The 144,179-nt window shown below is 43.0% G+C and overlaps 2 protein-coding genes across 9 annotated transcripts; one reads left to right on the forward strand and one right to left on the reverse strand.

Annotated features, from left to right (window-relative positions):
* Positions 1-8,095: 8,095 nt before the first annotated feature.
* IBTK (inhibitor of Bruton tyrosine kinase) lies at positions 8,096-83,445 on the reverse strand. 5 transcript variants are annotated; one of them, XR_014786608.1, is made up of 30 exons: positions 83,230-83,445; positions 68,286-68,957; positions 65,272-65,368; positions 63,794-63,918; positions 62,713-62,823; positions 60,893-61,063; positions 59,770-59,887; positions 58,499-58,679; positions 56,946-57,069; positions 55,961-56,135; positions 52,990-53,161; positions 51,793-52,401; positions 51,292-51,378; positions 49,937-50,019; positions 49,810-49,847; positions 44,763-44,859; positions 40,881-40,982; positions 40,260-40,377; positions 39,147-39,207; positions 38,224-38,351; positions 37,406-37,518; positions 33,087-33,229; positions 31,223-31,383; positions 30,513-30,605; positions 30,072-30,206; positions 20,249-20,383; positions 18,524-18,595; positions 18,305-18,437; positions 16,262-17,758; positions 8,096-8,187 (listed from the first exon to the last, which is right to left on the reverse strand). XR_014786608.1 is itself a non-coding variant. In XM_084826990.1 (29 exons), exons 2-29 carry the CDS (start codon positions 68,607-68,609, stop codon positions 17,633-17,635), a joined length of 4,032 nt encoding a protein of 1,343 aa, XP_084683116.1. In that variant the 5' UTR covers positions 68,610-68,957; positions 83,230-83,445; the 3' UTR covers positions 15,842-17,632. The 5 variants fall into 5 exon arrangements, 2 of the variants coding, with proteins under 2 accessions (XP_084683116.1, XP_084683115.1); XM_084826990.1 differs by lacking the exon at positions 8,096-8,187 and having other exon boundaries at positions 15,842-17,758; XM_084826989.1 differs by lacking the exon at positions 8,096-8,187 and having other exon boundaries at positions 15,842-17,758; positions 33,081-33,229.
* A 33,999-nt stretch (positions 83,446-117,444) lies between these two features.
* Positions 117,445-129,319, forward strand: TPBG (trophoblast glycoprotein). 4 transcript variants are annotated; one of them, XR_014786611.1, is made up of 4 exons: positions 117,445-117,511; positions 119,109-120,605; positions 125,975-126,040; positions 128,908-129,319. XR_014786611.1 is itself a non-coding variant. In XM_084826993.1 (4 exons), exons 2-3 carry the CDS (start codon positions 119,482-119,484, stop codon positions 124,094-124,096), a joined length of 1,158 nt encoding a protein of 385 aa, XP_084683119.1. In that variant the 5' UTR covers positions 117,445-117,511; positions 119,109-119,481; the 3' UTR covers positions 124,097-124,138; positions 125,978-126,335. The 4 variants fall into 4 exon arrangements, 3 of the variants coding, with proteins under 3 accessions (XP_084683119.1, XP_084683120.1, XP_084683117.1); XM_084826993.1 differs by lacking the exon at positions 128,908-129,319 and adding an exon at positions 124,063-124,138 and having other exon boundaries at positions 125,978-126,335; XM_084826994.1 differs by having other exon boundaries at positions 125,975-129,319.
* Positions 129,320-144,179: the final 14,860 nt, after the last annotated feature.

Genomic DNA, 144,179 nt, shown 5'->3' on the forward strand with positions numbered 1-144,179 from the left:
GCTCAATTACTAGTTTGGCTCAGTCTTCTCCCAAAAGAGGGTCTATGACCCCCTGGCAAAGGCAAAGTACAGGCTGAAGGGGCAGGATTGCAGCTTGAGATCGATAGGCATATGGTCAAGGAACACCTAATTACTTTGAATGAGTTCAAATCTCCAGGGCCAGATGAACTGCATCCTAGAGTAATAAAGGAACTGGCAGAAGAGCTCTCAGAACCACTGTCTATTCTCTTTGAGAAATCATGGAGGACAGGGGAAGTGCCAGATGACTAGAGGAGGGCTAATGTTGTCCCTATCTTCCAAAAGGGTAAAAAGGCAGAACCTGGGAACTACAGACCAGTCAGTCTAACATCAATCCCTGGGAAAATTCTGGAGCAGATGATAAAGCAATCCATCTGGAAGCACATTGAAAACAATGCAGTGATTACTCGAAGCCAACATGGATTTGTCAAAAACAAGTCCTGCCAGACAAATCTGATCTCATTTTTTGATCAAGTAACCTCCCTTGTAGACTGTGGGAATGCTGTAGACATCATATACCTCGACTTCAGCAAAGCTTTCAGCCAAGTGCCCTGTGATATCCTGATGAGCAAACTAGCTCAAAGTGGGCTAGATGAAACAACGATCCGAGGGATCCACAGTTGGCTACAGAATCGGACTCAAAGAGTGCTTATCAATGGGATCTTCTCAAACTGGGGAGAGGTAATGAGTGGGGTACTGTAGGGCTCAGTCCTGGGCCCAGTGCTCTTCAACATTTTTATGAATGACTTGGAGGAGGAGGTGCAGGAAATGCTGATCAAATTTGCAGATGACACAAAATTGGGCGGGATAGCTAATACTTTGGAAGACAGAAACAAAATTCAAAGTGATCTGGATAGACTGGAGCACTGGGCAGAAAACAACAGAATGACATTTAATAGAGATAAATGCCAAGTTCTGCACCTAGGAAAAAGAAACCAAATGCACAGTTAAAAGATGGGGGATACGTGGCTCAACAACACTACAAGCAAGAAGGATCTTGGAATTGTTGTCGATCACAAGCTGAATATGAGCCAACGACGTGATGTGGCTGCAAAAAAGGCAAATGCTCTTTTGGGCTGCATTAATAGAAGCATAGCTTCCAAATCCCAGGAAGTACTAGTTCCCCTCTACTCATCACTGGTTAGGCCTCATCTGGAGTACTGTGTCCAGTTCTGGGCACCACACTTTAAGAAGGATGAAGACAAACTGGAGAGGGTTCAGAGGAGGGCAACAAAGATGATCAGGGGACTGGAAACAAAGCCCTATGAAGAGAGACTGAAAGAACTGAGCATGTTTAGCCTTGAGAAGAGAAGACTAAGGGGAGATATGATAGCGCTCTTCAAGTACTTGAAAGGTTGTCACAGAGAAGAGGGCCAGGATCTCTTCTTGATCACCCCAGAGTGCTGGACACGCAATAATGGGCTCAAGTTACAGGAAGCCAGATACCGGCTGAACATCAGGAAAAACTTCCCAACTGTTAGAGCAATACGACAATGGATCCAATTATCTAAGGAAGTGGTGGGCTCTCCCACACTGGAGGCATTTAAGATGAGGCTGAACAGCCATCTGTCAGGGATGCTCTGACTTGGATTCCTGCACTGAGCAGGGGGTTGGACTCCATGGCCTTGTAGGCCCCTTCCAACCCTACTATTCTATGATTCTATGATCTTCCCTTCCCCAGGCTAAACATATAGTCCCTTCAACATTTCCTCGTATGATTTGTTTTCCAAACCCAACCATGTCTGCTGTCCTCCTCTGAACCCATTCCATCTTTCTTAACCTGCAGCACCCAGAATTGGACACGGTACTCCAGATAAAGTCTGACCAGCATAGTAGAACTGTTAGTTCCAGTGACTTGGAGATTGTGGTTCTAATAGTCAGCCTAATATTTTATTAGCCATTTTTGCAGTCATGTCACACTGGTGACTTGTGTTCAGCTTGTGATCAACTACAATCTTGGAGTCCTTTTCACATGTACTACTGCCAAACCAGGTAAATTGGCATTTTTCTCTGTTGAATTTCATTGTTAGCTTTGGCCCAGGTTTGCATTTTACCCTGGTCATTTTGAATTTTATTCCTATCTCCTGAGGTGTTAGCTATCCCTTTTAGTTTTGTATCATTCTCAGATTTGATAAGGATTCCTTCCACCTCTTCTTCTATGTCATTGATAAAAAAATGTTCCAGAGTAGTGTGCCAAGGAGAGAGCCCTGTAACACCCCATTTGAAACCTTCCTCCACTTTGATGAGGAACCAGTAATGAGCACAAGCCAAGTATTTATCTTGTTGCGGCATTTAACCAGTTTCCTAACTAAAATACAACTGTCAAATGCTTTGCTCAAATCAAGATAAATTACATCCAGAGCATTCTCATAATCCACTAAGCTAGTAACCCTTGTTTGATTGCTTGCTTGTTTTTAGAGGTTTATTCTTGACGTATCCATTCTGGCTCCTAGGTATAACTGCGTTATCGAAACGCTTGAAGACCTCCAGCAAGGGAGAGCTCACCACTCCTCTTGACCAGGTTCAGCATGCTTCTACCAAATACATTTCTCCTGGTCCTTCTGAGGTGAAGCCCAGCTCATGCCACTCATCCTTCATTAACAAAGCCGACAGCATTGTCCCATCAACATCTGTGTAGCTAGTCATCCACCTGACGTAGTCTTTTCTCTCTTCCTAGTCCTCTATCTTCACAGGAAGGATGCACAAGAATCCCAAGATCTGTCACCTTCCTGCCTTTAGTCAGATGCAATACATTTCTAATTGTGCCTGGGGGTGCCATTCATTCCCAGGTGGAGGAACAAGAACAACTCACCCACACAACAGTAATGTCAATGCACGAGGAAAAATGATTTAGAGCAGAATTAATGATTAAACAGTGAAAATTAATGTGCCAGTCAAACCCTACTATTCAGGACAGCGCTCCTTCATATTAGTGATATGCCTCCAATATATTTCATGTGAAGAACTGATTTGTGGTGATTAGGTAGTTCTCTTGGGTTTTATATATCATTCTGAAGAGCTTTTTCTGCGCAAGGGATGTCAGTGTTCTTAGTGGAAACAAGTCCAAGTATTTGGATACATGAATAATGAACCAAAATGGTTATTTAACTATTTACCACAGTTAAGTATTAAGAATTATATATTTCAAATCACTGCCTAATACACTTGCACCTTGTTAATAATGAACGTTACCTTGACAAAAAGGGTCTCTGCTTGGTCAGTCACAGATGTGAGTGGTTTCATGACTGGAAGGCGCTAGCTCTGTCCGTGGCCTGAAGGAGCTCACTGCAGTGATGGTAAACCTGTTTCTGGAATGTACCACTTCAGGATGCACATTGGGGTCATGACTGAGTGTTCCTCCATTCCTCACCCCAGATCTCAGCACATAGAAAAACTAGCATGTCAGTAAGAAAGCTTGTTGTAACCTTGCTTTCTTCCTAACTTACTAGTATTCTATGAGCAGGGTGGTGGGTTTTTTTAATGCATTCCCTCACGTGAGCCTCCACATGCAGTTGGAAATGGTTCAGCCCAGGCACAGAGATTTCCCCGCTCCACTTAAGTGAGAACCACTCCTGTCCCCTAACCTAATGTAAAGCTCCCAGCAGGGTTGAGCCTTTCGTGAGGCAGAGTGAGACAGCTGTCTCAGACGGCACAAGTTAGGAGTGTGGGGAGTGGCAGCAAGGTGCTGAAGGCCAGAGCTGTGTGCACTGTGTGGCCTGCCCTGCATCCCTTCAGCTAGCCTGTTGCCCTCAGGCACGGTGGAGGATGTTGTCCCAGTGCCAGTCCTGAAGCACGATTTAACTACCAGTCCAGTTGGCTTCTCTACATGGAATCGCAGCAAAATGTCTTGGGCCAGCCCTGGCTCCAGGAGCTGTTGCAGCTGCAGGAAAAAATGCAAGTTTGTGTGACCAGGAGGAGCTGAACTCCATTCATGAAGGAGGGGTTCCTGTCAAGAGCTACCAACCACAATAGCTATAACTGAAATCTGCATGTTCATGGGTGGTATCTTTCCGATTACAAGATGGCGGGAAGAAACAAAGAACTTTCTCAGTAATGTCTCATAGGGATATTTGACTAGACTTTATTCATGAAGCGGGCACGCTAGATTTTGATTACGTTGATCTTTGGCAATGGTCACATTAACAAGCACCATCTGCTGCACCACAGTGGCCCAAAGTTGGGTGTTCTCAAGGCAGGTCTGGGTAAAGTGAAAATTCACCCTAAGCCCGGAAGATTCACCAAGCTATCAACTCCTCCTCCTGGTGTAAATCGCTTCTCAAAAGCAACCAGAAGGAAATGTTATTTGCATTTAACCATGAAAATACATCCAGTAGTTCCAAATGAGAACAAGTGCCCCCTCTGCCACTTCACCTGATGCACACAGCTTGAGTTGTGTGAGGAAACAGACAGCTCTTTCCATCCTGAAGGGAAAGGAAAGGTTCCTCCTGTGCAAGCACCGGGTCTTTACTGACCCCTAGAGGGACGCCGCTTGTGCTGGCGTTTTCGTGGCAGACTATAGCGGGGTGGTTTGCCATTGCCTTCCCCAGTCGTGACTACCTTTCCCCCAGCAAGCTGGGAACTCATTTTACTGACCTCGGAAGGATGGAAGGCCGAGTCGACCTGAGCCAGCTACCAGGGACCCGGCTTCTGCTGGGATCGAACTCAGGTCATGGGGAGAGTTTTGCTTGCAATACTGCTGCCTACCACTCTGCGCCACACAAGGCTCTTTTCCATCCTGAACCTTTTTTAATTAGTGCTTCCCCCTCCCCCTCTTGTTTAAGCCACTTTTACCAGGTGAAGAAATAACACAACTTCTGATGAAGTGTCATGCTCTACTCAATGACATTTAGCGGATGTGGCAAGCAGCTGCCCACATGAGATTAGAGAGAAAATAGCTGTCAGGAATGAGTCATAATGCAAGACCGTAGAACTGATGATTCACCCTGACCAGAGGAAAATGGTTTGTGTTCTCAGAGGAATTCACTTGTTACTATCACAATTGAACTGGACTGAATTTACATGAGCAAATGCGCATAAAACTGTGGCTTCATCATGGCTATGTGTCAGGAATGGGACTATGAATTAGAGCAGAAACTTCAAAAATAAGGACAGTGAACTGCCCCCTGCATTTGTTGGATACTTGCATAAGTATTGTTCCCCAAAACTATGAAGTGGAGATAAAAGTGAAGTTATGGCTAGGCAAGAGATGGTGCATGTGCTATCCTTCCAGAACAGGGGGTGGGGTGGATAAGTCCTCGGGACCAATTTACTGTGTATTCCTAAAGGGGAGAGAAAAACAGAACCTAAACATGGAGGAAGGGAGCAGGTACACTTTCCCTAGGCCTGGGGTCTCGGAAGGGAGGAGCAGAGAGGTAATCACAGCAACAGCAAAATAACCTTTTGAAAAGAATCTCAGCAACCTTTATATACAGTCCAGTCAGAGTGAGAAGATTCTAGCACCCAAAGTTTGTTGCATAATTATATGTTCAGATTTCTCTCTCTTCATGGGACTGTTGCTTTCCACAGTGACTTTAGCATACACATACATAAACATTCAGATGCCCACACACCTCTCTTGTTGTCTACTGTACATACTATCCCAGCTGCTATAGTGGTGAGAAAAAGTTTGTGAACTCTAATGATAATTACGGACATTCCATAGTTTTACCATTATAGCCTTCATGAATCAAAACCAGTCCTTTTCTAAATATTCATTAGGGTTTATATTAACGAATTCTGTTTCTTGTGAAATAAAAAGATGTATAAATTAGGCAAACCATGAGTACTTAAGAGTCAGGGTATGTGCAAAATGAAGTGAACCCCTGGTTGCATCAGCTCAGTTAAAGGCAATAATTAGAATCAGGTGTTTGAATAATTAGGTAGATCTTCAGGAGTGAGTTTGGGAGGACCCACCTTATGAAAGGATCAGAAACTTTGTGAGTTTGGTCTTCACCATACAGTTGTGTGGAACCACATCATGCCATGATCAAAAGACATCTCTGAGGACCCCAGAAAAGCAGTTATTGCTTCTCATCAGTCTAGAAAGGGTTACAAAACAATTTCTAAAGATTTGGGGCTCCACCAATCCACTGTGAGACAGTCTACAAATGGAGAAGGTTCAAGACCACAGTCACTCTACCCAGGACCAGTCATCCTACCAAAATCTCTCTAAGAACAAACCAGCACAACATCCAAGAAGTAAAAAATAACCCCCGAGTAACGTCCAAGGATCTGCAGGCCACTCTCGCCTTGGCTAGTGTGAGTGTTCATGACTCAACAATCAGAAAAAAACTAACAAAAATGGTGTTCATGGGAGGATAGCCAGGAGGAAACAACCACTCTCTAAAAAGAACATTGCTGCCCACCTGAAGTTTGCTAAAGATCACATAAATGATCCCCAAGACTTCTGGAACAACCTTCTCTGGACAGATAGGTCAAAGGTAGAACTTTTTTGGGCCCAATGAGAAACATTGTTTGGTGAAAAACTAACACTGAGTTCAAACAGAAGCTCATCCCAACCATCAAGAATGGCAGTGGGAATGTGATGGTTTGGGCCTGCTTTGCTGCGTCAGGAACTGGGCAGGTTGCCATCACTGACCAAAAATTCTGCAGTGTATCAGAAGATTCTAGAGGAGAATGTTAGGCCATCCATCCATGAGCTGAAGCTGAACCCAAAGTGCGTCATGCAACAAGGCAATGATCCTAAATATACATGCTGATCTACAAAAGAATGGCTGCGGAAGAAGAAATTCCATGTCTTAGAATGGCCTAGTCAAAGTCTGGACCTAAACCCCATGAAATGTTGTGGCAGGACCAGAAATGAGCTATTCATGCAAGGAAGCCCTCAAATGTCACTGAGTTGAAGCAGTTCTTTAAAGAGGAATGGCCAAAATTCCTCAAAACCAATGTGAGAGACTGACCAAATGCTTACTTGAAGTCATTGCTTCTAAAGGGGGTGCCACCAGGTACTGAATCTAAAGGTTCACATACTTTTTCACACATGGATATTGAACGCTGAATCAGTTGTAGATCTATACATGTTGAAAATGCATCATGTTTGTGTGTCATTTGTCTACTCAGGTAATCCATTGTCCTTTATCTAGGATTATGGGGTTAGATTAAGATCTAATAACATTTTAGGTTAGAAATATGTGACAATCCTAAGGGGTTCACAAACTTTTTCTCACCACTGTAGATCAACCCTTTTAGTCCTCTCTCCCACTCTTGCTGTCAGTACATCTTCTACTATTTTACTTTCTAATTCCTTGTAACGACTCCCCCCTCCAATTTAACATCTGTAAGGAAAATGACAGAATATACCATTTCTGTTTTTAGATAGTTTTTACTGCTATAAACCGTGTGTGTGTGTGTGTGTGTGTGTGTGTGTGTGACAGATAATGGTATTCCTATAGGGGCTGGACAGTTCCCAGGGAGAGAAATTCAAGCTGACTGGTCAATAGTCTGGGAGGACCCAATGATATATCTTCTAGGTGATTCCTATATGTACCTATTTAACCTAAGGTTGAGTCACCTGGAAGGTGGAATGGACAAATCTGCATGTAATCTGCAGAAATGCAGACCATGATGTCTATAGCTGCCTGGCCATGTAATTTGTTCAGAAACATTTCTAGAAAGGAGGGGAACAGGAAGGTTGGATTTGTCACACTTGGTAAAACCATCTACTCTGATTAGAAGCTAGAACAGTTAGTCAAGAGCTACAGCCCATCCTCTCCATCCCCCCTCTCCCACCCTAGCATTTCTTATAGGGAGAACATTTTTGCAATGTATCCCTCTGAATCACTAACAAAGCTTCTGGAGGGGTCAGATGCAGTCCGCTTTGGAGGAGCCTCCTTTCGATTCAGACATCTTCTGAATCAGCCTAATTTAGTACTGGACTCAGCTGAATCTGATGCACAGCCCAAGTGCACCCAGCTCCCAACCTTGTCAAGACTGGTACGAACATGGAGTACAACCATTTCCCTCCCATTGCAATTGACAAAATGCCCTCAATGCTATTTGCATTGTTGAGTTTGGCCTCAGTAGTGCTTATTCCCAAGTAAAATGTATTTAGAACCTTAATGGATATTTGTTTAATATTTAAAAACTTGCAAGGAGTTTCTAACCATTAATCAGCATATCTTTGGTCTTCGTCTCCATAAGTAGGAACATCTGTATCAAACAAGACAAAAGGTATATTTATGACTGATTAACTTTTGATAACGCAGCCCAGGAGATTACAAACAGCATGTTGGAGATACAAGATTACCACAGTAGTAGTTTGATTAGGAGAAGGAGGTTTAGGAAAAAATGTATACTGCTTTGAAGTATGATACAGCAAACATCAAGATAAAAAGAATTGGCCTGCGGAAGAAAATCAACAGAATTAAATAGGTTGATCTTGTTCAAACAAACTCAACTACCCAATCATTTTAGATACTATTGTGTACCATACATCAAAAGCCTTTTGTTAGCTTTATTAGTCTAGGGTTTGAAAAGTTAGCAGCAGAAAAAAATTGTAATTACAAACATGTTTTATGTTGATTACACTATAAACAGCGAGGACTAAACATATGTGATAGAGGAGATCCATTATATATATTTTATAAAAGCAAAATGATCTTGAACAGTTAAGAGTAACCATGGGGAGCAGGGGAGGTTGTGAGTTTTTTATTTTTTAGCTCAGGGAACAGGGTAAGAAAAAGAAAATACTGCTGCTGCTCTTATCAAAACCTGGAGATTTCTATCACAGATCTACCACATTATATCTCTTCAAGCCATGACACAGTGGTGTTTATTAAAGCCCCAATATATTTGCAATAAAGCCAGAGATGATAAAGGCAGCAAGGTGATGCTCAAAATCCTACAAGCTAGGCTTCAGCAGTATGTGAACCGAGAACTACCGGAAGTACAAGCTGGGTTTCGAAGAGGCAGAGGAACTAGAGATCAAATCGCCAACATTCGCTGCATCATGGAGAAAGCAAGAGAATTCCAGAAAAACGTCTATTTCTGCTTCATTGACTACGCTAAAGCCTTTGATTGTGTGGATCACAACAAACTGTGGCAAATTCTTAAAGTGATGGGAGTACCAGACCACCTTACCTGTCTCCTGAGAAACCTGTATGAGGGTCAAGAAGCAACAGTAAGAACCAGACATGGAACAACCGAGTGGTTCAAAATTGGGAAAGGAGTACGACAAGGCTGCATATTGTCACCCTGCTTATTTAACTTATATGCAGAGTACATCATGAGAAACGGCGGGTTGGATGAATCACAGGCCGGAATTAAGATTGCTGGGAGAATTATCAACAACCTCCGATATGCAGACGATACCACCCTAATGGCAGAAAGCGAAGAGGATCTAAAGAGCCTCTTGTTGAGGGTGAAAGAGGAAAGTGCAAAAGCTGGTTTGAAACTCAACATTAAAAAAACTAAGATCATAGCATCTGGCCCCATCACTTCCTGGCATACAGAAGGGGAAGAAATGGAAGCAGTGACAGATTTTACTTTCTTGGGCTCCAAGATCACCGCAGATGGTGACTGTAGCCATGAAATTAAAAGACGCTTGCTCCTTGGGAGGAAAGCTATGGCAAACCTAGACAGCATAGTAAGAAGCAGAAACATCACCTTGCCGACAAAGGTCCGTCTAATCAGAGCTATGGTTTTCCCAGTAGTAATGTATGGCTGTGAGAGCTGGACTATAAGGAAGGCTGAGCGCCGAAGAATTGATGCTTTCGAACTGTGGTGCTGGAGAAGACTCTTACGAGTCCCCTGGACTGCAAGGAGGTCAAATCAGTCCATCCTAAAGGAAATCAACCCTGAGTGCTCATTGGAAGGACAGATACTGAAGCTGAAGCTCAAATATTTTGGCCACCTAATGCGACGAGAAAACTCTCTGGAAAAGACCCTGATGCTGGGAAAGACTGAAGGCAAAAGGAGAAGGGGACGACAGAGGATGAGATGGCTAGATAGCATCACCGATGCAATGAATATGAACTTGAGCACACTCCGGGAAAGAGCGCAGGACAGGAAGGCCTGGCGTGCTATGGTCCATGGGGTCACGAAGAGTCGGACACGACTGAATGACTGAACAACAACAACAACAACATAATTACAGTAGGTTTAAACTATGAGCGAAGAAATCATATTTTATGAAGGGAAAACCAACCCTGCACCCACCCACCCCTTGCTCAAAAAAGAACTTTCAAATTTATCTCACATTAGGAAAGCTGATAAGATACCTTTCAAACAATATTCAGCTTTAAAAAAATCAGGTAACATTAAGAGAACATGAAAATGATAAGATATAGTTATTACTAAAGCCATGAATTTACTTCACTTTAAAGTAAACCTGATATGCAGTACAGATTTTACTCAGAACACATTATATTAAAACAATCGATGTTCCAGTGTACAAATCAAGAATATCCTTTTATGAATAGTCATTCTAATTTAGCATAGTTTATGCAAAACTCAGTATTTCAGTTTTTGTAGAATTTAGAACTCTTAAAAAAAACTGGAGTGGGCTCACTCCCCAAAAGACTATGGGTCTTCTTACTATCCCCTTCATGGATCACTGCCTTGTTGTGGCGAAGGGGCTTGCATAACTCAGTGAAGCCATAAGCTATGCCGTGCAGGGCCACCCAAGACGGACAGGTCATGGCAGAGAGTTCTGACAAAATGTGGTCCACTGGAGAAGGAAATGGCAACCCACTCCAGTATTCTTGCCAAGAAAACCCCATGGAACGTATCACAAGGCTAAAAGATATGACGCCGGAAGATGAGCCCCTCAGGTCGGAAGGTGTCCAATATGCTACTGGGGAAGAGCAGAGGGTATTTCCAAGTAGCGCCAGAAAGAGTGAAGCGGCTGGGCCAAAGCCGAAAGGACACTCAGCTGTGGATGTGTCTGGTGGTGAAAAGAAAATCCGATGCTGTAAAGAACAATATTGTTTAGGAACCTGGAATGTCAGATCAATGAATCAAGGTAAGCTGGAGGTGGTCAAACAGGAGATGGCAAGATTGAACATCGACATCTTGGGAATCAGCGAACTAAAATGGACAGGCATGGGCGAATTTAATTCAGGTGACCATCATATCTACTATTGTGGCCAAGAATCCCTTAGAAGAAATGGAGTAGCACTCATAGTCAACAAAAGGGTGGGAAAAGCAATACTGGGGTACAATCTCAAAAATGATAGAATGATCTCAGTACGAATCCAAGGCAAACCATTCAACATCACAGTAATTCAAGTCTATGCCCCAACCACTGATGCCGAAGAAGCTGAGGTTGATCGGTTCTATGAAGACCTCCAACACCTTCTAGAACTAACACCAAAAAAAGATGTCCTCTTCATCATAGGGGACTGGAATGCTAAAGTAGGAAGTCAAGAAATCACCGGGATAACAGGCAGGCATGGCTTTGGTGTACAAAATGAAGCAGGACAAAAGCTAATAGAGTTTTGCCAAGAGAACACGCTGATCATAGCAAACACTCTTTTCCAACAGCACAAGAGACGACTCTACACATGGACATCACCAGATGGTCAATATCGATATCAGATTGATTATGTCCTTTGCAGCCAAAGATGAAGAAGCTCCATACAGTCAGTAAAAACAAGACCTGGAGCTGACTGTGGCTCAGATCATGAGCTGCTTCTTGCAAAATTTCGGCTGAAATTGAAGAACGTAGGGAAAACCACTAAACCATTCAGGTATGACCTAAATCATATCCCTGATGAATATACAGTGGAAGTGAGGAATAGTTTTCAGGGATTAGACCTGACAGACAGAGTGCCTGAGGAACTATGGACGGAGGTCCGTAACATTGTTCAGGAGGCAGCAACGAAATCCATCCCAAAGAAAAAGAAATGCAAGAAAGCCAAGTGGCTGTCTGATGAGGCTTTACAAGTAGCTGAGGAAAGAAGGGAAGCAAAAAGCAAGGGAGAAAGGGGAAGATATACCCAACTGAATGCAGAGTTCCAGAGAATAGCAAGGAGAGACAAGAAGGCCTTCTTAAATGAACAATGCAAGGAAATCGAGGAAAACAACAGAATGGGAAAGACTAGAGATCTCTTCAAGAAAATTGGAGATCTCAAGGGAACGTTTTGTGCAAAGACAGGCATGATAAAGGACAAAGAAGGCAGGGACCTCACAGAAGCAGATGAGATTAAGAAGAGGTGGAAAGAATACACAGAAGAACTATACAGGAAAGATCTTAATGTCTTTGATAGCCATGAGAATAATGTCCTTGATAGCCATGATAGTGTGGTCACTGAACTTGAGCCGGACATCCTCGAGAGTGAAGTCAAGTGGGCCTTAGGAAGCATTAGTAACAACAAAGCTAGTGGAGATGACAGTATTCCAGCTGAGCTATTTAAAATCCTAAAAGATGATGCTGTTAAAGTGCTGCATTCAATATGCCAACAAATTTGGAACACTCAGCAATGGCCGCAAGACTGGAAAAGGTCAGTTTACATTCCAATTCCAAAGAAGGGCAACGCCAAAGAGTGTTCAAACTACCGCACAATTGCGCTCATTTCACATGCCAGCAAGGTGATGCTCAAAATCCTACAAGCTAGGCTTCAGCAGTATGCGAACCGAGAACTACCGGAAGTACAAGCTGGGTTTCGAAGAGGCAGAGGAACTAGAGATCAAATCGCCAACATTCGCTGCATCATGGAGAAAGCAAGAGAATTCCAGAAAAACGTCTATTTCTGCTTCATTGACTACGCTAAAGCCTTTGATTGTGTGGATCACAACAAACTGTGGCAAATTCTTAAAGTGATGGGAGTACCAGACCACCTTACCTGTCTCCTGAGAAACCTGTACGAGGGTCAAGAAGCAACAGTAAGAACCGGACATGGAACAACCGAGTGGTTCAAAATTGGGAAAGGAGTACGACAAGGCTGCATATTGTCACCCTGCTTATTTAACTTATATGCAGAGCACATCATGAGAAATGCCGGGTTAGATGAATCAGAGGTCGGAATTAAGATTGCTGGGAGAATTATCAACAACCTCCGATATGCAGACGATACCACCCTAATGGCAGAAAGTGAAGAGGATCTAAAGAGCCTCTTGTTGAGGGTGAAAGAGGAGAGTGCAAAAGCTGGTTTGAAACTCAACATTAAAAAAACTAAGATCATGGCATCTGGCCCTATCACTTCCTGGCATATAGAAGGGGAAGAAATGGAAGCAGTGACAGATTTTACTTTCTTGGGCTCCAAGATCACCGCAGATGGTGACTGTAGCCATGAAATTAAAAGACGCTTGCTCCTTGGGAGGAAAGCTATGGCAAACCTAGACAGCATAGTAAGAAGCAGAGACATCACCTTGCTGACAAAGGTCCGTCTAATCAAAGCTATGGTTTTCCCAGTAGTAATGTATGGCTGTGAGAGCTGGACTATAAGGAAGGCTGAGCGCCGAAGAATTGATGCTTTCGAACTGTGGTGCTGGAGAAGACTCTTACGAGTCCCCTGGACTGCAAGGAGATCAAATCAGTCAATCCTAAAGGAAATCAACCCTGAGTGCTCATTGGAAGGACAGATACTGAAGCTGAAGCTCAAATATTTTGGCCACCTAATGTGAAGAGAAAACTCTCTGGAAAAGACCCTGATGCTGGGAAAGACTGAAGGCAAAAGGAGAAGGGGACGGCAGAGGATGAGATGGCTAGATAGCACCACCGATGCAATGAATATGAACCTGAGCACACTCCGGGAGAATGCGCACGACAGGAAGGCCTGGCGTGCTATGGTCCATGGGGTCACGAAGAGTTGGACACGACTGAACAACAACAACTTCTTACTATGAGTCATGCACCCATTGTAAGCCTTGAAAAAGTAAAAGATGTAGTACACAGAAACTCCATCACTTCAACCCTTTTACAAGCACTGCTTGATATTTTCAAACTGCAAAATGACATGTGCAGATGTAGTAAGTAACCAGTCTTCAGTGTATCAAAATTAACTAATACATCTAATTAACCAATTTAAACTATATCATAAGTCAACAAATAGGTGCATGTGATTAACTACTCGCATTTTAACATGATACATGGTACTAGAGTGGTTGGGCATGTTAATAGTTATGTTCTAAATAAATATTGTAGAATACCAGTACAGTGAACACAAGACCTTGGTAGAGATCATGTCCTAGGCAGCCTTACAAATCATTTAACCATTTGAGGGTCTCCAGATTTTGATAATCATTTTATTCCCCTCTTCATTTCCAGTATTTTGCTGACATTTTATTTTTTTTTCTCCCATAAAGATGTTTAGAGGTTAAAACAAGCATTAGGAATTCTCAGGATCTAAATATGAGCCCAAGGAAATTATTCCCACCTATGCTCCAAGGGGAAGACACACAAAACCCACCCTTTCTCTGAGATTCACTGTAAGAGAATCAACACCAGCCTTAATTGCTTATGTACACTATCTCCATATTTCACTACAGGCAGTCCGGAGACCACCCAATCATCCACCAGCAAGTCCCAGCCTACCATCTGAGAAGCAGTATTTTCCTTCAGAATTCAACTTTTTGAAATTGTATTTTCTGCTTCTCTTTACAAAGAAATGTGCCATGGTTATTTCCTAACTGATGCAGAAACTCAAGTTCTGCAAAGACATTGTTATGTAGCAGAACAGTTTCTGCTGCTTGACTTAAATCCATTTTTATCAAACTCAGTTTCTTTCTGCTAGAGCTTGACAAGCAACACAAAAATGTTTTTGCACATATACAAGATTGTACATTTATGGCTTTCCCATACTGTATTTATGGTTCTCTTGTGCTATATTTTGGCTTTACTGTGAGACTTCCACAGGACATTTTAAAAAGTGGTCCTATATATAATCCCTGTGTAATAGGTGGGGATGGGGAGGGAAGAGGGGGGGATTACCTTACTGCACAGGATTTTGTTGATTGGTAAGGGGATTTTTGGTAACATAAAGGAAGATGTGTGATTCTTGTGCTTTAGAGGAGACCTGAACTGCTTGCAAGCCTCAAAGAATTTTAATACCCCAAAAGCAAGTTTCTAAAATGATACAATATTGTTGCGAGGGAGAGCGTAGCATTATATGTTTGTTTAAAAATATCTTTAGGCTGCCTTTATGGGTAGAACCCCTTAAAGAAAGTCAGCTTTATTTCCTACGCGAGTGCTTCTGCTTTAGGTGCTTATGTAAAACACTGGAGTTGTCACTGAGTATCATGGACACTGACTGCATAGAATCTTTCTGCATAGAACCACCACATTTCACACAGTATTCACAATTGCAATTGTGACACAATTGTTTTCTCAGCTAAAAAACCCTTGCAGTTTGAATGCTTAAAAAAAGGTTGTCAACCCTGCAAAAAGAGGGGGAGAAAGAAATCCAGTTTGCATGATTAAACAACCTACAGTTTGGAGCAGTGGGAGCGAGTGTGCTGGCTCCTGGCTGTTTGCCTGTTTCCTTGCTGTCCCTGGGTTTTTCTCCATGATGTGCGAACCCAGAATTCTGGGTCGCTGAGGAAGAAAAACCCAGAGTTATAACCCAAGAACAAACCATGGGTTCTAACTTCGGGTTGTTTCTCCTTCAACAACCCAAAGTTCCATTGTTGAATCAATCATGTGAACCAGGTCAGAGAGAACGTCCATTCCCCGCAACAAGCAACTTAAGCACAGATTTATTTTGTTGTTGTTGTTCAGTCGTGTCTGACTCTTCGTGACCCCATATATACATAATACATCTGGAACCACTCTTAAAGAACCCTATGTTTACTGGAGAGACCCAGGGAATGAGCATTTAAACCACCTATATATATAGAGAAAAAAACCATCACTCATCCTGAAAGTATGTCTTACAATTCCTGATTTTATAATAGATTTACAAATTCTAGTTTTCAGACTTCCAGATACAGCATTTGCTTACATCAAAACAATGAAGTAATGGATTTTTGCCCACTTGAAAAAAGTTTAGACAAGGAGCAGGTTAACAGTTAACAGAGTGCTGATTCACTTTGTAACTATCTTATAATTATCACAGGTAAACTGCATGGTATTCAGAGGGCCAGGCTCTGGACCTGAAGCAAGAGAGAGGAGCTCACAATTGCCCTGTGCTCCAATTGCTGATTTTTCATGCTGGGATGAGTAGACATGTTTTAAAAAAGAGAGACAAACAGACAGAATTACCAGCACAGTATGCAGTTGTGGCAGAATGTGACACTTAATAGTCTCAGGAAATTGAAGTTTGCTCCCAAGACCACATTTCTGTACCTTTTCAGGGCTTCTGCAGAATCACAGCATATACAGCGCTGGCCATATGCCTATTTTGGGGATTTCTGACATAAAAGATCAGAAGTGAGAGTCATCCTTTTGTAGTTGCTTGTTTTTGTTTCCCTATCCAAAATAAAATATTGAGACACACTAACACATGAATCAGTTTTGTATTCTGTGGTAACTTGTGCTGCTCCATCATTTTTTTCTTTATTGCAGTTCTGTTTACAGAGTTATTCTTGGGGTTCAACCCCAAACTATGAGACAGAACTACATTTAATGCAGACAAAGATTATTCCCTCAGAGTGCCATGAATGCTCACTAGGATAAATCACTGTAGCGCCAGAATGTCCAGAGCTGATAAAGGCTCATAAGTAAAGCTCTTCCCTTCCCCACCCCCAAAACACACCCTCAGACCAGTACCATATTATTTTCTAGAGTTAGCAAACAATCTTTTATAAGACTTTCCAACAACAACAAAATTATCCACAATCAGACATTGGCTTCTGAACACACAGTAGTAAATAGTATCAACGCATCATTTACAACTGCAAATTATCAAAATGCAATTGTCATCTGTTTGAGTAGTGCTAATGTTGAATGAATAGTTTGATCTTTTGCCAAAACACTTTGCAGTTTAGCATGCTGGTCTTACCCCATCCCATTTTGCCCCACACAAGCCAAAAGGTGCCACTCCTCTCTATTTGCTATTGTGGGAGCCCACGTGGAAGTTCAGGTTCTTCTGAGGCTGCCCTTATAATAACGCAAATAGATAAACCAGTACAAAATGCCTGTCTAGCATAAAGCCTCGCCACCTATGTAAGGCATGATGGTTAGGAGTGTTGTCCAGAAGAGTACAGAGGTACACAAGCCTACCAGACATTAGATACCATTGCTTCAACAGACAGTAAAGCAACAACAGTGTTGTTGTTTCTGTTATTAAACACAAAAGCTATATATATTTATTTTTAGGAAATCTCAATTCACAATATTCTGGTTGATAATTCAGTCCCATTAATTTAACATGTATGCATGATTATGAGAGGTCAGTTGTTGTTAACTGGAGAAGCAAGACGTGGTTTGGTACTTTTTGCTCATTATTCTGGAAACACTTATATGCCAGCTTAAAACTTAGTTTAAGCATATGTAGTCTCCAACTCCATTTTTATCAAAGGTACCTTGTGAAGAGGTACTGCCTAGTAATGCACTTTAGTAAGGAAGATGTATTTTCAAAACAGGTACAATGAAAAGAAATGGACACACATTACTATACCACATTCTTATTTTAGAACTGCCAGATCCATGCAAACAACAAATAATCCCACATTTTTGCAATGCACACGTCTTCATAAAATCCAAAATTAGTCTGCATCAATGCTTGTTCCACATAGGAGCTGCTATTGGCCCCTGTGGAGACCTTTCAACAACAACAAACTCATCAGGGTTGCCAAATGCTTGATAGTGGATTAACAGATCTTGAATAGCACGTTCTTCGATCTGAAATGAGAAAGGAGGAAAGGGGAGAGAGACACTCTTTGAAATCTGGCAGGAATCAGTAAGGATTAATGTTTACACAGCACAGAATAATGGCAGTCACCAGACCTTTCAGCTATGCTAACAAAAATGTGCACATGTCTCATTACAGGACAGATCCACAAAAGAGGCTCTTGCTTAAAATCCCATGTTCCCAAAGGATTCTGCAGTTAAGGGAGCAATACATACAGCTTCTCCTAAACCACTGCAGGAGGGAAGCCACTGGGCACACAGATCTAACCATCAGTTAGATCTAGTTATGTGATGAAAAATAATGCCTGCTCAGTGTAAACTGATTAGGAAAACACTAAACGTGATGGCAAATGAATTAACACACACGGTCTAAAACACTGAGCAGAATGTTTCCTTGTATTTTATTTTTAAAATGGTTACAAGCTGCTTTGGGAACCTTGTTAGGGTCAAAAGGCAGGAAGAAAACGTACTTATGAAAATGAAAAGAATGCATGAAACAGCCATCCTTAATTTATTGTACTGAACAGTTTCACTTACCTGGATCAAAGCTAAAGGTTTCTCTCTACTCCGGATAAGAGCAGCTTCTTGATGGAGTTCTTCCTCTACAATTTCTGCAAATGTGATAGGGGTTGCAGCAGCTGGGCTTATCAAGGATGTTGCTAACCAAGGACTGCAAGGCAAGTTACACATGCAAGATATCACCACATTGCAGAATATAGTTTTCTACTAATACTTTTAATTACAAATACAACTTACTTCTGAGTTTCCATCTGTGCTGGTTCACAAGGATGTCCGTTGTCTGCCCCAAGAGCAGTGGCGGTAGTGCATCTAGGGACAAAAATTATTAACAGAAGAACTGTTGATTAAAAACATATCCTATGGATGTAAAAATGCTATCAACAACATGAAGCTTAACCCACTTTGCTGAATGCAGTGCTCTGCCTCCCACAGAATAAATGGTATGAGTGTAAGTGCTCGAATGTTTTAGCAGGACATGCTTGAACCAGCATTTTAGGCCAAATCTGTTAAAAGATACACAGCCATTGTAGCTTTGAGATACTAATAAGCAATACAAGTGAGGGGAATAGTATTTCAGGGAGACATATGCTTTGACTGGAATTTGTTTTAATTTAATTTCATTCATTAGTAATATATCTCGTCTTACCGTTTTGATAAGACACCCAAGACAGGTATTTCGATCTATATATGAAAAGGACAGGAGTGCGATTGGCAGTCATTCCCCTTTACTGGTTGAGATAGTACAGAACAAGGAGGAGATTTCTTTATTTTTAACCCTGCTACAATCAGCAGGGCTAAAGGGCTACCCCAAAGCACTTTTCATTGCACAATTTATACAAAACCAGACCTACAAGACAGTCCTCTCAGGATATTATTGACTACTGTCATCTGCATCAGAGCCCCAAATTTTAGCCACATACCACTTACCGTTTTCTTTCTGGAAATAAAAACACACCTGGGCCCAAAAAATATGAGAATAAACTCTTGATTTTGCAATTGGCGGTGGGGGTTGTATGTACCCAGCCAATATAACATGGAGTAACAAAAATGTCCCACGAGTTTTTTCAAAGAAAACTGGTCTAGGGGAAACAGCCTTCAGCACTTTGGAGATAAAATCGCGCCACATCGCCCCCTGTTGTTAGGTTGGCACATTCACCAGAGACAGATTTGTTATTGGGGTTAGAAAAATACCCCACAACACTGAAAACATTAGTTCTTAGCAATAATAAAGGTTTCCCTCTACAGTTTATGGTATTTTCCAATATTTTAAGTTGAAAACATAGCTTTTGTTGCTTCAAATTGAAAATACTAGCAATAGCTTTTTAAAGGAAGAGATATCATGTTGGGTATTCTACATGTAGCAGGGAGCGGCAAACGTGTAATGAAAGGAAAAATTCCACCTCCTGTGAAAGTGCGTTTTCTGACTTCGGGTGCCTTAGTGTTGTGAAACACTAAGTTCTTCTGACACCACAGACACCTATTTCTTCGTGTGACATTTTACCGCCTCAGTATACACTAGAAAATGTCTTGTAGTAAAATGCCCCACAAACATGTTTGTGTATATTTTTAGGAGTGGTAGATGAATTAAAATGCCACTTAGAAGATAGACTATACATCTGAATATGAGTAAATGTTCAGTCCTTCACTTACATTAAATAAATTGCTGTGCAAACCCAAAGGAGCAGACATGTATCACTCGAACTGCTTCTGAGAATCATCTTCCCTAAGCCATCAAAATACTGGCATCTCTATAACACTCTATGAAAATACTGATCTTTCATTTTCAGTTGTCCATCAACACAATTGTTTTAAAGCTATATAGTGTAGTAGCCTAACAGAACATACATTAACTAAAGTGACATGCTGTACATTTAGATGCTTATATTTATACTTTTACATGCCTTCAATGCTCGTAAGAAAAGTGTTCTATTAAAACTGGAAATAAAATTTAACCTCTCTTACCTCAGAGGTTTTTGAACTGGTACATCCTCCATTAATTTTGCACAAACTTTACCAGAACTGGCACCAACTATTTTTTTTTCTTCCACTAGGAGATCACGAAATGATTTTGGCAAAGCAGAATGCAAAGAAGAAGCCCTTTAAGAGAGAGAGGAATAAAGTCTTGAAGGCTTACACTTATACCACTGTATGTGGCATTACAGTATTCTATCTATCTATCTATCTATCTATCTATCTATCTATCTATCTATCTGAATCATACTAAATGAAAGTAAAATGAACCTGATACTACTATGTTAAGGTTTTCAGATATTCATAGACAGTTGCAGATCTTTCTGTTGAAAAATTATTTTGCCAACAGACTAAAAATGTATGAAAATCCTAATTCATATACATTTGCTGGACTTCCATAGCTTCCATTATGGAGCCAAATCCATCTTATACATTGGTGAACATGAGTGATTTGAAGGTATAGACCTTCATTATGATTACAGAATATGATGACTGGTGCAATCTATACCTCCTCCATACCTTGGAATTTGAATCTGAACAGAAGGCAGTACTGAGAAGGCTGAGCAGAATGAAGTGCTGGAGGAACGCATATCTTTCCCAAACCAAGCACACCTATCTTTCCCATCACAGCCATTACTGGAAACTCTGAAATCACTAAATAGAACTACTAGGAAACCACAGTTCTTCCAGCAAGGATGACAGTCCTGCATAGCTTAATGTGGAGCTGGCAATAGCACCGAACTCATAAGCACCTATTACAGTGTTCTTCACTGCGAGGCCCAAGGATCACTAGCAGCTCCTAATCACCTTAAGTGCAGCTCTCCAGCTCTCGCTCTCTCTTTGCCTCTCCCTCTAGCTTTCCCTTGCTGTTCTGTATTAGTGCTGGCCTGGCTGCTGCAATCTGGGCTACCAGAGGAGGCTTCAGAGGTGGGGAGTCAAGAGGCGGGCGGGGGGGAGAACACAGGTTCAATCAACCAACTGGCTGTAGTGAAGGAGGTGCCCAACAGCCAAAGAGCAATACAACTGGCTGTCTGCAGTGCACTGCACAGCTGCTGGGCATAGAGGGGAAACCGAATGTGTGGGAGAGAGTGCAGTGTGAGCCTGTGCTGGGAGGTTTTGCGGCACTGAATAGGGCAGGACACTCTCAGTGCTGAAAAAGAGGTCTATCCCACTCCAAGAACCAAGTAAGCCTGTCAGAATTTGCCTCCCTAGTTACTTGGAGACTGGCTGATGAGGGCTTGCTTGGACAAAGAGGCGGGATTGGGTGATGAGGCCTGAAAAGGCCTCCAGTTGAGGCCAGTGCACAGCATCACTGCTTGACTGGGAGGAAGAGGAAGAGGAAAGCCCCCCCCCCCCCCCGCAGACTTGGCATCACTGCCTACAGCCAAAGTGGCTCCTGCTTGAAAAATAATGAAGATCTGACCTATTGGATGGCATATATGACATCACTGTGAGGGAAATCAGAAGTTCACCTTCTATACGTTAATGCATCATTTTGAACCTGGGACTTAATTACAAAGAACACATTCCACTTTGTTCCTCTCCTGTTAATCCTAACACAGTGTGCTCCTATGCTCCTGCAATCATGCCTACATCCCCAGCAATGGGGAAAAGTAGAAAAGATTTTATTATTCCCCAGATATTTGTAAACAGTGAAGCACCACTCTAATCTTACTTACATTAAATCTCATTTGTCATTCCTTGCCCATTGGAGAGATCCTTTCAGAGCATTATTTAATATTGTTAGGTGGGCGTAAGAATCCAGTGCCTGTCTTCTTTAATGTAAAATAATTTTTTCTGTCTATGGGAATTCACTAAAACTGGCTTCAAGTTAAACGGATTATTCTGCTTTTCTCAGGTAGGACTAGGGAAGGCCTCAGACTTAAAAGAATCACTGCCCAATGAAATCGGCAGTAGTGGAACTGATGGCTTACTGCAGTGACTCAGTATAAGGCAGCTTCATCTGTTCACAGTTGGCAACCATAAAAACTAGGAGTGTACTTCAGATTCAGTTGAATCCTGAAGTTGAATCGGGCTGGTTCAAAGAGTTGGGAGATGTCCTAATCAAAGTGGGTCTTTTCTAAAGAGGACTGAATCCAAATCTGAACCCTCAAATTGGCGATTTGGAGGGATAGAGAGCTATATAGTGTGTCTGCAAAAACACATTTCTCCCCAAGCTCTCCATTTAAGGAAAATGCCAGGGTGGGGAGAGGGAGGAAGGGGTGAAGTTTTGTGACCGTCAGCTCTAACTTCTAATCACATTGGATGGTTTTATCAGGGCTGTCCAAAGTGCTTTGATGCAGGGTTACTGAAGGAATACATTGCAGGACTGTTTCAGTGTCCAGTTCTCTCTGCCAGGAGCAGGAACGTTAAGAGTTTTTGTGGAGTCTGTGGAAACTGTAGGGTGTGTGTGTAGCATTAGGTGCTTGCTTGAAAAATGCTAATGTTAAGTCCTTCTGACTCTGCCACTATATGCTCCATATCCATCATTCACCCCTGTCCTACTGCACTGTGATTTTGGTGTCAACTGAGCAGAAAACAAAACAAAAAAAGCTTGAAACTGTTTTTCATTACACGTAACTTCTTATCCCTTGCATCTGTCCTGAAGTTTTGCCAGTTTCATGCTTCGGGACACCCATATGATATATGCCATTTTCATATAAACTGCGAAAAACCATGTGGGGGGGTGGATGGGAATGAATCACACACACCCAGGGGCATTGTTATGGTATGGACCTGGAGACAGGCCCCAGATCTTTTGAGCTGTGCCCTAGATCTTTTGAGCTGTCCTTATTGCCATTTTTTTACATTTTCCCATTGACTTATATTGGAAAACAGAAATGGCCACAGCTTTTTTAGTTTGTATGATAAGTTTATGGAAGTTGGAGACCTCTTGGCTCCCATGGAGCTGATTGAACCTGCCTAATTTCAGGCAGTTAGGTCTAGTGGCTTTTGTGCTAGTCACAGGTAAAATTTGCTATTTTCAAGAAAATCTGTCAAAGCAAAGAGCTATATTTTTTTTGTGCTTCCACATACTTGCATGGAATTTGGGGACCTGGCAGTCCTCATGGAGCTGACTGAACTTGCCAAATTTCAGACAGCTAGGTCCAGTGGCCTTTGGGCTATCAATGAATAAATTGTCCTTTTCTCAAAGACTAAAACAAAAAGTAAAAACTGTAAAGTCACACAGGGGATTAGATCTGATTTTACTGCCCCAAACTGGAAACTTTGGCTTCTGCAGAAGTTTACTAGCTTCAGTACAGCAAAGGATCCAATCAGCCTCCACAAACTTGTTTCTCCCCCTCCACTTTTTCTCTCCTAAATAGCTGTAGGACTCAAATTATTCCAAAGAGAGGGTTAGGACTATGTGACGTGATGATCGAGAAACTGCTGGGGCTTTTAAATAGGTTCTAAAGTTTTGAAAAAGCTAGAAAAAGGCCTCAGCCACCTCACCTCATAAACTAAATGTAAGTACGTGCAATCCTTACAAACCCTCCACAGCTTCCTAAATTCCTCTGAAGTCCTACCTCTCTGAAAGGAGCCACTTGGCTTAAGGAATTCTATCTTACCCCTGACCCATACATTTCCAGTCACCATTCTTCTTTCTTCTTCCCTCCCCTCCCCTCCCCTCCCCTCCCCTCCCCTATCCTGTTCTTTCTTTCTCTTCTTTATTCCACCCACAGCATATCTTGGGAAATTCCTAAAGAGAATTCCTTCAGTGGGCAAGAGGAATTCTGAACTGTATTTGACATTATACAAACAGACAAGAGGGTTCTTTTCTCTTTCTCCTCACTCAAGCCTTTCTTTCTTTCTTTTTTTCTTTATTGCATTTATATTCCGCCTTTTTTCCTCTTGCAAGGAACCCTTCTTTGAGAAAAGTGGGTTCACATGATTGCAGAGAAACAAATCAGGGGTTGTTTCGTTTGTCAGTTGCCATTATCCAGCAATAGGAAGGGCTGTAGGCTCAGTGGTAGAGCACCTGCTTGGCATGCAGAAGGTCCCAGATTCAATCCTCAGCATCTCCAGGTAGGGCTATGAAAGAATCCTGCCTGAAACTGGAGAGCCACTACTGCCAGTCAGTGTCAACAGTACTGCGCTAGATGGACCCAGGGTCTGACTCAGTATAAGGCAGCTTCCTATGTTCTTCTGAACAGAAAGCTTTCATAAAAATAGGAAGTTTGGGGTTTGTTTTTTAAGTGGAGGGGAGATAAATATTGCTAATTTATACAATATTATGTATGCCTACTCATAAGTCCCATTATGTTCAATGAGGCTTACCCTCAGGAAAGCGTGCATAGGATTCCAGCACAAGTTACTTTTGCAAGGAGGTTCACACCTTGATGTTCTGCATATTTACTCAGAAATAAGTCCTGAGTTGTGAGCATGGTACTGCAGCACCTTCCCAATTCTGTCTAATGAACTGATTACCCTTTCAGCTCAGTCCTATGCATGTTTTGTCATTTGGGGGCGTTGTTGTTGTTGTTTGCATGAACTGTAACTTCAGTGGTGAGGGAAAAGCACTCAGTACATGCTCAGAGTTTCTCCATAACTTAGCCCTAGTTTTGAAAACAGACTCATTGGCTGAATCCTGGTGAGGTCTTGGCACAAATGAAGTTATGGGGAGGAAGATACAATGAGAACTTGTGCATAACAAGGAGGAGGTAGAGGAGAGTTGCACAAAACAAGATATCTGTTTTTATGAAGAGTTGCTGGAGGATGGTAAGATGAGGAGGGATGGTTGCATGGAGGGGAATAGAACTGGTGAGAGTGTAAGTGATCAGTGGTGAAAGAAAAGCATTCTGCACATGCTCAGAGGCACTCTATATTTAAGAACATAAGAAGAGTCGTGCTGCATCAGACCAAGGTCCATCTAGTCCAGCATTCTGTTCACACAGTGGCTAACCAGATGCCCACAGGAAACCCACAAGCAGGACATGAATGCAATAGCACCTTCCCACCCATGCTTTCCTGCTGCTAACATTGGTGAAATGTAAATAAATTCTAGTAACTCTAAATTTGCATGCATGTATATCCTTCAGAAACTTTGCAGGTTTCTTGCCTGGGGGAAACCTCAATGACCTGTGCATTTTCATACAAATTTACCCAAAAACTATTGGGGAAGGGGTAAATGGAAGGGAAAGGAAATCACTCCCTCCTCCAAATGGGAGAACTCCCCTTCCACAGGAACTGCTGCACCTATCCTTCTGAAACTTTGCTGGTTTCTTACTTAGGGACAACTCTAGGCTGTCTGTAATTTTCAGGACAATGGTCCACAAGGAAAATAGGAGATAAGTATGTCCTCTTTTGAAGACCTCAAAATGTCAAGGCCACCCTTGCATGAAAACACTTGTGGCTATCATTCTGAAATCTGGCAGTCTGATGGGGCAATGAATCCTGAAATGTTTATCCAATTCTTCCAAGTAATAAAAATGTTATTGGCAGTTCCCTTTCAAAGAAAATCAAAGTATGAACCCTCCATCTATTTTTCTGACATTGGGCAAGTGTAATCCCCTTCTAAGGGGCTACTATGCCTGAAATTATCATCCAGTTCTGACCAAGAGAAAAAAGTTACACGTTTTTTTTTTCTTATTTCCCATGGTAGTCAACAGGAAGCATAAAGACTAATTTTGACTCAGGTTTGATGCTGAGCTGAAGTAGTCCGACTACACATTGACCAGAGCAGAAGCGGGATGTTTTCCAAAACACTGAATCAGGGTCTGAGTTGAAGTGGGGTGGGAGGGTTAGTGCACACTTCGTATGTATGTATGTATGTACTTTATACACACATACAAGCACACTACATGCACACACACGCGCGCGCACACACACACACACACACACATTAGAGGTGCACTTAGAGTCGGGTATTATAATATGCGTGCAAATGTGTGTTATGGGCCTGTGCCCTGGACCTTTTAAGAACCTAGCAATGCCCCTGTACACACCCCACCCAAATTTGAAGGGTTCCCTTATACAAAAAGTGCTGCATTTATCCTTCTAGAATTTTGCAAGTTTCACAGCTAGGGCCACCTCTATGCTGTATGCAATTTTCCAGCAATTGCCCACATATGGAGACAAGACCATCCTTTTGGGGAAACCACAAACTGTAAAGCCTGCTCTTGTACACCCCCCCTTGAACCTATTCATCTGAAACTTGACAGGCTTCATCCCCTCAGAAGGCAGAACCATGTTTGAAATGTTCATCCAGTTCTGCCAAGAAATAAAAAAGTTATGGCAGTTTGGTAAAAAAAAAAAAAAAAAAATTAAAGGCATCTGGCACAAAGTTTCCTGCACCTATTTGTCTGAAATTTGGCTGTTTTCATTCTTTCACAAGGGGCTGTTATGTTTGTGAATTGCATCCAGTTGTGTCAAACAGCAAAAAAACAGATGCCTTTAATGTTGTTTTTTTTTTTAACCAAACTGCCATAACTTTTTTATTTCTTGGCAGAACTGGATGAACATTAAAAGCATGGTTCTGCCTTCCGAGGGGATGAAGCCTCTCAAGTTGTTTCTTGATTCTAATGACAGTCAATGGGATGCACGAAGCTTCTGATTTTCAAAACAGGATTCGATTTGGCCCAGAATTGGACAGCCTCCAAATCAGTCAAAAGCACATCAGGCTGTTTTCCAAATCAATGAATTAGAGTCTGAAGCAAATCCTGTGGTCAATGCACACCCCTAATAAAAATCTTCTCTAAGGTGTGCAGAGACCCAAGGTCTGTGACTATTCTCCAGCTCTGAAACATCTTTCCTACTTGAGGCCTGAGCCAATTAAAGAGGAAGTGAAAGTATTTTTATTTGGACAGACATTAGATGCCTGGGGGAGATAAGCATGGCTTATTTTAACTGCACTGTTTGAGCATTTTATATACTAGTAAATACAACTTGCCTGTTGTACAGCAGATTCTTGGGTGCTACTATAATTCTATCCTCTTTAGAATTATAGATGCTGGTTCAAGTATGTGAAGGCCTAATGAAAGGTAGTGGAGGAGTGATCCACAGAAAAAAGCCTCAGGTGATGAACCTGAAAGAAAGCATTTCTGCTCCTTCTATTAGAAGGTAAATGTCATGTCCCAAGCTTTTTCTGTTAGAAGTGAAATGCTTTCATTTTCCTTTACAAGGAAAGATTCCCATTTTCAGATTTTTCTACTAACTGGGTTGTCTTTGACTACATGTATACCACCATTTTAGCATGCTAGATGCAGAAATAACCTAACAACATTGATACCTCCTACATATCCGGAAATCCCAAGCTTCTTCATGTAACAACATCTGCAATACATTATGCTTTATAGCAAAATCCACCACAAGCCTTAAGGATAAGGTGCAAAATAAATACTATTTATGAGAATTTGAATCTGTTAACTGAAATGTTCATTACGTGGGCACTCAGGAAAATAATGGTATATTCTGTCCTGTCAGGAGGGAGGTAAGCAGCACCTTTCAGCAGAGAAATTACTTCACTCCCCCATCATAAGTGCATTATTACTTATTTAATAAGTGCACCTTGAAAACTATATTAAAGTAAGTTTTCATGGGGGAATTAGTCTATGTTCAGTTATTCTTTCTCCACCTCTCCATACATTTCCTTTTAAAATGATCTCAATATTAGGCTTATTTTTCTTAATTAATCTTCAAAGAACACTACATAGCCTTAATTCTCCCGAACTGTGAAACTGGAGGTTTCTTTTGGCAAGAAGAATGCAAGTATGGTTTAAGATATACTGAGTCTCCATGTCAACCAAAAAAAGTTCCAGAAGGTCCCACACCCATCTGGCATATTGTCTTGCCAGAAGAGCTGCTGAATTTCCAAGACAAGTATCTCATTTCACTGCAAAACAAAAGTTCTGGAGAATGCCACATTCTGCAAGCACGGAAACCTCAATTTGATGCCAAATACATGCATAAGAGTTCATTTTAGACCTTTAAGTGTCGGGGTCATACCATAACTCAACATGCTAAGACAAGTACAAAGCCTTTTCTCTCACTCTTAACTAGTTAAGTCAAGAATACTTAATGCAAACCATGTTTGTTAATAAGAAATTGTCATCAAGCCAGCTATAGTAAGGCATATTCATACGGGAACTTAAAATGCTAATATAAATTCAATATCCAAGGAGCCGGGTGTGTGTGTGTGGAGGGGGGGTAGTATGTATTTGAAACTATACATTTCAAACTGATTCTTTGCTTAGAACATTTGGAGTTGTTGCCATTTTCCATTTTTGCAGCCAGAGGAATTTTGTGAAGCAAGTTAAAGTCATCTATGCCCACATGAAATTTAAACCACAACTCATTCCACAGCTGAAGTACCACAATGTGATGTAGTGGACTTTACATATATGCTGATAGGGGTCTGAGCTAGAAGTGATAGACCAGGAAAGGGATCTTGGGGTTGTGGTGGATATCTTGATTGAAACATCAACCCAGCATGTGGCTGCTGTGAAATCATTAGAAAAGAAATAAAAAATAAAACTGTCAATATCATAATGCTTTTATACAAATCTTATGGTGCAACTACACTTGGAATACTGCGTTCAGTTCTGGGCACCAGATCACAAAAAGGATAGAGTAGATCTGGAAAAGGTGCAGAAAAGAGCAATCAAAATGACCAAGGAGCTGGAGCAACTCCCCTATGTGGAAAGATTACAACATTTGATGCTTTTTAGCTTTGAAAAAAGGTAAAGTAGCCTGACAGATCTGTATATAAAATCAGGCATGGTGTGGAGAAAATGAACAGGGAGAAGTTTTTCTCCCTCTCTGATGTCCTGCTTCTGGGCTTCCTACAGACATCTGGTTGGCCACTGTGGGAAAAGAATGCTAAACTAGATAGACCTTCTATCTGAACCAGCAGGGTTCATTTTATGTTCTTATGACTGTGTTTGCAGTGTGTCCACCACATATCCATAGGATGAATACTGTAACATGTGAAGTGGTGCCAGGTATCTGCAAGTATAGATAGTGTAGTGTACACACCCAGAGGACCTGTTGCTAACTTTGATTCCATGGCAGGTGTGCAGATCTTCTTCAAATGTTATGGTACTCCACCACGTGGACACTGACGTTTGTGGCAGAAAACCATCTGCCATGAAAAATGTGACATGGCCATACATATTTTAATACATTTGTTTCATTTTATCATTTGAAATTCAGTTCTGCATAAAAAAGTGTATTGTATCATAACCTTTTGCATCCTACTGATGGGCATTTGGAGGTTGTAAGTTCCATGTACTAATTTTGTACTCACACTTCATATCCCTTGGTGCCGTAATCTCGTAACTGCAGCCTGATGACACACAGCTCCAGTGACCCAATGCTGACTAAGAAACAAATCCCAGAGATACAGTCTTATCAGCCAACTGCCCAGTTTCTAAGCTATTGCCATATATCCAAATTTTAGGGCTCAAATCATTTGAACGCAGGAAATTACCGTAAACAGAGTCAGACCGTTAGCCTATCTAGCTCAACATTGCCTGCACTGACTGTCAGCAGTGCTCCAAGATTTCAGAGAAGAGCCCTTCCAACCAGACCTGAGGATACGAGGGATTGAACCTGGGGACCTTCTGCATGCAAAGCATACACCATCGTCCCTTCCTATTAAGGATTAGGTCACAATGGGTTAATCCTGCTAGGATGAAACAAAGCTTATTTTAAAGACTGAATTAGATCCCAATATGCATTAACATATGGACTTGAGCATGCTCCGGGAGACAGTGGAGGACAGGAAGGCCTGGCGTGCTATGGTCCATGGGGTCACGAAGAGTCGGACACAACTGAACAACAATGCATTAACATAAAGGCATAACAAAAAACGTACCACACATTCCCTGATTTTGGGGGTGTCGGTGGCCTGACTACATCTGGCACCATCTCTGGACTGTTATCCTTAGCAGCCATAGCAATCAGTTTCCTTTGCTTCTGAGAAAGCTTACTTCCATGAGAAGTGGGTCTACTAAAAATTAAAGACAGAAATATGAAGTAGCTTACCACAGCTTACCAAACAAATTTCAAGCAGAATACCAGTCATATAACACACTGCTGGATTATCTGTCCCAGAGATTTACAAAAGTGGAGAAAGAATGACCTGTTCCTCAGATCCATAGTACGACCTGTTCTTCAGACAATTATTCCCAAAATAAAGTTTTAAAAGGCTGCACAATGCTACAAAGGCTACACAAAGATTAGGACTTTAATACAATTTACATTAACACAAGTTAGTCTTCTCATTTCTTTTATTGAATCCTTGTCTTCTACCAACCCTGAATTTATCTTTGGCATGCTTCCACATTTTTGCATGTTTTCTTCGATTTCCATAATAGTTCTTAAATCCATAGCAGGAGGACTGGCAGGACTGAATGAAAAGAAATAATAAGTTGTTACTTTTCAAGACATCCATGTTTACTTATATTCCAGTCGCCAACCACCACTGAAGATTTCTATATTGTGCATACACTTGTAACCGGATGTATAATTTATGCCTACTTCCTCAATTATGGCAAACCTCAAATAGAACGTTTTTGGACAAACTTTTTTTTTTTCCCCCTTCCAGGAAGCACATACACCAAAGACACTTTTAGGTCTACTGAGAAGGCTGCACAAAATGCTGAAAACCCAGCATTTTAGTTAATATGCAGTTTGGTTATTTTTCTTTTAAAACCTACTGTGAATTAGATCCTTAAAGATAGCAAGTTTAGGCTGCCATCTGTACGCAGCTGGGCTTGTAATAACTCCCATGGAAAAGGGAGAATTAGCAATCTCACCATAGAGTTGCACAACTGCTTTTAGCACAATGATCACAACTACCACAAATAACCGGATCATTTGATTCTTCAGAAAGCATGTTAACAACTAGTCATATACAGGCAATGCCTTTTAGTGTGGAAGGAAGTTCACATTCCAAAGGCACACCACATGAGCTGTAGTGAGAGAACAGTGCTTGACAAATGTGGGAACAAACGGACAATATACCTAAAAGAGCTGATAACCCAGTTGGAAGAACTTGCAGAAGTGTTTTTGTTATTAGGAATGCACTGTGGAAGAGATATTCTTTGCACTGATGCTTCACAGATTTTCACCTCTTTATTGGCCTGTGGAAGGACTGCACTGGAAACACACATTTTCTCTTTCACCTGAAACCAAAACACACTAAAATGACACCATATTAAGGAGTGGTTATCTGCGCCTACAGACACAAAATGAAATTGTGATTTAATCTATACTGGCTGAGATCTTCTACAAAGCTACCTTAGGCATGCCCAAGAGCTTGGACATATCTAGAGGGCTTTCCCAACCCCCAGCCCCTTTCAACAGCTCCTCCTCATGTCACATTGGACTGCTTTTAGCACCTTCAAGTTTTAGACATCGTTTGCCATGAGACACGGGGGACAGTATTTGGAGGTTAACTTATCTAAGTCCTTACTCATAGAATCATAGAATAGTAGGGTTGGAAGTGGCCTGTAAGACCATCGAGTCCAACCCCCTGCTCAATGCACAAATCTACTGGTTTACATGGTGCTCTGGACTATGCTGTGAATTTAACGACTCCACATTCCAACACGTGTAATCATGTGCACAGTTCTCTCCTTACATGTGATTTTTTAAAAAAACTCACTGGCATTTATCAGTGCTATATTCCTCCCTGAGGAATAACTTCTTTTTGGCTTATTCAGATTAGTTCAGCCAGTATACTTTATCCAAATAATGCAAAATCATAGTTCGTAAGTCATTTGAAGTTATACAAATATATTTAGGCTGAAACATAATCTCGATGAAATGGCAGTTTTGTGAACTGGGAGGCTGGCCGTTCTGGACAGTGGCAGCAAGCCAAGCCTGGATACTGCACCTCTACTGAAGGAACAGGGGTACGGTTTGGGGGTTCTTCTGGACTCGGCGTTATCTAGTAAAGCCCAGGTGGTGGCAGGGATAAAGAATGTCTTTTATCAAGTAAGGATGATACACCAGCTGCAGCCCTATTTAGAACTGCCATACCTAGTCACAGTAAGCTGGCTTACGGTAATGTGCTTTACGTTGGGTTGCTTCTGAAGCTGGCTAGGAAATGCCACTTGGTGCAAAATGCAGCCAAAAGAATGCTGATGTGGGCCAGAATATCTAAGTGCATGTCACTTCCTTTGCACTGGTTACCAATTCATTTCCAGGCTGACTTCAAAGTGCTGATTATTACCTTTAAACAGCCTGGGACCAGGTTACCTACAAGGTCACATTCACCCATACAGTCATAAAGAGTTCCGCTCATGCGCCTTCCTTCCTGCTGCTTTGCACTTACACCTTCAGCAAAGTCCTTTAAGAAAGCCTTAAAAACTTTGTTCAAGCCAGACTGAATAGTTAATAGATATGTCCCACTCTCAACCTCAAACTTGGCTTAATTTCCTCAGTTTTAAGGGTTACGTTTTTGTATATTTATGTGTGCTTGTGTCCAGCACCTTCATTGTTTTTACACCACTTTGTGAGGGTCTCTCTGAAAAGCAGGATATAAATGCATTGAATTAAAAATGCTTTATGCATCATAACTTCAGAGATTAGAAAGCAGCAGATTACAGCAGAGAGGTAACATATGCACTATTGAATGATCAACTCCATATAAATTAAATGCATATTCATCCAACGTATCTGCATTAAAATTCTGAATACACCCCGACTGGTACTTTCCATAAGACAGAGCAAAAAAAATTTCAGTCAGCTAGTAGCAAAAAGAAGGGAGATGTGGTTCATCTGTTCGGAGGCAGCCGCTTATCCCCATAGCATTGCACCCTAAAAATATTAGAAGTTGTGCTTAATTAGCAAGCATCATGGTAAAATATGCCCTAACCTCCACCTTATCTGCATGGAATCCTGCTGTGAAGTCAGGAGACTGCAGCTCTCTGGGGCTGTTCACTCCCACATAGCTACCTTCAGAATCAGACATCAGCATTTCAGGGAGGGATTCCACAGAATTTGTTTTATCCAGTTTCAATATTCCTGCAAGGATTAGAGAGGGGAGGGGATCATGATTAATTTGCATAAAGAAAGATTATTATTGATACCATATTCTGGCAAGGTAAAGTGTCCTGGGATACAAAAGTCTAAGGGAGGGGAGGGTTTGCTGTCCTGTTCCCTATAATCCATCTGCTAGACTTCAAAAAGACACAGTCCTGATCTGATCCTTGCCTTCAGGTGATCACTCACTCACCTATTGGTGCACTTCCCTCATCACTGGCTGCAAAAGTCAGTCTGGCAACTCTCTTCCTCACTCCAGTCTTATTTTTCCTCTTCACCACTCATTTGTACATTCTGAGAAAGGAAGGGGCCGGAAAGAGAGTCTTGCTAGCTGCTCCCTATGTCCTAACTGGCTCCAAGAAGGCCACTGAGCCCCTGGCAGGACTGGAGCTATCAGAGTATCCTGAGTCCTGGTTACTCTAAGCTGCTTTTCTCAATTGCTGCTGCTGCTTATGCCACCAACAGTGCATCCTTTCCCCTTCATCCCTGCTGCTTTTACTTCCAACCAGATCGATTGGAGTGGACAGATGCCACATGGCCCCTGTGGCCATGGCGTTAACAAGCTGCTTATTGTAATGTAAGATGCTTATACAAAAAAAACCTATACACAAAAATATGCATTTAAAAAACGAATGATTTTGGAAGTTTAACAAAAACCCTCCGAATAATTTCCCATCAGAAGTAAGAGGCTAGGTGAAGTCTGGGACAGCCTATGACCCCTTCAATTCTCTGAGTACAGCAGAAAGTTTCCCAGAATGATTTTTTTTTTAGTAGTCACCAACCCCATATTTTTTACATCCCCAAATATTTACATAGTTTGTAATTTTTAGTATGAATGCTCCAAAGGCAACACAAAAGCTGAATACCTTTCTTATTCATATCATATTTCTTTGCTAAAGGGAAATCTGAGCTAAAGATAACTGAGCCATTTTTTTTAAAGCAAAAGTAGCCACGTTCGTCACAAGAAAAATTACAAAATCTGAATTAAGGTGATACCTTTATTAGGCCAACTCAAAGGTCACAAAAATATGCAAGCTTTGAAATCTCCAGATCTCTTCATCAGGTAAAACATTACAAAAAAAAGGGGGGGATAGCTAGAAGGATGACTGACTTGATGTTGAAATCATAATGTCTGTAGCCCCGTTCCCTCATTTGATCTTAAGACTCTGACCATGCAGATGTCCGTCTTCTTCCCCTTCCTCTTCCTCCCCCACTGCTATTTTATGGTAATACTCCACAAGGTACCATTTCAGTCTTTTTACACAAGAAAGCATTTGTCCGTTTTAACTTACATTTTAAACCCAAAGCAAAATGTTTAACAAACTTTAGTTCTACAGAAGACATATCTTAAAAATGTTAAGGACAAGCCTAGCTAAAGTCAGCACTTTTAAATCCCCTCGATTTCAACAGTGGGGGGAACTTCATGACAACGGAATGAGAAGCGTGCTGGAATATTACCCGGATTTTCATGGAATTGGCTTTGGTCCGTCAGAGAGACATGAAGCAAGATAAGCCGAGTGTAGTGTATCTTTAAAATCCGGTTTTCAGGGGTCACAAAACACCTGAAAGGAACATACTTCCAGGCGCGGTGGGGGGAATAGAACTGATCATCATCAAACTGGCTGCTCAACCAATGAGAGAGGCTTGTTTCCCGGCCCTGTCCAAGCTTCCCCCTGTCACTACATTATTATGAATGGAGAGCAACCAATTTTCCTCATGTGTGCAGATTTCCCTGAAGAAGCCAAAATCTGAAGGCTTCCCCTGAGAGCTTCCCCCACACCAATTTTGCCCCATTCCAGCAATCTGTCGCAGAGTTATTGCTCCCACCTTATTTTTCCCCATGTGCATGTTTTGCCTTGAGAAACCAAAATCTCCGATTCTTGAGTGCAGCATCTGAATGCCCCCCCTGGGGGTAGCTCAGCCCCTCAATTTTTCCCCATTCCAGCACTCTGCCCCAGAGTTATTGTTTCCAACCCACCCCCCTTTCTCCTTCTCCCCGCAATGAGAAGCTCCTGTAAATCCAAAAGATCATTACTGTGATAAAGTGGAGAAGGGACTTTACGTAACAACAGAGAAACGACATTACATCAGAGAAAGTCCAGAACATCAAAGAAGCACCCCATCGCAATAGTGATTTAAGAGAGCATTGGAGAAGCGAAAGAGTGCTTTAGGGCAGGTGTTGGAAAGGCAGGTGAGTTAATAAAGTTAGCCTTTAACCCTTTAGCGAAATATCATGGCTCTGAATGCATAGAGATATGTTAAAGATTCTCTGCACGGGAGAAATATTTCTTTCTTTCTTCTGAGTAAACATGCACAGAAGGGGGGGGATATGTTTAGAAGCAGGCTAGCTGAGGTGAATGAGTGTCTCCACTACTGCAGCAATGTGAAGGGCCACTGCTGTGCTCCTGGGGATTTTCTCATTGTGAAAAACTACTTCCACTGGGGAAACAAGAGGGAATGGGGGCATCCCCCTACCCACCGCTTGACCACGTCACTGCTACGCCACAGAGGCACGCTCAGGATTTAATGCCGGGGGGAGACATGGCACACTGAGGTAAAACTGCCAGGGAGCTGCTTTCAGTAAAGAAGTCAGAGTAAAAGGAGTTTCAGAAAATGCAGCTTTTCAAGAGGGAAATGGCTAGTTGGCAGCAGATTGGTGATGATGTTATCTGTTGCGAAGGACTTCAGAGTGTTTTAACTTTTGCACTGAATTGCTCATTAAGCCAGCCTCCAGGAGAGATTTAAGCAGGTGTTTAACACTGCTACTAAAATCAATGGGACTGGAAAGTGTGAATACAAGCTAGATCGTGGCCTAGATTTACAATGCAGTTTATCCTGGCAGCCTGCAAACCTATGAAGTGCATGTTCTATGTCCTGCATGGAGCCTTCTGACATGGTTGGGCATTTATATTTTCACTCTGATCTATGCTCTCTGTGGAGTGTGACATTCCCTGTCAATAATTTACTTGGTATGTTTCTACCTCTTGGCTATCAGCATATCCTGACATCCCTTGCAGCTATTTCTGCAATGTCCTGTTGAGGCTTTGCTGGGATAGCATCATCCACTATGCAAGCAGCAGTCACCTCATTGTATTGTGATCATTTTATAGGTGAGCCACTTTAATGTCTGTGTTACACAATGCACTGAATTATATTTCATTTTTAAATCTCCATTTATTCTGTGTCGTCATCAACTACTGATAGCAAACTCTTGGGTATAATGGTCAGAGAGAGAGAGAGAGAGAGAGAGAGAGAGAGAATAGCAGATGGATGTACAATACTTTATAAGATACAATAAACTCTTTTTGGTTTGGTTTGCTTAAGCAAATGGACAATTTGTCAATTTTACCTCCGCAGTGAAGCAGCTTCCAACTGTCTGAGGAGGTGAGGGGAAAGCCTTGTCTATTTCAACACCGTCTCTTTATAGCCTTTAAGCACAATTCAAAGAGTTTACGCACAATGTTGCATATAGCCATCAGTGAAGACAAAAAAAAGTGGCAATCCAATAACAGCAGAGAGCATTAGAGAGTCAATCCTCTTGGTCACATGATCCCTGCCTTTCCTGGGCAGTGGCAGGGGACATGGATGCATCCTCACACCAAACAGTGAATCATATACTTACCACAGTCAAATGGAGGGTGCTGCAGACCAGTCTTCCCCAACCTGGCACCCTGCAGATGTGTTGGACTACATCTCCCACCATTCCCCCAGCTGCCCTGAAGGTTGTTTGCAGAGTGGCCTACAGCCCCTCCTCTTCCCCCTTATCCTTTCCCATCCTTCCCCAACCCTGGCTGGGAATTATGTGAGTTACAGTCCAGCACATCGGGAGGGCGCCAGATTGAGGAAGCCTACCTTAAACATCCATGGGTAACTCAACCATGGTAATGAAGTCACACACGAGAAAATGTTCACACTAACAGCAGCAGCATCACATTACAACAAAAAGATCCACACAACATAAAGCAAGTAGACCTCACTCATGTTGAGCCCAAGTGTTCCCGAGTTCCCGAGTTCATTCTGGCATCACAGAACAAGCAGCAGTTGAGAGCCGTCATAGTAACACAAACACTATTTTTCTGAGTAAGCAGAGGTCAGCTGTAAATCACTTAAATGTAACCAGCAAATCAGTCCTGTCAAGGAAACTTCTTTACCACTAACCTGTGGAGGGTGGACTCTGTATAATATCTGATAGATTATATCCTCCTGAGCTGTCTGACCGCTTTCGAGGCTTCTTTTTAGCCTTTGCCTTAGCTTTTTTAAGAAGTGCTTCCCTGGTTTAAAACAAAAGCACACATTTATATAGATTTCACTCACTTTTTGAATACAGAATGTCAGCTTTTCTTATTATGCTCCCACAGATCAAAATTCTCCCAACATCTGGACCATCTCTTTTCAAACCCAGTCTTTAAAAGCCACTTTAGACATTTAAACATATGATAAGCACGGAAGATTCTTTGCCATTGTAAGATTCCTTCAGAGCTCTGCAACTCAGCTTATGCTCTAACACGGGGGTAGGCAACCTGTGTCTCTCCGGATGTTGTCAGTGGACTCCAACTCTCATCATCCTTGACCAGTGGTCACATTGGCTGAGGCTGATCGAGTCCACAGGAGGGCCACAGGTTGCCTACCCCTACTTTAGCGTATACCCTTTCTCTACCTTCTCTTGTTCAGTTTTGAATTCACGCTGGAGATTGATAATACCCAGAAAATGTAACACAACATTTTCATAAAAGACTTACCTTAATATACCATGAACTCTCATTTTCTAAACCAAAGGTATCTTAGCTATAACTACTGGAAGAATAGTTTATTACTTACCAAAGTCCTTTGAAAATGTTCTATATGTTTGTATTCTGCACAGAAGCCACATTACTCCATTCAAACTGCAGACTTGCTGCTTAGAATCTTTGAAAACATGAATAGTGACATACCAGGCCAAGAGACCTAATCTATATCAGAAGAAAAAGGACTCTTACTGAGAAGCTTGCTCTGTACTTAGTTCTTCTTTCAGGAAGACAAAGGTTTCTCCTTCCTCAGGCTCCAAAGAACTAATATCTGGGCCATCTTGGTATGGAGTAATTACTCTTCTGACCATAGCAGGAATCTGTAACATCATACATTATTTTTAAGCTGCACACTAGGAAACAGAGATAGGCTTTGAATTCCTATTTTTAAAAGCTCTGTTGTGAATTCTGAAGTCCCATAAAACACATAGTTTAAAGTACAGTAGGAGAGAGAAGCTTTCCATACTGACTTACTCTAAGGACATGTATTTGCATATGTATATGCTTCTGGCAGGGTAGAGAAGCTTTCCATTCTGAATTAATCTAAGGACATGTATTTGCATATGTATATGTAAGATCTCCCATAGAGCAGTACACAAAGGCACACAGGCATAGCCTTTCTTACTAAATGGAGAAAAAATTGCTTATTCTACTTTATTCATCCATTTTTAGTTGCACAATTGTAATAATCTTTGCAGCCACAGCATGCTAATGCCACATCCAAATAAGGAGGTGTAGTAGGATATCCTCTAAAGCCACTACAACTGCAAAAAGAATAAGCTATGCCATTGGCTTAGACTATTTTTAAAAAGAGCATGACCCCCTCTAGCGTCTGCTGAGTAGTAGGTTTAGAAACTGCTTATGCTGTCAAGGCTCCCCCTGCATTTGCAACTTTACTAGGATCATTCTGTAACATGTTGTCCACAATATCAGTTAATACATGACACAAAGGTCACTGCTACATGATTAGAAAGTAAATTGGAGAGAGCTTTTGGTAAGTAAAAAGACAAATCAAAACACAGATTTGGAAACAGACAGCCTGTGTCCAAAGCTGGTGAATAATTACATAATTCAAATCTTAAAACGTAGCTTGTTTTAATAATGGCAGAACTTACCATTTTTCTGTAAGAAACAGAAAGGTCCTTCAGAACATCATCACTTAAAACATCCAGAGCCCTAAGAAAAACACACATGAAATGCCAATTCAACTGTGGCTCAGTGATAGTACTTCTATCCAGCTGTGTCCAACTACAGAGAAATGAATGGAAACCATGTTGAATTCTACATGGTTTTTAAAAACTTGGATCCTAGAAGTGTGGGGTGTATTTATAATGGAACTGAGAGAACAGGATTCTAAAGCGATGGGGAAAGATAAGAGCTACTGCAGGCCTGAGACGTGTAAATGTCCAAGCAAGTATTGTGAACTGTTTCTTGGCTGAGCACCAATTCCAGAATTGTTATGTGCTGGTTTTCTTGAATAATGGTATAAACGTACATGTGTGGGAAAAGTAATGGTACAATGGCTCTCCAGATAACATTTCCCAAGACCTGGCAGCAAGCAGACAACGGGTGATGCTATGATGGTACAGAAAAGGCTTTGCAGGTGAAGTTGCAAGAAGATATTTTAAGAAGAGTGGGCTTGACAGAGCAGAGATTGTTTAGACATAGGAAGCAGCCTGTGCAAAGCACAAAAGTAGATGGCACAAGCAGCAAAGTGGGCCAAACTGCAGATCTTGCGGGAGTATGCAGAGGGGAATAACAAAAATCAGGAGAGAGGGGAAAGAGAGCAGTGGAAAGTCTAAAGTGTAAGAACATGTAACTTGAGGGAAAACAAGGATTCAGTAGAGTCACAGAGTTTTGTGGCACCTTAATACTAAAGACTATCAAATTTATTATAGCATAAGTAGTACAATTATCTTTACAGAACCTCCAAAACCATTTCCTGCCCCATTTCGAAAAATGTTTCAGAATTTAATACAAGCACTCTTTAAAAAGAAGCCCAAGGGAAAATGCCACTTGCATACAGGCAGTTTCATTTTAAAGGTTTCATGCATCACATTTCCAAACTGCTTTGTAAAATGTGCAGTGCGGGTGTCAAGGAGGTGCGTGTCAGTTGCCAAGGAGGATACTCTGAAACATCCAGATACACACAGAGAAGGGTGCTACCTGCACCCTTCTGGATCATTAAAAAAGGGAATGGTGCATGCAGAGCCAGGGCTTGATCTTACCTTGTTTCAAGTATAGCTGCCATGTTTAATACTATGAATTGCAAGCAAGACTGTTTCAACTGTTCAGCGTTATACATGGCTGAAAACTCCAGAAGCTCAGCAGCATTCTTTAAAGTAACTGAAATTTTAAAAAAAAGCAAGTTACCTACCTAGAATACAAGATCAATAAAGAAACAAGACATTTCCCATCTACTGCCAGTAACAGGCCACCCATTTAAAGAGAAATTTCTATATCCAAACCCCTGTGTATTGCACAAGATTCTGGAACACGTTCTAGTCTAGGGTGCATAGTCAGATCATGTTGGTCACTGGCACGACCTTTCAGATCTATACGAATCAAGCACGTAACCTGAAATTCCCCCTATGTGCTCCTACCGCTGCATATTGCAAAGAAAGGTGGGTAATGGACTGTCTTTCAGAAAACGTGTCCACTAAGGTCACTAAGCCCTGGCAGGAAAACCATTGGGTCAAACCATTTACTTTAAGAACAGGCACAATGCAATGATATATAATAAATAATCTGTAACAAATGTCATGTCTTGACATTCATATGAGCTATTACATGATTTTAACACAAATAGGTAGAATTGCAACAACATTCTGAAACAAGATATAACTCACGTTTTTCTGTAATGGCTACCTCACAGATTTCTTTCAGACGTAACATAAGGAGCTGGTCTGCTACCACGAGAACATTGCAGATGAATTCAACATTTTGCGATTCTGGAAATCATTAGAAAATAATTCCTTGAACAAGCTTCCAACTTGCTCTATTTATTGTCCATCTGCTAGCCAAGCCATATGTAGTATGAGTTAACTCAGTCATTATTAAATGGTTTCAAATAATTAGACTGGAATGTGCAAGTTGCACCCTAGAAGTACTCTTCCTATTCCAAGTTCACAAAACAAAATATTTCCTGTCTTCATCTCAGCTTTCTACAGCCCTTTATGAAATGCATTTGCTACTTCCAGTACCTGCTTCTACCCTTCCATATTGGTTCCATGAGGCAAAGCCAGGATGCCATTTTCAAATAATCAGACTTCGCCCTCTTTAATTAGCCCTCAGTTTTTACAACCCTATTCTCATTTGCAGGGTACTTGCATGCCATTATCTCATCCATGTATTTTATATCCATTAAGCTGATCCTTGGCTATCAATATCACTTTCCTACCCTGTCCCTAGTCACTCTTAACAAAGCTCTTCTCAAAGTACTGGTCTCCCAAGCATACTATGTTGTTGTTGTTGTTCAGTCGTTCAGTCGTGTCCGACTCTTCGTGACCCCATGGACCATAGCACGCCAGGCCTTCCTGTCCTGCGCTCTCTCCCGGAGCGTGCTCAAGTTCATATTCATTGCATCCGTGATGCTATCTAGCCATCTCATCCTCTGCCGTCCCCTTCTCCTTTTGCCTTCAGTCTTTCCCAGCATCAGGGTCTTTTCCAGGGAGTTTTCTCTTCGCATTAGGTGGCCAAAATATTGGAGCTTCAGCTTCATTATCTGTCCTTACAATGAGCAGTCAGGGTTGATTTCCTTTAGGATGGACTGATTTGACCTCCTTGCAGTCCAGGGGACTCGTAAGAGTCTTCTCCAGCACCACAGTTCGAAAGCATCAATTCTTCGGCGCTCAGCCTTCCTTATAGTCCAGCTCTCACAGCCATACATTACTACTGGGAAAACCATAGCTTTGATTAGACGGACCTTTGTCGGCAAGGTGATGTCTCTGCTTCTGACTATGCTGTCTAGGTTGGCCATAGCTTTCCTCCCAAGGAGCAAGCGTCTTTTAATTTCATGGCTACAGTCACCGTCTGCGGTGATCTTGGAGCCCAAGAAAGTAAAATCTGTCACTGCTTCCATTTCTTCCCCTTCTATATGCCAGGAAGTGATGGGGCCAGATGCCATGATCTTCGTTTTTTTAATGTTGAGTTTCAAACCAGCTTTTGCACTCTCCTCTTTCACCCTCAACAAGAGGCTCTTGAGATCCTCTTCGCTTTCTGCCATTAGGGTGGTATCGTCTGCATATCGGAGGTTGTTGATAATTCTCCCAGCAATCTTAATTCCGACCTCTGATTCATCCAACCCGGCATTTCTCATGATGTACTCTGCATATAAGTTAAATAAGCAGGGTGACAATATGCAGCCTTGTCGTACTCCTTTCCCAATTTTGAACCAATCGGTTGTTCCATGTCTGGTTCTTACTGTTGCTTCTTGACCCTCGTACAGGTTTCTCAGGAGACAGGTAAGGTGGTCTGGTACTCCCATCACTTTAAGAATTTGCCACAGTTTGTTGTGATCCACACAATCAAAGGCTTTAGCGTAGTCAATGAAGCAGAAATAGACGTTTTTCTGGAATTCTCTTGCTTTCTCCATGATGCAGCGAATGTTGGCGAATTGATCTCTAGTTCCTCTGCCTCTTCTAAACCCAGCTTGTACTTCCGGTAGTTCTCGGTTCGCATACTGCTGAAGCCTAGCTTGTAGGATTTTGAGCATCACCTTGCTGGCATGTGAAATGAGCGCAATTGTGCGGTAGTTTGAATGCACTTTGGCGTTGCCCTTCTTTGGAATTGGAATGTAAAATGACCTTTTCCAGTCTTGCGGCCACTGTTGAGTGTTCCAGATTTGTTGGCATATTGAATGCAGCACTTTAACAGCATCATCTTTTAGGATTTTAAATAGCTCGGCTGGAATACTGTCATCTCCGCTAGCTTTGTTGTTACTAATGCTTCCTAAGGCCCACTTGACTTCACTCTCGAGGATGTCCGGCTCAAGTTCAGTGACCGCACTATAATGGCTATCAGGGACATTCAGATCTTTCCTGTAGAGTTCTTCTGTGTATTCTTTCCACCTCTTCTTAATCTCATCTGCTTCTGTTAGGTCCCTGCCTTCTTTGTCCTTTATCATGCCCGTCTTTGCACAAAACGTTCCCTTGAGATCTCCAATTTTCTTGAAGAGATCTCTAGTCTTTCCCATTCTGTTGTTTTCTTCGATTTCTTTGCACTGTTCATTTAAGAAGGCCTTCTTGTCTCTCCTTGCTATTCTCTGGAACTCTGCATTCAGTTGGGTATATCTTCCCCTTTCTCCCTTGATTTTCGCTTCCCTTCTTTCGTGAGCTACCTGTAAAGCCTATCAGACAGCCACTTTGCTTTCTTGCATTTCTTTTTCTTTGGGATGGATTTCGTTGCTGCCTCCTGAACAATGTTACGGACCTCCGTCCATAGTTCCTCAGGCACTCTGTCTATCAGGTCTAATCCCTGAAATCTATTCCTCACCTCCACTGTATATTCATCAGGGATATGATTTAGGTCATACCTGAACGGTTTAGTGGTTTTCCCGACGTTCTTCAATTTAAGCCAAAATTTTGCAAGAAGCAGCTCATGATCTGAGCCACAGTCAGCTCCAGGTCTTGTTTTTACTGACTGTATGGAGCTTCTCCATCTTTGGCTGCAAAGGACATAATCAATCTGATTTCGATATTGACCATCTGGTGACGTCCATGTGTAGAGTCGCCTCTTGTGCTGTTGGAAAAGAGTGTTTGCTATGATCAGCATGTTCTCTTGGCAAAACTCTATTAGCTTTTGTCCTGCTTCATTTTGTACACCAAGGCCATGCCTGCCTGTTATCCCGGTGATTTCTTGACTTCCTACTTTAGCATTCCAATCCCCTATGATGAAGAGGACATCTTTTTTTGGTGTTAGTTCTAGAAGGTGTTGTAGGTCTTCATAGAACCGATCAGCCTCAGCTTCTTCGGCCTCAGTGGTTGGGGCATAGACTTGAATTACTGTGATGTTGAATGGTTTGCCTTGGATTCGTACTGAGATCATTCTATCATTTTTAAGATTGTACCCCAGTACTGCTTTTCCCACCCTTTTGTTGACTATGAGTGCTACTCCATTTCTTCTAAGGGATTCTTGCCCACAGTAGTAGATATGATGGTCACCTGAATTAAATTCGCCCATGCCTGTCCATTTTAGTTCGCTGATTCCCAAGACGTCGATGTTCAATCTTGCCATCTCATGTTTGACCACCTCCAGCTTACCTTGATTCACTGATCTGACATTCCAGGTTCCTAAACAATATTGTTCTTTACAGCATCGGATTTTCTTTTCACCACCAGACACATCCACAGCTGAGTGTCCTTTCGGGTTTGGCCCAGCCGCTTCACTCTTTCTGGCGCTACTTGGAAATACCCTCTGCTCTTCTCCAGTAGCATATTGGACACCTTCCGACCTGAGGGGCTCATCTTCCGGCGTCATATCTTTTAGCCTTGTGATACGTTCCATGGGGTTTTCTTGGCAAGAATACTGGAGTGGGTTGCCATTTCCTTCTCCAGTGGACCACATTTTGTCAGAACTCTCTGCCATGACCTGTCCGTCTTGGGTGGCCCTGCACGGCATAGCTTATGGCTTCACTGAGTTACGCAAGCCCCTTCACCACAACAAGGCAGTGATCCATGAAAGCATACTATACATTCCTATTTTATGAATGCCAGAGATGCTAGTGCCCTCACCTTTTATTGTAACAGCTTCATCTGTGTAAATATAATCCAGGATGACCTGCAGTATGTCAGAGGAGAATGGCATTTCCAGAGCCGCACAACGTGATGCCTGAATGGAAGCAAATTTAAACAAGCATTGCAAGTACCAGTTGACTTTAAGACCTAGCAGAATTTCCTAGTGAACGAAGTCTTCAGATTTCAAAAGTTCATATATCCCACTAGCAACACCACATACAACTATGGATATCCACTGCTTGGAAATCTGGCCTTTTTGGGGCTCAACCGACTTCCACTGCCTGCCTGACTCAGCTTGAATTTATGATCTGAGCCATGAGTTTTCCCTGAACTCTGGGGACTTTTTGCTTATAATTTTTTTGTTGGGCCAGTTAGTGCGAAAGGACCGAAGTCCAGGGGGCCGAGCCAATGAAAGCTCATCGAGCTCCACCCCCCCAAAACAGATTCCTCTGATATCCCTACACACAACTCACCCTACTGTGTGTGTGTGTGTGTGTGTGTGTGTGTGTATATTTTACAAAATGTCTTGGCATCACTCTTGAAAATCAAGAGGTTGAGAGAGTCTGTGTTTCAGACAAAGAATGTTTTACTGAAAGGTCACTCTTGATGTAGAGCATGTTTCCCAAATTTCTGATAGCCAAGTAGTAGTTTTTTTCTGGGTAACTGGGAGGCACACACTTGACTTTTACACTTCAAAACATTTTGGAGGACGAGGAAGAACTAGAGGAAGAGTAACAATTACCCACCCTCCAAGAAATCTACTTCCACTGTTTCCGCATGAGCAGAAGTGCTGCAAGGGCTGGACCTTGGGGCCGAAGTCCAGGGCCCTGGAGCCCAGGAGACCCCCAAATGACCAGAAAGAGAGTGGCAGGTGATGGGGGCAGCAGCAAATAGACCCAGCATCAGCACTTAGACCAGCATACCAAGCTGGAGCCCACTGGGGCGAATGCCGCTTGCTGCAGCATCCTTCCTTATTTTAAAAAGGAATTAATTAATTAATTAATTAATTACATGTTTTTATCATCCAAAAGCCGAAGCTCACTTTTATAGTCAGAGGGTAGCCAGCATGTTCATGGTTACAGATGCTCATTTAATTATTTTCTCTTTAAAAATATATTATCCTTTTCTACAACAAAATGGTGCTTATTCCACAAGTACATGGGCTTAACATCAGGGCAGAAGACGCAAACTCCATGTTATTCTTGTTGTCATGATGGTGCAATGATTTAAATAAGTTTCAAATGCAAGCAATTTAGAATGGGTTTAAAATGCAGTCAGTTTTGCGGCTGTGGGGGATTGCTCTAACATATCAGGAATGTAAAAGCAGCTGTAACGCATGGAATTGCAGGAGAGGGGGAGAGTGAAATGTCAGTTGTGTGCTTAGACACATGGCTGTCTAAAGAGCCCGCACACACACACTCCCCTCCCCGCTCAGATTAAGACCATTAAGTCCAGGGTATGAAGTGACCTAGCTGCAACACTGTGCATGAGTCATGGTTCTGAGCATGCCTCTTGTATGGAAGATGATGCAAGAGGAAGCCCAGGCAGATAATGATTCAATCAAACCCAATCAATAGAATTATCCATTTCCAACAGAGGCTGACTAGAAGGAGGCAGGCCAGAGCAGTGAATCATACTAAGATGCAGATGGCAGCCTCCTCTGCGTGTATGTAAACTGGGTTCACAGGATCTTTTAATTTCTCATGGCACAAAGTATGGAAATCACTGATGTAGGGCATCCATGCTTCATCAACTTTGAACTATCTAGCCAAATGCAAACAAGGGAAAAAGCCTGTTATGAGCATAGCATTCTGTAGACATAACAGAATTATCTCAAGGTTTGGGGCAAATGCCCCATTTTGGAAATTAAATAGTAAGGGCTTCCATTATAATACTCACAGCTATTAGTCATCCACTGGCACTTTCAGTATAGATAAATCAAGTTCTTTTCAGGCTTAACTTTTTCAAGTTTTATTCGACAAACCTTGACTCAAGATAGACTTTTGTAGCAAGGAAGGAACTTTGAGTGGATTTGCATACAGTTGCATACTTTTAACTCTAATATTGACCTGGTTCACATGTAACAGCTCTGTAGCCAATCCCCACAACCTTCGATGAATTTGCTCTCTCAGGTTCAGATGACACAACAACCCATTGTGGATTAAAGAATCCATAGAACAAGCCAAGGGTTGTCAGGGTGGCTTGTTGTCAAAAAAATAAGCTACCCTGCAGGAGGTAGTCTAGCTTTGGACAACACGACAACCCATCATGGCTAGTTACCCATGATGGGTTGTCGTGTCGTGCGAACCTAGTCAAAGTGTCCGGGTTCGGACATTACATTATGGGCCATTTGTAGGTTGCTGCTGCAAACCAGAAGCAACTCATGTATAGCATGTGTCCCCACAAATCCCATTCTCAAAAATCATGAAATAACCCACTATTTGCCCACTGAATGCTGCAGTTACATGAGAACAGCCCCATTATATGCATGCTATTAGAGATACCAACAAGTCACAGATACTCCAAGACAAACTCAAACAAGCAGAATTTACACAATTGCCCTGCCCACTAATGAATCTCTTAATTGTATAAGCCAGCCTTCCCCAACCTAGCGCCCTCCAAACGTGTTGGGGTAAAGTCCAGGCAGCATGGCCAGTGATGGGAGTTGTATTTCAACATATCTAGAGGGTGCCAGGTTGGAGAAGGCTGGTACAGGCTTTGCCAGTAACCCAAGAGTTCTATAACTACTAGCTACCAGCAGTCAGACTGTAGAACAAGGTAGCTATCCCATCATAGCTAACAGAACATCGATGAACAACAATTGTGATACAAATTAGTTATCTGGCAGAACACATAGTAAAATGCTGTTCACAAAATCCTCAGACAGGCAAACGGGGAAGAGGAAGACCCCCAATCCAGCATGCCTCTAAAGTATTTGCTTAGACATTGCACATACACAACCTCTGTGCTTCCATGTAAGCAAGTCTCTCTACAGCAGGAGTTCCCAAACTGTGCACCGGAGTACATTAATGTGCTGAGTGTGAAATGTCATGTGCCACAAGGGAAACAAAACTCCTACACAGTTACACAGATGCTGCTTGCTGAATCTTCACATGATTCACTGCTTTTGCTTTTACCAATTGAGGTTTTAGAAATAAACTGAGTCATTGTGTGAAGCTAAGTGTATAGAAGTAGTGCATAATTGTACAGAGGAAGAGATTAGGAGTTTGTAAGTGCAGCAATTCTGAATACCCTACACATAATACATATGCTTGAAAGCCAGGAGATAGGACCCCAGATAGCTGAAAGGGACATGTTCTGTGAAGTGCCATTTATGCTACATGCTATATAATGTATACCATGTATATACCATGATTCTCAGAGAATACTTCTTTCTGTATGACCTTCCCCAGCCACTTAGAGGTCATTATATGGGCCCTTGCTCTGAAAGCCAGCATTGTTTTAAGATAGGTTGGCTGGCTCAAAGGCTAAGATGTTATTCTTTGTTATAAATTCCATCCCTACACAGGGGAACAGGATCTAATATTATTATTATTATTATTATTATTATTATTATTATTAGAAAGTCAGCTAATGTTAGTCTTCTAACACTAATTTTCTCCCATGTATACTGAATTGCTTTATTAGCAATTGCTGCTTATTTTAAACCAATGTCATTGTTATTTAACTTGATAGCTACCCTCAGGACTTCTTAAAACATATGATCAGATATAAACTGAAAAATAAGTAGCTATAAAGATATAACATCTGCACTGAAAAGTGTCATCTCAGGCAATATGAAACCCTGTGTGCAGTATTTCATTTGTGATAGCTGTTCCCCATAATGCAAGGCATCACTTGCATGTTCACTACTCAGTCATTGCATCAGCATGTATGAACTACAGTAACAATGTTTAGATGCTTTGCACATTGCCTATCCATTGTTCTAGGCTGGGATCCAAAGAGTTACTTTAGACACAGCCAGTTGTTTGAACACACCCAGTGGGATTTTTTATTTCCAATCTTTGATCCCATACTATATCACAAACTGTCTTTAAAACTTCAAAAAGGATTTCATGTATGGCAGGAAGGTTTGGAGAGAGGCTGCTATTCAAGAAACACACACCCAAAGTCCCCTTAGGCAAGCAAAACTAGTTATTGGTTGTTTGGATCTTGGCCTTAGAAAGGCTGCAATATTTTAGGAGGCAAAGAGGGGAAATGCATTTGTGTCCTGTCCCCCTGCTCCCCAATATGAAGGCTATAAAATGAATAGCTGCTGCACCATTTTCAACATATTCCTTATCTGGCTCAGAAATAAGAAATTTGTAACTAATTCTATCTGCATGGGAAATTTCTCCAGATTACAACTCATTGTACAAGCAAGCTGCCATTTACAAAAGCCTACTGTAGAATGCAGACTATTTCCCTATGTTAGCATCTGAAGCTGTCTTCCATTAAATTGAATCATTGGTACATCTAGCCCAATATTGTTTACTCTGACCGGCAATGGCTCTCCAAAACCTTAGGCAGAGAAAGGATGCCTTACACCGAGTCAGACCATTGGTTCCTCTAATTCAGTATTGTACACAATGACTGGCAGAGCTCTCCATGGGTCCTGGCAGAAGTCTTTCCCATCCCTATCTGGAGATGCCAGGGATTGAACCTAGACACTTTTGCATGCAAAGCACGTGCTCTGTCACTAAGCTATGACCCCTCTAATTTAACAAAAAAATTAAGCTGCCATTGAAATCTCATCATCAACACGCTACACCTAATGTTTCATGGCATGCTAATATGCAACTACTATAACGGTTCCTTGTGTTCAATATCATTTACATAATAAATTATGTGAAAATCATATTTTGATTTACTGGATGGATGATTTTTATATTCTTACATGGCCACAACCTTCCCTTTTGCAAGCCATTATTGCCAAGTTCTGTGTTTTGAATAATTACTTTCCCCACACATACCCCGAATACTTTTTTTTGCACAAATTAAAAAGGAAGGGCAAGGTGTATGCACACAGTACTGATATACTTACCTCAATCCAGGAGCTGCTCAACATGCTGTGAAAGTAGTCTGAAAAGGAGAGAGACTTCATTTTGACAGGCATTAAAAAGACATGTAACTAGTCATAAAGTAACCAAAATACCTTACATTATACCTACCAAGTCTTGCACAGAGTACACATTTGTGGCATGGGAATTCCTTTCCATCTATAGACTTCATGGTCACATCACAGAGGTATGAACTAAAAACAACAACAACCTATTTTGAGAAGACTAATTGGTAAATATGAGATTAATCAAATTCAGCAGTTTTTTCCTCACTGTGCTTAACATGTAAGCTTAAATGTATGTATGCATGGTTTTTTTTTTTTAAGAAATTAGAAACATCTAACTGCAAAACAGGGCATAGTTTATCATCATGTTTTACAATGACAACCAAAACTGGAGCTCCTGAAATTTTGCTCACAGACAGGGTGCACTTTTGACAAAAGGTATCTTTATTTGTGACTATTCTACAGTCTACAAGAGCTGATGGCCACCATAAACACTGCAACAGGGATATGGCTGCTACGCAGAAGATTTACAACCTGAGTAAGAGATGCAGGAAAAAGTGAAGACCAACAACAGAGACTGAAAGGGTAGAAGCAAGGATAAGGCAGACTAGGGGAAAATGGCAGCATAATACAAAGCAATAAGAGTGCAATCCTATGGGGATGACCGTAAGCCTCTGAACAAAGAGGCTTACGGCCATCCAATGCAGAGTGGGAGGTGAGGCAAAGGTGATCCTTGCCTCCATGCTCCTTCCTCTCTACATTTCAGCTAGACGGGCTATTTTGCCCATCTAGCTGAGGCACTGGGGAGGGGGAGGGAAGGAGGCCGGGGAGGCCAGGTGATTCCTCTTAAGCCAACCTCCCCAGTCCCCTCCCCTGCCCACCCATAGGAACATCCCCATTACCTTCCCTCTGAAGTCGCTTTTATGACCTCAGAGAGGCAGCTGGCACGGTTCTCTACGTGCTAGCTACGAGGAGGAGAGGATGAGGAGTTCAGACTCCTGAGTCCAAGGTTGGAATGCTGTCTCCGATCTCAGATCCAGGAATCTTAACTATCCTATGGCCCTCCATACTCTGTCTAGGGGCCATAGGATTGCTCTCGAAGTGTCTGGTCTTTGCATACAATCATCAACTCTATGAACTCAGAATTTTATCAAAAAGCTTACAGCACAAATGGCAAGGAAGTGCTGCTAAATAATTTTCTCCAATATGCTAGATTAGTAAGGTTGTATATATGTTAGAGGTTACAGACATGTTTTGTCACACCCCACTATATACGGGTTCAGGAGATACCAAACAAACGTTCCTTTCTTTAAGGGAAACGGAGGACCGGAGTGAGAATACATGCCAGCCTAAGGTTTCTTTTCTCTCATACTGGTTCACAAAATAATACCTGGCTAGCCCCTTGTACATTTATCTTTGTAATCCCAACCTCTTCTCCCCCCAGACCATTTTGAATCTCACCATTTTTTCTGGTTTAGCTTTGGTTTGTTGCCATTTTTTCTGCTGGCAACATTAATTCTTCCATTTTCTATCCTGACTCCATCTAGCCTGCAAGGAAAATAAACAAATAATATACAGACTGCACAGAGAAATGCATAGTTATAACAACAGCCCACTGCAAAAATAATTTTTAAAACCATTAAACAATTAATAGATTAATACAATTAATAGATTAATTTTGTTAAACAAACAAAAGAATGACAGAATTTTCAACTTATCTGCATAACTTCATTATTTCAATACATTCTATTGGTCCAGCAAAGTGAGAGCAAGCATTTACTTATCATTTCTGGAATTGGGGAAAACATTCTTAGAAGTTCAACTGCTGTCAAAGATGCTACTTATAGTGCTAGAAAAAAGAATCCTCCCCCAGCAGTTTTCCAGCATGGGCCCAAGTGCTTAACCTGAGGATCAGGCTTTTAGAACAAACACACACGTGCATATGCACAAGTGATCACATACCTTGAACTTAAACTGCCAAGTCCAAATTTCTTTGCAGCAACTTGCAACGTTTTTACAACATTCACTTCTTCTCCAGCACCTTTGCATTTCTTAGAAGTGGATTTTGGTTTACGCTTCTGCTTTTCATTTACCATGTGCACTTGGTTACTTCTGTAAACCTCATATGCAGACTTATTAGTAACTTCTCCATGCATAGTTATTTTATTCAAGTTTGTAATTAAGGTGTCCTCATTCTCTTCCATTTTTTCTTTGTACATCATTTTGGACCTGTGACCATGAATCAGCAGATCACATGAATCTGTGTAAATGTACTGCAGAAGGTACATAAACAAGTCTGGGTGAAGTTTTTCTATCACAAAGAGATCACAGCCAACATCATCTTCATCTTTACGGTAAAGGTCGGAAGGATCTACCCAACTGTGATCTGACACAAAGAGCTTCCGGAAAAAATCAGAGCGCATTGCCAAAATATACTTGTGCACAGCGAAAGTCCTGGTGCCAACCTGAAAAGTCACATCATGGATGGTGTCTATCACTTCTGCTTCTCCCAACAATTTGCCAAAATCTTCATGAAAGCTAGATGTTGATACACTTGGAATTTCATATAAACTGGAAGACAAAGTTATATAAATCTTTCTTCAAGAAGTCTACTTTTTCATTTCACCCTATTAAAATCTTCATACTTAGTGTAAGAAAAATAAAAACCCACCTTCTAAGTAGTTTTTCTTTCTTTCTGCCAAACATACAACCCCTTGAAGGAATACATCATGACCCTTGAATTACAACTGCAAACTGGACAATTAGACACATACTTGGTGTGTGGTCACAGACATACATCCCACCCCTTGGAGAGAAAGGGTATGTAGGAACCCCTTAAGTGTTGAGTCTTAAGTATCTTGGATAATGAATCCACTACCAGCAACATTTTCCCATTCTGCAGACTAATAACTTTGGTTTAATGTAGTACATGGCCTTTCATTTACAGAAGGCCAGACAGGGCACTTCACCCTTCTTCTTAATAAACCAAGATCATCATAACCTTGAGTGATAAACATTAGTGGAGGAGGAGTTTGACTAATGTGCCAAAAGGCACAGCTAATTGACAGGAACAATTCTGTGCATGCCAGCACTATTAACTCCAACACTTTCAGGTAACTGAATTCCATAAAATTTATGGCATAAATAGTTGAAGCATACCTTGTTTTAGGGTCTGACTGTAACACAGCGAAGTTACATCCATTAGGGTCTGTTGTAACACTGACTGCTCTGTGAACAAAGGCAAGCTTCTCAAGTCGTATTCGTTCATATGCATTATTCGTTTCGTAAGATGAGTCATCATTTGAGGGATTTTGAAGGTTTGACACAATTTCTGGTAAATATGAAGAGGTTAAACTAATTAGATGATCAGCTGAGAAAGCAAAAGGAAAACATCTAATTGCAATAATTCCACTGAATCCAATACAGTTGAAAGGTTAAGTAATTGGCTTCAGTTATAGATTTACCAAAGGCTGTTTCATAGAATCATAGGGTTGGACCATCGAGTCCAACCCCCTGGTCAATGCAGGAAGCCTGATTCCCAGGCGCCCCCCCCCCCATCCAAGTACTAACCAGGGCGGACCCAGCTTAGCTTCCAAGATCAGATGAGGTCGAGCACATCCAGCCCTTTGCTTTATACATGATGTGCTATCTAAACAGCTCATCTAATCTCACAAATGCAGCCCTGCTGAATCAGACCAGTATCTCCATGGAGGAAGAAGAATGCAACAACAACAACATATTTAACTTGCAGCATGAATATTCATTTTGCAATGAATGCAGGGACTAGGCAAGCCAATAACGCAGAACGCTGCCTTGTAGGAAGAAGTGAAATTGACACTTCCATGATCAGAGACATATGTGAACAAAATCAGCTCAAGGTTTTAGAATGGAATCTTATTTCCCATAAAAAAATTTCAAAATGTTTACTCAAATACCTGATAGAAATCCACTGAGCATACTAAAGCAGTTTAAGCTAATTTTTTTAGTATTGTACAAGTTTAGTAAAAGCTTTGGTTCATGCCATCCTTCAGTTGAAGCTCCAGGGATAGTTAACCTGTGAGACTGTAGTCTGACATCCTAAATTTTATATTACTGTGAAGCAATCATTTCTCTAATTATATCAGTGAAAGGAGGCCCGTGACTATTAGAGTAGTGTAGATTTAACCCTGTATTGTCATTATCTCAATAAGAGCATCCTTTTAATAACAAGCATATATCCTTTCCCTGACAATTTTACGTAAGCTTGCATACTAGTTCAATACACCAGATGGCACCAGCTAGTCAGATTTATTCCGTTGCTTTGCAGAAGCAATGGTTTCTTCTAGTATCAAGTTTATGGTCCAGTGCCAAGCAGTAGAGCAGTGAAATAGGGTTTCCACAAACAAGACAGAGGTTTCTGCAAATTCTTGAGAAATATAGATATACTGAGAAATATTACTTTGATTTAAAAAGGGAGAGTAGATTCCCAAAAATTCTCCCAAGAAAGACTGCACATGCACAAACCGTATTGTAGGAATAGAATATTAAAACACTTAAAAGCCCTGATTTTGCCACAAGTAAGGCTGCTGATAAACCATCTTGCCCTATCAAAGAACCTGATTAGAAAGAGCAAAGTGAAAACAGCAGGCAAGAGAATATACTTAAGCTGTTAATTAGCCTGTGATGGACACAGAACGCAGCTACTGCAAATGTAATTTTTTAATCACCATGTATTTGCTTTACCTCACCTTGGGCAATTTAAGTTGAGAGGTGATTCACAAATACAATAAATATTCCTCAACAAAGAACTCTTTCAGATAACATGAAGAGAACAGGGGAACTCTTCTACTCAGATTTTCATTGTTGCGTGTAGCTAGCTGCCCAACTAATCCTGAAACCTCTGTCTCTATAGCTACAGCATTATAGCACTAAGCTTCAGGTGCTAGCAATATAGCGTCAGGAGAGGAGGTTTAAACTCACCTCTTCATGCTGTACCTCTCAGGCTTGGAACTAACCCTACTGTCTTCCCCCCATCCCACCAACTTTTTGGAGGAGAAGGGTGTTTGAGCTCTCTGCCTGTGTGTCCTTATCAGCACGGAGTGTATATCATTAGAAAGCCAAAGGAAAGTAACAAAAAACACAAGTATTTTTTCCTTTCAGTCATTTAAAAAATTATACTTTGTGCAATTAAAAAAAAAGATATGAGTGCTCTTATGTCCACACTCATATAAGAACATAAGAAAAGCCATGCTGGATCAGACCAAGAGTCCATCTAGTCCCAGCATTCTGTTCACAGGGTGGCCAACCAGCTGCCCAAAGGAAACCCACAACCAAGACACAAGTGCAACAGCGCCCTCCCACCCATGTCCCCCAGCAACTGGTGAACGTAGGCTTACTGCCTCTGATACTGGAGGTGGCACATAGCCATCAGAACTAGTAGCACAAAGCTTTCTTCTCCAGGTATTTATCTAAAACCTTTTAAAGCCATCCAACAAACCAGAAGAGAATTCCTGGTTTGTTGTTGGGTTGTGAACTTTGGGATGTTCATGGTTAACAACCCATAGTTAAACATGCAGGGTTCGCACGTGACAACCCATGATTCAACAACAACTCATACTCAACCCATAATCAATTCATACTCAACCTGTATTCTGGGTTGTCCTTATGTGTGAACCAGGTCTATGAATTATTTGTGGGTTAAACAATCTAAAGTTAACCTATGATTAGTTCTTAGGTTAACTTTGGGTTGTTTAACCCATGAATAACCCACAGTGTCTGGGTTGACACATCACATAACAACCCTTGATCAGGCCAATCAGAGGTTGATTGTGTAAAACAGCAGCGGCACATGTGTGGCATACAACATGGCAAGTCATGGATTAATTGACCCAAGATTTGCCACCATTACATGCAAATAGGGCCAGGTAGGCATTTGATATTGCCTTATGAATGGGTAATTTCAAGTCAAATCAGCTAAGTAGTGTTGGATAGTGTTTCTCCAAAAGTACAATTATGTAGGGTTTATTTTATTTTTAAGTATTTGCTGAGGAAGAGAGACATAGTTGTGTACTCATATTTACACAGATTGACCAAGATCTATCTGAGTTTCAGTTTTGCCAAAGTTCACATACTAGAAGTCAAGAGAACTCACCTTTCTTTTCTGAATTTTTATTCCCATCCATCCACTTTCCTTTGAAAGCTTCACCATCCTGTGTAACAAACATCATTTCATTCCTATTTAAAGAAATATCAGACATGTAGACTTGGCGGCCATAGACCCATCGGCACTGCTTCATAGGACTGTTGGCAGATTTCCAGCAAAACACCTAAAACATCAACAAAATGCGGGGGGGGGGGAGGCAAGAGAATAAGAGAGGTTTTCACATTTCTACAACAATTTCACCTCCTATCTTATTCAAGTGCCTTGAACTAAATATTTTCTGCACTGAGAAGTTGCTAGTGTCTACTCTTATTTCACCAACCTATTTGGGGCTTGATCTCCATCTATGCTTTATTCTGATGCAGATGCACATTGTTTGAAGGCAGAGTTATCCTCTTTCCTTGAAGGTTTTAGGTGTTTTTTTGTTCAAATGATAAAACTGCCTCATAGCTGATCGACAGTTGCCTTTTGGTTAGAGACACAGGCTTGGATCCTAAGGGCCAAACTACACATGACATTAGTCATGTGTCTGAACAAGCATGCTTAATTTGGTCACTTTTATTTTGGAGAAAAAGCCGTCATGAGACCCCAATTGGTTTTTGGGAATCAGGCTACTGCAGCCATATAAAGGCGTCAATCTTTTTTGAAAGCCAAGTTAATTCTCCCCCACCCCCAGTTCTTCTAGAAACCTTTGAATTATCATTTTAGAAGCTTCATTCCCACTACCCATAAAGCTATATGGTACCATGTGTGCACATAAAATACTGTTCATATCAACCATTTTTCTTTTATTACATGTTCCTGTTAAAAACAACTTGAGTGTGAAGAGGCCAGAATAGACTTTATGTATCACTACTACAAGCAACTACATTTGCATTTAATAACTAATGCCATAACCATGCTGCACACTGCAAGTGGATATTATAGCTCCAGGGCACACGGTTTATAAAGAGACACACTATATCAGACAACTTACTCTTCCAGCTTGATCCAGTGCAAGAATACAAATCTTCTGACCTCCATTTTCTTTAAGATGTTGAGGATCCACTCTGTACTCTAAATAGCCTCCACTAACAAGAACCTTTTTTAGGTTAAGTTGCCTGAGCAATGAAAACACAGAAAGAGCTCATGCTGATGTGACACACAAGTCGAAAGTATACAGAACCTAATATATTAAAGAAAAAAACCTAGCTTGACAGTCATGTTATTACTTCTTTAAGTAGCTATTGTCAAGGCTAGTACAGATGAAAGAACCTTAACATTAACCTAGGGCAAAATTCACCACAGCTGCATACAGTAAGCAAAAAGAATAGCATAAGCCTTTGCACTAATGTAAGAACGTCGACTCTACTAAGGTAGGGCAACCAGTGACATCTTGCCCTGGTTCACTAAGGGCAAAATCGATCACTAAGGTTTTGCCTCATGATTAGTATTAAACATGGCACATGAGAAACCCGTGCACCATATAACACTAATTTTTTAAAAAGTGGTTTAGGTATAAAGAAAAACCTGCCCACTTTGGACTGCAAGGTATCACCTAAAAAGAACAAAGCACTGAAAAGAAAAAAAGAAAAAGAAAAAAGGAACAAGGATAGTATTCAGACTTAGGAAGCCAACTAAATGAACAGTTTAATACTAAAATTAAACCCCTATTCCAAGCTATGCTAGTGAGAGATGGTGATTAAAAGACTTAAGATGTGTATCAGACACTTTTGAGTTCAAATTTCACTACTGCCATGAAATCAGCAGGTGGTCTTTGGCAAGCCCCAATCCTCTTAGCTTCCCACCTGCAATATGGGAATAACAATAATGACCCACCTTACTGAGTGAGCTGTATGCGAACCACTTTGGACACCCAAAAGCACTATTATGATGATGAAAATACTCTACTTCCATTTCCAGTAAACTGGAAAGCATCTTGTGATAACTAGAGATCTAAAAGATCAGCTGTGTTTACAATAATAGAGTCTTGTAGCCTCTTAAGTCTAAAACAAAAGTTTTCTGGCATAATGATCAGTGTGATGAAGTGGGCTCCAGTAGACAAAAGCTTATGCCAAAATCAGCCAGTCTTTTATGGTGCTACAAGACTCTTTGTTATTTTTTTGCTGCAACAGACCAATACAGGTATCTCTCAGAATATTGTAAGAGATTATTTACTTCGCTGAACTCAAGTGAAGCCAGGTTATCTAAAATATTTCTATTTGTAAAGACTTGCTTTACCTTGACTTATGTTCTTGTTATGCTACAAGAAAAGTCAAACTGTATCCAGACCAATTATGCATACAGAAGCCTGTTTCATGCAGCTAATAGTACAATTTTGGCAACGCCATTTGCATCTATACATGGAACAAGTAGTATTAGTTGTTCTGCTCACAGCTCAAGTGGTGTAGGATCAGATGTCAGCAATAGATGTATGCTCAAAACAGAAGGTGTTACTATACAAACAGTATTACCTTTCAATTAGTTAGCTACAATTAAAAAATTTCAGCCAGGGTACGTTTATAGATTCTTCTGAAGAAAAGCACTCACTTGGAAGCAATCTTCTTGCACTGATAGTGGGTGAGCAAATAGATATCTCCTCTTTCAGTAACACAAACTGTGGCACCATCACTTGCAGTGACAAAGGACATAGTAATGTCCTTGTGATGCAGAGCAGAGACTTGGCGAGGAGAAGTTACACACTTCTCTCCATTAGGATCTAGCAAGTATCCTACAATGTAAGAGAACACCCTAAATGTCAAGTTTTTTAGATCCATAATTTGGCATTTGAGCACAAATCTTTTCCTATTAAAATTAAAGGCAGAAATAAATGTTGTCTGTATAGCCACTCACACATTCACCCACTCACACAATTAGAACTTCTGCAGGATCAGAAACTAATTTAGGGTCAACATATGAAGGCTAGTACTGAATTAGACCATTGGCCCACCTAACTCAGTATTTTCTCCTCTGATCAGCAGCCGTGTTCTAAAGTCTGTCTGACAAAGCACAGATCATTTGCAACAAAAAATACAGTAAAATGGAACACTGGAAAATGTGGTGGATTTCTGGGACTGTACAGTAGAAAGACAAACAGAAAGTAATAATCACACAATACCCTGCTTATGCCTTCAGTCAGAGCCAATCTGATAGGGAGAATTAAATACAGTTAAAAGGCTTTACAAATAAAAGTACTACTTTTGATTTGTATAGTACATATACCCCAATCTGGAGCACATTTACTTGAAGTTATGTCTTAATCCTATATGGATTTTTTTTGGATTATGTAGCCTTACCATCCTCCATTGTCAAGGAGTTCAGATATACTACAGAACAAAGGCACATGTTATTTCAAGGAACCTTGCAAGTGTTTTTAAAGTTTGGGCTCACATCCCATTGATTATTAACATCTTGAGTTCAAATGACAAAGTCCATTTAGAACATTTTACTTGACTAGAGAACTCTGTGTATTCACACCAAGGATTTCTATAATTTGGGTCAAACATTAAGAGGAGGGAATTACTCCACTTGTTTAACTTTTGCTTTAAAAATTAATATTCTCACCCTCTGTGTTTGTACATTTTTAGAAGGATTTTAGTGGTGACAATGGTAACTAATAGGGAAACTGTCATAGGGAGGGACAAGAAGTCTGTCCAATTATTTTGTAGTTTGAGCCTTTAACATCAGCTCTACGATATTTTCAACCCTCTGTATTTTATTTCTAAAACAGAAAGTAGATTTCAAAGCCACTTTTAAGAGGAATAGCAACATTAAAGATTTTTTTCCAGAAAACACCTCAGAGTTAAAATTCACTCACTCACCTAGTTGTCCCCCATTCAGCCCTATTGTGTATACCGCTTCTTTGGTCCACAGTACTGTATGGAACCTGCCTGCAGCCACACCAATCACTGTTCTTCCTTTAAGATTTTTTGCTTGAACCTGTATGAAAAGCCCACATACACACAAGTGTCACATACAGAGTTATATTCAGGATAAATATACATACTCAGGAGCACAGAATTCAATTAATTTACATTTTAAAGAGACAAAACAAGTACAAGTATTATTGAAAGAGATTTGCTACTATGATCCAGCCATCAACAAACAGAGAGACACCAAGATTGCAGTGATGACATCACAACCCTGTAATTCTCTTCCCAGGGAAATGAACCATGCAACATGTTTTTAGTTTTAGATGTCACAAAAAATGCTTGTTCATCAACTAGAATAGAAAGCTGTGGTCACATTATGAAGTGTGTATCCTACAACCTATTAGGCAGCATTTTGACTCTTGAAATTATATTTGATTTCGTCCTAAAATCTTGAGATGGCTAATACATCAATATCACATTCCAGTTACAATTGTTAACCATTTCACTCATTATTACATCATTCAGAGGAATAATAAGATCAAAATTACAAGTATTCATGCCCAGTAAATATTTTTCAGACAATAACATTATATTTTGCTTATTTTCTGAACTGCTCTCTCTCTCTCTCTGGAAGGTCCAGTTGTGTTTTGGAAGAGATTTACTGCTCAGTTTCACTGCCACAGTCCCACTGAATTAACAAGGACTAAACCACTGCAAGGAGTCAAACTAGTCAAACCGTAAAACTGTTTCTCACTTCTTGGTTCAAACTGTCATGCAACACTGTCAATTACTGTTCAAAATCTGTACTCCTCCTATAAAGGATTGTGTAGCAAACAAGGTCATGAACAGGGCTGTAGAAATCACAGTCATGCAGTCATCTAGCATTTAATAAACTAATGACGCTTTTAAGCAATCTTAAATATTTTTTCATCAAGGACAATAGATGCACTACCACACTATGTCTGACATGCGTAAGTGCATGTCGCATGGGAGCATGTACACGGGGGCACGCGCGCACACCCTAACTTATAGGCATGCCCAAACTACCCACTTATTAAGAGGGTTATTTTACCTGTCTAGGAACACTGCAGTTAGGCAGGGGAGGAAGAACACCCAGCTGGTGAAAAGTATTGACACCAAAGCTGTACACACATCCATCTTCTGTTAACACAAGTGTGTGATCTTTGGCTGCTGCCACCTGAGAACACTGGTGAACCATCAAGCTTTCCACCAGTCTAGGAATCTAGGAGAGATTGAAAAAACACTGCATCCATGTCTCAGTCACGGGCCTCTCCATTAGGAACTTCACCACCTTACCAAACCAAAGTAAAACCATGTTATAAAACAATATTTTAAGTAATATGCATGTAGTGTCTCTTCTAAAGAGATCCAGGTGCTATACCATTGTCTATATGCACCTCAGACTAGATTCCTTTAGGATTAAAATCCCAGAATAAAATATAAGTACTTGCCACTAGTGAGCATTTGTGGACCTCAGAAAATTTATTCACCAACAGAGAATCACCATTATCTAGATTAGAGAAAGCCAGATTTAACATTTTTCCAAGCTTTCCAACCCATGCTAGTTTATTTATATATTTTCATAGCATATTAGGAAAAAGAGATCTGTACAGCTAGTCCAGGATCATTCACATTTTGGGAAACAAAACCAAATGCTATCATACTGTAGCTACTTGCAGTTCTTTGGGCGTAAAAGATTCCAGCTTCAAAAACAGAAAACATTTAATAATTTGCTGTCTCTACAACTTATTTTAAATTTTTACCAAACTAATCATATCCAATAAATGGTAACGTAAACTAGCACGTTGTATTTCCAGATGATACTCTTCCAGCAGAAGAGAATTCCAGAACGTAGCAGCAACTTCGGTTGCAGTACTATACAGACTAACCTAAGAGTAAATCCCATTGAACCCTGGAAAGTAGTCCCACTGAGTTGGTTTTGAGCAGATGTACACAGATCTGCACTGCACAAATATCTGTGGAGACCAACAGATAGTTCCTTTGCACCTAATGAACTGCAAGCAGGCCAATGGAGCGGATAGCATATTGAATTTAGAAATGGGAGGTAACCTAACATATGACTAGTAACCTTACTGGGTCACTTTAGAACAATCATTAACTCACAGCCTAAGCTACTTCGCATTACTATTATAGAAATGTGAGAGGAATTGTAAAGCCCTTTGCACAATGAATGTGCCTTTGGGCCAGTGCAGATGCAACAGACCCAGTCCCAAATCAGGAGCAAGCCACAGTATTGTGCGCTTCCCACCACCAGTATCACCCTTGGCCTCCATAAATGTTTATACCATAGGGAATTTGTTAGTCTTTAGGGTGATACAAGAATCCTTCTTTTTGCTGCAAAAGAGACGAACATGGCTACCTCTCTGAACATAAGCTAGGGTTAACATTAGCCAAGGTTCATTTCTAACTAGGGTTTGAAACTGGTTAAAAGTGAAGCCAGTTGGTTATTACTGGTACCAATACTTAATAAAGGGATCAAAAAAGTTTAGTGTGTAACACCCCTCAGAACTGGAAATATTATATTATGCCCTCACTGGCATAATTAAGGAGACATTCAGCTGAGATTGAATTAGAAAGGTGGTTTTTCAGCGCTGCATGACATTGCACAAGATCCGTGCATGAGAATCTATGCACTGGCAATTATACTTTTAAGCCTTATTAAAAACAACACCTCCCTGGACTGATATAGAAGCTCCTTCTGGTAGTGTTTCAAAAGCAGCTTTTGAAGCATTGCAAGATAGCTAGGGTTTGTTTTTTTTTTAAGCCCTAGTGTATATACACCTAGTTGGTCAAACACTACATCTGAAAACCAGTTTCTTTTCACAATTTAAGACATTCGTTTTTTAATACCAAGCAAGTCTGTTCATCACCATGACCCAAGCGTCCTCCTTGTCCATGTCCACAGGTGTAAACGTGTCCTTTCTGGGAAAGAAACACGGTGTGAAATTTACAGAGTACCACCTATGGAAAAAGAAAACAGGGGGAAATGACATTTAAAAGAGCTAATTTTTCTGAAAAGTAATTGGAAACTTAAAATAACCTCTATTTTGCAATGCTGCATGAAGAAATCTGGGCTCAATCTGCTTAATATAAATAAAGTATACTCAACACCAAATCTGAATAAATTAAACATTAATGCATTTATCATATTAAACTGACTGGACACAGAATCACTTGTGATTTTGTGCAAGGAAGGCATTGTATGACAGGAAAGAGTCAAACAAGGAGAACAGGCATTTTAAAGTAGCTGCCACTATTCATAATACTTCCGAAGTGATTTTTTTTTTTTTTTACTAAACATAGAAATTGGCACTTAGGCAACCTCAGTACACACATTAAGCATACATGAAGTTAGACTTGAAAGGAATAAGTTTACTTCACACATACTGTATCTCCAGCTAACCCGACTAGCCACTGGAACATTCTACCTGTGTAAGGCCCAGTTCTGTCACCTTTTTTTTCTGGATATAAATTCAGAAAAACAAACAGGACTACAGCTTCTGTTCCATACTTATCTACGATGCCTCCACATCTTTTAAGTATATCTGATCCAGTCTACTTCATGCCAGAAACAAGCCTGATGGGAAAACAGCATTGGAACTGCATCCTGAAATTATTTAACATCTTCTCCTTTTATTTTATTTATTTAATTTTTTAATCACCCATCTGGCTGGTCACCCAGCCACTTTTCACCTATGAACGGGAATCTGCCCTGTCACCTTACACCTATGAGTAGTTTTCATAAATTAAGGCAGGCTATGAACCTTGGACAATCTACTTCAGAGATGTCCACATGTCTGAATATAGAGGCCTAAAATCAAGGCTCTTATGGAAGGAGCACAGAAGAAAGACTAATACCTAAACCAGGTTTTCTGCAGAGAAAGGAACTCTGAAAGGAATATACTTTTACTAATACTAATGTCTGAATTACCTGTTTAACATAAACACCATTCCTAGGAAAAAGATCCACCAATTCGGGATGATGTTTACTCTGTTGACTGCCATGCCCCAAAGTAAAATTTATGTTGTTGCCCCAAGTGTAGACATCTGTAGGATCTAAAACAAAATAAGTTCCATTTGTATCATCATATACATGTGCAGGAGACACAATATTTTAACATAAAATAATGCTTTCTGTTGAATAGCTCTTCAGATATTCTGCAAAACAACATTTTTGGGCACTAGTCTTATAACATTCATGTGCATCCATTTATCATTATGACAAAATTATAGAGAACTAAACCACTGAATATAGTTTAAGTACCATCTCAACACACGCACACACAAAATATAATACAAACACACACACAATTTCAACCATGCTGAACAGGACATTACTCATCACTGCAACTCTTGTATTTTCAGATATAACAAATTTATTGCTGTGAATTACTCCACATACTTTTGAAGAATCACACAACATGAATTATGAACACAGAAGGATACAATAAATGTAGATACAATATGTTTTAGGCCACAACACTAACCATTTTTTTTTTCAAAAGTATCTATATCTTATTTTGGTAACCCACACACAAATAGATCTGCATGCTGAGAGAGATGGGGAATGCAGCCAGACAAGGCTAACAAAGCAAGCCCCTTAGGGCAGGGAAATGCAACCTGGTGCCCCCTACATTTGTTTTTGGCTACAATTCCCAGAATCCTTGATCACTAGGAGGGGTTTATGGGAGTTATAGTCCAAAACATCAGGAGGGCACCAGATTGCCTACCCCTACTCTAGAGCCTACTAGAAAATATTGAGGGAGACGGCTTCAACTAAACCCCTCAAAACCGTTTCATAGCTAGCATATTAACTAGCCTGGAACAACCACACTGTACTGGCAGCCAAGACAATCATGCATGCACTAACAAAGGGACAATTGGGAAAAGGCATGCAGTGGGGTTGGTTAGGTTAGATTCAGAGAAAAGAAGTGGCTGGCCAACATCCTGCTCCTACACTCCCAATTGATACACACACACACACACACACACACACACACCAGGGCGGGGAGCACATTCTGGTGGCTACAATGGCCCTCAAACAAATCAGCTGCTCTTAATGCCCTCAGACTGGAACTGCCAAGCACTGTTGATTTAGTATTACAGTTGTCACTTGTCCAACCACGTGGGCTGAAAATGCACAAGTGGAAACTCTAGAGGGGCTGAAAATGGGCAAATGGAAGTACCTGAGGGGGTGTGACTGCCAGTTAATTACACAAATTGCCCTTCTAGATCTGCATCTCCATCCAACATTTAAATGTGGCATGCACACCCACTATGTTTAGCATGAGCAACACATAGCTGTGGTGCACTGCATTCTATACAACATGCATTTCTAAAAAAACAGTTCTGTCTACATGGTCAACTTTTTATCTGTAAGCATAACAAGCCTCTTGTATAATGACCTACCTGTATTCTTGAAAGTGACATAGGCTGGTCTGTCTTTCATTACAAGATCCAAAGCAGACAAGCCTTCTTTATCCTGTGCATACAAATTCACACCATGCTGAAAAAGGCAGCGGGGGGGAGGGGTAGACAAAGAGAAACAGAAACTGATTTACTGAAAGAACAAACTGGACATGGCTTTTTCTTCTTTCATAAATCCCCTACTCACTTATCCCATTTATACTCCCATTTTACAACTGAAAACCATTTTAGTTCTGTGGGTGGAACAGACATTGGCCCTATTCATATACGAAAGGGGGAAGGTCAGTTAGGGTAACCATGAGGCAAGGAGGGTTGGGCTAACCGCAACATGCATGCCTGTCACATGACCTGGAACCATGCAGCATGCTGTGGTTTACTTACCCACCCCAGCTCCATGGTTACTACATTGTCCTCCTGCCGCAGCTGCCGCCGGTTGTCACAGCGCTGGCTGCTCTAGTTGTTGCTATGTGATGGTGACCATAGAGTCCAGCCACACTACCTACAGCGTTGCCAGAAGTGGCAGACACTCTAGGCTGCCATCTCTACAGTTGCCACGTTTTCATGCAGGGTGGCCATTCTTAACAATGGCGATCCCACCACACAACATGGTAAGTCACCCCAGGCCCCCCTAACCCCACTGCAGAGGGGTGGTTAGCCAGGATGGTTTCCTAGCCATTATGGTCAGGATTTCGCCCACACACACGACACTCTAAGCCACCGTGGTTCTCTCAAAAATGCGAACCACAATAGATTAGCGTGATGGCCAAACAGGCCCACTATCTTTATAGTGGAAGAGAATCAATAAACTGAAGCGCAATTCTGACAAGACAGAGGTACATTTGGTGGGAAGTTTCTTTGTTCTGGATGGGGTTGCACTGCCATCCCCAAGCTATTGCCCTCTAGAAGTGGTGGGCTACAACTCCCATCATCTTCAGCCAGCATGGCCAATGAGTTGTAGTCCAACCCATCTGGACGTTGCCAGGTTGGGGAAGACCACAATAAAAGACCAGTTTCCTAGTCTAAGGCTGCTCATTGATCCAGCCTTTTCACTGAAGGCATGGAGCTCCTTCCACCACCTGAGGCTGGTATGCTGGACAAGGCACCATTTGAACCAACCTGGCCACAGTTATTCTTACTCTGGTAATCCCCAGAATAAACTACTATAACATGTTGGACACTGGACTCTCTTTAAAGACTGCTTGGAAAGTGTACTTAGTACAAACTACAGCTGCTAACTTGAGCTGGACATATGGAACATATCTGTTGCTTAAAGAACTCCACTGGCACCTGGTCTGTTTTCAAACACAATTCAGTACTCAGGTATTTACTTCTAAAGCCCTACACTGCTTGAGACCTGGACACCTAACAGAAGGCCTAGTCCCACATCTACCCACCCATGTACTTAGGTCACCTATAGAGGCACTCTCCAGATCCCCTACTGTCTGAGGTAGGGTGTGTGGTTACTGGGGAGAGGGCCTTCTCAGCGGTGGTGCCTCCAGAATGCCCTCTACAATGGAGGCGCACCCATCACCTACTTAGATGTCTTTTCAGTGCCACATGAAGACTGTTTTAATTTTCCCAGGCTTTTAAACTCCTGGTTTTTAGGCTGGCCTAATTCCAGTTTGTGTTTTATGCCCCTGTGTTTTTTAAACCTTCAGGGGAGTATACTGCCGCAACACATCTGTTGCATTACTGTTGCAACACATCCACTTGCTCTGTTGTGCCCACAGGAACAACCACTAGCATGGCAGGAAGCTAGTGCTCATTAAAGCAACGCCGGGAACAAGGAGAAATTATTCCTAATGTGAAAACCTTTAGTTCAATGTATGATGCAGACTATGAGGAAAGTGGGAAAGGTACTCAATAATGATAACGAGTTAACAATATTGTAGAAGCACACAATGAAGGATACTTCAGCCAGCAGCCACCCTAAGTGGAGTGGTGGAAAAAAATCCCATTTTTCTTAGGTTGCTCTTATCTTTTGCTCTTTCTGCAGTATAACATACTATTTCCTTTATTTAAAAATAAGGTATTACAATGCAATGCTTCTCTTATTTTAAACATTTTAAAAACAAACACTTAACACACAAGGCTCAACAAACATACTAGCCACTTTGACACTGGCAAGCACTTCTTTTAACCTGGTAAGTGCAGCTTCAGGGAGTGCTGCTGTACTTCTCTTGAGTCTGGAGAAGAGCAGAGGCTCTCCGTGTGCGCCACACCTTGGAGATATCTGAAAAGTAGTGAAATCGTCTTGCTGCTTTTGGAGCATTTGAGACTCAGCAAAATATTTTCTCTACTCTCCAGCTCAGAGCTGGAGAAGAGGGCAGCCCCCCCTCACTACCACCATCACTGCGAGCCTTGAGTACAGTGTGATGTCATGTCAAACAAGATCCTGTCCTTGCCAGTTGTGGCAAACACAAATCTTGGGTGGCTACCAAGACCATCCAGAATTTCTGGACCCCTGTTTACACACTTTTTCTTTGGGTTTACTTTACTTCTTATGGTATGTTTCAACTAAAACTCAACTACTACATCCATACACTATGGACAGTAATCACAGCAGCCATCAGAGATGATGCGTACACAGGGGGAATCTATACCTGCTCTCTAGTTAAAGACAATTTTGATGGACAAAAAAAATGCTGAAGCAAAACTGAAGTGTTTTTTAGTTCAGCTTCCTCCTCCCATCCACTTAGCTTGGATTAGTAGGTGATGATAGTCTTTCAAGCCAATCTCAGTCTATTTACATGGGGCTTCCTTGTTAAGATTTTCCCTTAAATGTTATTCAACAGAGCAACCTAGTTTGACTTTATTTTAACACCAGGACAGGCGGATAAAAGGTGTGTGCCACTGAAAGAATGACCACATGGGATCTGGCAGAAATATGAACAACACGCATTTGTATAGAAGTTGCTTTTGCTCAGGGTTTGGTTTCTCAAGCCATTAGACACAATATATATCCAAAGCATTAATAAAAATGGTAAAATACCAACCTTCAATAGTGACCATGCACAATCTATATGGCCATAGAAGACACCACGGTGCAAAGCTGTCCATCCCGACTCCTTGTCCTTCACCAACAAATCCACTCCATTTGTTTCTGCCAGCCAGTCTAGCACTCCTTTCTTACCACAGGAAGAGGCAAGATGGAGGGCATTCCTGCCAAAGGCATCCTTGCTCGTTGCCGCATTAAAGCAATGAGACGTGAGGAAGGCCTTGATCTGGCCTTCACTACCTCGGGTCACTACAGAAACAATATCCAAAGCATGCTGCAGTGATCGACACTTCAAGGTGCAGTCAGGCATCAGAGAACTCATCTTTCCTGGACTCAACTGCTCCCCTATGTAAGATAAGCCCCTGTAAAACACACCAGGAAACTCTGCATTTGCCCCTTCTTCACAAGAAGTTCATGATTTCCAGGTCTTATATTCAGTTTCAGACAGCTGCCATGAGAATCATTGTGCTGTTAAGGCTTGGCACTTACAAAAATAAATATTTTCATCAATATAAATTTAGAGTTCAAGTCTTCATTTCTTTTATCTATAAAATATTGTATTATTGTCCAGGAAAAAAGTATTATCCAGAAGGCAACCAAAGGAGTGGGGAGGGGGATTCCCCCTCCACACTGACTAGTTCTTTTAGATATCCATAATTGCAAAGGAGACCTGCAAAAAGAGAGGGAGGAGAGATTAGATTAGGAATATTAACTTCAGCAGAGTTGTGGCACTTATGTAATGTCTTCACCCTCCACAAACAGAGATGGTACTATATTTATTGTGTGAAAGCAGAATGTTTATACTCTGTGCACATGTCACCAAGGACAGAATACTGATGCTTAGTTTTTGAAACATGCGGATAGAAAACCGAGGATCTGAACAGGACTAAGAGCAGAAGGGTAGACATTATGTGTCCTGCACATCCCCTTGTTTCTTCCCATCACATCAACCCATTTACCCTCCATCTCTGGGCTCGTTCTCACCCTTCAAACCTTTACTACCCTAGCAATTACCAACACACTCGCTCACCGCTATACCAGTATGATAGGTACAAACTCGGAGAAAAAAAAATCAAGAAGATTTAAACAACTATGTGCATGTATTCTACTCATATTAATAAATTTTATGCATATTTAACTTTTACCCCAGACTCTATTATGCAAATAAACCAGGAACACCATATTCATGAGTGAATATGATTACAAAAGTAGCAAATTTCTTGACACAGAATGTGTTTTTGGATAAACTCTAACCACAGCCTGTTTCCATTTTGGAATTTGTATGTTTTTGCATTTATGCAAAAGCTGTAGCTTCATTCATCATTGTACTATTCCAATTTTTATAAATCAGTTGGTATTACAGTAATATTAACTCGACTTTCCTCCCTTGATTTTGGCCTCCATGCCTGAATAGTAAATTGTCCATAGTCACACACAGGAAGTTTACAGAAGATGCAAAGTAAACCCATCTAAGCCTCTTATGCTTTCACCCACAAAAAATTAACAGCAGCGGCTGAATGCTTTAAGACAAGCCTACTTCTAGATGTAATAACAGAAATATTAGATAATTTTGAAGTTTGAATTGCACTTTCGAATTTGAAACTTTATGAAGTTTGAATTGCACTTTTTGGTCAGTCCCTTAGTCAAGAGGCTATTGTATGTAACAAGATATTTATTGGCCCATGTTAAGACATATGTCCATCTCAGTTTTGTCTTTCTGGCACAGGCTGTATGCCCTTTCAGTATGGATTCTAGACAGGGTCTTCTGCTCCTTGTTCATTCCTAGCTGTTCTTACCTGATGCCACACACTTCTCATGATCTCTGTCCATTTCTGTAGTAATCTTTTTGCACTTTGTCATATTTGATACATTCACACCAAGGTTAAATATGACACCAGCATGTAATGCACACACCCCATGCGGGATTCTTTACAGTTGGTGGTCACATTTAATCCAGGTGCACATGCAGACACCCCAAAACTGGTATAAATGTGACACTGGCTACATGAACCTCACATAAGTTTTTATTCCTTGTTTTTACATGCCTAGCATCACAATTAAATCAGGCCTCAGTCAAAAAGCATTTTGGCTACACATCTGCTCTTTTTTATTTTTGGAATGAGACACATGCTTTCCAATACCCACATTGGTTTGTGATTGTATTTCACAAGAGCCTGCACTACTTTTGAAAGTTAATAACAAACACCTTGCTAATGGGTCACTCCAACCTGGCTCATTCAAACATCCTGTATTTCTTTTTCCTAATAAACTATTAGATTGATCGAGTGCAGGTGCAATTCCTGTGTACAAAGGAGTTCCACTGAGTTCAGCAGGGAGTATTTCAAAATAAGATGGGTCCATGCATACCTCCCATGTCCTTCATCCAACCCTGTCTCTGCCCATGCAATTTTGTCAAGCTATGGAGCACAACTAACTTCTACAGCAACAAAGAGAAACAGACAGAGATGAGGATATAGGAGGCACGCACAGACATCCCATTCTTTGTTCTGCCTGCATGCACACCAATGTACTCATATTGGTGAGAGAAGTGGGAGAAATTGGGGGTTTACTGAACTCAGTGGAACTCCTTCACATACAGATGTTGCTCCTATGTTGAACTAGATCGAACCCTATATATGTACAGAGCTGTATAAGGTTGCTACATGGGAAGATCAAAGGTAAGAGCAGTTTAATAGCTCATATTATGCTGGGGCGTCTAATGACAGAGCAAATTTCTCTCTCTGCTGTATTCCCTTTTTTGTTTTCAGATTATAATCCTTTATACTACTTTGTTTTTCTATTAAAAAAACTTGGTATCCTTTATTTCAGTAATTCCTAAAACAAACCTATAAGGTTTATACCCATAATGCTGATGGGCAAACTGAAAAAGACAGTGGGTGTGCTCACATGTCACGCTAAGCCACCCGCAAATAAGCCACCATGGGTTGATTGTTCACTGAATGACCCACGGTACTCCCGACAGATGATCACACTTATGTGGCTTGTTTCCATACTCATTCCCCCTCAGCCCTTGCTCTGGCACATATCTCAGGTGCCTTTGAGGCAGAACCTACGTCAACACCCTTTCTGCAATTGATCTGCTGGTGTAGCTGGCTACAGAGGGAAACGCCCCCCCCCCATCAGTTTGCCAAATGGAATTAATTCTCAAAGCCCTTATGAACATGGGAATGCATTCACCAGCTTATTATTATTATTATTATTATTATTATTGGGAATTTCACTTTTGTGCAAGAGTGCCTCTCCAATATTTAGTGCACCATATTGATATCCTTCTCTTGTCAATGCCCTTGTCAATTTCATCTTCCATTTCAGGGTTAGCCTTGTAGTGAACGCTTTTTTAAAAGGCTGCTTCACATTACACTAAAATAAGAACACCCATCTGCAAAGTGCCTTATTTCCCTCAGCCACCCGCTGCTTTCAGCTCCCTCCCCACCACCCCGCCTGCATCAGATTGCAAAAAAAAAAAAAAAATCTAAATCTTTATGAACATGGGAACATGTTTGTCAGCTTTTTTATTATTATTTGGGGGGACTTTATTTTCCGCCTCTCCGATATTTAACCAAGCGTCCTCGTATTCCCTTCTTCCACTTCAGCACTTCCCTTCCTAGCTAGCAAACACCATTTTTTTTAAAGGCGGCTTCACAATATACTGAAGCAAGCACCCTCACCCCCAAAGTGCTTTGTCCTGCAGCTGCCATGCACTTTTGGCTCCCTCCTCCCTTCCTGCTTGTCGCTTCCCTCCATTGCTAGCTGTCACATCTAGATATGGGTTACAGAGTAGTGAGCGGGATCACTAAACATACAGAAACAGACACAAAGCAGTAACACTGGGGGGATGCGCAAATCTTGAGGGAGGAGACGGGGAGATTGTGCAAGTCTCAAGCAGAGCAATAAACAGAGGCGAAATTGTGAAATGTAAAGGCAGCTGTCATTTGCTCCTGTGCACTTGCACAGGGCCGATGTGGTTTTTTTAAATAAAAAGTTGTGAACATGTCTGGGACACTCTCCGGTGTTCTTTGTCCACTATTTTTAGGAGCATGGGGCGAAGGTCAGTGAGAATGGAGGATGGATGGCACTAGCGAGATCGCAAGGAGTGTCATGAGCTTTTGTTGCTCTTGCTAGGCGGCTCTGTAGCCATTCCCAACAACCCAAGTTGTCCTGGTGGGTTTAGAGGACACAACAAGCCACCATGGGTATCAACAACCCTAAAACAAGCCACGGGTTCTCAAGGTGACTTGTTTGTGGAAAAATAAGCCACCCTTCAGAAACCCCGGGTTCACATGACACAACAAGCCACCATGGCTGATCACCCATGGTGGGTTGTCATCTCATGCAAATCAGGTCAGTGGCTTGTTCCCTAAGGCTATCTAAGCTGTGGTCCTATACTCACTTACCTGGAAGTAAGACCCATTAAAACTCAGTGGAGTTTACTTTTGAGTAGACACATACAGGATTGCACTGCTTGTGTTTTCATAGCTGAAGTCAGGGGGGCACAAAACTTACACCCCATGTTCTAGTAACTGCAACTACTGCAATCCAATGTTAACAGCAGTTACATAACCTATAAAGTTAGCAATAGAGGGCACAGAGGAAACAAAATAGGAGGCTGGACAACATTAGTCAGAGTATTATTTAGGACCTTGCTATAAAAGAAAGTAAATTGCTGACATTATGAAGCATTTTTGACTCAGCAGTTCTCTCTTATCTGTTATTACACAAGTTGTGAAATGGTAGACAAGTTCAACATGCAAGAGTTGCCTCAAACACCTATTACTGTAAGCCAGCCTGCATTTTTTCTATTGAAATGAGCAATAACTTGTTATTTTATGGTTATTTTATTTCATGGCAATGTACACAAAATTAACCATTTGTAGTTAAGACATATAGAAAAGAAACCAGCCTTACAATGTAAAGCAGGTTTTGATAGGAACACAACTATTAAAAAGAAAAAATCTTATCCAAGCAGATTTGAGTTTTAGGAAGAGTCGCACATGAAGCAAACTGAAATTCACTAAGTAATATTTGTTGGCAGCTAGGATTTAGTATGATCAGCCCCAGATATACCCCAAAGGTAGGAAAGTATATATTTTGTAATGCAACACAATGCCAAAGCCTTCTACTGTGCTTTTCAGTCACTACCTTCAAATTACTCTTTATTATACATTGTGTTACAGCAGCCCAACTGGTGTCACAAAATTACTTTTTGTTTGGCTACAAGACATAATATGCTAAAAAAAATACAAAATAAAGTATCACATGGGTATTGACTTGATTTACATGACCATTGCTAAGTCTCACATTGCAGTCAAGCAGGAAGTGCGCCTTCGATGACCAAACAGGTCTCAAACAGAATCAATAGTGAGAAGTTCTTTTGTTTGTAACCCCAAAGACAAAAGGCTTATTGAAGACTAAATTAAACTGAGGCCCAGATTATGTTTTGTTTTGAAAAAAACAAAACAAGCGTACATTGGAAAAAAAACAATCAAGCGTACCAGCCGAAGCATTTACACTAAAACCAGTGTAGCTTACCACCAAGGAAGTAGAAGAGGATACAGCCATTAGCTCTGTCGCCATCTTCCTGCAGGGCACTTGCTTTCTACTCATGATACACAATGGCCCAGACTAAGTAGATATATCTCTGATTGGTACAGATGTTTTTTTCACATCAAGAATTTTGTAGCCTCTTCATTGCTTCCAACACCATGATTTTAAAAGGCTGATTCAAAGATACCCTGTTCACAGCAGCACAAGATTGCGGGAGAGGTATCAGGGACCCCTCATGCACTTGCTCTAGGGCAGCATCAAGGGACTGTTTGAGAAGGAAGAGAGGGAGGGGGAAGTTGTAAAGGGTACAGGATTGCCCACAGCATTTAGCAAAGCACTCTAACTAGCATGGGTGTGGCACTATCTACCCAACCCTGATGCAGAGTTACACCAGCAAAACTTGAAGAGGAATTTAAAGAGAGATTAAAGGGGCAAGCCAAGTGAAGCCAGGCAGTGCTTTACTCCACTTGTCTCAAACAGACCACCACTGTAGCTGCTAAGGCATGAACTTTTGCTTGAACCATAATGGTTCTAGCATGTAACTGTATCAGGCAGCACATTTTTCAAAATATACCTATGAGTATTCAGTTGTTTTACTGCTTACTGTTCCTGTGGAACTACTGAAACAGCTACAACATTTATTGAAAAGAGAAAGAGAATTAAATATTTTTCTGCCACCACTTCATCCACACGCTAAACTGGCTCACACGTAACTCGAAGCCACCTGCAGGGCTTCACGAGTGAGCCCCATAGCTTGTCATGTCATGCGAACCTGAGCAGCATGGGTTGTGCAAGGGTCAACCCACAGTGGCTTAGTGTTATGTGTAAGCAGGCCCACATAAACCAACTAAGGGAGCAACCCTAACTAGATAAGCGGCCGCCTCCGAGGCAACTGCCTATCCAAAGCAAGGCAGGAGAGGCACGGGACGATCGTTCCCTCCGCGCCTCTCCTGCCTTGCTTTTTTTCGCTAGACAGCTGTTTTTGGCTGTCTAGCAGTGGGGGAGCTGACCGAGAGAGGAAGCTGCCGTACGACACATTGGATGTGTCATATGTGCAGCTCCGCTCTCCCCACCCCAGAACGCCCCCCAGCCCCTTGTGAGCGCAGATGGGGCTTCTCCACGCTGCCTCCGAGGCAGCGCAGATGAGAGGGGCAGTCAGTTTTCTGGGAACCGACCTCGGAGCACTGGCACCAAGGTCGGTTCCCAGAAATGAGCATATCCTATGGCCCATTAGTCAGTGTCTAGCGGGCCATAGGATTGCTCTCTTAGGTATTTAAAGTGGTTAGCAGACTCCTTGAGAACAGGCTATAGAGTGTTCAAAGCCTACTGAGATTAGTTTTCTGTACACTTTGCAGATCAAATTGTTCACGTTCACAGTGACTTGGATGCTATGGTTTTAACACGGGGATAAGACATCATCTTGTCATGTTGTTATGGATATATTTCAGTTTGTCCACATCTTCAGGTTGCACAAGCTGCATACAGGGTTGAGATCTACCACCTGTTCTCTGGTTGGGTAACCAACTGGTTGGCCCTCCTTGGGTAATGGAAGCTGCCAGACTGAGTTCAGGGGCTTGGATTTCAGAAGTGGTTAATTCCTTGAGGAAGGGCATAGTCCCCACTGTTCTGAAGAAGGCAGTGGTGCAATCTTTGTTAAAGAAATCAAGCTTGGAGCCAATGTTTTGTTTATAACTTATTGTCCAACCTCTAGTCTGCCTTTGGGGGGACAAGGTACTGGAGAGGGTGATGGCCTCTCAACTCCAGGTGGTCTTAGAGGATACTCATTATTTGGATACATTCCAATCCAGATTCCAGCCTGGGTTTCGAACAGAAACCCAGCATTGGTTGCCCTGGTGGATGGCATGCCAAGAACTAGACAAGAGTGGGGGCAAACCTCGTTCTTTTGGATCTCTCAGCAGCTTTTGATACTATTGACCATGGTATCCTTCTGGATCACCTTGCTGGGTTGGGCTTGTGCAGGGGTGGGGGGAGTACTGTACTGCAGTCACTCTGGGCATTATTGGTAGATTGCTCACAGAATGTGGTGCTTGGGGACTTCTGTTCTATTTTGTCCCCGGTCCTATTTACAAGAAACCCTGCATTCAGTCATCCAGAGATCTGGGCTGCAGCATCACCAACGAACTGCATGGTCACCAATATGCAGAGGAAACCCAGTTCTACCTCTGTTTTCAACTTGCCTCTCATTTCCATCTCACTTCCATCCCAGGGAAAACTGTGGAAATCCTGAACCAATGTTTGGAGACAGTTTTGGGATGGATGAGGGCAAACAAGCTGGAACTTAACTGGAAAAGGTAGAGGTTCTGCAGGTGTGTTAGACTACAGTAGAGCACTCTACATAGGGCTGCCTCTGAAGATGGTCCTGAAACTTCAGTTGGTACAGAATGTAGCTGCTGGATGTTGGTGTGCACCAAGCAAATGGAACATGCATCACCAATTCTGTATCAGCTTCATTTAATGTCAATATGTTTCTGGGCCCAAATGCAAGTGCTGGTTTTGGCCTATAAAACCCTAAATGATTTGATATCAGTTTCCTTGAAGGATTACTTCCACCCATTAAACCTGCCCAGGCATTACGATCTGCTTCAAAAGCCCTATTCATCAGCTCACCAGTAACATCTGTTTGGTGCTTTTTAAGCTGTTCCCTCCCCACTGAGGTACATACAATTCTAATGCTGCTAGTTTTTAAAAACTCATTTATTTCTCATAAGCAGTTTTTAAATTAATGAGCTGGTTAAAGGCTTGGGCATTTCTATTTGTTTAAGAATGCTACTGTTGTTTTTAACTGACCTATTTGCAAGTAGATAAATAGGTACCGCCTCGGCGGGAAAGGTAACAGCATTCCGTGCACCTCGGTGTTCAGTCATGCCAGCCACATGACCACGGAAGTGTCTTCGGACAGTGCTGGCTCTTCGGCTTAGAAATGGAGATGAGCACCACATCCTAGAGTCGGACACGACTGGTTGGGGACACCTTTACCTTTACCTTTTTATGTTTAATAACTGAATTTTGTGCTGCTGTATGGTTTTACACTCCTTCATGGATCACTGCCTTGTTGTGGCGAAGGGGCTTGTGTAACTCAGTGGAGCCATAAGCTATGCTGTGCAGGGCCACCAAAGACGGACAGGTCATGACAGAGAGTTCTGACAAAATGTGGTCCACTGGAAAAGGAAATGGCAATCCACGCCAGTATTCCTGCCAAGAAAACCCCATGGAACGTATCACAAGGCTAAAAGAGATGACGCCGGAAGATGAGCCCCTCAGGTCGGAAGGTGTCCAATATACTACTGGGGAAGAGCAGAGCAAATTTCCAAGTAGCGCCAGAAAGAGTGAAGCAGCTGGGCCAAAGCCGAAAGGACACTCAGCTGTGGATGTGTCTGGTGGTGAAAAGAAAATCCGATGCTGTAAAGAACAATATTGTTTAGGAACCTGGAATGTCAGATCAATGAATCAAGGTAAGTTGGAGGTGGTCAAACATGAGATGGCAAGATTGAACATCGACATCTTGGGAATCAGTGAACTAAAACGGACAGGCAAGGGCGAATTTAATTCAGGTGACCATCATATCTACTACTGTGGGCAAGAATCCCTTCGAAGAAATGGAGTAGCACTCATAGTCAACAAAAGGGTGGGAAAAGCAGTACTGGGGTACAATCTCAAAAACAACAGAATGATCTCAGTACAAATCCAAGGCAAACCATTCAACATCACAGTAATTCAAGTCTATGCCCCAACCACTGAGGCCGAAGAAACTGAGGATGATCAGTTCTATGAAGACCTACAACACCTTCTAGAACTAACACCAAAAAAAGATGTCCTCTTCATCACAGGGGATTGGAATGCTAAAGTAGGAAGTCAAGAAATCACCAGGATAACAGGCAAGCATGGCCTTGGTGTACAAAATGAAACAGAACAAAAGCTAATAGAGTTTTGCCAAGAGAACACGCTGATCATAGCAAACACTCTTTTCCAACAGCACAAGAGGCGACTCTACACATGGACATCACCAGATGGTCAATATCGAAATCAGATTGATTATGTCCTTTGCAGCCAAAGATGGAGACGCTCGATAAAGTCAGTAAAAACAAGACCTGGAGCTGACTGTGGCTCAGATCATGAGCTGCTGCTTGCAAAATTTCGGCTTAAATTGAAGAACGCAGGGAAAACCACTAAACCATTCAGGTATGACCTAAATCATATCCCTTATGAATATACAGTGGAGGTGAGGAATAGATTTCAGGGATTAGACCTGATAGACAGAGTGCCTGAGGAACTATGGACGGAGGTCCATAACATTGTTAAGGAGGCAGCAACTCAATCCATCCCAAAGAGTGTTCAAAATACCGTACAATTGCGCTCATTTCACATGCCAGCAAGGTTATGCTCAAAATCCTACAAGCTAGGCTTCAGGAGTATACGAACCGAGAACTACTGGAAGTACAAGCTGGGTTTCGAAGAGGCAGAGGAACTAGAGGTCAAATCGCCAACTTTCGCTGGATCATGGAGAAAGCCAGAGAATTCCAGAAAAACACCTATTTCTGCCTCATTGACCACGCTAAAGCCTTTGATTGTGTGGATCACAACAAACTCTGGCAAATTCTGAAAGAGATGGGGGTACCAGACCACCCTACCTGTCTCCTGAGAAACATGTATGAGGGTCAAGAAGCAACAGTAAGAACCGGACATGGAACAACCGAGTGGTTCAAAATTGGGAAAGGAGTACGACAAGGTTGCATATTGTCACCCTGCTTATTTAACTTATATGGAGAGTACATCATGAGAAATGCCGGGTTGGATGAATCACAGGTCGGAATTAAGATTGCCGGGAGAATTATCAACAACCTCAGATACACAGACGATACCACCCTAATGGCAGAAAGCGAAGAGGATCTAAAGAGTCTCTTGCTGAGGGTGAAAGTGGAGAGTGCAAAGCTGTTTTGAAACTCAACATTAAAAAAACTAAGATCATGGCATCTGGCCCCATCACTTCCTGGCATATAGAAGGGGAAGAAATGGAAGCAGTGACAGATTTTACTTTCTTGGGCTCCAAGGTCACCACAGACAGTGACTGTAGCCATGAAATTAAAAGACGCTTGCCCCTTGGGAGGAAAGCTTAAGCACACCTAGACAGCATAGTAAGAAGCAGAGACATCACATTGCCGACAAAGATTCGTATAATCAAAGCTATGGTTTTCCCAGTAGTAATGTATGGCTGTGAGAGCTGGACTATAAGGAAGGCTGAGTGCCGAAGAATTGATGCTTTCAAACTGTGGTGCTGGAGAAGACTCTTACGAGTCCCCTGGACTGCAAGGAGGTCAAATCAGTCCATTCTAAAGGAAATCAACCCTGACTGCTCATTGGAAGGACAGATACTGAAACTCAAATATTTTGGCCACCTAATGCGAAGAGAAAACTCACTGGAAAAGACCCTGATGCTGGGAAAGATTGAAGGACAAAGGAGAAGGGGACAGCAGAGGATGAGATGGCTAGATAGCATCACCGAAGCAATGAATATGAACTTGAGCACATTCCGGGAGAGAGCGGAGGACAGGAAGGCCTGGTGTGCTATGGTCCATGGGGTCACGAAGAGTCGGACACGACTTAACGACTGAACAACAACAATAATGCTTAGCCTAAGCGTCACGTATTTTCCCCATTTTTAATGTAGAAAAGCAATCAGTAACAGAGTTCGTTTGATATTTATTATTTATTAAATTTGTATCTTGCCTTTCAGTCAAAAATGGGACTCAAGGCCGCTAACAATAGTAAAATTGCAGGAGAAAATATTATTAAAACATAAACAGATTAAAAACAAGTTAGATAGCTATGATTCAGTTTTAAGAGAATATAAGCATCAACTTAATGTTTGCTTTAAATTAAAGTTTTATTTTAAATCATTTTAACACAGATACAATTATTAGAACCTTTAAAAATAATTTCCCCCTTCTTGTTTACTGATCAATTAAATTATGAACTTTTCAAAGATCCTTTACCAAGAGCGTTTCTCTTTTCTGATATAATTAATAAAATAATAAACTAAGGGCGCAATCTTATGGGAGGTGGTGACCGCCTATCCAATGCAGGGCAGGAGAAGGGCGGAGGGGATCGTTCCCTCCACACTTCTCCTGCCCTGCATTCGCAGCTAGACAGCTGATTTTGGCTGTCTAGCCGTGGGAAGGCAGAGCAGGGGAGGAGGCTGCCAGACGACACATAGGATGTGTTGTACCGGCATTTCCACCTTCCCTACCCCAGAACGCCCCCCCGGAACACCCCGTCTGGGCCGCTTGGCACTCATCTTTTGGGTGTGGAGCCGTTACGCACGCTTGCGAGGCAGCACGGAAAGGGAGAAAGGTCAGTTCTCCAGGAACCGACCTTGGAGTGCGGGCTCCGAGTTCAGTTCCCGGAAAACCACATATCCTATGGCCATCTAGCCGCTGACCAGCAGCCATAAGATTGCTCCCCCCAGTTTATAAGAACACAGAATTCTAAAAGGAAACATGGAGGGGCAATATTATCCAATCCTATCTATGTTAGTACTAGAATCACTTATTTGTGCTGTTACATTACGCTAACAAAATAAAGTAAGAATTTTAGCATGATTGTCATGTGCCAGCCCCACAGACTGCAGGTGTGTAGTCTATTTAAAATGTCAACAGCCATACAATATCACATTGACATAGACTCCACCCCTCAGACACCCAGATGTCCAGAAACAACAGGAAGGGATCAGGGAAGGGACACGGAACAAAGAGCCCTCTCAACAAAGCCCAGGCCTTTACAGATTACAGGAAACCAACAAGGAGTAGAATGCCAAAATAACCTGCATCAATGCAAGTGTTTGTATGCAGCAGCCGCCAATGGAGGTTTCCACAGGACTGAGCTCGAAGATGAATTAATCATTACTCCATAAATCGCTTATGGACCTTAAAAAAACCTGGAGGTGTTACAGTGATGGTACAGACTGCCACCTCTTAAAACTGGGGTGGGCAACTTGTGTTTTGGTTGGCAACTCCCATCAGTCCTAACCAGCACAGACAGTGGTGAGGGATCGTGGGAGTTTGGGGACAAAACACTTGGAGGACCAGACGTTGCACACCCCTGTCTTAGAAGATACATGTCTGCCTCTAATCCCAAGCAAGCAGAAAGTTTGTATCAGCCATACGCATACATTTTGTAGTCAAAATGGAACTAGATACTACCAGTTCCATTTTGACTGGAGATCACCATTAAGAGCTTGGAGGGATTTAAAAGCTCTATGGGAGAAGAAAGTAGTGGGGAATTAGAGACTGGCTATGGCATGGCATGGCTCCTTTAGACTACATGCTCAACCGAGATGCCAACTTGAAAGTAAACAGCATCTTGGACATATGCTGCATCCATGTGTCAAAGATGCTGCTTGCTTCCAAGCTGAGTCTGCATTTAGTCACAATCTTAAAGTGAAGGGTTTCAGACAGGCAGCTATGCTCTTCTCCATGATACTCCATTCCATGCCCACTCCCAGTTTTTCTCCCCCTCCCCCACTATAAACACCCAGCATTCTGCAGCTACTGAACAAGCTCAGTCCTCATTGGGCTGTTTTGAAGTGAAGGGTTCTCCGTAGGTCTTTTTTCATAAAGATTTTTTGTACCTCCACAAACCTTGACATTTCCTCAAGCCTGCTGATACTACCCTCTCGTGCATGAATGGTGCCATTTTAGCTACATAAAGATAGGTACTCAGACAATGAGTTCACTACTAAGAAGACTTACAGCACAATCCTGTATGTCTCTATTCAGAAGTAAGCCCAACTGAGTCCAATGGGACTTACTCCCAGGCAAGCATATATAGGATCGCAGCCTCAGCCTACGTATATTCTTCTACTCTTAAAAATGTTATCACAAGAGGTAATGGTTATAAAAGGTATATGCAATACCAAGCTAGGCCATGGTTTAACTGCTTCAGTCTTATTCTCTTCCCACCCAGTCACATGCCCTGACCACTTGTAACTGCGAATATCCTGAACCAGTAAACCATAGCTAATTCATATATTTTTATTTGCATACAGCTGGCATAATTTGCAAATGTATTGTAAATGACAGACTATGGCCATCCTTTGATTAATACATTTTCATAAGTAGTAAAGAGGCCTAGGTTACCCAATACGTGTTATCCTTTAAAACAGACTCATTTCACATTTTCATGCTGAGCTCCCCAACCATGACAAACAGAATTTCACTCTTTCCACCCCAAAAATGACAAAATTGTTAGAATTCCAGCAAGAAATAGGAAACTATCAAGACCACCATAAGACACAGCACTGAAGGCAATATGGTGCCTACCTCTTGATGTACAGACAAAACTTTCACTCTGGTATCATTTACTAAGCCATTAGCACAGCATTAGTAAAACAAAGGACATTAAAGAGGTACATCTCCTGCTTTACTAGAATATGACAGAGTTGCTTTCCATCAGCACATATGCCGCTCTAATGTACTTTTAACTGCTGCAGGTAAGCATCCCTGTACATGAGACAATGTCATAACTCATGAACAGGTTCGGAGAGTCTTCTGAATAACACAGATTCAGTTTACACAGTCAAGATTTAGAGGCTGCCCTCTGCTTACACAGCCAAGAGTATCCTTCTACAAGACCTCTTACTATATTAGGTCAATACGTCTCTATTCTATTCAGTTGAATTGAGTACACAGTTATCCCAAAATCAAAGCAAGCAGAGTCAAGGGCTCCTGACCTAGGCAGCATAAACCTTTGAGGAACAGGATGTGCTCAACTCTGTCGTTCTGAGATAAACCATCATGCAAAAAGGTCCTCAACAAGTTACCCTTGGAAACAATACAGCTAAGCAGCCCAATGGAATTTTGATTTTGGATAGATAGGTAGGTCTTGGGCAACAGCAGATTTCAACTTGCAGGTCCTATTAGCAAAACCTTAAGGAGCCACTAACACAAAGAAGGCCTAGTCAGTCAATCCGGTCAACTTTAGGTCATGAACACCTAACAAATGTACTTTGCCTACCTATTATTCAGTCCTCCTTGGTGTATCCTAACCTCCTTCCCCCGCCCGCCCCCACACGTTTTTAAACGCCTCTTGCAACTTTTTCTTTCTTTCCTGGCAGGGCTTCTGCAGACTGCAGAAATTTAACCAGTGCGGCTCTCCCCCTTCGGCGTCTCCCCGTATTAGGAAAGGCTGCACCTGTTGAATTTCTGCCTGCCGTGGAGCTGTTTTAAAAGCACAAAAGCCCCGCCCGGGTTGGCTGGGAGTGAGAGGGGTCGGTATCATCGCATGCGTGCCTGCCCGCCCCCTTCTCTCTTGCAGCCCCTCTCCCCAGGCAAAGGCTCCCGCTTCAGCATCTCCGCCCTCACCAGTCGCTAGATGAATGGGCTCGGACGGTCGCCAGAGGACGCGCGCCGGAGAGCGGGAAAGCTCATCGTCAGTGGCTCCGGAGGGCTCCCAGCCGAGCCAGGAGAGCTGACGGCGAGGCAAGGAACGAAGAGGGCTGAGACGGCCAGCAAAGCCGCCACGGCTACAACCCCACAGGAGAAACTGAGGACAGCGAAGCGCAGGCGCCTAGGACACGTAAGCAAAGGGCCGCGCGATTGGGCGAAGCGCTGTGCAACCTGAGCGCCGATTGGCTGGCGAGGGCCACGACGCCGGCTTCCGCCCAGACCTGAAAGGGACTGACGCGCCGCAGGGCCCTCCAGGCAGAAGGGTGGAGGGGAGGGAGAGCGGCTCGCGCCGCCGGAGTGCCCTACGGAGAGCTGGGCCGACGCCGCTTCTTAGGATGTAGGTTTATACATGCCTCCTCTGAGGCCCGTTGACTTCTTCGGGACTTACTCCCCAGTCGGACTGCATAAGCTCAGGCTGCAAGGGCGGATGCCTGGCGGTGCAATCCTGTGCATCTTTAATCAGAAGTGAGATCCGTTGAATTCAGTGGGACTTACCAGTGGCGCAGCAAGTCAAGGGCCCCGCACACACGGACACACACTAGTGACCACCCAGAGAGCAGCAGTATTCGTGTAGTCATGATTTAAATGAGATTAAAATGCAAAACTGCACATGCTCAGATGATGATGATTTTTCTCCTTCTCACCAGAGTTGGCAATCAGGAATGTAGAAGCAGTTGTAAAACATGGAATAGCAATTGGGGTTGAGGTGGGAAGAGAGAGATAATGCATGCGGCCATCTAAAGAGGTGTCCCCATAAGACCTTTATGTCCAGGGTCGATAGTTACCCAGCTGCACCATTGGGACTTACTCCTCCAGTAAGATGCATAGGCTCGGGTTGCAAGGTCATAAGACAGCAGCATGTTTATTTCATAGTAGTACGGTACATCTTCCTTTCTGCAGCCCTTCTGGTGTCGGGGAGGTTCACTCCCAGGAAACCCTGCACTGGATCACAGCTGTGCACTGCGACCCTTATGCATATGTCTTTCCTCAGAAGCAAGACCCACACAATTCAAGTGAGTGGCCAGAAGATTACAGCCATAAGCTCTCAGTTGCCCAAGTGAAACATGGAAGGAACTCACAATACCGTTTTTATTTCAGGTTGGGCAATGAAAAACAATGTGTAGGCTTCTGTAAACAAATCAACACTTCCGCAACACACAAATGCCATAATAATGGTTATTGTTATGGTGTGTGTGTTTTTCAAAGAAAACCTATTCCATCTTCTGTCAAGGCAACGCTTTTTCACTGCCTTCTTACACTAGTAATTCTAGATAGAAGACTAAGGGCACAATCCTATGCATATTCACACACACACACACGTCCTTCAAATTCCAGCGCAGCTGGCTGGAACATACTAAGAGTTGTAGGACTTTTTTCTGTCTAAATTTCTATAGAATTGTGCCTTAACTCATGTAAGGGTTCTGAGCAACTTGAGGGAGGAAAGGGGCTCCTTGTAATGCATAAGTGTTGACAGCAACCGAGGTATCATGACCACACAGGAGAACCTCAAGGGTCCATGTTCTAGGATCCCGGAGTTGCTGCTGAACCTGGTACTTAGTGTAATATCATTTCCCCTTCACTCTTTCACATTCACATATTGTTGTTGTTGTTCAGTCATTCAGTCGTGTCCGACTCTTCGTGACCCCATGGACCATAGCACGCCAGACCTTCCTGTCCGGCACTCTCTCCCGCAGCGTGCTCAAGTACATACACCCATTCTCACCTACATGCATGCATGCTATTAACTTAGCATTTTCATATGCATGCATTTATACACAAAGCCTAACACTTGACAAACATTTCAAAACTGCCACCTATTCCCCTTTCTTCTGAATATCGTCCCACAATAGCACACAGGCACCCCTACAGGCATTGTATGCTAATACTCTTCATAGAATCATAGGGTTGGAAGGGGCCTACAAGGCCATCGAGTCCAACCCCCTGCTCAGTGCAGGAATCCAAGTCAGAGCATCCCTGACAGATGGCTGTCCAGCCTCATCTTGAATGCCTCCAGTGTGGGAGAGCCCACCAGCTCCCTAGGTTCCATTGTCGTATTGCTCTGACAGGAAGTTTTTCCTGATGTTCAGCCAGAATCTGGCTTCCTGTAACCTGAGCCCATTATTCCGTGTCCAGCACTCTGGGATGATCAAGAAGAGATCCTGGTCTTCCTCTCTGTGACAACTTTTCAAGTACTTGAACAGTGCTATCATATCTCCCTCAGTCTTCTCAAGGCTAAACATGCCCAATTCTTTCAGTCTCTCTTCATAGGGCTTTGTTTCCAGTCCCCTGATCATCTTCGTTGCCCTCCTCTGAACCCTCTCCAGCTTGTCTGCATTCTTCTTAAAGTGTCGCGCCCAGAACTGGACACAGTAGTCCAGATGAGGCCTAACCAGTGCTGAGTAGAGGGGGACTAGTACTTCCCGGGATTTGGAAGCTATGCTTCTATTAACGCAGCCCAAAATAGCATTTGCCTTTTTGCAGCCACATCACATTGTTGGCTCATATTCAGCTTGTGATCTACAACAATTCCAAGATCTTTCTCGCCTGTAGTGTTGTTGAGCCATGTTTCCCCCATCTTGTAACTGTGCACTTGGTTTCTTTTTCCTAGGTGCAGAGCTTGGCATTTATCCCTATTAAATGTCATTCTGTTGTTTTCAGCCCAGCGCTCCAGTCTATCAAGATCCCTTTGAATTTTGTTTCTGTCTTCCAAGGTATTAGCTATCCCGCCCAATTTTGTGTCATCTGCAAATTTGATCACGATTCCCTGCACCTCCTCCTCCAAGTCATTGATAAAAATGTTGAAGAGCCCTGGGCCCAGAACGGAGCCCTTTGGTACCACACTCATTACCTCTCCCCAGTTTGAGAAGATCCCATTGATAAGCACTCTTTGAGTCCGATTCTGTAGCCAACTGTGGATCCACCTGATTGTTGTTTCATCTAGCCCACTTTGAGCTAGTTTGCTCATCAGGATATCACAGGGCACTTGGTTGAAAGCTTTGCTGAAGTCGAGGTATATGATGTCCACAGCATTCCCACAGTCCACAAGGAGGTTACTTGATCAAAAAATGAGATCACATTTGTCTTTCAGGATTTGTTCTTGACAAATCCATGTTGGCTTCGAGTAATCACTGCATTGTTTTCAAGGTACTTACAGATGGATTGCTTTAACATCTGCTCCAGAATTTTCTCAGGGATGGATGTCAGACTGACTGCTCTGTAGTTCCCAAGTTCCTCCTTTTTACCCTTTTTGAAGATAGGAACAACATTAGCCCTCCTCTAGTCATCTGGCACTTCACCCATCCTCCATGATTTCTCAGAATAGACAGCGGTTCTGAGAGTTCTTCTGCCAGTTCCTTTATTACTCTAGGGTGAAGTTCATCTGGCCCTGGAGATTTGAACTCATTCAAAGTAAATAGGTGTTCCTTGACCATATGCCTGTTGATCTCAAGCTGCAATCCTGCCCCTTCAGCCTGTACTTCACCTTTGCCAGGGGGGTCATAGACCCTCTTTTGAGAGAAGACTGAGCCAAAGTAGGAATTGAGCACCTCTGCCTTTTCTTTGTCATCTGTTATCATTTTGCCATCCTTATTTAATAGCTGAACCACCATTTCTTTCCTCTGTCTTTTATAGGGATGTACAAATCCCCTTACCTGGGCTCTGCAGGGGAGTCCGTGGGGGGGAGGCGATTTGTTCCTCCTCCACGGAATCCTTGCTGGCCAGCTCCGCTCCATGGTGAGTCCACAGAGCCACCAGCCGGCTCCATTCCACAAGCGATACGGCCGCCATTCCTGTGCCGTATCACTGCAGATGAGAAACAGGAAGTGATCCGGACGCAAATGGCGTCCGCCAAGCCATTCGCATCCCTGTTTCTTCTTGCAATAGGCTACGTGTCTGTATTTACATAGCTATTTATGTACCCTATCGCTTGAAAAAATGTCCCTGTTTTTTCACGTGATAGAATGGAGCCCCGGCGAGGAGGATTCGGCTCTGCGGCGATCCGGCGGGAGGTGTAGGTAAGTGGGAACGTTCTGCCACAGACTTCGGAGGCCAAATTCCCTGGAATTCGGCCTCATTGGAGGCCATGGCGGAATTCTCCGCCATCCCTAATCTTTTACTATGCACGTAGCTGAAGAAAGCCTTTTTGTTGCTTTTAGCATCCCTCGCTAACTTCAGCTTGTTCTCAGCTTTTGCCTTCCTGACGCCATCCCTGCAATTCTGTGCTACCTGCCTGTACTCTTCCTTTGTTGCTTGGCCTTCTTTCCACTTCCTATATGTGTCCTTTTTTGTTTTCAGGTCATCTCTGAGCTTTTTGAGAAGCCACATTGGCTTCTTCCGTTGTCTTCCACATTTTTTTCTTGTTGGAATTGTTTGTAATTGTGCCTTGAGAATTTCCTTTTTTAAAAACTCTCACCCATCTTGGTCTCCTTTTCTCATTAGTGTTGCTTGCCATGGGACCTTACTGATCATTGTTCTGAGTTTATTAAAATCAGCTTTCCTAAATTCCAGGGTACGCGTTTGGCTACACTCGGCTTTTGCTTCCCTTAGAACCAAGAACTCAAGTATAACATGGTCGCTTTCCCCCAGAATTCCTGTAACTGCTACTTCATCCACTAAGTTATCTCTGTTGGTTAGGATCAAGTCAAGGATAGCCGATCCTCTAGTTCCTACCTCTACTTTCTGTAGGAGGAAGTTCTCCGCCACACAAGTCAGGAATTTCCTGGAGGGGCCATGTTTTGCAGAAATTGTCTCCCAACAAATATCGGGGAAATTGAAGTCCCCCATTACTACTACATCATGCTTCCTTGAAACATTGGCTATTTGCTTTTCAAAAGTTTCATCCTTGTCTTCTCCTTGATTGGGTGGCCGGTAGTAGACTCCGACCACCATGTTCCTTTTATTCTGTGCTGCATTTATTTTAACCCAGATGCCCTCAATGGGTCTACCAAGCTCATCCTCCTGTATTTCTGTGCAGAGATATGTATTTTTCACATATAGTGCAACCCCCACCTCCCTTTCTGTTCCTCCTGTTCTTTTTGAACAAGTTATATCTTTCAATTGCTGTATTCCAGTCATGAGAGTCATCCCACCAAGTCTCAGTTATCAAGTCATAATTTTCCTCTTGTATTAAGAATTCAAGCTCGTTCTGTTTGTTTCCCATACTCTGGGCATTAGTATATAGATGTCGAAGACCATGTGCTTCATGGTCTGGCTTTCTTCCTACATGTGTCTGAAGACTATTATTGGGCACTATTAGGGCTGTTCTCTCCGTTGCGGTGCATGAGCCTTCGTCCATTGTTACCCCCAACTTTACGTCTTCCTTCCCCGTAGCATTCAGTTTAAAGTCCTCCTGATAAAGTTCTTCATGCTGTGGCCAAACACATTCTTCCCAGCCTTTGTGAGGTGCAACCCATCACTTGCCAACAACCCATCTTCCAGGAAGTATAGCCCGTGGTCCCAGAATCCAAATCTCTCTCGTCGGCACCACCTTCGTAGCCAGTCATTCACCCGGAGTATTTTTCTTTCCCTTACAATGGATGAGAAAACTATCTGGGCCCCAAAGTTCTTGAGTTTCCTTCCCAAAGCTTCAAAGTCTGATGGGATTTCTTTGTAGCTCCGCTTGGTGGTATCATTGGTTCCCACATGGATGAGAAGAAAGGGATTACCTGTCAGTGGGCTTTATGAGTGCAGGCAACCCTTCAGTCACATCTCTAATCTGTCCTCCCGGAAGACAGCATACCTGGCAAGTCCACGGGTCTTCACGACGTACTTGGGTTTCGATCCCACGCAGCAAGGAGTCTCCCTCTACTACTACTCTTCTTGTTGTTGTAGGCCTTGGTTTCATTGCCTCTGTTTGACTGACCTTCAGCCCCTTGCTCGCTCTCATGCAGGTTCCCCTGTAATTCTTCCTCTGCAGGCTGTCTTCCAGTCTCATCCTCAAGTACCTGGAAACGGTTCCCTAGTTCTACTGCCTCCACTGGTGCCGAGTGTCTTCTAGTTCTTTTGCTCCTGTCACCCTTTTCCAAGGAGTATCCTCTACTTCATTTTTCCTCACCTCAGCAGTTTCCTCTTCTGCCTCAGCTTGCTGTTGCTCTTCTAGCTTCTGTTCTTCACTTTGCTGCTGTAGTTCCACCCTTCTGTCCAAGAACTCTTCTCTTATTCCATGGGGGGTCAACACTTGCTGCTCCAGTCCTCTTACTTTTTCTTCCAGCAGTGTGATCAACTTGCACTTGTTGCACGTGTAGGCCATGTTGTTCTCAGGCAAGAAAACAAACACGGCACACACCTTGCAGGTCACCACCACTGGAGAGTCATGTCTTTCCATAGTCTCTTTTCCCTTTTTGTGTCTAGCTTCCTGGTTGTTCTAGAGTAGCCTGTGCCTGGTCCTCTACTCACTCTTTGCCTTTGTCTCCTTTGTTTCCTTTGTTTCTTCTGCCACTGCAGGTCCCCTGGCCAACTCCTGTTTGCTTCCCCTGTTCACTCGCTCTGATCGTTCGCTCTCTGGGAGCTTGCTTGCTTCTGTAGTCCGTAGACCAGCTGGAGCAGCTTCCTCTGCTCTGCTCAGCTGGGAGGCTGGAAACAGATTGCATGTTTCTGAGCTATTGAAATGTTCATAAACACTCCATAGCACCTCAGCAGCTGATTTAATAGTTACAGAAGGCTCATTTCCTTTATTTGTAGCCAAAGCACTCTCAGCAGAGGCTTTAGTAGCCAGAGATTTGCCTCAGTTTTTTTTTCTTTTGTGGTATTTGGAAAGGCATTGGCAAAAAACAACCCCTCTTATTTTTAGTAAATCTGTATTCTGTGATTTAATCTGATATGTCATTAATCTCTACACAGCTATAGCAACTGCCCTAAAAAAAGATTATCTCCAGCTAGTATTGATATATAAACAGATTGCTCCTACAGGTAAGAAGTGACTATTGGCCGAAAAGAATATGAAATTCAGTTAGTGTTGTCTTGGATTTTTTGTTTGTTTGAGAATAAACTAAAAATGCACAGGCTGTGCAATCCTATCCATACTTACTTGGGAGTAAGCCCCATTTAGTGCAGCAGGACTTACTTCTGAGTAATTACGCATAGGATTGCAATGCAACACACCAGCCTTCATAGTCCTAATGTTGTATTACATCCAATTGGTTTAATAACAAATTCAACCTATTCCACTATAGAGCTTCCAAAAATTCAGACTAATCTTAGTAGCTAAGCTCTTTGCTTATTTTAACATGAGTTTATGGGTGACCTTCACTGGGATGACTCATAGAAAATGTAGCCTGCATTTGTAGAGTAAAATGGGATCCAACTGCCCTCAAGCTTTTAGTGTTGCGCCACTACAAAAAGCTTTGGAAGCTGAAGGGAAAATTAGTAGATGGGGTATTCCTGAGGTCAGAATTAGCACTTTGATGTATGTGGAAATAGATCTGAATATATATGAAAAATGAAATACATCTATTGAACCAGAATTACTTTTTTCTACTACTTAAAAAGGCCAGGTTTAGCAAACATCCAAAAATAAGGTTGAAATAGATAGCATCATCATCATAATTCTTGTTTACTAGCAGTGATTGGCAATAAATACCAAAGCCATACAGAAAAATTTCAGTATGATTATTCCTTTTTTATAAATAGAAAAACATGGCACAGAGCAACTTGTTGAAGCCCCTAGACTGATTAACTGGCAAATCAGAGAGTATTTTTATGGCTGGTACACACATGCATGATCACTTGAGTTCTCATCCCTTGCCGGTGAATGTGTGAAATGAGTTAACTTCTCCATTCAGCAGTAAGAATGACTAGCCCTGTTCATAAATTATTCCCATCAATAGAGAAGTGTGGTGGAAGGGGCCATGTATAACCAGGGCTCTAAATTGTGCAAGGAACCTAGTGATATAAAATTTCTGGAAATTTTGAGGTCATGGGAAAAAAAAGGTTTATTTCGGGGGGTGGGGTGGAAATAAAACGGAAATTGGGGGGGGATTAAAATAAGCAATTCTTATTTTTTTAAGTGCTCTTTACAGATCTAAAGTCACTTTGTTTCCTTAGGACAGCCTTCCCCAACCTGGTGCCCTCCAGATACTTTGGACTTCAGTTCCTATCAGCCCCAGGCAGCATGGCTAATGGTCAGGAATAATGCTGGGCATTATAGTCCAAAACATTTGGAGAGCACCAGGTTGGGGAACGCTGCTTTAGAAACATAAACCAGGCTTTCTGTTCCTAAAGTAATTTTATGTATAACTTGGTGTGCTCATAAAATTATTGTTATATTTAAAAACTTTTAAAAGTAAACTCAGTAAATTTGTAAATATTGTCTGAGTAAACTATGCTTTTACATTTAGGGCGCAATCCTATGGCCACTAATCAGTGGCTAGACAGCCATAGGATAGGTCGGTTCCTGAGAACCGACCTCGGAGCCTGCACTCCGAGGTCAGTTCCCTGGGAACTGACCTCCACCCCCTCCCGTGCTGCCTTGTAGGCAGGGTGGAACAGCCCCGCACTCCATGCTCGGAAGAGGAGCGTGGAGTGGCAAAAACAGGGCATTCCTGGGCGCGTGTCAGGGCAGGGAAGTCGGAAATGCTGGTATGACACATCCTACATGTTGTCCGGTTGCCACTTCCCGCTCTTCGAGGTCGCACAGCTAGACAGCTGAAATCAGCTGTCTAGCTGTAAATGCAGGGCAGCTGAAGCGCGGAGGGGATGATCCCTTCCGCGCTTCTCCTGCCCTGCATTGGATAGGCAGTCGCCTCCGAGTTTGGAGGCTGCCGCCTACCCCGATAGGATTGCACCCTCCATGTAACAAACATAATTTCATGAGCAAACCAGGACACTCAAGGCCAGGCGCAGTCCCTGCTAATTGGGAAGTGTTAACAGCTGGGATTGGTGGGAAGTTCCAGCCTCTTGGAGGCAAAGGTGGCCCACCCAGGAGCTGAGCCAGTGACTGGCCAAAGAAAATTTCTGCCCTGGGTCAGCAGGGCTGGGCTTTAAAAGAGGGCTGAGGTAGAGACATGAGCTCTCCCTTTGTCCTGGTGGTTCTGGACCGGCAGAGGGCTGGTTGCTATCTGAGGAGATCCATACTTAGGTATGTTAAAGATAGGCCAGGTAGTTTTATTATTTTGCTTGGGTGTGCATTCATAAAGCGCTCTATATATTGTTAAGTAATTTGGCTTTCTACCCTCTTGTGTAACTTGCTACTTCCGTTCTTCTCTTTCCTTCTACCCCTTTATTTTTATCTTAATAAACCTTTATCCAACCTTCAGTTGGTGTGGTTTCTCTGCATAACCTCGGTGCTAATTTTAGTGCCTCTTGGCTTAGGAGGGTGGCTACTGGATGTTTTTGGGGACTAAAAGCCTGGGTTTGGCCAGTCCAATTTTGGTAGGAGAGCTGGAATCAGTTCCAGAGCAGTCCTACCTTGCAGGAAGGTTGGAGCTGGTTATGGTGGATCCTTCATGCACATGTATTTGAAAGCATGACCTGATTCATGCATTCTAGTACTAGTGTGGGAGAAAAACCATGTTATTGTGACCCCGCTGATCTTCTGATGCCAGTATGATTCTTCCCATGTCATCCTGACCCTTCTACATGCTTCCTTCATTGCTATGTAACCAGAGCAGTACAGGAAGTAGCCACATGGATATGGCTCCCACACTACTATGGTCAAGCATGAATCAGCCCCCCCCAGCCTGCTGAATTAAACAGGACTTTCATTTAGTATAATTAAGATGTTAGCCATACAATGACCTCTATTGGCATGCTTGTGAAAAAATAACACGCTTAAGAACAATTAATAAATTAATCTCTCCCACTTGTGGGACAATACTATGAATAATCTTAGATGCTCAAGCAGTATGCCCTTGGTAAAGAAAACCTCATTGTTTTTGCCACTAGATGACACTGTTGAGATACATTCTTTTAAATTATGTGAATGATGAAACCTCCAATACCAAATGTTTAAAAATTGCTCAGTTGTTAAAAATGCATATTAAAAGTACCTGTTTCCCATTTGTAGATGCAGAACTACAATTAGATGTGACAACAGAAAACTCCAGTGAAGTAAAATTCTGAATTTATGAACATATTTATTTTCCTCAGTTTCATACCAATCCACCATATGTGGAATCAAAAATATGGGCCTTTCCAAGACAACAAACTTCCACTTTCCTTTTAGTACTATATTCATGCTAGCATTGTGGTGTTTGCCACTTTTCCTCCTTTGTAAAAAGGCTGGATGACCACTTCCTCTTTGGAGTTGTACATCGGGGGAATATATGGCCTCCAAAGAAACATCTATAAAAGAAGAGGTATATTGCTATCTGTCACAAATAATGCAATAAGCACTATCCAATAGTTACTTCCAGTACTTGTGCAACCACATCCACACTGCAGCCACAAATCAAATTTACTGAGCTAGCTTGAAGTGGTGAAGGAATCTCATTTTCCCAGTAACAAAATTTTAAAAACAGTAATCTGAAGAGGCCCTATAGCTCAGTGGGACTTAATTCTAACTAAACATATATTTAGGATCCAGCTGTAACAGAATAGATATGGATTTGCCTGATCCTTTTGGTATAGTATATGTTCATTTCTCTTATCTACTGCTAGCTGAACATATCTGCCCTGGAAACTTTTTGGGGGCTAGATGAATTTTCCACCACTCCTCATATTTTAGCTGTGGTCAGCTTTGTGGAGTCCGCGATATCTTCAGTAAAGTTAAGGGTGAGGGATCAGGATGAATAGTTTAATAGAAAAGGAGCAATGTCCTATATCAGAAAGGGAAACCTTATGGCACAACATACCTTCCTTTTAAATATATATAAGCAATTGCAAAAGAATTCAGCTAGAAGCATATGGAGCCATACCTAGAGCATCCTTTTACAGAAGCAGAAACCAATACAACAGTGGGGGTTGTATGCTGACAGATCTGCACCCCTGCTTCTGTTCATAAGTGATACAATATAGCGACCAAGAGTGTGAACGGTCAAGTCCCTGGTTCTAACCTTATCTTACTCACTGACTCACTAGGGTGACCCCTCCTTAGCACTGGGAACAGCTGAGTGTGCAATGGGATCTCGGTGCACCTGGAGGGAAAATTTAATCTCCCCAATCCTGTGCATTGAGATGGGCATGGCAGGGAGAGGTTGTGCTTGGGTGGAAGGGGGCGGGGAGTGAAAGTCACTAGCTCGCCTCAGTAATAGGGATCTACCTTACAAAACTGCTGAAAAGATTATTGAGTTTGATGTGCAGAAGCTGTATGCTATTATGACTTATCCAGGGGGAGTGGCGTCAACCTGCCAAACTGGTTTGGCAATGTTTCTTACCCGCCTTCACCTTTCACCTTGCATAGGGGTAGGGGAAGTGGCTCTGCCAGCAGGAAATAGGGGTATATTGTCCATTTGTTATCCATTGACCAAGCTGGACGGTCAGCTGCTTGCTTACCTATTGAGTGAATGGTACATTTAACTGCGCACCTACACAGCTGTGCAGCTTTGAATAAAGTTTTTTTAAAAATTGCAAAGAAGTGTGCCTACATAGCTGCACCAAGTATGTACAATTTTGCTGTAATGACTGTGAGATTGGTTTGGTGTGACAAATCAAACAGAGAGTTAGATCAATGTTTCTTCCATCACCACCATCTTCCATTCCTCCCTTGAAGGAAATAAAGAGTTTGCCAAGTCTGTTTGAGTTGTCCCAGTTATCTCTTCTCTTTCATTCCTCTCCCTCAAAAAACTACTAGGAAGCTGACAACTTAATCATAAATATGGTCTACTCAAAAGTAACTTCCATTGACTTTAATAGTTCTTACTCTGAGGTAAGTGGCTATTGAGACATGACAATGGGAAAGGGAGTATTACCTTTCCTGATGATTTGTAGCAGGGTAGAGAATACTTTGTGGTAGAGGGGAACATAAGGTGGACTTTGGGGAAAAGGGGAGAGGGAAATTATGTTAAAAGCTAGGAATAGCTACTGCTGCTTCCAAGCCACAGGAAAGGAGAAAAGGGTTTCTGGAAAGACAAAGTGGCTCTGAAACTCTGAAGGGCTGAAATGGGAAGGAGCACATCAGTGGAGGTTTTCCCACATCCGTCTGTAAAGCCATTGGAAGAGACTGGAACCTGTCCACAAAATAACTCTGTGCAGTTAACCATCTGTGCAGGTGTTTACCAGAGATCTTTAAAAGGGCCCTGGAATTGTACACATACATTCGCAACCAACTCCTACTTCTCCTGTAATTGCAATGCCATACAGTGGTGTGTGGCACAGAATGGCACTATAAATACTGAGAATACTGTGTTTTACTTATTAATGTGTGACCACAGAGCACCAATTGCGTTTGGGGGAAAAATACTGGCACAGTGATGCCTCGGAAATGACAGGAACTCCAGTGTTGACTCTGCCTAGTATAATATAGGGGAAACAGTGTGCAAGCCTTCATGGGGTTATGCCTTTAATCAGCTAGACCAAGATTTGTGCATACAGGTATGACTTTATATTGTTTAAAGTACAGTGGATCAAGGCTGTGAAAATATATCAAATTATTAGGTGCCAGCATCAAGTTCAATGTGTGTGTTTTTCCTTAAAGAAGCCAGCATCAAAGCTTAATTTACCAATACAACACAGGGCTGAACTTAAAAACAAAACAAACACAGATTTTTTATTGCCATCATCCAGGCCTTTGTGACATCTCAAGCTCTATTGCCCCAGAAAATAAAATGCCTCCCACTCCCACATGGTTCTCCAGATAGAAGGAAAAAAGTAAAATGTGTCATGCATTAAGGGCACAATCCTATCTAGATAGGCGGCTGCCTCCAAACTTGGAGGCGACCACCTATCCAAAGCAGGGCAGGAGAAGCACAGAGGGGATTGTTCCCTCCGCACTTCTGCCCTGCTTTTTCTGCTAGACAGCCAATTGTGGCTGTCTAGCCACAGGAGCACGGAGTGGGGAAGGAGGCTGCTGTACGACACACTGGATGTGCTGTACAGGCAGCTACAATCTCCCCACCCCAGAACACCCCCAGCCACGCCCCTTTCCAGCCCCTCCGCACTCCTCTTGCAAGCGCAGAGGATGGGACTGTTCTGTGCTGCCTCAGAGGCAGCGCGGAAGTGAGGGGAGGTCAGTTTTCCAGGAACCGACCTCGTAGCACAGGCTCTGAGGTCGGTTCCTGGAAAACAGCATATCCTATGGCCCTCTAGCCACTGGCCAGTGGCCGTAGGATTGCTCTAAAGTATCTTAATTTCAAGGAAATGTACCTTCATCGATTTAATTAATTCCACGCTTTTTAAAATTCCTTTTTATCTGATGAAAAACGGTTTTGACAGACACAGCATCGGCTCTTATTTTCTGGGGTGTTTGGAGGCTTTGCCAAGGTATTGTTGCAGCACCTGCTGCTATCTGAGTGCAAGGAATAGAGGAGGGGGCTCCCAGTACGAGAGCAAAACGTGTGCCCCTAGTATCATATATTATTCTGCTATTGCATAGTCAGGCTCAGGATCTGAGCCATTAATTTGATAGTTCTAGATCAATCTTCTCCAACCTATTGGACTGCAGGGCCCATCAACCCCCAGCCAGCATGATTGGCTGGAGGGCACCAGGTTGGGGAAAGCTGTTCTAATGTGGTGCAGTGGTTAGAGTATTGGACTGGAACTCAGGAGATCCAGGTTCTAGTCCCCATTTGGCCATAAAGCTCAGTGGGCCAGTTACTGACTCTCAGCCTAACCTACCTCACAGGGCTGTGAGAATAAAATGGAGAGGAGGACAATCATGAATGCTGCCTTGTTGGGCTCCTTGGCGGAAAGGCAGGATATAAACGTATCAAATAAACCAACAAATAGATCATGACAGCAGTTCAGCCTTACCCAACCTGGTGCCCTACAGATGTTTCAGATAACAAATCCCAGGGTTCCTGACCATTGGCCATGCTGGCTGAGGCTGATGGGAGTTGAAGTACCAAACATCTGCAGGACACCTGGTTGGGGGAGGCTGCTGTATTTTATATCTCCATACACATATTGTGACTTTAATGGTGCTTGAATTCACAGTTACAGGCTTTCCTCTGAGTACTGCTGAAAATTTCATGGACCCCTGGGTATATCTGTTCATGAATGAGTCAGCAAGGCAAGCACAGTATACTGTGCAAATCTTACACTGCTGTAATCCGTCGTCAAGGAAAGTTATTGGATTCATACAAACAATATAAGATTTCCACAAAACTAGTCCTGCTGACTCATTCATGACCAGATAAACCCAAGGGTCCATGAAGTTATCTGCACTGTTGTTGTTGTTGTTGTTCAGTCGTTCAGTTGTGTCCGACTCTTCGTGACCCCATGGACCATAGCACGCCAGGCCTTCCTGTCCTGCGCTTTCTCCCGGAGCGTGCTCAAGTTCATATTCATTGCATCCGTGATGCTATCTAGCCATCTCATCCTCTGCCGTCCCCTTCTCCTTTTGCCTTCAGTCTTTCCCAGCATCAGGGTCTTTTCCAGGGAGTTTTCTTTTCGCATTAGGTGGCCAAAATATTTGAGCTTCAGCTTCAGGATCTGTCCTTCCAATGAGCACTCAGGGTTGATTTCCTTTAGGATGGACTGATTTGACCTCCTTGCAGTCCAGGGGACTCGTAAGAGTCTTCTCCAGCACCACAGTTCGAAAGCATCAATTCTTCGGCGCTCAGCCTTCCTTATAGTCCAGCTCTCACAGCCATACGTTACTACTGGGAAAACCATAGCTTTGATTAGACGGACCTTTGTCGGCAAGGTGATGTCTCTGCTTCTTACTATGCTGTCTAGGTTTGCCATAGCTTTCCTCCCAAGGAGCAAGCGTCTTTTAATTTCATGGCTACAGTCACCATCTGCGGTGATCTTGGAGCCCAAGGAAGTAAAATCTGTCACTTCTTCCATTTCTTCCCCTTCTATATACCAGGAAGTGATGGGGCCAGATGCCATGATCTTCGTTTTTTTAATGTTGAGTTTCAAACCAGCTTTTGCACTCTCCTCTTTCACCCTCAACAAGAGGCTCTTGAGATCCTCTTCGCTTTCTGCCATTAGGGTGGTATCGTCTGCATATCGGAGGTTGTTGATAATTCTCCCAGCAATCTTAATTCCGACCTCTGATTCATCCAACCCGGCATTTCTCATGATGTACTCTGCATATAAGTTAAATAAGCAGGGTGACAATATGCAGCCTTGTCGTACTCCTTTCCCAATTTTGAACCAATCGGTTGTTCCATGTCTGGTTCTTACTGTTGCTTCTTGACCCTCGTACAGGTTTCTCAGGAGACAGGTAAGGTGGTCTGGTACTCCCATCACTTTCAGAATTTGCCACAGTTTGTTGTGATCCACACAATCAAAGGCTTTAGCGTAGTCAATGAAGCAGAAATAGACGTTTTTCTGGAATTCTCTTGCTTTCTCCATGATGCAGCGAATGTTGGCGATTTGATCTCTAGTTCCTCTGCCTCTTCGAAACCCAGCTTGTACTTCCGGTAGTTCTCGGTTCGCATACTGCTGAAGCCTAGCTTGTAGGATTTTGAGCATCACCTTGCTGGCATGTGAAATGAGCGCAATTGTGCGGTAGTTTGAACACTCTTTGGCGTTGCCCTTCTTTGGAATTGGAATGTAAACTGACCTTTTCCAGTCTTGTGGCCACTGTTGAGTGTTCCAGATTTGTTGGCATATTGAATGCAGCACTTTAACAGCATCATCTTTTAGGATTTTAAATAGCTCGGCTGGAATACTGCCATCTCCGCTAGCTTTGTTGTTAGTCATGCTTCCTAAGGCCCACTTGACTTCACTCTCTAGGATGTCCGGCTCAAGTTCAGTGACTGCACTATCATGGCTATCAGGGACATTCAGATCTTTCCTGTAGAGTTCTTCTGTGTATTCTTGCCACCTCTTCTTAATCTCATCTGCTTCTGTTAGGTCCCTGCCTTCTTTGTCCTTTATCATGCCCGTCTTTGCACAAAACGTTCCCTTGAGATCTCCAATTTTCTTGAAGAGATCTCTAGTCTTTCCCATTCTGTTGTTTTCCTCGATTTCTTTGCATTGTTCATTTAAGAAGGCCTTCTTGTCTCTCCTTGCTGTTCTCTGGAACTCTGCATTCAGTTGGGTATATCTTCCCCTTTCTCCCTTGCTTTTCGCTTCCCTTCTTTCGTGAGCTACTTGTAAAGCCTCATCAGACAGCCACTTTGCTTTCTTGCATTTCTTTTTCTTTGGGATGGATTTCGTTGCTGCCTCCTGAACAATGTTACGGACCTCCGTCCATAGTTCCTCAGGCACTCTGTCTATCAGGTCTAATCCCTGAAATGTATTCCTCACCTCCACTGTATATTCATCAGGGATATGATTTAGGTCATACCTGAACGGTTTAGTGGTTTTCCCGACGTTCTTCAATTTAAGCCGAAATTTTGCAAGAAGCAGCTCATGATCTGAGCCACAGTCAGCTCCAGGTCTTGTTTTTACTGACTGTATGGAGCTTCTCCATCTTTGGCTGCAAAGGACATAATCAATCTGATTTCGATATTGACCATCTGGTGACGTCCATGTGTAGAGTCGCCTCTTGTGCTGTTGGAAAAGAGTGTTTGCTATGATCAGCATGTTCTCTTGGCAAAACTCTATTAGCTTTTGTCCTGCTTCATTTTGTACACCAAGGCCATGCCTGCCTGTTATCCCGGTGATTTCTTGACTTCCTACTTTAGCATTCCAATCCCCTATGATGAAGAGGACATCTTTTTTTGGTGTTAGTTCTAGAAGGTGTTGTAGGTCTTCATAGAACCGATCAACCTCAGCTTCTTTGGCCTCAGTGGTTGGGGCATAGACTTGAATTACTGTGATGTTGAATGGTTTGCCTTGGATTCGTACTGAGATCATTCTATCATTTTTAAGATTGTACCCCAGTACTGCTTTTCCCACCCTTTTGTTGACTATGAGTGCTACTCCATTTCTTCTAAGGGATTCTTGCCCAGAATAGTAGATATGATGGTCACCTGAATTAAATTCGCCCATGCCTGTCCATTTTAGTTCGCTGATTCCCAAGATGTCAATGTTCAATCTTGCCATCTCATGTTTGACCACCTCCAGCTTACCTTGATTCATTGATCTGACATTCCAGGTTCCTAAACAATATTGTTCTTTACAGCATCGGATTTTCTTTTCACCACCAGACACATCCACAGCTGAGTGTCCTTTCGGGTTTGGCCCAGCCACTTCACTCTTTCTTGCACTACTTGGAAATACCCTCTGCTCTTCCCCAGTAGCATATTGGACACCTTCCGACCTGAGGGGCTCATCTTCCGGCGTCATCTCTTTTAGCCTTGTGATACGTTCCATGGGGTTTTCTTGGCAAGAATCCTGGAGTGGGTTGCCATTTCCTTCTCCAGTGGACCACATTTTGTCAGAACTCTCTGCCATGACCTGTCCGTCTTGGGTGGCCCTGCACGGCATAGCTTATGGCTTCACTGAGTTACGCAAGCCCCTTCGCCACAACAAGGCAGTGATCCATGAAGGGGTATCTGCACTACTCAGAGGCAAATAAATAAGTGTGACTTGGGATATATATAACCCATGACCATTGTAAGGAATGCAGGTAGCAGTTGCATGCAACAGCCATAGTTCCACTGTCTGCTCTGTATTAAGCTTATAAATGCCCTTCTACGTTTCCTAAGGTGAGACTTCCCCTCTCTCTACACCAGCCTAAAATCCTGCATTTAAAACGGGGTTTTCTGCTTCCATTTTAAATGCAGGATCACAGCGACTCCCTTTACATGCGCTTCTTTTCCCGCCTCCCCTTCCCCCCTCCTTCTCCCCATATCTGAGTCTTCCATTATCTTTCATTGATCTCTCTCCTCTTCTTGTCGCTTTAACTCTTTTCATGGAGGAAACTGAAGCGGAATGCAGTGGGGTAATTTGATAGCTCATTATCTGAGATCTATTTAAAAACAGAAAAAAAGGGCATTTAGTGCAGGAGATGCCCTAGAGGGCCACAGCCTTGTGGGCTCTTTACCCAGTTTGTGGGTAAAGAGCCCACAAACTTCCATGAAGGAGCAATCTCAATTGCAGCATAAAAGCGCAGTGTGAAGGAGCCCTTCATGACATTAAGAAACCAGCAGCAGGAAAGTAGGTTTTACGATGACGTCATACACCAAGACCGTAGCGGGGGCTTCAAGCAACACTGTGAAATCTAAATTCCCCTGCCATCGCATTGACCCATAACTTTCTTTACAGTATAGGAGATAGCTGTAGTAGAAGGAACTTCAGGAAATCCGTTTAGCAGTTTTGCAAAGTGAAGCCAGTAAGGAAAGAATTCACAATCCAGAATTAAAGAAATAGGAGAATAGGCAAGATGATATGCTCAGAGAGGTCAGCTCATTATGAATAGTGCTTTGGCACATCATTATAATCCATTCATGCCCCCATCACTGCCCCTTCCCCGCTTTTTTTTTTTTTTAATGGCTTAGTGTTGGTACAATAAATTGGCCTTGAAAAATCCATGTTCTGCTTATAATGTGGAGAATGTAAGCCCATACCTGGAAGGTAATAAACCACACTCTTCCTCTTCCACCCATACTGGCCCTTTTCATGTTGGCACTAAATAGGAATGGATGAAAAAAATCATTTCAGTTCAGTTTTGATTAAAAAAAAAAATTAAAATTCACAAATTTCTTTATATTCAGGATGGAAAGAACTTAAGGTTGTTTTATATAAATGTGGGAGAAAGGAAAACTGACAGATTTGTCCATCCCTAGTACTAAAGCACCACACTTGATTAGGAGATGCACCAATGCAGACATATCCTTAGTTACCCATGTGGGCCTACAGTTCAGTGGTAGGACACCAGCTTTGCATGCAAAAGGTTCCAGGTTCACTTCCTGTCATCTCTAGGTAGTGCTGAAAAATATTCCTGCCTGAAACTCTGAAGAGCTGCTATCAGTCAGTAGCCCAGTTCACATAATGCAAAGCCACCATGAGTGAATTTCCCCATGAGGCATCTTGTTGCCGTGGCAACGGTTGTAATTCAGCTGTTTCATATTGAAACCTGTTTTCTAAAGTTCCTCTGCTCCAGAATGGCCACTTTAAAGCACTGTAAGATTTTTTGTTGTTTTTGTTCCAGACTAGCATGGCTACCTCTCTGGAAATTTCTTAGCAAAATACTTCTCAAATCAAAGGAAATAACTTGTGAACTGAGCTGCAATTGTGTTATTTTAAGTAGGAAATGTAACAATGAGGGAAGGGTTAAGAACTGCACCAGAGCCACATTCCTTTTACTTATTTTTCATTGAAGAAAGATGGAAAATGACTTTGAAGAAATACTGAGTTCTCACTGCAGTGCTTTTACTATTTTTCACAACCCTCGTAAGAACTTCCAACTTACAAAAATAAGAAATACGTTAAAGAACGTAAGAAGAGTCATGCTGTATCAGACCAAAGGCCTATCTACTATCTAGTCCAGCATTCTGTTCCCAGATTGGCCAACCAGATGCCTATGGGAAGCCTACAAGCAAGACATGAATGCAATGCCACCTTCCAAGTTATGTTCCCCAACAACTGATATTCACAGGCAGTATGCCTGTGAGACTGGAGGTAATATATTGCAGTCATGGCTAGTAGCCATTGATAGCCTTATCTCCCATGAATTTCTCTAATCCCTTTCTAAAGCTATCCACATTGGTGGCCATCACTATATTTTGTGGTAAATTCCATAGGATAAGGCTATTAACTGTGCATCGTGTGAAGAAGCACTTCCTTTATCTATCCTAAATGTCCCTCCATTCAACTTTCCTAGATAAGATGACCATGTATTATGAGTAGGGATATATGGTTTTTGTCAAATCCATTCCATCTGCATTTCATGGATTGTCAGGTGCCTTTTGTTCCTTCATCCATTCATTGGCAGAACTGGATTTTTCCCATTTCCTGAATTTCCACAAATTTGCATATGTAGTCCGCACTTGGCCATGAAGCTCACTGGGTGACTTTGGGCTAGTCACTGACTCTCAGCCTAACCTACCTAACAGGGTTGTTGTGAGGATAAAATTGAGAAGAGGAGGACCATGTAAGCCACCGTGGGTTCCTTGCCAAAGGGGGAAAAAAGCGCAATTAAATGTAATAACAAACACACAATCTCTCATCAGCCTCAGCTACCATTATCAATGCTCAGGAATGCTGGGAGTTGGTCCAAAACATCTTGAGGGCACCAGGTGTTTGGGGAAGACTGCTCTCTCATATCAGATGTCATTGTGCTCTATGAAATATCTTCTGGCTCTGTATCTCTTTATGTTTTGCCATTTCCTTTGCCTTCTGCTCCACCTGGGCTGCAGGCCATGGCATATATATCGTCCTGTCTTGCAACACAGAGCATTCCATTGTGCTTTCAGTAATCCCTTTTCCAACCCCTTCTGGATAGGTGGTTGCATGTACTTGTTTAGCTATGCAACCTGTGAAATCTGATACGCAAAATTTGTAATCATATACTTTGTCTCAGCCCCTTCATGGATCACTGCCTTGTTGTGGCGAAGGGGCTTGCGTAACTCAGTGAAGCCATAAGCTATGCCGTGCAGGGCCACCCAAGACCGACAGGTCATGGCGGAGAGTTCTGACAAAATGTGGTCCACTAGAGAAGGAAATGGCAACCCACTCCAGGATTCTTGCCAAGAAAACCCCATGAAACATATCACAAGGCTAAAAGAGATGACGCCGGAAGATGAGCCCCTCAGGTCGGAAGGTGTCCAATATACTACTGGGGAAGAGCAGAGGGTATTTCCAAGTAGCGCCAAAAAGAGTGAAGCAGCTGGGCCAAAGCCAAAAGGACACTCAGCTGTGGATGCGTCTGGTGGTGAAAAGAAAATCCGATGCTGTAAAGAACAATATTGTTTAGGAACCTGGAATGTCAGATCAATGAATCAAGGTAAGCTGGAGGTGGTCAAACATGAGATGGCAAGATTGAACATCGACATCTTGGGAATCAGCGAACTAAAATGGACAGGCATGGGCGAATTTAATTCAGGTGACCATCATATCTACTACTGTGGGCAAGAATCCCTTCGAAGAAATGGAGTAGCACTCATAGTCAACAAAAGGGTGGGAAAAGCAGTACTGGGGTACAATCTTAAAAACAATAGAATGATCTCAGTACGAATCCAAGGCAAACCATTCAACATCACAGTAATTCAAGCCTATGCCCCAACCACTGAGGCCAAAGAAGCTGAGGTTGATCGGTCCTATGAAAACCTACAACACCTTCTAGAACACCAAAAAAAGATGTCCTCTTCATCATAGGGGATTGGAATGCTAAAGTAGGAAGTCAAGAAATCACCGGGATAACAGGCAAGCATGGCCTTGGTGTACAAAATGAAGCAGGACAAAGGCTAATAGAGTTTGCCAAGAGAACACGCTGATCATAGCAAACACTCTTTTCCAACAGCACAAGAGGCAACTCTACACATGGACATCACCAGATGGTCAATATCGAAATCAGATGGATTATGTCCTTTGCAGCCAAAGATGAAGAAGCTCTATACAGTCAGTAAAAACAAGACCTGGAGCTGACTGTGGCTCAGATCATGAGCTTCTTATTGCAAAATTTCGGCTTAAATTGAAGAACGTCGGGAAAACCACTAAACCATTCAGGTATGACCTAAATCATATCCTTTATGAATATACAGTGGAGGTGAGGAATAGATTCAAGGGATTAGACCTGATAGACAGAGTGCCTGAGGAACTATGGATGGAGGTCCATAACATTGTTCAGGAGGCAGCAACGAAATCCGTCCCAAAGAAAAAGAAATGCAAGAAAGCCAAGTGGCTGTCTGATGAGGCTTTACAAATAGCTGAGGAAAGAAGGGAAGCGAAAAGCAAGGGAGAAAGGGGAAGATATACCCAACTGAATGCAGAGTTCCAGAGAACAGCAAGGAGAGACAAGAAGGCCTTCTTAAATGAACAATGCAAAGAAATCGAGGAAAACAACAGAATGGGAAAGACTAGAGATCTCTTCAAGAAAATCGGAGATCTCAAGGGAACGTTTTGTGCAAAGACGGGCATAATAAAGGACAAAGAAGGCAGGGACCTAACTGAAGCAGATGAGATTAAGAAGAGGTGGAAAGAATACACAGAAGGACTATACAGGAAAGATCTGAATGTCCCTGATAGCCATGATAGTGCAGTCACTGAACTTGAGCTGGCCATCCTAGAGAGTGAAGTCAAGGAAACATTAGGAAGCATGACTAACAACAAAGCTAGCGGAGATGACAGTATTCCAGCTGAGCTATTTAAAATCCTAAAAGATGATGCTGTTAAAGTGCTGCACTCAATATGCCAACAAATTTGGAACACTCAACAGTGGCCACAAGACTGGAAAAGGTCAGTTTACATTCCAATTCCAAAGAAGGGCAATGCCAAAAAGTGTTCAAACTACTGCACAATTGTGCTCATTTCACATGCCAGCAAGGTTATGCTCAAAATCCTACAAGCTAGGCTTCAGCAGTATGTGAACCGAGAACTACCAGAAGTACAAGCGGGGTTTTGAAGAGGCAGAGGAACTAGAGATCAAATCACCAACATTTGCTGGATCACGGAGAAAGCAAGAGAATTCCAGAAAAATGTCTTTTTCTGCTTCATTGACTGCACTAAAGCCTTTGATTGTGTGGATCACAACAAACTGTGGCAAATTCTTAAAGAGATGGGAGAACCAGACCACCTTACCTGTCTCCTGAGAAACCTGTACGAGGGTCAAGAAGCAACAGTAAGAACCAGACATGGAACAACTGATTGGTTCAAAATTGGGAAAGGAGTATGACAAGGCTGTATATTGTCGCCCTGCTTATTTAATTTATATGCAGAGTACATCATGAGAAACGCCGGGTTGGATGAATCACAGGTCAGAATTAAGATTGCTGGGAGAATTATCAACAACCTCAGTTACGCAGACGATACCACCCTTATGGCAGAAAGCGAAGAGGATCTCAAGAGCCTCTTGTTGAGGGTGAAAGTGGAGAGTGCAAAAGCTGGTTTGAAACTCAACATTAAAAAAAACTAAGATCATGGCATGTGGCCCCACCACTTCCTGGCATATAGAAGGGGAAGGGCCACATAATGAGAAGACAGGATACCCTGGAGAAGGTGCTGATGCTAGGGAAAGTGGAAGGCAAAAGAAAGAGGGGCCGACCAAGGGCAAGATGGATGGATGATATTCTGGAGGTGACGGACTTGACCTTGGGGGAGCTGGGGGTGGCGACGGCCGACAGGAAGCTCTGGCGTGGGCTGGTCCATGAAGTCACGAAGAGTCGGAAGCGACTGAATGAATAAACAACAACAGAAGGGGAAGAAATGGAAGCAGTGACAGATTTTATTTTTTTGGGCTCCAAGGTCACCACAGATGGTGACTGTAACCATGAAATTAAAAGACGCTTGCTCCTTGGGAGGAAAGCTATGGCACACCTAGACAGCATAGTAAGAAGCAGAGACATCACCTTGCCGACAAAGATTCGTATAATCAAAGCTATGGTTTTCCCACTAGCAACATATGGCTGTGAGAACTGGACTATAAGGAAGGCTGAGTGCCGAAGAATTGATGCTTTCGAACTGTGGTGCTGGAGAAGACTCTTACGAGTCCCCTGGACTGCAAGGAGGTCAAATCAGTCAATCCTAAAGGAAATCAACCCTGACTGCTCATTGGAAGGACAGATACTGAAGCTGAAGCTCAAATATTTTGGCCACCTAATGCGAAGAGAAAATTCCCTGGAAAAGACCCTGATGCTGGGAAAGATTGAAGGCAAAAGGAGAAGGGGATGGCAGAGGATGAGATGGCTAGATAGCATCACCAATGCAATGAATATGAACTTGAGCACACTCCGGGAGAGAGCAGAGGACAAGAAGGCCTGGCGTGCTATGGTCCATGGGGTCACGAAGAGTCGGACACGACTTCACGACTGAACAACTTTGTCTCAGATCTTTACTCTGATTTTCATTTGTGCATTTCCGACCCCATTCCCATCCCCTTTTCTCTACTCTCTTTGCCTTGATAGGGGACAGATCTAATGGCTGAGCTCTATAAGAAAGATGGAAAGTGAGAACCACAGTATAATGTTGCAGGCAGTATGATGTTTGATGTGCAAAATGTCTCTTAAAGCTTTTGTTTACTGCAGCTTTCCCCAATCCGATACCCTCCAGGTGTGTTGGACTACAGTGGCTATCATTTCCAGGCACCATTGGCCATATTGGTTGGGGGCAATGGGCATTGTAGTCCAATGTATGTGGGGGGCACCAGGTTGGTGATGGTTGGTGTATTGTGATAGTGGTAGATGCTTCCCTCATAATCTTTTATGGCTGGTATCTACTAGCTACTGAACATGACCCTCTTGCTTGGATGCATGGAAAGTAAAGCAAGTGGTTGGGGAGCTTAGAAGGCAGCCAAAGGAAAAACAGACTGAGGGTGCAATCCTATGCATGTTTAGACAGTAAAATTTTCCAGCTGGGGAATGCTGGGATTGTAGGACTTTTTACTGTCTAAATATGCACAGGATTGCACCCTGAATTGTTCGATGAAATAAAAAGAAGAAAATTTAGTAGACTGAAAGTTATGCTATTACTTTTGAAGAACCTATGCTGTTTTAAAGACTAGCATTGTCCATGAGTGCTTCCAGATGAGGCTTTTATTGTGCAATTGTCCTGCCTCATTCACAGAATGTTATGGTGGGTCCAGCCAACATCTTCCACTAGTAGCTCTCCCATGTTTTTCCATCATGTTTTTCCATCTTTTCTCTTATCCTGGAAAATCCATTAAGGGAAATGGATACAACTGCTGTACACAAGAACATAAGAAGAGCCATGTTGGATCAGACCAAGCATCCATCTAGTCCAGCATTCTGTTCACACAGTGGCCAACCAGCTGCCCATGTGAAACCAACAAGCAGGACATGAGTGCAACAGCACCCTCTTACCCATGTTCCCCAGCAACTGGTGTACATAGGTATACTGCCTCTGATACTGGAGGTAGCATGGAGCCATCAGGACTAATTGCCATTGATGGCCTTCTCCTCCATGAATTTGTCCAATCCCCTTTTAAAGCCATCCAAATTAGTGGCCATCGTTACGTCTTGTGGAAGTGAATTCCATAGTTTAAATATGTGATGTGTGGAGAAGTACTTCCTTTTTATCTGTCCTGAATCTCCTGCCAATCAACTTCATGAAATGACCCCATGTTCTAGCACAATGCCTTCTAATTGTTAATGCATGCTAATACATGCCAGTTAAAGAAACTGTCCATATTTTTCCTCAAGAAAAGTCAGCATATGGAGGTATCAAAGTTGACCAAAAAAAGAGAGCACATACACCTGTTTTTTCTCTGCGGGCATTCCTTTATGAAAGAAAGACATAACAGAAACAAAGATACTGCTGTCATCCTCCCCCCCCCCCCCTGAAAAGTAAATCTTATTCACAGGCCTTGTGTTAGAAAAAGACAGGCCCAAAAGGGAGATAAAACAAATCTGGCAGTTTAATGTTACAAAACGAACCAAACAGGCTATCTCCTAGGAGCTAGCAGGGGAGATGACTGCTTTCAGGCACTTGTGGAGTTGGCTAGCATAGCAGCCTTTCAAACAATTGATGAAGCACTTTATCTCTAGATGGAACTTGAGAGAGCAACACAAGACTGGGAAACACATTTGGAATACCAAAAATCGGGGCAGGGAGAGTAGCTCAGTGGTAGCGCATCTAATCGGCATACAGAAGGTCCCATCTTCAGTCTCCAGCAGTTCTACTGAAAAGAAGCAGATAACAGGTGATGTGAAAGATCTCTACCTGAGCCCCTGGAGAGCTGCTGCCACGTGGGGCTTTCCTACATGAGGATTTTAGCCCGCACCTTTACCGAGGCTTCATCTTCCAGATTCTTTGTGGGATTAAGATTGGCTCCTTTACATGGTTTTTTTTTTTTCTGATGGGTTTCTTTCTCTGCCTTTCTATATGTTCCATTACACAGCCACTAGGTGGCACTGTAGTATAGCAGAATTGCAGAAATACACAAGGGTTTCACGCTGCCATTCACAGATATACCAGACTTTCCTTGTTAGAAAAAATCTCCACGAAAATGATTGCAAAGCATGGGAGAACAACTGTTCCTAGGTTGTTTCATGATGGGTGAACCCACAAACACTGGGTTGCTTATGGGTTAAACCCATGGGAAATTGTTGGGTTAACTTTGGGTTGTTTAGACCATAAACAAGCAGAGTTCTAGGTTTACACATCACAAAACAACCCAGGAATGGGTTTGAAAGTGTAAACCGTGAGCATGCGGGAGACAGTGTGCTTATCGCTTCACTCATCCTCAGCAATTCCTGGGTTAAACAAGCCAAGAATTGCCGCCATGGCATGCGAACCAGGTCAGTGAGCCTACATTCTCACTGCCATTGTTACCAGCTGCTATTGCTCCTCCGCTTTTCCATCATTGGTACCACTTGTTGGCAGCTACCCAGTGAGGAAGCAGACATCTACTGTTCCTCCTTCTCATCACCACCATTGTCTGGGCCACAGTGAAATGCAGGTGAACAAGCAGGTTGCCAAGGTAAAGAACAACTAGAGGGCTCTTGTCAGTGGGCAACTGTTGGGATGTGGGCCCTTGACAGGTATCTGACTATGCTTTTGATGCTGGCCATGTTGCATTCAAAAGTTCCCTTTCTCGTATTACATATTAAATCTGTTTTTATATTATACCATAGCAAGTAGTAAATACTCTCAGCGCAATGCTGAGTGTGTGGGTCCCATTGAACTCAATGGGGCTTACTTCTGAGGAGACAGTTATTTATTTATTTTTGCATTTATATCCCAGCATTTTTCCTCCAAGGAACCCAAGGCTGCTTACATTATCTTCCTTCCCTCCATTTTACCCTCACAACAACCCTGTGAGGGTAAAATGGCAATGACCGGCCCAAAGTCACCTGGGGAGCGTCATGGCCAAGTGGGGACTAGAATCCAGATCTCCTGTGTCCCAGTCCAATACAATAGCCACTACATCCCACTGGTTCTCACCACGCTGACATGTATAGGACTCACTCTAATGGTATAAAGTAGCTGATAGTTATATGAGCTGTCCTTGGTATTTTAGAGCATTCAAGTTTCTACAGTGAAAATGTGCAGGTGATCAGTAGATATTCTACTATGTACAGCAAAATATATTCATAAAATGCTGCAAGTCCCATTAAATGTTTGAAAGTAGTTTTCTATTTTAATAGCATACATTGACATTTTGTTAAATTAATTCAGATATCTACAATCATTTACTAGCCTCTCATTAGCAGACCTGGAAGACAAATCTCTACAGCCATCAATCTGTAAAGGACAACTAAATATACTCTGAGACAATCTTACAGAAATAGCTGTGGAAATTATGCAAAATGTAGCAAATATAAAAACACAGAAATTCAATAAAAATGCATGACTAGAGATGCCAGAGAAATCTGCAATAGAACCAAGAAGGTGTCTCCACCAGCGATTTACTCTGGCTGTGTTTGGAGGTCATTAGGGATACATGATGTTGTGGCCATCCAGCAGCCACCCCGGAGCTTATCAGGGAAAAAGCGGATTTCCTAAGACTGCTTAAAATCTGATTCTTTTCCTTAAGTTGGATTCTCTACAGTATAGTTGTGTGCCCCAACCCCTGTATTTACCTCAGGGATGCTAGCCCTGCCCAGGAGTGTGCCTTTCCCCGTGACCCCAGTTAAGGGGTGTTTCCTGTCCCTCCTGTGTTTCCCAGCACAAACCAATTAGCGTCTACTCAGAAGTACCTCCCATTGTGATCAATGAGGTTTGTCCCCTGAATGTGCACACCAGCATTTACAGAGATCCCCCTCAATTGAAATAGCACATTTTAAACACTAATTCCCTAAAGGCTGTAAAGCGCTTTCCCAAAGCTGCAATTCTCCATTGTTTGGTTTATTCCCTTCGGAAGTAACTAATTCACACCTTCATTCCTCCACAGCATCAGGTTAGAAAGGGGGCTGGTTCCCCATCCCTTTGTTTCCCAGCACAAACATATGTGCATCTACTCAGAAGTAACTCCCACTGTGGTCAATGGGGCTTGTTCCTGAAATGAGTACTCCCTAAGTTACTGAGATTCCCATGAATTGAAATAATGCATTTAGAGAGCCTTAATGTCAAAGCACAGCAGGGCAACAAGAACTATAATGATTGTAAGGAACGAAGTAATGCGGTGGCGGGGGAGGGGGGAAAGAGAGAGAGAGAGATTGTTTGCAGCTTGGGCAGCTTCAAGGCAGAGGGAACACTGTGTTCCTGTGATGCTTGTTGCTTTAAGGAAGGAAGTAATGGTGGAGGGGAGAAGGAGAGCCTTTTTTGTCAAGACACAGAAGGAAACCTCAAGATTTTATCGAAAGAGGAAGGGGGGGAGCCTGGATGGGAGGGAGCCTCTCTTATTGGTTGAGTAGCCCCTGCCAGTCAGATGACGTTCACTCCAACCCCTCCCACCGCCTGGAAGTATCTTCTGTGAAGCGACTTACACTGGTGTGGTGCACTCGCCCGTAGAACCCTGCACGGACAGAAGCATACCAAAGCCGATCACTTGAAAAAATCCAGGAAATCCTCCATTCGCTTCTCCTTCCATTGTCATGGAGAAACCCCACATTGTCATGGAGAACCCCCCCGAGCGGACCCCTGCAGACTGGTTCCTAACAGGCCATGGACCGGTATTGGTCCGCGACCTGGAGGTTGGGGACCTCCGGGCTAAAGCATTTGGAGGGAATTTGCGCATTTTCACACGTGCAAATTTGCGCAAATTTGGAAACAACATCCGATTCCATGGATGAGCGGACAATGGGATGAAAAGTGCATGGCAATCCATGAAACATAGATGGAATGGATTTTACACAACCCATACATCCCTACCCTTGACAACTATGAAATCAACACCAAGTCATATAGCGATAACAATACTGCAGGATTAAACCTTAAATTTACATTTTAAATTTACACCTTATATTTACATTTTTAGTTATACAATACTGCAGGACTACATCTTAAATTTATAGGCAGTGCAGAGATCTAGACTCTCCATTAGATTAGGAATGCTTCAATTACTTTTTTTCTGTTAAAAGTGCATATTTGAGATTAAAAATAAGTAAAAGTTTTTTTGTGCTCAGTTTAATTGAATTGATATAAAGAAGTTTTCACCTTATATCACCAGACATAATGGAAAGGTAGGCACATTATGCTGAACTTCCTATATACCCATAATTCCTATATATCCATAATGTGTAAGGGGGAACTTTCCTAAAGAAGAACAAGTTCACAGCTGCAAAACAGTGTTCCTATGCAGCTAAAGACCAAAAGCAGGTCTCCTCGTTGCCCAAATAATGAGCAAACCTGACTAGGAAGCCTTTGTAGGAATCGGAATATCACATGACCCACGATGACAGATTCGTGCAAGGAATGTTCCTTCGATGGTGCAGCATGTAGGGATGGCAGAGAATTCCACCACAGATCACAGAGTTCGCCACGTTCCGAACTCCGTGGCGGAACGGCCTGCCACCCCCCCACAGATCTCCCCCAGGATGAGACTCATCTGGGGCGGATCTTCCGGGCGGTGGCGGCTCCGGCGGCGGCTCTGGCGGCAGCTCCGGCAGCGGCTCTGGCGGCGGTGGCTCCGGCCGGTCTTCCGACCGGCTGCCACTGCCACCATTTCCACTCTGGTAAAAAAAAAAAAAGAAAGAAAGAAAAAGAAAGATGTGATAGGCTACATAAAGATTTACATAGCCTATCATGACTAGGTTAAAAAAAAAAACACGACGTGATAGGCTACGTAAATCTTTACGTAGCCTATCATGGCTGGCTGGGTTAAAAAAACAAAAAAAAACGCGTACGCAAATGGCAGCGGCTACGGCCGCCGCCATTTGCGTTCCTTATTTTTGCCCTCTTAATCTATGTAAATATTTACGTAGACTATGAAAATCAAGGGGAACGCAAATAGCATAGCGGGCACTATTTGCGTCCCTTTTTGATTCCCCGTTTTAGCCTACGTAAATATTTACGTAGGCTAAAACGGGGAATCAAAAAGAGACGCAAATAGCGCCTGCTACACTATTTGCGTTCCCCTTGATTTTCACCGTCATAGTCTACGTAAATATTTACGTAGATTAAGAGGGCAAAAATAAGGAACGCAAATGGCGGCAGCCGTAGCCGCCGCCATTTGCGTATGCGGTTTGTTTGTTTTTTACCCAGAGCCCTCTGTGGCCAGAAATCCGGCTGCGGACAGCTCTGGCCTGGCCGGGCCTAGCCAGCTGCTCCTCGGAGCTGCCGCAGAGCACAGCCGGCCACGGAGGATTCCGGGGGGGAGGAACGGAGCACCTCCCCCCCGGCGAGGATTCCGGGGGGAGGGACGGAACGCCTCCCCCCCACCATCAACATAATCCACGAACAGGTAAGTGACTTTCGTATATCCCTAGCAGCATGTCTCCCTACAATTTCTTCCTTTAGCCAGAGCCAACTAGTAGCATGCAGACTGAAATCTGTGTGTGAGTTATCGATGGGGCAGCACATAGATTGCTGATTTGCCCTGCGTCCTTGCTATGAATGCCGCGTAAGTAGGGAAGCTGGATTCTTGTTCAAACTGGCAGCACTTATTTTTCATGGGTTTCTTACTCTCCTCTGGCTTGAGACATTAAAGACGTGCCCCCCCCCCCAAGAAAACACGCACAGACTCTGTGAATGTATGAGGTGAAAGCAAGATTGTGCTGGCCACACCCCTCAGTGCTGACAAGGCCATTGATCACACCTTTGGCAGCAGAGTGTTCGTCATTAGCTCATTAGCACAATGGGAAATTTGGCAGTGGCAAAAAAAAAATTGGCACCACCAAATTTTATGTGTAAAAAAAGGTGCACGCTTGCTACACCCCTAGTTTTGAAGGAAAATAGCTCCTCTTTTGCTTCCGTGCCATCAAATTTCTTGTTGCACTAGCAAGCATTCTACAAGTGTTGGTTTACGCCACGTCAATAGCACTAGTGCACGGACATGGCTGGATCCTTCCCCAGGAATGCTAATACCCTGAGAAGAGCAAAAAGGTATTCTGTGGTTTCCATTGTTAAGACAATTGGGAGTCAGAAACCCTTGCCGGTGTACTACAAACCACCCAGAGATCTCCGAATAGATCCTGATCGATTTATTTCCCACCCCCGCTCAAAACTGCATCTGATCACCTTTCAGGAATGCAGCCTTTTGCAGCATCGTCTTCATTACTCCCGATGGGCTCTGAAAAGACAAGCACCATGGAGTCCACAAAGGCTGTGCCCCCAATCTGCCAGTGCAGATGTTCTCTGGCGTCAGTCCTGTGTCAGCCACAAAGGCCCTTAGTACAGAGCTTAATCTCAGTGGGCCAGGATCCTGACAGAACAGCATTAATGGGCTTTTGTGTAACTGGGAATCCAGCCTGTGATTACAGATGGGCAGCTCAAATTAGAGCTCAACAGTCAGCAAGCAACTGACTGACTCCTCTGAGTGTTTCCTCTAACAGTAAACTGCCAATTGCAATGTGTGTGCATTTTTAAAAAGGACTCTGTTGGTAACCTTGTTTTGTAACCTTGTTATGAAATAACATAGCTGGATCACAATGAATATATGGCCAAACCAACACTCAGAAGCGTCCAGCCAGTAGAAATGGATTCCCTGAACAAAGAGATTAAAACATAACTTTCTCCCTTGAGTACTTGGACGTAACAGAGAAGCCCACAGTGCAGGGGTGGACCTGGGGTGTCAGATTTGAAGAGGGGAGTATTGCCTGTCACAGGCTATCTGCTATCCACTACTTCATTTCATTTATTATATTTCTATACCACCCCATAGCCGAAGCTCTCTGGGCAGTTCACTATGGATCGTTTCTATTTCCACTTTTTCTACTCTCCGCCATCCACTATCTGCTATGAACTGTCCACTCAAGAGCAGAGACAGATAGTACAAACAGTCCAACGGCAGTGGTAAATCAGGCAGAATTTACTTGTGTGGCCACTGTTTATTTTATTATTTGTGCAGTCTTCATTTTTAATTTGCTAGAGATCAGCGCCCAAATGGTGTGCATACAGGTCATCAGATCCATGTATGCAAATTTATCCTTGTCACAGGACAGCTTTCTCCAACCTGCCATCTTCCAGATGTGTTGGATAACATCCAACACATTTGGAAAGTGCACGGTTGGAGAAAGCTGTCCTATGACAAGGATAAATCATGCATGCACATTGTGCACCAAAGTTCTAAAATGGGGCTACACAACAAATAAAAAAGTAAGGAATTCAAAAGTTCAACTGATGTAGGAGGAGGAGCTGAAGACATTCCTCATCCAGAGTGTCATTTGTTCCAGGGTTTCCCAGGACATGTTTGCCATGAATACCGATCGAATACTCCTAGTTACTGGCTAGCAGCAAGCACATTTTCCCTTCCTATCTCTCAGGCAGTGATTTGATTTATTTGATTTGTACCCCACCTTCCTACCAAAAAATGGCACTTAAGGCAGCTTACGCAATTAAAATTGATTAAAACAATACAATAACATACAATAAAAATGTAACTATTGGAGAAAAATTAAAAAGGAACAAGGAGGAAGAATGGCTGGAATATGATTGCAACATGACATCTCTCTGATTGCCATTTCTGTTTATAGTGTCTGTGAAAGGTCTCCTGGTTGTATGAAGATTCTAGAAAGCAACTCGGTAGCTCATGATAAGTTGCTCTTATGCCATAAAACGATAAAATCCCTGGCCATTGGCCATGCTGATTTAGGTTTATAGGAATTGCAGTCCAAAACATCTGGAGGGCACTGAACCACCTACCCCTACCATAAAGTTTAAAATTCAACCTTTGAGTCCTGGCAATGCTCACATTTTTCTTTATGAATTTCAGTAGTCTAATTCTTTCCTAGATAATTTGTTTCATCATCATGATTGTGAAATCAACAGCAGATGAACACATGTAAAAACGGAGGTCTCTCTGGTCTTCCCTTACTGTATGAATAAATCTCACCCTAGAATCATAGAATAGTAGGGTTGGAAGGGGCCTACAAGGCCATCGAGTCCAACCCCCTGCTCAATGCAGGAATCCAAGTCAGAGCATCCCTCTCCTCAGCGTTCATCATGCCCCTCTGTGTGCAATCTGACCTCACCCAAAGGAACTGTAAAAGGCAGAGGAGGACCTGCGCTTCGAATGATGCTTTATCGCAGGAGAGCATGTGTGGATAGTAGAATGCAGGTGAGAACAACAGTAGAAACGAACTGGAGACAGAACTCTGGATCCCAAGGGACTGAGGGCTTCAGAACAGATGACTGGTGAAGTGGGTACACAAACATGTCAGAGAAACCCTGGATAAGCAGAAATAGCCAGGACTTTGTTTAAGGCAGAATTCAGTAGGTTTAGTTTTAGTGAGCGCCACTTGTGTAGTCCATAGAATGTGATCAGGAAGACCTGTGGGTTCAAATCCACTTACTCAGGGTTGTATCCCATGTTAGTCCTACTCAGAGTAAACCCACTGAAATTAACGGAACAAAAGTTAGACTGACATTGGATACAACCCTCAGCTATGAAGTTTACTGGGTGCCCCTGGCTCAGCTCCTCTCTCTCTCTCAGCCTGACCTACCTCACAGGGTTACTGTGAAGATAACAGTGGAGAGTTTTTGTGTGTTGCTCTGTTTGGGGGGTGCGGGGGTCGGTACTAGGGATCAGCCTCGGGACCCGTGCCATGATAATACACAAGCGAGTACCCCTGAGCTCGTGCAGAGTGCCTTTCCTTTACCCGCCAAGGGCTCTTGCGTGCACCTTCAAACGTCCTCAAGCGCGCAACACCCCCTTCTACCCCTAACCCGATCAGGAAGCCCGCAAGGCGCCAGGAGGGTTCATCCAGCGGCAGCCGCCAAAAGAGGGGGCGGGGCGGGAAACTGCTCCATCACGGGAAGCGGCGGGCTCCGGCAGCCTCCTTCGAGGAAGGCCCCAGAAGAAAGCGGCGGCCGGGAGGGGGAGGCGAGAAGGATCCGGATGCCGCGGGGGGCGTGGCGCGCCGAGCCGAGCCGGGCGGCTGCCCCGCCGCCGCGGCTGCCATTGGTTTCTCCTGGCGGCGGGGGCTGGGCCAGGCACGGCCCGGGAGTGGGAGGGAAAGTTGTCGCCTGCGCCATGCAGTTCTCACTCGGCGCTGGAGTTTGCACGGGGCCGGTCAGGGCAGCAGCCCCGCGCGCAACCCGCGACGGCCAGGTAAGGAGGCGCGGGCGGCGGCGGCGGCAGCTGCTAAACTCCGCGATCCAGGATCTGGCGGTGGCCGCTTGCCTTGGCTAGAGCCAGAGTCCTGATCCCCCTCCCGCCCAAAGGAGAGAGAGAGAGAGAGTCCGGATTCGACACAAGCACAGGCGCGATCCTGTGCCTGCCGTTGTCCAGGCGGTGCGCTTTGCTCCCGCCCGAAGGGGCCCGGGGCGCGTGGCTGCCCTCCCGCTTCGTCCTGTGCATCTTCGCTGGGAAGGCCCGCTAAGATCCACAGGGTTTCACTCTCGTCGGATTCGAGTGGGTGGCCTTCGCGAGGGGAGGGAGGGAGAGAGCGAGACTGGTCCCCTTCCTCGGGACGCGAGAGCCTCTCGAATCGGAACCAGCGGAGTCTCTTCCTGGCGGGAATGGGATGGAGGCAGGAAAAAGTTGGAAGGGGAGGAGATACGAAGGGAAGCCGGCGCTTTCCGCTTCGGCAAGCCGACGGGACTTGCGAAAACTTGCGAGGCGGTACAACGTGCTCGTTCAGGCTGAGAAAAGTAAGCGCATGAGTTCCGTGGTCCCGACAGCTCACGCGCGTTGATATCCCTCTCCTCGCACTTTAAAGGGGCACTGAGAAGGATGGGGGGAAACTCAGCCTGGTTTACTGGTTGAGAGAGTACCACAGCTCCTTCTTAAGAGTGCTTCCCAAAGCGGCTTTTATTGTGCAATCGCCTGGCCTCGTTCACGAATTTTTGCCTGGAGGGGATGTCCAGACGTTGACATCTTTCATTCGTAGCCCTCCCGTGTTTTCCCGCCGCTTCTTCTGCCTTTGTTCTTACCAGGAAAAAAGAAATCCCTTAAGGAGGAAAAGACGGAATAGATGTCTTTTGATTTATGTCTTTTGATTGATAGAGCCAGGAGCTCTCCATCTGAAAGCACTCTAAGACGTGCTTTTGTGGGTGGGACAGGAAAGAGATGTTGGGGATGTGCTTTACCGAACTATACGAACCTAGGCATAAGAAGTGTCTAACCGGACTAGAGCATGGTCCTTTTAGCCTAGCATTGTGTTTCCAAGCCTGGGCCAACCAGATGCCTCCAGAAGGTATCACTTACCCAGAGGGGAAGGTAATGGCAGTCCTCTGCTTGTCCGCAGCATCTTGAATCCAGATATACATGGATTCATTTTTATTGGGTGCAAGTTATCTCTTGCTCTCTGAGAGAGAGAAGGGAAAGGAGGAGACAACCAAACTGGATGCTCGATTTGTCAGTTGTTGGAAACGGATAGAAATTGATCTAACTGAAGGTGTGACCGTACCTATTTGGCAAGGCAGGAAAAGCAAAGGCAAGCCCAGACTGCCCTCTTCACAGTCAGGCAGTGTGATGGTTCTGTTCGAGATGGTTTTCCTCACCCCGGGTGCAACCTTGCCAAGGCTGGTCTTTATGGCCCGCAAGGGTGCGCCCAGGGTGGGGGGAATGAACTTGAGAAGGTCGTATGGAGGTGCATTTGAGAAGGGTGAGGAAGGAAGAGTCTGTGAATGAAGGGTGGTTTCACCGAGGCTTGGTATGAGTTGCTTCTGTGGCTTTCATCCTCCCTTTCTGCTGCTTCTTTCAGGGGGGGCTGGATGTGAGAAGGAGGCAACGAAGGACTTCAACGCCACCAAAGACTCCCAGAAACACACAAGAAGGAACCACCTGGCACTTTGGGTGGGTTCCTGCCCACAGTCCAGTGCTACAGCTGCAGTCCTGAGGCTACCACCCTAGGCAGGAAGGGAAGGGTTTGCTTTCCCGCCCAGTTCCCCGGGAGCCTTGGATGTGCCAGGAGGCGGAGGAGGCTTCTCTCCAGGCTGCCTTTCTCTGCCTGCCCCCCCCCTCCAGCTTTCCACAGGCACCAGTGTCACAGCGAGCCCCAGACAAGAGGGAGCGGCCGGTGGTGGGAGCCACAGTGTGAGTGTGCCACGGGAGAGCAGCCCCTGGCAGAGGCGGGGATGCTGGGGTGCGCTCTTTGGGGCGCTGCACCCCCTACGCCAGTTGGGGAGAGACGAGGCGCTGGGGGCCTCGGGCTCCTGCCGCTGCTCCTGCTGGTTGTGTCGGGCTGGGTTTGGGCTCAGCAGCCGGGTGACTGCCCCGGGGCGTGCGAGTGCTCCGAGGCGGCCAGGACGGTGAAGTGCGTCAACAAGAACCTGACTGAGGTGCCGCGGGACCTGCCTCGCTATGTGCGGACCCTCTTCCTCACAGGCAACCGCATCAGCAGCCTTTCGGCCACTGCCTTCCTGTCCGAGCCCCGGCTGGAGCTCAGCCACCTCAACCTCAGTAGCAACGGGCTGGAGTGGGTGGACGCCGAGGCTTTTTCCAGCCTGCCCGGCTTGAAGCAGCTGGACCTCAGCGGCAACGCCCTCAAGTGGATCAGCCCCACGGCCTTTGGCAACGCCAGCAGCCCCTTGGAGGAGCTGAACCTGAGCCACTCCCTCTATAACAACAGCCTTGTGTCCGCCCTGGCTGAGCTCCTTCAGAAGGGGACTCTTCTGAACTTGCAGCACCTGGACCTGTCCAGCAACAACCTGGTTTACCTGCCCACCGGCATGCTCTCCCTGCTGCCCAGCCTGCAGCACCTGGACCTGCATGACAACTCCCTGGTGGGCTTGCAGACCGTGTCCTTCGGGAGCCTCCGCCGGCTGCAGAGTTTCGACCTTGGCGACAACGCCCTCAAGTGCCTGAGGAATGGCACCCTCCAGCAGCTCCACAGCCTCCCCAGGCTCACCAGCCTCAACCTCAGCCGCAACCCATGGGTCTGTGACTGCGACATCGAGGACTTGGCCAGCTGGCTCAAGCACAGCAACCAGGTGGAGGCCAAGGGAGCCCTCAAGTGTTCTTACCCCGAAGAGATGCGGAACCGCTCCTTGGCGAGCCTCGATTTTTCGCAGCTGAGCTGCCCTGAGCCGGCAGACAACCAGTCCCAGCTCCAGACTTCTTACGTCTTTCTCGGGATAGTCCTGGCCCTCATTGGCGCCATTTTCCTCCTGGTTTTATACTTGAACCGAAAAGGCATCAAAAAGTGGATGTACAATATCAGGGATGCCTGTAGAGACCACATGGAGGGATACCACTACAGGTATGAGATCAACGCAGATCCCAGACTAACAAACCTCAGTTCCAATTCTGATGTCTGAAGAAGCAATGTGGGCAAGGAAGTTGAGCGCGCCATAGCTATGCATGACATGTCGACTTTAGCTTTATCCCTCCCCCACGCACACGCTCCCTGCCCCTCATCACACCTTTGAGACATCATCACAGGCATACAGGTGCCGTGCAGAGAATGATGCCTACCTGTACCCACACAATTCACATGGTTTAAAATTATGGTGATGATGGTTGCCCAGAGTCCATTGCGCATGGTATCAGGCTGTATGTTAAGAAACATGCTGCTCTCTCCCTGCCTGTTTGCTTTGAAACTTGCTGCCAGCCCTTGCTTGGAGATTTCTCAGTGTATAAAAAAAGAAAAGGGACATTTTCACTTCCCCCATCCCCCACCTCCCCGATGTTGCTAAACTATAAGTGCATATTAAAAAGTGCCATTCAACAAAGGCTGCCTCAGCATTTGGGGGATAAATGTTTTATCCATCAGTACCGATTTTGCTTTTATGCACCCTAAGTTGTGAAGAACTTGGTAGACCACATGCATATTTAGAACACGCCTTCTTTGTACCAATAATTAAATAAAATAGCAAGCATGCAAATACTTGATGATTTTACATAGTGTAGGGAAAAACTGAAAACCTCAGTATTGCTTTTACTGTTTGTAAAGGTACAAGCTTTTGCAATTTACATGAAAACAGGATTTTAAAAAAAGAAAAAAAATAAACCCTATAAACTCCATATGAACTGAGTTTGAACTGTTAAATAAGTCAATAAATGTTCTTACAAGAACTTGTATTTTGCTGAATTTGCTGTTTTAATGTACTAATCTGGTAGTGAAGCACAATATAGGATAAACATTGTTTCTTCTATAGTAAACTCATTTAGCCAGTACAAAACATAGCAAATTACAAATCCTTCATTTATTAACATGTTAGCTAAAATTTTCATCAATGTAGTTTATCCTTTGGAGAGACTAGGAATATACAAAGCTATGCTAATTTGCCCTTGTTTATTAAATTGCACATGAACAACCATCTCTTTTATTATGTAATGTCATTTTTCATACCTTGTTCTAAACTGTAGCGGTTCTTCAATTGCTGTAAGTGTGCAGATGAGGGTTCATTAAATTGCTGCTATGATTCTAAATCTACGATTCTTAGAACAGTCACTAAAATTGGTGGGATTCACTAATAAGTAATGGGCATAGTTTGTCCGAAGATGTACTTGTGCAGCCTGATCCTGGGTATCTTTATTCAAAAGTAAGCTCCAGTGAGTTCAACAGGGCTTACTCCCAGGTACATGTGTGCGATCTTAAAGTCCCCTGGATTTCAGTGGGAGAGAGTTTGGCATGTGCTTAACCCCATCCTGTTGGAATCAGTTGGCCTTAAAGGTGCTTAACTGTGGCCAGATCACACATAATGTGTCTAACCTCTGAGTGATAGGTTGTAGTCATCAGCACACATACAGCCTAATTCTGTCCATATTTCCTTGGAAGTTAACTCCTGTTGCATACAATTTGGCTTACTCCCAAGTAAGTATGCATAGAGATGCAGCCTGACCGGAAAATTTAGGTCTTAACTCTCACAAACAGCAGCTGAGGTGGTAAATCTGTGTATGGGATACCTCAGACTGCAGGATGAGGAGGTCACATGATTGAATTCTATCGAATACAGTTCCCTCACACAGAAAGCTAGCATGTCAGGAAGGATGATTCTAGCATTTACCACAGCACTGGATGTTTTGAGAATGAGGCCAAAGCTGCAAGTCAATGTGCTTAGGTTTTGTGGATGGGTGGTTGCTTGTAATCGAAATGTGAATCTAAAGACAAAATTGAAGAAGTTGAGTCTACAAATCTCTGTAAATATATGCAATGAAGTGTATAGTAGATCTCAAATCTACCTGGTACAATATGTATATATGAGTGTGTTTTATGTTTTTAACCTGTGCACGGCTATGGCTGTATCTGATTTGTCTTATGCACATTTATAAGGGAAGATGTTCTGCAAAATCACAATATCACATTTCGGATGCTGCGGGCATTGTGAGCACATTTTTAGAAACAAACTGGAATGCGTAAAATGCAGTGCCAGTCTTCACAGAATTCTAACAGACATGCTTATTTTTAAGCCAAGCCTATTTATCAGTTCTTGGTAAACTGTGTAGTAGGTCCCATACTTGGTTTTGCTTATAAAAACTTATTATTTCAGCTAGGTCTGATAAATAATCTACTGTAGCAGCTTAAGAGAGCAATCCTCTGGATGTCTACTCGGGAATAGGTCCCAGTGCATTCAATGGCACTATGTAAGTGTGCATATGGATGGTAGCCTAATTATCATTGTTCAAAATTCTGTAGCGCTTAACTTTACAGCTGTCATCCTTTTCAGTGTTCATGAAGTGGCCTCTTTATAAAGCGATGCCTCTTATTTTGCGGACTTGCAAATTCATATTTTAAAGTCAATGCCATATTTTAGGGATCAAAGGAAAATAGCAGCTATGCGGCATGTTAGTTTTTGTTTTAAATATACGCTTATTGTAGCTGTAGTCACATTCTTATTCTAACAAATTTATGAGCAGTTGATTTTTTTTAAAAAATATAGCACTAATCAAAAATAATTTGAAGGATGGTGTAATTGTTGAAAACAAATTAGAAGCATTGTGGGATTTCCAAAGATTTCAGTGCTCATAAATCCAGTTTTTCTCTAGGCTCCTTGATGAAGTCCTGCACTGCTTTCAGAAACTGTCATTTTCTGTTCCGAAGAGCACCCAGGACTATTGGGTTTCACTTCCACTGCTCTCTCTTAAGCAATACTGTAATGTAAATTTTTGATTGTCCTACGTAAGAGATGTACCAGCCAAACAAATGCATGTGTGAGCAGTCATTAAAAAATAAACAGTGAAACATCAGCTTGTTAAATGAAGGCTTTGAATTGTGTCATGAGCCATAACACGCACATGTGATCTGTACTTTTGAATCAATTCTCTTTCATTAAAACACTGAGCAAATTTACAATTTCTAATGAACAAATACTGCTCTTATATCAATACCGGTCATACTGAAATAAGAATAGCTGTCTTGGATGACCCAAAATGAGTTGTAATGTTAGTTTAATTAAAGAACTTCTGTTTCAGAACTAAGTTCCAGCCATTGCTTTGCATGCATTTGTTAACATGTGACACATTAGATTGTTCTATTGTTTTCAGATGATATGCAGCTAGAATTATTTGGGAAATACTAGGTAGGATTATATTTTATAGAATTTGGTATATTTTTGATAGAGTAATAGAGAGCTTTGTTATCATACTATGAAAAAGCACGACAATACGCAGAATACAGTTCCATAGTAGCTGAAAAAGTATTTATAGCTTTCCCCCCAAGTACAGATAGAAATGATTTATTTATATCTTTTTCCTGGTGCTTGTTTTTTTCCCAGTGCTATAGCCATTCAGCACGTTGTGACACAGTGAATGTTTCTTTGACAGGTGACAGAGCTTAGAGGGTGTTATAAGGTGTGTAATATAACATTTCCAAGGGAAGTGTGTTGGCATTTATTTGTTTTCTAAGATTCTTTTGGAGAATATTTATACCACTTCATCTAAATGGTAGAACTTAAATAAATCAGATTCATTTGTTAATTTGTAATTGTCCGATGAAAAATCCCTGTTGACTTGCATGGCATCAGAGTTTCTAGGTCTCTATTCTAATATACATTCACTTAAGGTGACTTGTAATAGTCAGGCAGTAGATACCATATTCATAGTGCTGTAGAGTTAAAAAGGATACCTTGGGACAAGTAGACTCTTGCCCAGCAATGGTAACCAGGCAAATTTAGAGCCTGCAGCTCCTCAGAGCAACTTGAGCTATTTGCCAAATTATTATTTACATTTAGTATCCTTTCTGGAACTCCAAATTGCTGAGACCTCAACCCACAGGGCCGTTTGCTCCGGTGACGTCCTGCAGTTAACAGAGGAGATATGGATGTCTTCTGCCCCACTTGCTCTAAAATACTTTTCATATACGAACGTGCAGAGTTATCTATGGATGGGGGCCCTCTGGCCACACCTTGGGCTGCTGCAGACAGAGCAGTTGCCAGCGACACCTTTGCCATGCTCTTTTCACCTTACATTGTTCTTGTGCAGAATTGACTTCCAAAAGCTAAACATGAGTTTTTCCCCAGCTTTACTCCTGTAACCAGGTTCAAAGTTAAGGAGAAAAGGTAGAGATGCCCTCAATGCAGGAGTGGGGAATGTGTGGCCCTCCAGATGTTGTTGGACTGTAATGCCCAGCATCCCTTACCATTGCCTATGCTGGCTAGGGCTGATGGGAGTTGCAGTCCAACAACTTCTAGTGGGCCACACACACCCCATCCCTGCCTTAATGAAATCTATAAGCCTCACCACCCTTGATTTCTTCTGCCCAGGTTTACCTAAATCATGGCTTCCTCCTCAGCTGGGGTGAGGAATAAGAGACATACGAAGCTGCCTTATACTGAGTTAGACCATTGGCCTGTCTAGTTCAGTATTTCTATGGCCAAGGGTGGGCAACTTGTGCCCTTCCAGATGTTTTGGCCTACAACTCCCATTAGCCCTAGCCAGAAAAGCAAATGGTGAGGACCGATAGGAGTTCTGGCCAAAACATTTGGAGGGGCACAGGTTGCCTGGCCTATGTAGACAATACTCTGTGTGGTTTCAGCTCGTTCCTAGCTCTGGAGATGCCAGAGATTGAACCTGGGACCTGGTGCTCTTCCACTGAGCTCTAGCCCTTCCCCAGGCTTGTGCCTCTGTAATTTGAACATAGCCGCTGACTTGTATTTCAAACCTCTGGTCATGTTTGCTCGCCTGTAATTTCTTTCTTGTTTTGTTTCTTCCCTAGGATGGTAATTGCACCCACCTAATTACTAATTGGATTATTAGGCTATAGATGCCCAATCAATGCACAATATAATAGCTGTGTTTAGATGCAATGATTATGTCTATATCTTTATTCCACATGGAGGTTCCCAGTAGTCTTTCATCCATGCACGGATCAAAGGTGCACTCCTTTAGTTTAAAAAATGCATCACGTGCTCCTAGACCATTCTACCACTTAGAGAGATAAAGCCCTCACGGCAGTAGACTGCTAATAAGATCTCATTATGAACTAGCAATATGAAACTTCTCTGTTTATTTTTTTAATCTCCAGCTCAGAATTTGATCTCTTTCCCCTTTCTCTTGCCAATGAACTGGATAAGCAGTTGGCTTGACTGCTGCTAGATGTTTATGCGTTTTGTTTTAATTTCCTCTTAAGTCACGACATTTGAGGAGCTCAGTCAAAGCTAACTTGATTTTTTTTCCCCCTTTCTTCAGCAGCTGAATGATCTCAAGCTACAACAATAATAAGTCCGTGCATGTGATGAAGGAAAATAAGACTGGGTAAGAGAACATTTTCAATCCCAAGCTCCTGAGTTACTTTTTATTTATACACTACAGAAGCAGGACTGAACTCGATTTGCTGTTGCAAAGGAGCCTTTGACCGCGCCCTTGTCTGCAGTGGGGACTAGAACATGCATGACTGAAGCAATTATTGTTCGACTGAGACAATGTCCTGTCATTAACATTGACCTGTGGTATGGCCTGCTGCATAGTGGATGCAAATCCTTATTGAGGCACTTGTAATAATATAGCTTGGAGCTTTTGCACAAAATAAACGAGACGGTGCTTTCGTTTCAGTTTTTGTTTTTCATTCAAGGGTCAAAGTTGTAATGGATCTACAATTACATAAGACTGATGACTAAAAAAAAAATCCCAACTACAAGTGGAGACTCCAGAGTAATTTTGCTTAAAAAGGAGGAGGAGAGGAGATCACCGCGAGCTTTGGTTGACGCACAGTTGGGAGGCTTTATTAAAGGTTCATCCCTCTTTTCTCTTAAGAGCTGTGACAGTCATGGCTTGTATGTAGCCTTTGATGGAGCAGCCAATGGAGACTCGGGGGCTGGCTATTACAGATGCATCTAGGTACGCACGTTGAGGAAAATGGGTACCAAGAAGAGATGCAAGAGCTTCATCCCCTTAAAAGTGGACGGGTGGTGTTTTTCACAGCCTGGTATGTGCCAGACTACTGTGGATATGTGCAATTCTGCTCCTTCCAATTAAGTTGGATCTGGTCCTGCCAGGGAACTATCAATAGGACATGTCTTCCCATCCATTTCAATTATAGGTCCTTCTCCTGGTTCAGTCCTATGGCCTGCTGTTGGGTCCCATCACTCTCCATCATGCAGGTTGCCCCTCAAAAGCCAAATTGTTGGTAGGGTATTCTCTATTCCAGCCTTCCCCAACCTGGTTCCCTCTAGATGTTTTGGAACAACTCTCAACAGCCCCAGTCTGAATGGCCAGTGGTCAGGAATGCTGGGAGTTGTAGTCCAAAAATATCTGGAGGACACCAGGTTGAGGGAAGGCTGGTCTGTTCCTATATGCAGAGTGGCCTGGCTTGAGGGTGTCCAGTTCAGTTATAGGATTTTCTGCTGCTTATGTTTCAGCTTCTGAAATTAGGGCTATATTGAGTTTGGGCCCTCTTTCAGCAAATCTATGAACGGAAAGCTTTCAAACAACGCAGGAACCAAGTGTGCCTGAACCTGGGAAGTGCCTTAAATTGGCTTCTGCACAGTGGCATCAAATCAGAGATTCCATGGAAAGACAGGACTTTCAGAAAGGGAAGCCACTGTGTGGCGTTCAGTAATCCTTCAAAGTAGGATCTCGGGAGGGAGTTGCTTCACCGTAGTGCCACTGTAACTCTGCAGTGGTCACAATAGGTTATCCAACATGCAAGAGCAGGTTGGGTCTTTGGACTGGATTAAAAAAACGAACAACACTCCCTTCTTTCAGATTCCCAAACCTTGAGAGTTACCTACTGATGGTATAGAAACCACTAGTTAGAGCAGAGGTGGGCAACTGTGGGAAGTCTGGGGGTCAGCTCCCCCCCCCCCGACTCCCCAGCAGGCCACAGTGCCACCACTGCTGGTGTACTGTGGATTCTTGTGGGGTGCCAGCAGTGAAAACCCCCCCACAGATTTGACACTGATTTTTGTAACAAACCACTATGGAATGCTGCACAGACCAAATTTAGCCTGGAAACAAGCTACATTTCTCCAGTGTAGCATTTTGTAGCAGTTTGCCGCCCACTTTCAGCAGCAAATCAACAGGGTTTTTTGCCTCTGACACAGCACATTTTGGGGAGGGGGCAGGTATAGGGGCCACTCCACTCCCTGTGGGCCACATGTTGCCCACCCCTGAGTCAGAGGGAGCCCGGTTCTGTACTGGTGTCATTCTTGCACTTGTATTACCAGCTGTTGTGGCTCAGGTGTTCTGTTTGTTTTAATTGGGCCAACTTTAAAAGCAAATGCTAGAAAAACATCTCTCAGGCAACGTTTTGCTGCTCTGCCCTAATCCAACCAAACATTTAAAGTCATTTAACTTAGAAAACTGAGTGCTGTGCCCCCCAATATTATTTTGTGCTTGGAGCTTAGTCTCAGGTAAATGTGCATTGGATTGCAGCCTTATTTCACATGAATGTTCAATGGCACAATACTGCAAAACATTATTGCCGTGTGTGTGTGTTTTCCATTTGTGTTGCAACCCGTAGACAACTCTGCCCATCTAGCTTCAAGAACAAGCAAAATGCTCATGAAGGATAAGGCTATCAATGGCTATGTGTCATGATGACTACGTGCTTCCTTCAATATGCTCCTGAATTATGCAGTTGCTGGGTACCAATAGCAGAAGAGGGCTATTGCACAGGCTATTGCACTCATGTCCTGAGTGCTTGTGGGCTTCCCACTGGAGCATCTGGTTGGCCACTGTGGGATGCCAGATGATGGTGTAGATGGGCCTTAGGCCTGATCTAGAAGGCTCATTCTTAAAATTAGCAGTATTTGATTCAGGGGCCTTAGGTCTGATCTAGATGGGCCTTAGGTCTGATCTAGCAGGTCTCTTCTTCCATTCGTAAAATTAGCAGCATTTGATTCAAGGGCCTTAGGTCTGATCTAGCAGGTCTCTTCTTCCATTCATAAAATTAGCAGCATTTGATTCAAGGTCTATAATTTGTTAACCTAAATTGTATTCTTCAGAAACAGTGTAAAAAGAAATTTAATTGTTGTGTTGGTTAATTATTGAACAAACAGGGCATGATCTATTGGGGAATGAATGGGAGTTGCACAAGAGTAGTGCCATGAGGTTCAGATATGGGATTGACTGATGGCATGCAAGTGAAATGATGTGTCTTTTTCTCTTTTTTAATCCTTTAGAGCACTCCTTTAGGAATGATGCATGAAAATGTACATTGAGTGTCAGAAAAATACCAGGTATTATCGTTAACGCCAATATAGTCCTAAACAATTTTAAAGGTTTACATAACATTAATTGAGAAACTCTTGGGCATGCAAGATTCAGTAATAATATGTATTAGGACATCAGCATGCATAACAAAATGCTAAAATATGTGAGAGGATGATAATGATAACTATATTCTTGTGGTTCAATTCCTTGGCTTGAGCAGTTCTGTTCATCATGGATTATGTTGGACTGTAGTTTTGAATCAAATGTACTTTTAGCACTATGAATAAAATGTTCATTGTGGTGCATGTTTACATTACCTGTTGCAGATGACTTTATATACAGCTCGCTGGAATAATTTTTAGAAGTAAAACTGGCAAGTGGAAAAATGGGTGTGGACTATTTATTTTCTGATTATAACTTTGTATTTTGTTTTGTTTTAAATAAATGCTTTAGCTTTTTATAAATAATTGCAACAAAACCCAGATATCCCAGTCCCAAACACAGTGGCTTAAATGATACATGGAACTTCTTCCTGTCACAACCTAGATTTCTCTCAATAGCGGTCTTCTGTGTTCACTACACAATGAAGGCCTACAAATACATCAGCACTCCTGTGCTGACTTAAGACTTTATTTTACACTATATATTTATTTCATGTATGTATATCCTGCCTTTCTTCCAAGGACCTCAAAGCAGCATACCTGGTTCCTCCCCCATTTGATCCTCACAACAACCCTGTGAGGATGGCCAGGGAGAGAGAGTGACTGGCTAAATGTCACCCAGTGAGTTTCATGGCTGAGTGTTGATTTGAACCTGGGTCTCTCCAGTTCTGTGCTGACATTCTAACTACAACAGCTTACCCCAACCTGGTGCCTTCCAGATGTGTTGGACTGCAACACCTATCATCCCCAGCCAGCATGGTCATTGCACTATCGCGGATATAGTGATTGGGGTAATTGGCTGCAATCCAGAAAAGAAGGCAGGATTCTTATCTACAAATAGGGTCCTTGTGGCTTTTTCCTAGCTTCCACAAAGAGTAGACCCCTCATACTGGATTGTGAAATGTTTTTAAATGTAAAACTGTTTTCCTCAAATTGTGTGGAGAAGTTCCCAAAAATGCACTCACCAGGCTGCGTGTGCAAGGGGCTCGTTAGATGGCAGCCATTATGGCAAAGCAAATCCCATTTAAATCAGTATTTCATGTCAGGATGCTGAATTGATAGTTGCCTGAAATTCAGGGTCCTCTGTTAAGCTGCATGTAATTAGTTCTCTCCTGTATCCAAACTTCTAATCCCCTGACAGTTGGGGTGTACATTATATTTTTATGGCATTAACCCCAAGATAATTCCCACTGGTCCCTGTGGATTCTTGCTTAATTCTATTCAGTTATCCCTAGCCTTTGCCTACAGGTAAGTTGGCAGCTATTTACATTTTAATCTATCAATTTTCCTCAGTAGAACAAAACCCAAGAAGTAAAATGTCATGTGTGTGATAGGCCTGAGTGTTTGCCTTTGCTTAAAACCCCCATATCATTTGTGTTCATTCTTCAGTGTTAGTTTAGCTTGGGGGGGGGGGGGGCAGTGCTCAATACTTTCCTTGTTTTTTTTACATCCCATGCCTGAGTTCTCCTAAATCATAATCGGAAAAGATCAGCACCTTAATTCCTTTTTGAATCAATACATCTGTACAAGAGTGGCTGCCAGAGAGGATGCAAGTCAGGCTGAAAATGGCTTCTTGCAGTGGTGTCGAGCCCCTTTCAGCCTCCAGGCCAAATTCCAGTTTGGATAAGCTCTTGGGTGCCGCATTCCAATTGTGGGCAGGGCCAAAGACAAAAGGGGTCCGGTCTAAATTCTAGCATATGTTCACTTCAAGCCCTTACTGCCACGAACTGTGTGTACTTCTTCACACAGTACATAGTTAAACTATGGAACTCGCTACCACAGGATGCAGTGATGGCCACCCATTTGGATGGCTTTAAAAGGGGATTGGACAAATTCCTGGAGGAAAAGGCTATCAATGGCTACTAGTCTTGATGGCTATGTGCTACCTCCGGTACCAGAGGCAGTGAGCCTATGTACAAGTTGCTGGGGAACATGGGTGGGAGGGTGCTGTTGTGCTCATGTGCTGCTTGTGGGTTCCTGATCAACAACTGGTTAGCCACTGTGAACAGAATGCTGGACTAGATGGACCCTAGGTCTGATGCAGCAGGGCTCTTCTTATGTTCTTAGAAATGCACCGCATCCCCCCAGAGTGTGAAAGAATGTGGCCAGTGTGCTTGCTCATTCTGCTGTCCAGGTGTTGATGGACACCTTTAAGGACCCTGCTCTCCTTAAGGTTCTTTATCTTTAAACCAGAGTTGGGGCTGGTCAGCCCATCAAACAGAAGACACAGTCAAATAGAGGACTGTCCTATGCCAGCTCTCCAAAATAGCATACTGTCCTCTGTAAAGAATGCTGGACTAGATAGGCCCTTGGTCTGATCCAGCAGGGCTCTTCTTACGTTTTTATGTTCTTAACTAAACCTTAGGAGAAGCACTTCAACCTTTTAGAAGGGGGGGGGTGGCGGAGACTCCACAAAAGCTGGGAGACCACAAACAATTTGGGGGCAGGGAGTGGGGGCAAGGGAAGGGGCCATTTGGGGATACTCCAGTGGGATCCCAGGCCAGTTGGATTTGTCCCCCAGCCCTGAGGTTCTGTACTGTGTGCTTACTTTCTTGTAAGCTCTGTATGGCCCAAAGGTTGTGACCACCTACATGTGTATGACATGAGTGTTTGTTGAGGAAGTCGCTCTCTTCCCTTTTGGACTTCTTTTGACCCTTCTGGGTAGAACTGAATAATTATTCTATCAAGAGTCTTCCTAAAATGTAACTGCCCTTTCCTGGGACAACCTTAGTATTGAAATATGATGTAAATGTCCCTCATAGGTTAGGACTTCAAAAGAAATCTAAACCCTATTTGGGCATAAGGGCTTAGGATGTCACTTTACCTTCAGATGACCTTGCTCTTTTTATCAGGGCAGCTTTTCTCATGGTCAGCCATCTTTGCTGAGGCTATTCATTGATTTCCTGATGGACACTCTGCCAACACTCTCTGCCAGAGAGTGTCAGGACAGAACAGCGCGTGCTCTCTAAGAATCCTCTAGGTAATAAGATTCTTCAGCCTAAGCTAGGAATCCAATTGACATCTGGAAAGAATTGGATAAACAGTTTTAATGCAATTTTCTTCTTTTTATATCATTGAGCCTGTTACATTTTCCTGAATGGATCTTTTGTTAAGAGTTAATGGCCCTGGGTTGTTCAGAGTTCTGGCCAAAGCACGAACTCTTGCCCAGACACTTTGCAACACATTTCATTTTAAGTAATGTAGTGGTGAATAAGCAGAGGGATGGAAGAAGAAAGATGTGCATATACATATGAGATGTTTTGCATCCTCAGAAATGCCTGCCTGCCTGTTTGTAATGAAGTGCAGTGGGTAGTACTTGCAGATACCAGGGTTGGACCCAAGACTAACAATTGATGGGTCTGTTTTGTTGTTTATGCAAGTGCAAAGTCACCCCAGGGTAATTCTCAGAGTGGGGTTACTCACTGCAATCATTAAATTAGGGGAGGGCAACCCATAATCCCATCCAGCCCCCAGAGGCCTGGTAAAGGTAAAGGTGTCCCCAACCAGTCGTGTCCGACTCTAGGGTGCGGTGCTCATCCCCGTTTCTAAGCTGAAGAGTCAGCGCTGTCCGAAGACGCTTCCGTGGTCATGTGGCCAGCATGACTGAACACCGAGGTGCACGGAACGCTGTCACCTTTCCCGCCAGGCGGTACCTATTTATCTACTTGCAATTTCTTGCTTTCGAACTGCTAGGTTGGCAGAAGCTGGGACTGAAGACGGGAGCTCACTCCGTCACGCAGCACTCGGGTCTCGAACTGCTGACCGGCCGACCTTCCGGTCTGCAGTTCAGCGTCTTAACCACTAAGCCACCGCGGCCCCCCCTGGACTCCTCCCCAAACCCTATCCCCTCCCCAAGCTCCACCCCTGGACTGCAGGCTACTAGGGGCTTCATGAGGCCATGGTGGGAGATATCCCTTGTTATCTCTGATCTGTGATCCAAGATAACAAGGGGATTCCCCTGCATGCTGTTCCCTTCCAAATTGTTATCTTTAGTTACAGATTGGAACTAATGAGGGGACTGGGGAAGTCGAGGCTCATCCCCTCCCCAGTGGGAGAAGATATGGTGCAGGCAAAGCCAAATTTGGAGGAGGAGGACCTGACGCAGCCACCGGGAACTAGGGATGGCGGAAAAATCTGCAGCAAATTCAGATGAGTTTGGATTTCTACGAATCCAACCTGCAGAGTCTGCAACAAATCAGCTTTTTCTGAGTTGTGTGGACTTGTGGCCCTTTTTTTAAACTTTCTGGAATTGTGCACAAATCTAGTTGTGCTAAAAATAACAACACTGACCAAAAATGTGCATTTCCCCCCATAGGCTAAAGCATGAAAACACAGATTTGGGTGCATGTGGGTGTGCACAACTGTACACTTCCCAATGCAAACACAAGTTCAGGAAATTGAGAACAATCCAATTCCATCAATGAGCAGACAGTGGAATGAAAGACTCCTGCCAATCCACGAAACACAGCCAGAATGGATTTAGCAAAATCCATACATCCCCACCAGAAACCAAAGGTTTCACTTGCCCCATGTCCATTTCCCAGAGGGAGAAGGCCCAGAGCAGGGGAAGCTGATTCCCAGTGGCCAAATCAGGAGGATGATCTTCCAAATACAGCCATGGGCACCCAATGATATCATGGGGTGTCGCCCCTTTTTACATCAGGGGTGTGGCCAGGCCCCTGGCATTCATTCATTCACTCATTCATTTTTAAAAACATTTGTATCCTTCCCTATATCATTAAGATCTCAGGGTGGCATACAGATAAAATCAATTTAAACAGTATAAAACAAATAATTTAAATAGCTAAAAACATTAAATCATTAAGCTAGCTAATACCAATTTAAAATCTAAAACAGTTAAAACAGTGTGCAAATTCAGGGAATCAATTAGCCCTCAAAGGCATTGGTAAAAGCCATGTTTTAACTTGGCACCAAAATGAAACCCGAATCTGCGCCAATTGGGCCTCCAAGGGGATGGCAGTCCACAACCGAGGTGACACAGCAGAAAAAAGTCCTCTCCCATGGCCCTCTATAGTGACATCATTCGGCTTGGGGAGGGAGGGAGGGAGGGAGGGAGGGAGGGGGATCATCTGCTACTCCCATCGGATTATAGTTGCTCACTGCTGCATTAAATGGACTACTCTGGAGTAAAAGATTTATCCACATTCCCTAATTGCTTTGAGATCTTTGTTTATCCAGTTGCTTGCTCATTCCGCTAATTTGGTATCAGCCCATCTTTGTGTCCTGGTCATAAGTTTGTCACAGCTGCTGTGAGATCTGGCACTCCTACTACATGGGTTCTTCCCTCTCTTCCCTTTCCCAACTTGAAGTTGCTTTTATTTTTGTAATGTAATTTTATCACTCCATTTCTTTCACTTTTATGAGCAGTGCATAAATAAAGGGCAGTGTTATTTTGAAATAAAGTATTAGACTTATTTTCAAGAAGGGTATATTTAATGAAGCTGCAGATTTACATTGTCTTCAGTTCTAGCACTGTTTAATGCAGACCATTAAGATTTTCAAGCAGCCAACATCCCAGAAATATTTAAGGGATGTCATTCTATCCTAGAACTCCTGAATGCAAAACCTTGCTACCATAAAACTGGGGAAAGCATTGGTAAATCTGCAGAGAAGAAGCTAGCTTCTCTGTATAAATGATGTAACAGACCACCTTATCCAAATGTTATTAAGACCAGGGTGCAATTCTATGGCTGGTAGTCAGCGGCTAGACAGCCATAGGATAGGTCGGTTTCCAGGAACTGACCTTGGAGCCTGTGCTCCGAAGTTGGTTCCCAGAGAACCCACCCCCTTCCGCGCCGCGCAGATTGGCAGCACGCTCTGTGCTCGTAAGAGCAGCGCAGAGTGGCAAATGGGGCATTCCTGGGGGAGTTCCAGGGTGGGGAAGTCGGAAATCCAGTACGACACATTCTATGTGTCGCCCGACTGCCACTTCCCGCACTCCAAGGTCTCACAGCTAGACAGCCAAAATTGGCTTCTAGCCGCGAAAGCAGGGCAGGGGGAGTGAGGAGGAGATCCGCTCCTCACCACTCCTGCCTTGCACTGGATAGGCAGTCGTCTCTGGGGTCGGAGGCAACCGTCAATCCACATAGGGTTGCTCCCTAAGAGTTCAAATTAGGAACACAGGAAGCTGCCTTATACTGAGTCAGACCATGGGCCCATCTAGCCCAGTATTGTCAGCACTGACTGGCAGCAGCAGCTCTCCAGGGTTTCAGGCAGGAGACTTTCCAGCCCTGCCTGGATATGCAGAGGATTGAACCCGGGACCTTCTGCATGCAAAGCACGTGCTCCGCCACTGAGCTACAGCCCCTCCCAAATTATTTGAATTCAGCCTGTGTTCCCTATGCCCTGTGTCAACAGCCTTTCTGTTTATCCAGCCTCTAATAATTGAAATGGTTGATATGTGTCCCTGAGCAATTCAGATAAATGAGTCTGAACTAGATTTAAAACTTGTCCCAAGATCAGTTTTAGTTACTAAATGTTGTGCTGTGCATGAAGACAGTTGTAATGCGGGGGAGGGGGGATGTGGATGTCTAGAGGGAAAGCAGCTGAAATCTCAAGTGTTTGTATTGCAGTCTGTATGGTAATACTATTACAGATAACAGGAATTCAGAAAGTAGATAAAAATTTCTTAGTCTATAACTTTTACCACATAATAGAGAAATGATGGATTAAGATAGGATTTCAGAAGTCAAGCTCATGGGGATGGCCATATCTATTAGAAACAACATAGTTTGCTAGGAGGTGTATAATTAAACAATGCACTCACATAAAAAAAAATCTGGTGCAATGATTTTTATTTTTAAAATAGGTTTTATAATCCAGAAAGTAAGAGAGGTCTGGGTTTTTACATTTATTTCTTTATTTACATTAAAGTTACTAATCACAATTCTACTCAAGAAGAACTTCAAGTGATGTAAAATAGTTAAGTAAAAGCCATAAGGCATAACTCTAAAACATCAATAAAAGTAAACTTAGAATGTAATTCAAAAGTAGCAAAGCAACCACAGAATATTCCAGAATAGTCCTAAATCAACAACTGCTCAGTAAAAGAACTAAGATGCACATATATCAAAGTTATGAAAGATCCACACAGGTCAAAGAAGGTTTTGCCTGCTGGTAAAACATGTGACTTGTGAGGTTTCCAGAGTGAAAGGATTCCATAACGATGACACCTTAGGAAGCCCAACCTGGAACAGCACAAGAACTTCCCATGAAGATGGCACCTAGAGCATCTTAAAGCATAATATCTATATGGGAAATGGCTTGCGTACATATGGCTTAGGCTCTGTAGGGGTTTAAAGGTGACAAACATTTTTTATTATTACATTTATATCCCACTTTTCTTCCATTATGGAACTCAGAGGGCTACATGGGATTCCCAGGCAGTCTCCCTCCAAGCACTGACCAGATCCAGTCCTGCTTAGCTTCAGCATGATGGCTGGCTGGGTTTTGTGCTTATATCAAGTGATTATGAAACAGCTTTCTCATACAGTTGCTTCATTGTCTTCTTCAGCTGTATCCAGGTTCATGGCTATAAAAAGAGCCAATATGTTTAGATGTTCTACCAAGAGCACTTCTGTACTTGTTTGGCACACATTTTCAGTGCTCTTCTGACAGTTGTATTGCATTATATTGTATTGCATTAGCTTTCTGGGGAACTATCTATAGTATGGGAATGCTTCAAGCAATATTAATTTTAGAGGTTATTGTTCAGTGCTTTCTCATTTAACTATGAAATCAGCTATCTCACTGAAGCTTTAGTTAATCTGCAAGCATGAAAACAATGCATTACCATTTCAAATCAAGACACAGAAGGAACAGATCTCTTTGAGCAGGCTTGCATGGAAATTGAGGTTTCCTATTCAATCCAACAAGTAGTAAGGAAAACTAATTTATAAGCAGAAGGTATTCTGCTTATTGTTGGGATTCAAGAAGTCCATTTAGGTGGAAGAGAACACCATGTATAGGGCTGCAATCCTAATAGCAGCATATAAACACTGCAAACGTGATTCTGGTAAGGGTGCATTGGCCCTCAGAAGAATTTTGCCCTCCTTTGTCTTCTGCCACTGGATATGACAATGTGGAATGAGCCATTTGTTGTGGTCACTTCAGTCTTTCCTCAGAGTTGCACTTCCACTGAGGGGACATTACAGGGTTCTTCACACAGAGCTTTTATCCTGTTATTGAGATTGGTGACTCACGGAGGTTTGCAGGCCCTTTAGATGAGGTTGTCAACCTCCAGGGCGTCTCCCGCACTAAATGACCTTCATTCCATTTTTTAAAAGATCGGAGATAATGAGCTATCAAATTACAGCACTTGAGTTCAGCTTGAGTTCCCTCGTGAAAAGAGGAAAATCCCCAATAAGAGGAGCTAGACCAATGAAACATTTGGAAGACTCAGATAAGGGGGGAAAGTGTGGAGGGGGAGCACGTGTAACGGGAGACTGTCATGATCCTGCATTTAAAATGGAAGCCAAAAGCCCCATTTTCAATGCTAGATTTTAGGCTGGTGTAGAGATGCTCTACATTGCCTTAGCACCAGTGGTACTTTGTGCCTGGGAAAATGCAGTTTGCTCCCCACATAGCCCATCACCATTGCTACTGAAATTGCAGTGTGGAATGAGATTGCATGTGTGTCACAGGCACCTATTAGAAACTGCCTGCCATATGAATTGTGATGCATGACAACACTCCAATGCCTTTTCATGAATGTATTTATTTTTATTCATGATTACATTTATATCCCACTTTTTTCCTCTTGCAAGGAACCCAAAGTGGCTTACATTGCCATCGTCCTCTCCACTTTATTGACACAACAACCCTGTGAGGTAGGTTAGGCTGAGAGTCAGTGACTGGCCCAAAGTCACCCAGTGAGCTTCATGGCTGAGTGGGGACTAGAACCCAGACTCTCGAGTCCCAGTCCAACGTGCTAACCACTATACAACAGTCTTTATTTTCCTTGTTTAAGCAGTTTCAGGCAAGGTGGTCCTGTTATCACTCCATCATGGAAGTGCCCAACTAAAAAAAGAACAGAGAAATGAACCCCAGCATACTTACCTCCAACTCCCACTGTAACACCCTGACATTGACCCCAGCATGGTTCAATGAAAATGTTCAGCAAAAGTTCATCAAAAAGTTCATCAAAGGTTCATCAGAAGTGAACCCCAGCATGGTTACCCCCAACTCCCACTGTAACACCCTGACATTTTATGTATACTTTAATGTATTTTAACCATTTTATTCTTTTAAAGCTCTGCATTCTCCCTCTCCAGTAAATACTAGTTTTATTTTTGTTATAGCATTGGATGGGAGCAATAGCAATACACCTGTCCCTAACCCTGTCCATTACATTATATGGACTGAATACTTAAGTATTGTTTTTGAACTGGGACTTGCAGAGCAAAAGCACCAAAATGTGCTTTTCCTCTGGATTAGACCTTCAACATATGCTAAAGGAAGGTAAAGGCATTTTCTCTTAAAAGGGGAGTGGAGAATGAAAAATGAAAAGAATTAAAGCCTTTGGATGATTTGCAATCAGTAGAGAATCAAATGGAAATGCTTAAGGATTGCAAAGCAGACGGTGCGGTTTCTTACAGAAGTTGTCAGTCTATTATATTCTCCAGTGCTTAATTTTACTCAAGCTGCAGCTATTGCCCAATTAGATTTTTAATATAGCTCTCTTGAAGAATGTCAATAACAATCTAGTGTGCCCCTGCAGTGTAAGGCCTACACATTTATTCCTTCTATCCTCTCCATGAGGAAAAACAGGAAGCACTGTCTGTCTGCAGTTTCACCTCAGTTGGCTGCTGGCAGTTAGCTGCTGGCGCTTGTGTGTGTTTCTCTCTCTCACCCTGCCATCCCTACCTCCCTCTAATACTAATGTATCCTTGATACAGCTGCTCTTAAGACGTTAGTCTGTGCAAAAAATACCCACTAACCTTAAAAGGAAAACCCATGCTGTCCAGGGAATAGGATGTTCTGCATGAAATCAGGGCTGGTGTCAAGGGTAGGCATGTTCAGGCACCTGCTGAGGAGGGCCCACACCCCAGTAGGAGCCTCCTGACAAGAGCCCCCTGGAGTTGCTCCTCCTCTTCACCCATGCAACCTGCCTGTTCACCTGCCTCTCAGTTTGGCCCTGACAATTGTGGGGACGAGAAGCAGCAGATGCCGCTGGCTCTCTGCCTGTCAGATGAACAAGTGGTAGCAATGATGAGGACGAGGAGCAACAGCAGCTCAAGTGACAATGGCAGTGAGAAGGTAGACTCCCTGAGGGAGGGGGCCCCTTGAAGGTGTCTTGCCCTAGGGGCCCCCCAAACCTGGAGCCAGCACTGCATGAAATCTTCCAATAGTTATGAGTTCACAAAACTCACAAAACTTTGGCCAAACTGTTACTGTTTTATGTGCAAATATTTCCCATGTGTCTCAGCAACACCCAAGGGTACTTGTGCATAGGGTGTCTGCTTTCTGGCAACTCTATGTCCATCCAGTTTACCGCCATTTAATTAACAAGGGAGAGAGAGAGTTTGAAAGGGTGGAAAGATGGGGGAAGGGGAGGACGTAGTTTGAAATGTTTGTATTTAACTCAAGACTTCTTATCGTTTATAATAACAGAGAACACATTCTCTAAGTGCTGATCCTTATGCAGGCAAAATGGCACCAACCACGCACAAGAAGAAGATGTCAGCAGGCCTAGAGAAACCCCAAGATTTAGTAGAAGTACCAAAACAAACTTAAGAAAAAAGCCTTAAAAGGTGGTGGAGAACCCCAAAACAGCTCAATGGGGACTGAGCATACCAAGTGGGGACTGAGCATGCCTCATTATCTCTAATTTTGCAAGCCCTCTCTTGCCATTGGCCAAATTGCTGTGACGTCACATAAACCTGCAGGAAGGAGCTGACTGAGAGTGTTCTGTCTTCATTTCATTGAAATAAGTGAGTCTAGAAGGTGGCCACTTGAAGCAAACCTGGAGAGTATGACAGTGAGGGAGGACTAAGGCAGAGCCAGCCAAGACAAAATGGCCCTGCCACCCACAAGTCAAGTTGCATAGTAGCCGAGACTAGCCAAGTTATTTTGGCACATGAGGCAGAAAATCCCACAATCACCTCTTCCCAGCCTTAGCAGGCCCTAATCATTTGCTGCCTTTTTGCTGTGCCCCCGAACTGCTACCTGAGGCAGCTGTCTCACTCTGCCTAATGGTAGGGCCAGCCCATGGCTGAGAAAGAATTCTGACAGTTTGGACATTCTGACAAAAGGAAGGAGAGTGAAGCTGGATCTCAGACAACCTACTAGGAAATGTGGGGGAGCAGGGGGAGAAGAGGACCTCAAAGCAGTCAGCACAGTCCACTCAAAAGAAGTAATGGGAAACAGCAATAACAGTATCTAGGCAAAACAAACCCATCATCCATTTTGATACTGAGGACCACTTAGTCCATTCTAGGGGGTTGGGCTACTACAAAGCCTTCGTTGAGGCTTAGGAACTGGCACAGTGCATTTTGTTATCCAAGCCTCGAAACGTCACAGGTTAAGCTAACAGAAAGAACAGAACTTCTACACAGGGGAGCCAAAGTATTCCCTACTAAGTTCAGTGAATACTTGAGCCATGCTATACAATTTTACAATTGCATTTAAACAGACAACCTGATCTAGTGGGTTTCGCAACCTAGCTAGAACATGTGCTGACTTGATTTTCTCTGTTTCTTAGCTAGCTCTGAAACCAGATGAGGCTTGGATAAGGATGAATTCTAAGGGCTTTACCCTTGAAGGCGGCCTAAAAATCATTTTAACTATCCATTTTAAATAGATAAATTGGGCCAAAGATTTCATGGGAAAATTGGTGTTTGAGACGGGAGAACTGGAAGGAATCCAAATCAAACTGGTGTTCCAGGGATGGGAGAAAGGGTGAAGGCATTTAAGGGAATAGGAGAGCTTTGAATGGCTGAGGGTGGTGGAGCTGGAGGTGCAAAGTTTATGGGCAGGAACTTTGCCCATAAGTATATATTAAAATATTTTAAAAGGGAGTTCTGTACGCTTCCATTCTAACATGGTGTTTGCCCAGGGAAGCCCTGAAGCTGAGATAAGTCCATTTGTAACGATCAGACATTTATGTCACACAGAAAAGGGAGTATGTAACACTGGAGACTAATCGTTTCCTAGAGAGCTGTGGTTATAAAATTTCCTCCACTCATTCCTGCATGAACCTTCCAAAATCCATTGAAAGAAAGTCCTCAGGCCCTATCTGAGCTGGTCTGGCTGAGACAGTTAAACTTCTAAATAGCAGTTGAGTAATAAATATTTTTTGAGAGTGTATTTATTACAGTTCAGGAAAGTGTGTGTGTGTGCCTCTCTCCATATACATTTATTTGCTTTAAGTCTCGGAACTTCCAGAGCTGCCATTAAGGGTGCAATCATATCCAGATAGGCGGCTGCCTCCAAACTTGGAGGCAATCGCCTATCCAAAGCTGGGCAGGAGAAGCACGGAGGGGATCATTCCCTCCTCGCTTCTGCCCTGCATTTTCGGCTAGATAGCCAATTGTGGCTGTTTAGCTGCGGGAGGATGGAGCAAGGGAGGAGGACATTGGATGTGTCATACAGGCATTTCCTCCCTCCCCACCCAGGAACACCCCCAGACATGCCCCTTTTCGGCCACTCCGCACTCCTCTTGCAAGCGCGGAGGATGGGGCTGTTCCATGCTGCCTCCAAGGCAGCACAGAAGTAGGGGGAGGTCGGTTCTCCGGGAAAACAAGATATCCTATGGCTGTCTAGCTACTGTCTAGCGGCCATAGGATTGCTCCCTAAATCAGTAAGCATCACGTCAGCTACTTCTAAAAAGCAGCTAATTGCCGGAAAAAGTAATGCTATAACCAAATAAAACTACAGATGGAATTACTTCCTTTTTAGCCCTTCATTTTAAAAATTGTGTTATTGCATGTTTTAGATTTTGCACTGCTGCCGACTTTAATCTTAGTTCCTACTTTGGTTTTATTGTTTTAAACTTAGTTTTTATATTATGTTTTACTGTGTTGCTGCATTTTATGATTTTACGTTTTGTTTTGTGAATCACCCAGAGAACTTCAGCTAATGGGTGGTATAGAAATGTAATAAATAAATAAACAAATAAACCAGGATATTGTAGATAAGTGACTGGATTTGAAATACCTGGGAAGAGTTGAGATTTTCAGTTCTATGGTCATTTTTTATTTCTAGAAATGTGTGGTTACAACCCTATTAAGAATCTTCTACCGAACAAAGGCTTTTCTACACAAGGCATTTATCGTGCAATTGTTATTCCCAACTCACAGTTGTTTATGGGTTCTTTAGATAACCATATGACCCTCCAATTTCACTTCTATGTCTAAAGAGGACTTTTAGCATTTTTTAGAGCAGAAAAAATGTGGTATTTCATTGTGAAAGTGAAAGAAACTGTTTTTTTCTCTTATGAATTTGCACAATTTTGGCGTGCCGTAGTGCCACCTGGAGGTTATGTACAGGAAAAGCAGGAAAGGAAATGCTCTTCGTGTAGCGCTCAGATCTCAAGTCTGTGACAAAACCGAAAGTAGATGCAGCCAGTTAACAGCCTCGTCTAGGGAGACTTCTGGTCGGAGCCATGTCGTCTTGGTGTGGAGCTCTGCAGGTTGTTTATCTCAAACAGCGATGAAAAGGTTGAGAAACATTTCTAAATTCCCCTGGAATCAAAAGGGAATCTTACAGTACCATCCGGTTGAAATCTTGGAAGAACTTCTGCTTTTGCGCTGCAGCAGAAGGGCTGCAATCTAAGGTCAGTGGCCGGAGTATCATCTACTGAATACTGTTTGAAACTCCTAGCAATTAGGAGACTACAAGTCTGACGAGTTCCAAGAAATATTTGTGAATTTAAACTACCAGCAATATCTGGGGACTGGCACTTAAATCTAACTAAACGTTTGGGTTTTTTTCTGTTTCTGCAATTATACTTGCTTGTTGTGCTTCTGGAAGTGGAGGATGGCAGTATCAAAGGGAAAAACAAAAGGTCTGGGAACGCCACCTGCCCCCCCCAATTGCGCCCCCAGCAAAGGTTTCTAGAAATGCCAGAGGTGAAGAGGAGTTGTTTGCTTTGATAAAAACTATGTCTTTTCAGCTATCAGTGCAGTCAAAGAAGCTTGAAACAATCCAGAACTCAATCACTGCCCTCCAAGGGGCTGTGGATTTAATTAATATCTCTCTTCAAAAAATGGAAACGAAGGTTAATTTTATTTATTTATTTATTTATTTATTTATTAAATTTATTAATCGCCCATCTGACTGGTCACCCAGCCACTCTGGGCGATGTACAACCCACCATAAAACAATTTAAAACAATAAAATGCTACCATAATTTTTTTTTTTTTAAATACCCTAACCCACCCCAAATGCCTGCCTGAACAACCACGTTTTTAATGCACGACGGAAGCTCATTAAAGCACTCGAAGATCGAGTTATTGCTCAGGAAACTGCTATGCAAGCATCTCACAATACTTTGTCTGCCCGAATTTCCCAATTGCAGGCTTTTACACGCAGAGTGAACCTTCATGTTCTTGTTATTAAAGACTTGGCTGCTGATGTATGTTTGGCTGAATTTATGGATAAACTTTTGCATGAGTTACTGGTTTTGCCATCTGATTTTCTACTGAATATTGAGCATAAATATCGTGTTCCTGGCTCAATACGTGGCACTAAAGGGACTTCTGGGACTGTTGTTGTTCAGTTTTCATGAGTTTCTACGAAAAATTATCTTCTGCGTCTGGCAAGAGAACGAGGTGAGCTATGGTGGGGACCAGCAAATGACAAGATTATGCTCTTTCCTGAATATACTAAATAAATTGCTGACAGAAGAAGGCAATTCACCAAAGCGAGAAGTTTGGAAAAGCAAAATAACTGCAATATCATATTAAATATCCTGCTACATTTTGCATTCTTTCTGAAGGCCAGATGAAAAACTTTTTAAATCCTGACACAGCTGAATCATTTCCAATTGGTGTGTTAACATTAAACAGGGGAGCCAACTTTCTCAGCCTCCTCAGTTGGAATTTAGCCATTTTTATTGT

The sequence above is a fragment of the Heloderma suspectum genome, chromosome 1, assembly GCF_057233095.1.
Source record: "Heloderma suspectum isolate Gila_16-S chromosome 1, 16-S_ref, whole genome shotgun sequence".
Taxonomy (NCBI): Eukaryota; Metazoa; Chordata; class Lepidosauria; order Squamata; family Helodermatidae; genus Heloderma; species Heloderma suspectum.

Excerpts from the sequence above, each read along its gene's own strand:
- TPBG (XM_084826991.1), top strand. The coding sequence starts at position 119,482 with ATGCTGGGGTGCGCTCTTTGGGGCGCTGCACCCCCTACGCCAGTTGGG.
- IBTK (XM_084826989.1), bottom strand. The coding sequence starts at position 68,609 with ATGAGTTCTCTGATGCCTGACTGCACCTTGAAGTGTCGATCACTGCAG. Across the intron at positions 31,384-33,080 it reads TCCATGCAGATAAGGTGGAG|GTGAAAGAGAAAATGTGTGT; the intron begins GTTAGGGCATAT and ends TTTTGGTTTCAG. Across the intron at positions 20,384-30,071 it reads CCAAAATCAGGGAATGTGTG|GGCTTCTTCTTTGCATTCTG; the intron begins GTACGTTTTTTG and ends TCTCTCTTAAAG.